Source organism: Peromyscus eremicus, chromosome X (assembly GCF_949786415.1).
Source record: "Peromyscus eremicus chromosome X, PerEre_H2_v1, whole genome shotgun sequence".
Classification (NCBI taxonomy): domain Eukaryota; kingdom Metazoa; phylum Chordata; class Mammalia; order Rodentia; family Cricetidae; genus Peromyscus; species Peromyscus eremicus.
In genome coordinates this window covers 91660661-91804839 of record NC_081439.1, presented here as the reverse complement: position 1 = coordinate 91804839, position 144179 = coordinate 91660661, and the positions used below count along the sequence as shown (strand labels likewise).

The following is a 144179-nucleotide window of genomic DNA, read 5'->3' as shown; positions in this document are numbered from 1 at the left end:
ATATATATATATATATATATATATATATATATATATATATATATATATATATATATATATGGCCTAGGTCAGTCCCTTGCAGGCTCCCTAGTTGTTGGTTCAGACTCTGAGTTCCTATGAGCACAGGTTAGTTGATTCTGTGGGTTTTCTTGTGATGTCCTTGACCCCTCTGGCTCCTACAGTCCTTCCTCCCTTTCTTCAGCAGGATTCCTTGAGTTCTGCTTAATGTTTGGCTGTGGGTCTCCACATCTGTTTCTATCAGTTACTGGATGAAGCCTCCCTGATGATTATTTATCTATATGAGTATAGCAGGATATGGTTGGGCATCAATATATTGACACTTTTTTTCTCTCCAATCATGTTTGGTTCTATCCTAGGTCTGTCTCTGGTCCATTCTGCCAGGCAGTGTCAGGGGTGAGCTCCCTTTCATGGCATGGGTCTGAGGCTGGACCAGTCATTGGTTGGCCACCCAATCTCTGTGCCGCCCTTACCCACCCCACCTCCACATCCCATAGGTAGGACAAACTGTAGATCAAATGTTGTGTGGCTGGGTTGGTGTCCCAATCCCTCCACTGGAAGTCTTGCCTGGTTACAGGAGATGTCCAGTTTAGGCTACATGTCAACCATTGCTAGGAACCTTAGCTGGGATCATCCTTCTAGATTCCTGGGAGTTTGCCTTGCGCCAGGTTTCTATTGACCCCAAAATGCCCCCTTCTAATTATCTCTTTCAGTACTCTCCCCCTCCATCTACTCTGAACTTGATCCCTCATGTTCACATCTCCATCTGCCCCCAGTCCACCCACAAAATTTCTTCGAGTTCCTCTTTCCAAGGAAATCCACGCATCCCTCTTTGAGCCCTCCTTGTTACTTAGCCTCTCTGGAGCTGTGGACTGTGGCATGATTATCCTTTATAGCTAATATCCACTTAGGAGTGAGTACATACCATGTTTGTCTTTCTGGGTCTGGGTTACCTTATTTTTTGGCACATTGACTTTAATTAGAGTTTATTTCCATGGGCATGGGTTGTGAGTGATCAATCAGAGCATATAAATTGTTTCTAATTGTTGAGTTTTTAAAGCTCATGCTTTTGAATACATGTCTCATCATCCTTTTTTATTTTGAGACAGAGTCTCACTGTGTATCCCAGATTCAACTTGAACTCACTGTGTAGTTGAGACTGGCACTGACTCACGACCCTCCTGTCACCATCTGCCATACCCGAGTGCTGGCACTGTAAGAGTGTGCCACCATGCCTAATTCTGGAAAAGAAAGCCTTATCAAATACATGATTTTCAAACATTTCCTCGATTCTATGGCATGTCTTTTCATTTTCTTGATAATTTCTTTTAAACATAACAGTTAAATTTTATTTTAATTCAGATTGAAAGTCACATAACATAAAATTGACCTTCCTTAAATGAAATAGTCAGTGGATTTTAGTGCATTTAAAAATGTTGCACAACCTCAACCACTATCTAGTTCCAAGATATTTTCTTTATCCCCGTAGGAAATTCAGCGCTCATTAAATAGCTGCTCCCTCTTCTGCTTCCCCTCTAACCCCTGGCAACCAGACTTGTGTACTGCCCCAGTGGATTAACTAGTCTCAATATTTCAAATAGATGGAATCGTTTGCTTTCTGTCTGGTTTCTTTCAGTTGCTATAATGTTTTTAAGACTCTTCCACACTGGAGCGTGGACCAGCATTTCATTCCCTAGGTAGCTGAATAATGGAAAGTGTGAGTTTTCCAACTTTATTCTTTAAAATAGTTTTTGATTACTTAGGGATCCTTGCAAATATCTTTCGTTTCAGAATTTACATGTCCATTCCCACAAAAAAATGACCTTAGAATGTTTTAATTGTTTTTAGGAATTTCTTACATGAGTACCGTATTTATAAAATTTCTATCCTCTCTCTCCTTCCCTCCCATATCCACTCCCTCTCAAATTCATGGTTTTTTTATTTTTATTTTTTATTTTTTGCTAAGGATTACATAGACTTGCATTGGGCAGTATCATTATTATAACAGTACTGGGTTTTCCAGTCCTTGAAAATATTCCATTCTATTTTATTTAACCTTATTTATTTTCTCCTAGCAATGTTTTCTAGTTTTCAATGTTAAAATATCCCAAATTTCTGATTAAGTTTATTCCTGTATTGTTATTTGCACATGCGCATGCGTGTGTGTGTGTGTGTGTGTGTGTGTGTGTGTATGTGTGTGTGTGTGTTTGTTTTATGTTACTATTGCTACACTTGAAATAGGATTACATGTAGCCCAGGATAGACAGCTGAGGGCAAGCTTGACTTTCTGATCTTCCTGCCATCACACTCAATTTACGCAGTGATTGGGATTGAAAACGGGATTTGGTGAATACTGAACCATATCCCCAGCATTGTCTTAACTTCCTTTAGGGGATTTTTCCATTGCTCACATATAGAAACAAGAAAGAGTGATTAGACATCACCAAAACTGCCTTTATTGTCTCAGTCAAAATCATGTGGATTTTTTCATCCTTATGTTAATGTAAGATGTAATTGCTATTCATTTAATGCTAATCCATCATTGCCATCATGAGATAAATTCCACCTGTTCATAATATATAATTCTAGTAACATGTGTTTAGATTTGGCTTCCTATTATTTTTGTTGAGAATATTTGCATTTCTAGTTACACAGGATATTCATCTGTAGTTTTCTTGTGATACATTATTATGGTTTTGGTTTCAGGGTGCAATTGACATCATATGACTTTGGATGTATTACTTTTTCTATTGTTTTCCTTCTGGAAGATTGCTATAATTCTACTTTAAATGTTCTGTAAAATACCACCAGACAAGGGTGATCCTCAACCTTTAATTAAATAAACTGCTGTGGACTTAAGATTCTATTTCTTCTTGAGTCAGTTTGAGCTATTTGTAGTTAGTTGTAGGAGTTTGTTCATTTTGTCTAGATTGCCTTATTCACTGATATATTAAACAAATGTGCTATAATTTTTCCTAAAAATCCTTTTCAACTTTTTATTGCTTATATTTGTATTGTTTTATTTAGGAAGACTTTGCCTAACCTCAAGATAAGATTTATTCCTATATTTACTTTAAGATGATTTATCTTCCTTCCTTCCTTCCCTCCTTCTTCATTCCTTTCTTTTTCTCTTCTTATTCTCCTCCTCTTCCCTCTTGCTCTGCCATCTCTTCTTTTGCTTCTTTCTGTGACTTTTATAGCTTTAGCTCCCACATCAATGTCTATGATATTCTTGACCCACTAAAATTTTATAAAAAGTGAGATGTTAGGGGTCATTATATGTTTATTGATACATATTCAATTATTCTTTTTGTCATTTTTATGACAATATGGTTTTGATACACATTAGTTCTCAAACTTGTTGTAGAATTTAGCAACAGGGCCAGGCTGTTTCAGGGAAAACTTCAATTTTATGTCATACTGACATCGTCCTGGGGCTTCACACCTAAACTAAAGGGCAGAGCTTGTCATTGTATTCTTTTTTTCTTTCCACTATGTTTTATTCTATGTCCTTGAAGAGTACTGTGTTGTGCAAAGCCTTTACCACACTGATTACATTCATTGGGATTCTCTCCAGCATGTGTTCTTTTGTGATTTTGGAAATGATGTCATGCAAAGGCTTTACCACATTGATTACATTCATAGGGTTTCCTTCCCATATGTGTTATTTTATGCCATTGAAGATGACTGTGATGTTCAAAGGCTTTAACACACTGATTACACTGAAAGGGTTTCTCTCCTATAAGTGCACTTTCATGCCTTTGAAGATGACTCTCATACGCAAAGGCTTTACCACATTCAGAATATACAGGTTTCTCTCCAGTTTGACTTCTTTCACGCCTGCAATGATATTTGGCACATGAAAAATCTTCATCATAGTCAATATGCTGTTGACTCTTTATATCTGTATAAATTAAATTTACAATTTGGTCTCATTGTAAAAAGGAATCAGATCTTAAGATTTCATCATTGTTTTTACATCTATGTTGTATTTATGCAGTCCTAGTACTCATAGGGCTTCTCTGTAATGTGAGTTTGTTGATGTATTAACAATGAAGCTAGAAAATCAATTACTTGTATACTTGAATCAAATTCAACAAGTATGTCCAATGTGGAGACTGCTACATATCTTCTGATTGTTATGAGAGTGAGGTATGTTATGTCTTCAATATCCCGATGCTCATATGGCTTGTATTCAGAGTGACATGTGATATACCTATAATAGTGAGGTTACAGTAGGTCTCAATCATCATATCTTTGTAGAGATTCTTCTGGGTAGGATCCAGTGAAGTCCACTCTTCCCAAGTGAAGTCGACATGCACATCATCATAGGTCACTGCATTCATATTGTGGTTTTCCAGCTGGGCCATACTCTTTGCTCAGCTTGCAGCAGCAACACTCTCAGCACAGCACACAAAACAAGTGGCAGTCATTGTATTCTTGTAGCCATTTAGATTGTTCCACATTACTGTCTACCTGCTTGAAAGTCATTGAACTTGTGGTAATTGAGATGAGCTGGGGCCTAGGTTGCTGACAGCAAATCACATACCTTGTTCTCCTCTCTCATCCCATTTCTCTCATGACTCTTTCCTCAACTTTCCAAACTTGTTTCAAATAACCTGGGAGATCACCTGAGATTCTATATGTGGTGGTCGTCATGGTAAAAGTAGACAGGAAGAAGATAAGAGGAGAAATAAAGATATACTTGTCAGGAGGTGAGGAGGAAGAAGGAGGGAAGCCAGAAATGACTTAGGAATGAACAAGAAAGGCGTCTGAGAGTGCAGCAGCTTTAACTTTAGAACTTTGCTGAGAACAGAGACAGAGACGAATTTTAGGAGAGCAATAGCTGGCTATGACCACATTCAAGTTGGAGAAAAGTCAGAGAGGCAGGGTAGCGAAGAGACAGCACTTAGAGCAGGGAAGTAATGTTATTATGTTTCAACAAAAATAAAGTTAATCATAGCATTCCAATAAAAGGTAAACATGATTATTATTTTGATGTATTTCATTTCACTACTGTTTCTATACATATTGTCTAATATACATAACAATTATCCTTGGGGGGAAAGGATGTGTTTCAGTTGCATCATCCAAAGTTGACCTTACGGGGAAGAGTGGTAGAGTTGAAGGGTTGCAGGGCTTGTACCAATATAGAAACATGTCCAAATCTTTTGGGTTCTGCCTTACACTCACATTTCTATGTATAGGTATCTTGTGAACACTGTAAAATAACAGTATTTCCCTCCATTTCTTTCTCATTCTCCAACTTTTCATATGTCCCTGCCTCAAATCCATGGTCCCTTCTCCAATTGTCATTGTTACATATATGTATACACATACATATATTAATAAAACTTACTCTTCAGTGCTGGTTGCATATACATTATTTCAGTGCTGACCACTTGGTATTGGATAATCAATTAGGGGGCTCCTCCCTGGGAGAAAAGTTTCTTTTTATCCAATATAACACTACTTTTATTGTGGAAAACAAAAATTTAGTTATAATTTTCAAGAGGCCCAAAATAAATATTCTACAGTGGCAAGAATGATATACAACTACATATGACACTATAAATTGATTTCACAAGAAAAATTTTGAGCAAAATGAGCCAGATGCAAAAGAATACACAGCATATAAATCAATTTTTACAAAGTGCAAAAGAAAGCAAAGCTAATCTATATTATTAGTGATTGAGATAATGGTAACTTTGCAGGGGAGACAGGTAGTAACTTTTACAGCTGGCTCCTTTTTTATCACCGTTACATTTATGAAATTAAATTCACTATGTGTGTGGATGGAATTGTGTTTGAAAAGGGCATGAGGGGCCCCCAGGACATGGCAATGTTCTGAGTGGTAGGTGTATTCCTTTCATGAACATTTATTGCTCTTTTGAATGTATTCTTTTCTAAATGAATACAATTTTCTAAATCAATACAAATTTAAAATACAATGGAGCTGGATGTGTTTGGTGCACAACTTTACTCAGCACTCACAAGGCAGAGACAAGTGGATCTCTGTGAGTTCAGGGTCATCCTGGTCTACACAGCAAGTTCAAGGCCAGCTATGCATACCTAGAGAGAGACCTTGTCTACACACACACACACACACACACACACACACACACACACACACACACTAATCACGATGGACATACAATATATGATAGATGATATATGTGTGCATATACATACATATACATTTATATTATCTTTGCTTGCTTTTATATTTTGTAAAAATTAAGTTATTTGCTGTGCATTCTTTGCATCTGGGCTCCTTTTGCTCAACATTGTGCTTGTGTAGCCCATTATAGTGTCACATGTATTTGTAGATAATTCTTTCCACTGTAGAATATTCACTTTGGGCCTCTTGAAAAATGTTATACAATTAAATTTTAATTTTCACTATGAAAGTATTGGGTGTAATAACGTACCAAAATGCAGATCGTCATCACTGCCCTTGTCTGAGGCAGGCTTCAGAACAAAAGGATTTTTTATTTTAGGCCACAAGATGGCAGCATGAGTTGCTATTTTAATTTGCTTTCTATTGCTGTGATAAACAGTCACTATAAGCAGCTTGAAGAAGAAAGGGTTTCTTTGGCTTATAGTTCCAGGTCACAGTTCATCACTGAGGGAAATCAGGCCTTAACTCAAGTAGAAACTGAAGCAGACACCATGGAGGAATGGTGCTTCCCGGCTCCCTTCCTCTGGCCTGAGCTCGACCAACCCTGACCCACCTCCCTAGGGGTGGCACTGCTGCCAGTAGGCGAGAGAGACCTTTCTACATCAATTGGCAGTCAAGAACACACGACAAAGTCACGACCACAGGCCAGTCTGAAAGAGGGAATCTGCGAGTTGAGACGCCCTCAGGTCCCTCTGGTCTGTGTCAAGTTGACAGCTGAAGCTATCTAGGAGACTGCATAGAAATCAAATTCCAATGTGTTTCAGCAAAAGACATCTTAAGTACCGAATATTTGGGACATTATCTTAGAAAAGAACTTAGTGGGGTTTGTATTTAGAGCTCTCTAATTTTTCCAGTGGGGGAAAAAAAAACATGTCATAGAAGGAGGATTTGCCTGAGAATCCATTGCCAGTCCGAAGACAACCGAGGCAGACAACTCAGATTCCCAAGCTATCAGCTTGTCCTTTCAGACTTAAAACTCTTCTTTTCAGCTCCAGCTCCACCCTTCTCTGGCTTGGAAGAGAACATTTTCCAGTAATAAGTATTCCTCCTTAATTCTAGCAAAGCGAAATCTCAAATGGAATAGAAAATGCATAGAATTGGCAGGATTGACAAGCTGAGTATGACATTTCCTTATATGGGCTTTTATAAATATCTCATGGCCAATTCTGTTGGAGCTGGCTTAGGCTTCTACTTCCTTTTAAGTGACAGATAAACCAGATTTCACAGTTCTCTCTGACATGTACTTGCTTCCCTTCCCTTTTATCACCTTCTTTTTCTCATTTGTCCCCACCCCTCCCTCTCTCTCTCTCTCTCTCTCTCTCTCTCTCTCTTCCCTGTTCTCTGTTGCACTTCCCGTTCTTATTTAATGTCTTCTCAGGCAAGCAGCATTGAAGTCCCTCATTTAAAAACTGACTGCCCACTATGCTTAATCACAGCAGAGTGCAGGTTCATGAAAGAGACTACGGGGTGTCCGAGTGAGGGGAGGGAGTCACGTCTGTCTTCTCCGTTTTCTTCCTTGGCATCACTCCTTGTCTATAAATGACCAAGGTCACTTCTGACACACACGAAGAAAGAAAACAGGATTGCCAGCTTGCCTTGCAGCTCACCAGCTCCAGACACTGCCTGGACTTCTCTACCCAGGGTCCTGCTTCTTGTCACTAACAAGTGTAAAGGACACAAATGCAAAAGCTTATCAGAGGGAAACCAGAACACATGGTGACCGAAGGGAATGTTTTGGTTGATTTATGTTTCTGGGTAAAAGAGAAAACCAGAGCAGATATTGTTTTGGCCCATGCAGCTGAAAATGGCCCTCCCTCTTTCCTTTGCTCCATCTCTCTCTCTTTCTGAGACATAGTCGCTTTTAGCCCACATTGGCCTCTCACTCATTCAGTAGGCAAAAATAATAATGAAATTATGATCATCTTGCCTTCGCTTCCTGAGTACTGGGATTACAGGTGTACAAAACCATGCCTGGTCATATGTGGTGTTGGTGACAGAACCCAGGGCTTCTTGCATGCTAAGCAAACACTCCCACATTATTTAGCCCTTGAAAAATATTTTCATCCATGTGTTTCTGTTTTCATGCTAGGAAGTAAGAAAAGCTACAGAACATGTACAGACCAGAAGTTTTCTTCATTTAACTTATCATTTTGTTTATCCAATGATCATATTCCATGAGTAGAGTGCTGGGGTAGTCCAGTTCTTCATTTTGCAAGTGAGAGAGTGGAAACCCTGTTGGAAAAAGTAAGTCTGCAAGATCCTTAGGGTTACAGAGTTGGGAGAGTGTAGATCCAACTTCTTTCTTCTAAAATTAGGAAGGAAAATAATCTTGCTTAATTTGAAAGTCCTGAATAGTGTAAATAGAAGGCACGAGTTACCCTGTTTTGCACCTATTTCTCCAAGTCCTAGCTAGAACTGCTCTGACAAAGTAAATGATTGAAGCAATTTTCTGAATCATTTGAGCTAAAACCCCATTGCACAGCCATAGCCTTTAAATATATGTGGTGTGGCTCTGAAGTGATGTGACCAGTTTCCACAAACCACACAAGAAAACTGGGCATGCCATTATATATTCATAGTGAATGCTCTGAATTTTCCATGAATACAGGGGACAGGAAATCCAGAAATAACCCCCAAACTTGTTTTGAAACTCATTTCTACCTCCACCTTCAATAAACCTTTTGCAAAGGGCCAGTCAAAAGAAGCCAAATTGATTTATCCATACAACCACGGTTCTTCTTATCTCTTCCCTTGCGCCTGTTTATTTTACTGTGTACTAATTCTAATACCAAAGAAAGTTACAAAAGAAAACAAGTCCAGACGAGAGGGGGATTATAAGGAGATGACAAATGAAAAACGGTCTATGTGTGGAGTAAGAGAAACCAATTACAAACCACTGGTCATGCTGACTGCACTGCAAGACAGTGTGTTGACTTCTTGCCTTGTTCATGGCACATCAGCTTCGCTCCTCAATGAGGTGTCCAAGTCTCAGCAGCAATGGCATGACCCTGAGTGTGTGTTACAGATGCAGGATCTGAGGCACCATGACATACCCTAAGGAAAGACAATGCAAACCATAAAGGCACATGAGAGTAAAGTTAAGAAATACGATAGCATGGTCATTATTTGCATATGACATATTCTCCCCAAAGGCTCACACGTTTTGGTGGCTAGCTTGTGGTGTTACTGTGAAGTGATTAGAACATGAGGGTGTTACTATGTCAATGCATTAATCCATCAATGAATTTATAACTGAATGTGTTATTAGAAAATAGGGCCTAGTTGGAGGAAGTAGATCACTGTTGGTCTGTCTTGGAAAGGTGTATCTTATCCCTAGTCCCTTTCTACATCTCCGTTCTGCTCCTTGACTACATGAGGCGAGCCATGAGCTACATGAGCTTTCTTCTGAAATATCATTCCACCATATGTCTGCCTTGCTACAGCCCTAGAAGCAATGGAGTCAGCCAATCATGAATTGAAACTTCTGAAACTATGGGCCCAAATAGATCTTGTAGAATTAGATGTCCATTTTTACTAGAGTTCTAGAACTTTAGGAGACAAACATCTTCAGAAGTCTACTAGTCTAATCTCTTCATTTTACTCCTAAAAAGACTGAAACTCAGAAAGGGGAATTGACTTTCAAAATTTATTAAACTAGTAAGTTCCAGAGTATGGAGAAAAATTTCATTTTCCAAGTTCTAATCTAGAGTTATACTCAGCATGCTCTATATCAGTGCCACATACATGTCAATGTGTATGCAAATGACTTTGGGACTTTTTGAAAAAAGCTACTAGTAAGGAGAAGTAACATTGATTAATTAGATAGGCAGCTTTTCACCTTAAGGGGAGGGAAATAAATAAAATTTCTGTCATCTTAGTTTATGATTGAACATCAGGCGATGGGACTTCCTCTGTTAGTTTGCCCCAGTCTCACTGGCCCAGTGGAGTCTTCCCAGATGGGGTGGCTGTGGCTGTCAGCATTTTCAAGATTTCAGAGTGAGTGCATGTGAGGTAACAAGAGAAGGCAGCTGTGCTGATGATGGAGAGGAAGTAGCATTTGCAGCTACGTCTTTTGGTAAATTCTCAGGATAAGGAGAAATAAGAACAATCTTAAGAAGTAATCCTAGCCCACCTGGCACTTCCATTTCCCAAGACCACTAGGAAGGGTCAATTTCACCCCAAGTGCTTATTTTCCTCTTTCTGTTCTTCCATCTTTGGGATCAGATCACATTTGCCTTACCACCTCTTAGTGTTTGACCATAGTCTGAGTTTTTAAAGTGAGCTAAAAGGAGATAGAAGGGGCTTACCAGAAAGCCAAGGTTATGTTCTGTAAGAAGAGTATGTCATTGGTATGGCATCTTGTGCCTCTGTCTTAAAAGATGGGGAGGAAAAAAAACTTTCTCAACACTTCCCTTCTGATTACCAAAATTATACAGGGACTCCTCTCTACCATTAACCAGTACTCCACTGGACACCAACTGGGTATTCTCTGCTTCAGCTCAATTATGACATTATCTACCTGGATATAGTATCAGATTGCATGAGCTGATACCTCAGTTCCACAACATTACACCCACCTACTTCAGGTGCTAGTCACAAGTGATAGCTTATCCCCTGTACTTGAACTATAAATTGGAAAGTCCCTGCCTGTTTGATACAGTGATGTAATAGTGGCACAGACATTGTGGGAGTAACAACCACTGTCTGATGGGATGGAAGCCATGCTGATACTGCTCAGGTGGCTAAGTACCTGAGACCAGATAGGACATAGACCTAGGGGAAAACTAAATACTATTGTTCTGCTTAGGAAACATAGCAATAAAATGACTCATAGATCAGTATTTCACTCTGACATCATCAGAGTAACTTCCTCTTGCAATAGATGGTGACTAACACAGAGATCCACAACTGGACAATGTGCAGAGAGTGAGAAATTTTGAAACACTAAGCCCTAAATTGGATATCTTCATCAACTCTCTCCTCTCAGGGCTCAGGGAGCTATGTGGAACAGGAGGCAGAAAGATTGTAAGAGCTAGAGGGGATGGATGACTCCAAGGAAACAGTATATTCTAGACACGACAGGACTGATGCACATCTGAACTCATGGAGACTGGGGCAGCATGCATAGAGCCTGCACAGGTTCAAGCCAGACCGAGTCCAGTGCTGAGAGGGGGAAGTGGACATAATCTTCCATCCCTAACCAAAAAAATACCTTCAATTGACAACCACTTTCAAAGGAAAAAACAGTTTTCTCCAATGGAGTCTCAGTGGGTGTATAAACCATATTAATTGGGAAGACCCGTGGCCAGTGGTAGATGGCCAACACAATATGAACTCAATGGTGTTTTGAGGACTTTTTTTGTGTGTCATATTGCTTTAGGCATTTTTGTTTTATCTCATTGGTCTTTTGCTTGTATATTATGCTTTCCAATTTTGTCTCTTTATGGATTTCATTTCCCTCTAGTTTGCTCTTTCTGTGTGTTTCTTGTGCTTTTTCACTTTTCAAAAATTATTATTATTATTTTTGCTTTATTTGCCTGTTTGTTTTTTAGAGAGAAAAATAAAGTGTGGAGTTGATAAGTGGGAATATCGGGAAGATCTAGAAGGAGATGGGGGAGGGGAACTGTGATCAGAACATACTGTAGGAATTTTCAATAGAAATAAATAAATACATTGAAGAGTCCCATTACTCCGTTCTCAGGTTTTGAATAAGCTAGAAAAGTCAGTAGAACCAGAGAGGGTCAGTGAGATGACTCAGCAGATAAATGCTCTTGCTGCCAAGCTTGATGAGGTGTGTGCAGTCCCCAAGACCCACATGGCCCAAGGAGAGATCTGACTCTTTCAGACTGTCCTATGACTGTCACACGGGTGTCATGGCATGCCCATACCCACAAACTTAGAAACCAGCACGCACACGCACACACACACACACACACACACACACACACACACACACACACACACAATGAGAACTAGCACTCAAAGTTGTCCTCTGATATCCATGTACATGGGCCCATACTCTCAAAGACAAATACATCGTACACACATATCATATAGAAACATACTGCATAAACAAGACAGTTGTGTAGCTTGAACTGTTGAAGGGGCCCCTGGCAGTAGGATCAGGATCCATCCCTGGTACATTCGCTGTCTTTTTGGAGCCCACTACCTATGCTGGGACACCTCGTACAGCCTGGGGAGGGGCTTGGACCTGCCTCCACTGAATGTACCAGGCTCTGCTGACTCCCCATGGGAGGCTTTATCTTGTTGGAGGAGAGAATGGGGGGGTAGGCTTGGTGGGGGGAGGAGGATGGAAGGAGGGAAGAGAGGGGGATCTGTGGTTGGTATGTAAAGTGTATAAAAATTTCTTAATAAAAAACAAAACAAAAAAGATGGCTCAGAGGTTATTTTTGTAGAGGATCTAGCACCCACATGACAGTTCTCAACACCCACGTGACAGCTCACACTTGTTTGTAACTCCGGTTCCAGGGGATCTAATGTTCTCTTCTGACCTTTGAGGGTACCAGGCACACATACATGGTGGTCATACATACCAGCAGGCAAAATACTCGTACACCTAAAATCAATAAATAAATCTAAAAATAATTTTAAAAAAGATACAGATGAAGAAGAACATAACACAAGACCTGAAAATGTCTGAAATGCAGTAACTTTGATCTTCATTGAGTTTATATGTGCTTGCCAACTGGGAAACTCTGAATTCCGCCTTTGTGAGTGTGTGTGTGTGTGTGTGTGTGTGAAACTCTGAATTCCGCCTTTGTGAGTGTGTGTGTGTGTGTGTGTAGACTATTGCACAGACACAATTGATTACACCATTGTCATTGATCAACCCAGCCTTCAGTTCTTCTTCTCTCTTGGGAGACTGAAAGATGAGCTTATGTTTTAATCCTCTCATCATGTGGTTGGTTTCCCTGGCAACCAGGCCCTTTAACCATCAGTCATCTTGCTAACATACAAAAAAGATATTTATCTCTTTGGAGATTCCAAGCATTTTTGGAGTTATATGCTAGGAGCCTGGTACATACTTTTATTATTTCATAATTTCACATCTTTAAATCTTAAAGAAACATCTGTAATACCTGCATGAGTCATAATTCCTACAAAATAAACCACTGCAATCTTGCACAACAGATTTTGAGGATCAGAAACTTATTCAGAGCTTTGCTGAGTACTTAGTGATGGATAGGATGATATGGAAAATTCAAGATGGTGTCATTATGTTCCCATGTCTGATGCCTTTGTGGAGATGGCTATAAGATTGGATTTAGCTGAGACTGTATTCTTAGAACAATTCAGTTTCTTACATAGAACTTGGCATCCCTCACATGGATTATCTTAGAAGAAGCAGGGTAGCTTTTTATAACTTAACAACTGCCATATTGTGTTGGCTGAATTAGTTACAAACTCACCTTGATAGAAAGGGAAGGAATATTGACCTTGTTTCTGAATGCAATGAATGGTAACGAATTTGAGGCTATTTAATAAAAATCTACGGTGTCTAATAGCTATATAATACTGTGGGAACCCTAGATTGTAACAACTATACTGCCAAAGATCTCTTTTTCCAATCTAGTTTGGAGTCCACACAAAATTACAAGCCGTCATGTTTTTGTAACCTTGGCCTACCTAATTGTACATATGTTAAGTGTTACAAACAGTTTTGGGGCGGAGGAGGTTACATCTAAGAACCTGGCACATAGAACAAGGATATTCAAGGATGCTCAGGGAATATGATGGACTGCTTTTATTCATTGACTTAGTTAGATAAATCAATCCACAAAATTGATTATATTATACCATCCATCTCATTTTAGGCATTCACTGTAAATAATTTGACATCTACATTGCTTGGGCTTATAAAGGATATTGCTATTTTTTTTCAAACCAAGAAATGAGGCTGCATAAACATAACACACACACACACACACACACACACAAACACACACACACACACACTAAGGATAGTCGTTTTTTTTAATATCATTTGTGAGGCAAAATCTTGTGATGTATAACTGACCTTGAATTTCCTATCCCACAGCCTCAGCCTCTAAGTGCTGGGATTACAAATATCTGTTACCACTTCCACCTGCACTTCACAGCTTCCTTTGCCTTAAAATGAGAAGGTGAGTGAGGACACGGAAAAAGGTGTGCATAGTCTCTCTATCTCCTGTCTGCCATCCTCTTCCTTTTGTAGAACACGCACATGGGCTATCTCCTTTCCTCGGGTCCTACTCAGATTTCCAAGACATGTGGAATGTTTCTTACTTTGCTAGCCCCACCTGGGATCAGAAAGGATGGAAAGAATATACCATGCAGAAAAAGGAGATCAAAGAGAGCCAAGAGAAAGAATCTGTTTATTAGTTTGTCTTAGGAATACATTTTCTATTCTTCACCCCAGCAGAGTGCTCTAATGGTGTGGCTCCAGAATGTCAAGGAATACATGAATCCTAGTCTGGACTCGAACTCACTATACGAGGATGATCTTGAACTTCCAATCCTCCTGCCTTTATCTTCTAAAGTGCTGACATTACAGGTGTGTGCCACTATGTCCAGTTTATGCAATTGTGTGGCTCAAACCTAGTGCTTAACAGGCAAGCCCTCTAGCAACAGAGCTACACCTCAATCTATTTCATTGTCTTTTAAAAATAAAACTTCTCAAATTTTGACTAAACAATTTATTACAGTTTTTGATTTATTTTTTGGAGGAGGTGTATTCGTGTGCATCACAACATACATGTGGAGGCCAGAGGACAACTTTTGGGAGTCAGTTCCAATGTTCTATCATGGGACTTGAACTCAGGTTGATGTACACAAGATCATGTACTCTCTAAGCAGGTTGAGGGACTTTGATACTTTCTCTTCTTTATTTTGTGGGTCACCTGCTCTCACTGATTACTCACTCTGTACCAGGCATTGTACCAAGCATATTCTATACATGTTATTCTACTTAAGACCCATAAGACCCCAGGACACTTGTGTTGCTTGAGTGAGCAGAGATCAATCATGAGCCGACAGGTGCCATGAGGCCTGGATGCAAGGAGCACAGCTACGGCTTCACCCCAGGACACTTACCCTGTGTAGGCAGAGATCAACTATGAACTGCTGGGTGTGAGGCACCAGACAGTTGGGCGCCATTGTAATGAATGAGTATATGGTGGGGAAATGGAAGAGAGAGAGGTAGAAAGGTTCATATGCTGGGGAGAGAGGAAGATATGAAGAGTCGAGGGCAGTGAGGAACCAGCTGATGTGGGCGGCCTGCTTGCCATTCAGGGCCATAGTGATGTCCAGGCCTGGGCTGTTGCCAAGGGCCATGTCTGGGTCCATGGTCCTGACACAGCAATGGTGGTCTGTATTGATGTCCATGGCTTCTGTTACCACTGAGGGCCCTGAAGATGCCCAGAGGCTGGGCCACCACCTGTGACCATGTCTGTGTCCGGGGGATGTGCTCCCACAGGGGCCATGCTGATTTAAGAGGCCTGCAATGCCACTTCGGTCCATGGTGACATCTGGGCCTGGACTACTTCCGAGGGCCACGTCTGGGTCCATGGCCCTGTTGCAGCAGAGCTCTGTGCTGATGTCAGTGGCTCCTGTTGCTCCTGAAGGCGGTACAGAGGCCCATAGTCTGAGCTGACACCTGAGGCCATTTTGATGTTTGAGGGGCATGCTGCCACCGGGGCCATAGAGATCTGGATGGCCTATTCTGCCACCTAGGGCTATGGTGACATCTGGATCTGAACTGCGGCCAAGCAGATGCCTGGGGGGTGTACAGCCACCTGGGGACATGTTGACATTTGGGTACCATGCTACTACTGGAGCTATGCCAATCTGGGTGACCTGCGACAATGACATCCAGACCCAGGCTCCAACCAGGGATCATGTCTGGGCCCATGGTCTTACTGCAGCCTGGGTCTGTGTTGATGTCCATGACCCACATTACCACCAAAGGCAACACAGATGCTCAGGATCCGGACTACCACCTGTGGCAGGGTTGGTGTCTGAGGGCTATGCCATTGCTGGGGCCATACAGACCTGAGCGACATGCGCTGTCAACTGGGCCATGGCATCATATGGGCTAAGCTGCAGCCAGAGCCATGTCTGGGTCTGTGGCCCTGCTGCAGCTGCAGTCTGTGCTGAAATTTATGGCTCTCATTACCACCGAAGGCAATGAGGATAGGGCTGCAGAGTGGCCCCCACCCCTCATTGGCTGCAGTACTAGGGAGAACTGGCTCTGCCTGCCCCCCACCAACTGCAGCACTTGGGAGAGTGGGTCCTGCACCTTGCCTAGGAAAAACAGAAAAGCTGGTCCTGGTGGTGTGGGTGTGGGTGAGCTAGCCCCCAGAGGGAGATAGCTGGAGAACTGGTCCACTTCCTTGCTGCCTCTTACAGTGGATAAGTTAGCAGAGGGAATGCTGGAGTGCTTGCCCTGGTGGTGACAATGAGGGAAAGCTGACAGGCTGACCAACCCAGCTACTGCCCAGTCCCAGAACTAGGGCTATAAGTTGGCTCCACCCAAACATCCACCTCATGTATGAACTGCTGGAGCATGTGAAGGGGCTGGACCTGCAGATCTAAAGCCTCAGGATCTGCATGATACAAGGCCACAACAGGATATCCAAGAGGAGTTCCAGTGAGGGCCCAGTATGAAGGGTGTAGCAGAGGCCAGGGGACTTGAACCAGACTGATGACTCATTGCATGAACACTTAGACAACAGTAATCATAAAGTTGTAGGGACAATATATTTATCATCCGTAATACTGTTACTTAGGGGCTATGTATAAGTAACTGCTATAAATGGCCAATATTAATAAAACCAGATTGGAGACTTATAGGTAATTATAAAAATAGTAGTTAGTGGATAGATCTGCCAGACTGAAACTTAACAGAGAAATAAGGGACCTAATAGAAGTTATGACTCAAATGGACTTAATAGATATCTACAGAACATTCCACCCTAACACAAAAGAATACACCTTCTCAGCACCCCATGAAACCTTCTCTAAAACTGACCACATGCTCAATCACAAAAAAAAATCTCAACAGATACAAAAAAATTGGAATAACCTCCTGTGTTCTATCATAACACCATGGTTTAAAGTTAGATTTCAGCAACAACAAAAACTACAGAAAACCTACAATCTCATGGAAACTGAATAATGCTCAACTGAATCACCAATGGGTTAAGGAATAAATAAAGAAAGAAATTAAAGACTTCCTAAAGATCAATGAAAATGAATACACCACATATCCAAACTTATGGAACACTATAAAAGCAGTGCTAAGAAGGAAATTCATAGCATTAAATGCCCACATAAAGAAGTTGGAGAAATCTCACACTAGTGACTTAACAGCACACCTGAAAGCTCTAGAACAAAAAGAAGCAAAGTCACCCAGGAGGAATAGACGCCAGGAAATAATCAAATTGAGAGCTGAAATCAATAAAATAGAAACAAAGAGAACAATACAAAGAATCAATGAAACAAAGACTTGCTTCTTAGAAAAAAATCAACAAGACAGATAAGCCCTTATCCAAATTAATCAAAAGGCAGAGAGAGAGAGAGAGAGCATCCAAATTAATAAAATCAGAAATGAAAGGGGAGACATAAAAATAGACAATGAGAGGCCGGGCGGTGGTGGCGCACGCCTTTAATCCCAGCACTCGGGAGGCAGAGGCAGGCGGATCTCTGTGAGTTCGAGGCCAGCCTGCTCTACAAAGTGAGTTCCAGGAAAGGTGCAAAACTACACAGAGAAACCCTGTCTCGAAAAACCAAAAAAAAAAAAAAAAAATAGACAATGAGGAAATTCAGAGAATCATCAAGTCAAACTTCAAAAACTTTTACTCCACAAAATTGGAAAATCTAAAAGAAATGAACAATTTTCTGGATAGGTACCACATACCAAATTTAAATCAAGACCAGATAAACAATTAAAAAAAGACCTATAACCACTAAGGAAATAGAAACAATTACTAAAATCTCCCCCCGCAAAAGCTCAGGACCAGATGGTTTCAGCACAGAATTCTACCAGAATTTCAAAGAAGAGCTAATACCAATACTCTTCAAGTTGTTCCACACAATAGAAACAGAAGGAACATTTCTAAACTCCTTTTATGAGGCTACCCAAATCTGATACCCAAATCACACAAAGATGCAACAAAGAAAGAGAAGTACAAAAGAAGATCAAGGGGATAAAAATTCGAAAGGAAGAAGTCAAACTTTCACTATTTGCAGATGTTACGGTAGTATACATAAGTGACCCCAAAAATTCTGCCAGGGAACTCCTACAGCTGATAAACACCTTCATTAATGTGGCAGGATACAAAATTAACTCAAAAAAAAATTAGTAGTCCTCCTATATACAAATGATAAACAGGCAGAGAAAGAAATCAGATAAACACCACCCTTTACAATAGCCACAAATAATATAAAATACCTTGGGGTAACTCTAACTAAGCAAGTGAAAGACCTGTATAACAAGAACTTTAAGTCTCTGAAGAAATAATTTGAAGAAGATATCAGAAAATGGAAAGATCGCCCATGCTCATGGATAGGTAGGATTAACATAGTAAAAATGGCAATCTTACCAAAAGCAATCTACAGATTCAATGCAATTCCCATCAAAATGCCAGCACAATTCTTCACAGTCCTGGAAAGAATAATACTCAACTGGCTATTACAAAAAATGCTGCTATGAACATAGTTGAGCATGTGCCCTTGGGGTATGATTGAGCATTCCTTGGGTTATATGCCCAAGAGTGGTGTGGCTGGGTCTTGAGGTAGATTGATTCCTAATTTTCTGAGAAACAGCATGCTGATTTCCAAAGTGGCTGTACAAGTTTGCACTCCTGCCAACAGTGGACCTTGCCTTGGAGGAGGTGGGAATGGGGGGTGGGTTGCGGGGTAAGGCTGAAGGGTGGGAGCAGGGAGGAGAGGGGAAGGTTGGTATGTAAAATGAATAGAAAATCTCTTAATAATAATAAAAAATATAGGCTAAATGAAATATATCTCTAAGTAAAACTGAGCCAGCCTATGTGCTATTTCTGAACTCTAATTTAGATAATTCAACCAAAAGTTAATACTAAGATGCAGGAATTTCTATAGTATTGTAACTTGCTACCTTATAGATTTAAGACAAAGCTGTCTTAAATGCTTCACATAAAACGCCTTCTATGTTGTTTTTCCAATAAAAATAAAAATTCCTTTAACCCACAGGTACATAATAAATACTTGATTAAAAGAAAAAAAAGTAGTTAGCATTTCCAGTTTATAGTGTACCAAGAATTAATGAATCATCTTACATATGTGGATTTATTAATTACTCACAACAACCTAGATAACAGGTAGTAGTATGATCACAGTTTACAACTGAGGAAAATGAGGCATGACGAACATAATTAAGATAGTCACAGCCAAGTAAACACAGGAAGCTTAACTAGGGAATCCAAGTTAATAATCATTACACAGTAATGCCTCTTTAGACTGTATCAGTCCCTGGAAGCCGAAATTAAAGACACTGTTAAATTTTTGAAAAGGTGAAGATATATAGCTTACACTGGATAAGCAAATTGTTTCCTTTCTGGTCAACTTTGTTAATGAGGAAGCTCTGTGTTATGCCTTTTGAAAAGATATGAAAACAGCAATCCTCAGAAGATCACATCATCTTATTTATTTTCTTTTTTATTAAATAAATTTATTTATTTTATATTATTTCTGGTATATCTATAGCATTTCCTTTTCAACTTTAAAGATGATCTTTCTATACTTGCTCCCTTAATCCTAGGGCTCTTAGATTATCATAAGTTAGTGTCATAGTTGCCTTCAGCTGTCAACTCGACACAACCCAGAGTCACCTGAGAAGAGGGAACATTGTTGTGTGACAAAACTTTTCCTGGGGAGACACAACACACACATCTGCTCATCCCAGATAGGGAACTCACAACAGACCAAAGTACAGATACCACCCAAGTCCAACTTGTTGAACCAATGAGTTTTATTAGGGTTACAGGAATATGGGTGAGGGGTTACTTACAGAAGCAGAGAAGACTAAAAGACAGCTTCATTGTTGTGTGACTAGGTTTATCATATCTTAATTCAAAGCAGAATATCATATAAGACAAAAATATATCATTAGAGAAAGAGCCACAATAACTCTATAAAAGAATTGCTCCACAGGAAGGTATAGCATTTCCTAAATGCGTATTAACCAACCCATGGAGCTGAAAAACACATAATGTAAAACAGACAAGTCTACAAACATCGTCAATAGTTTTTTTAAATTTTTCTTTATTAAGAAATTTTCTACTCACTCTACATAACACCCACAGATCCCATCTCCTCCTTCTTCCCACCCCCAGCCCTCCCTCCCAAGCCACCCCACATCCCCACATCCCCCAAATCAAGGTCTCCTAGATCCATCTTCCATATCCAGAGGGCCTAGTCCAGTCCCATGGGGGCTCCACAGTCACTAGTCTACAGTTCATGGGCTTCCACCAGTGTGACTGGTCATCTCCGCACGTCTTACCGTCAATAGTTTTCCCCCAAGAATTCTTAGAACAGTGAAACAGAAACTCAGACACACATAGAACTCAGAAACATCCACCAATCAAGAGGATGAAGTTGATATTTTTAAAGAATATTCAAGAGAAAAAGAAAACTAACCAAACAAAAACACTTAGGGATTATTGAAAATGCAAAATCCTCATAGTAAAATTCATGCTAAATTAATACACCGCATAAAAGGGAAGATCGTGAACAGAGAGTAATGGTCGTGGCTACAAGTCCTAGTACTCACAGTGCTGTGGTTAGTCTAGACTATGCGCGCGCGCGCACGCACACACGCACACACACGCGCACGCGCGCGCGCGCGCGCGCGCGCACACACACACACACACACACACACACACACCACACACACACAGAGCAAAAAAGGACAAATCTACACCAAGATCATAAAATGAACCCAAAGCAAGCAGAAAGAAATAAGTAAAAATCAATGAAACAGCAACATCAACAACAACAAAAAAAGAAATGTGTCCTTAGAAAATATGAACAAAATCAGCAAATATCTAGCAAAAATGAGAAAACAAATGATTACCATCAAGAATTAAAGAAAAATATCACTGATTATGATGATTCAGGCTAAGGCAAGGGGATCTTTGAGTTTGAAGCTAACCTGGGCTACACAGTGAGACTGCTTCAGAAAACCAACCAAGCAACAAGCAAAAACTGACAGCAGCAAAAGCAAACCACAACAAAACAGCAGCACCATAGGCTTTGCAGACATTAAAGGACAGTAAGGGAATACTATAAAACCTCCATACATAGCAATTGGCCATTTAGAATAAATGGAACACTTTCTTGAAAAACATCTGGGGGGGGTCTATGATCTCCAAGTCCATTATGCACCTATGTTTCATGTATAATGAATATATACTGATCAAATATATATTAAAAATAAAATACCAAAATTGACCTCTAAGGACAGAATTTTACACTATGACCAATGGGAGTTATTCAAGAATAAAAGTAAGTACATTGAAAACCATAAAAGCCCATAGCTTTGATTTTTTACTTTTGCTTTTTGTCTCTTATTTTTCCCTGTGTAATTTAAAATGTAACAATGAAGCAATGACTATAAATTTTTATTACACACACTGTATGTGAAATGATGCAAAATGGTGTTAAAATGACAAGTTAAGACTGTAGAGACGGCTCAGCTGTTGAGTACTTGCTGCTCTTACAGAGACCCATGTTCAGTTTGCAGCATCCACGTCGGTCAGCCCCCTGTAACTCCAGCTCCAGGGGACCCAATGCCTCTTTCTGATCTCCACTGGAGCAAGATGACTGATAGGATCTCCCTATTATTTTTATGACTGTAGGTAACTCCATAATAACCTCAAAATAACAACATAATTAGAAATCAGAACACACAGAAAAAGATCAAATTTCTGAATGGCAGGGTAATATGTCTAGAATAGGATTATAGCTGGCTTTTATTTTTTTTATCTGGGCTTGACAAGACTTTTAATTGTTCTAATATGAACTATGGCATTAGTGTATTGGTTTGTGTTATGTGTGCAGATTAGTGTGGAATCACAGATCTCTTTTTTCTCTTTCTGTCTCCTTTCCCACAAGCTTCTGAAGTTATTTAAACAGTCTCCTCTCACAAAGCTTTGACTTCATGCCACTTCACTCCTATCCGCATTTAGATCTTACATTTACTCTGTAGAGTCTACCACCTGCATAGCAAGGATCAAAGACATACCTTAAGGCTAGGATCTGGGAATGGACTGCAGGTTTTAATCTGAGGAAAACACAGAAAGAATTTGGAACGTTAGTGGTGGGGGCCACAAGAGCCTTAACTCTCACAAAATACACAATAGCAGAACACGGTAAATGAGAGCAGGGCTTGTGGGATTTGGTGGTGTTTTTATTTTGCGCCTGCACATTCAGCTTTAAAAGAGAATCAGAAATAGACATCTGCATTCTTTTTCCTTTCTAGAAATGCTGATTCCTGTCTTCTGGGGAATTAGTATTCGTCTCACTCCTAAATGATATGGCAAATCTCTGTAGAACATTTAAAAGACACCAAGGTTTGCTTTCGATTATTAAAAAGCTTTCACCTTGTTCTTCTTACCGACTTGTTTTTTGTTTTTTTGCTTGTATTTACATTTTCAGATATTGAACAGTTTTATTTGCTTCTGTCAACTGCTTGTTTTTTCTTGGTTTTCTTGACATTCTTTAAGAGATTTATTGATTTCCTCTGATTTTTTTTAGTTGTCTTTTCCTCCATTTCTTTAAGGGATTTTTCCACTTCCTCTTTAAGGACCTCTGTCATCTTCATAAAGTTATTTTAAGGTCATTCTCTTGTGCTTCAGCTGTGTTGGAATGTTCAAGTCTTGCTGTCATAGGATATCTGAGTCCTGGTGGTGCCATATTGCCCTTTCTGTTATTGTGTTCTTACATTGGCATTTAGGCATCTAGATTTGGAGTGATTATAGGTCTAGGTGTTGATTCCTGCATTTGTCTTTGTTGGGTGGGTGTTTTGTTCCTTGGTTTCTGTTTCCCTTCTGATCTTCTGGCCTAAGTGGCCAGGGGTTCTGGTGACTGATGAGTCTTCAGGTTCAGTAGGGTGTCTCCACTGAGGTCTTGAGGGCCTTGGGTCCCTTGATCCAGTCTGGCCTCTAGTAAAGCCTAAGTGTTCTTCTGGGGCATCTAGAACCAGCCTGGCCTCTGGTAGAGCTTCTGGGGCTATTTTCTGAATGCTGTGGACTGTACTATGGGCCTATGGCATCATCTGGTCTTCCAACTGCTGTGAACTGTGTTTGGGTCTATGGAATATGCTGGAGTTCTGGCATAGGGCTGCTTGTTAACTGGTGAGGGTAGTTGTGGCTGGTGTGGTCTGAGCCTCAGTGGCAGATGTCCGCTGGGGTTGGGAGCAGCACCCAGCAGCAACAGTAGGGACAGGGACAGGTTGGGGTGGCATTGGCTTGGTGAAGGGTTGTGATTCTTACCAGATTCTGGAGGCATGTGGTGTGTGTCAGTTTTAAGCAAGAGCTATTAACTTGGATTCTTGAGGGAGCTTCTTCTCTCTTTTTTTAGGAACGGATTTTGGTTACATTTTCTAGCATTTCATTGCGAAGTTAAGAAAAGTTGAAAATTTTACAGTGCCATACAGACTTACAACACAGATTTTACAATTAACATTTGATTGAACTTCCTTTATCATATTCTTATGCATTTATCCATCCATTTGATTTCTTTGCAGACATCAGTACACTTCCTTCTAACCACATTGCTCTACATGATTGATTATGGCTCTTTTAAATTTTGACGTAAAACTTGCATACACAAATGTACAAATCTTATATCATAGATTGACTAAGTTTTTTTTTTAATTTTAATGTGTGTGTGTGTGTGTGTGTGTGTGTGTGTGTGTGTGTGTGTGTATGTGTGCATGCGTGCCCAGGTACATGTGTGGAGGTCAGAGGAAACCTTCAGAGTTGATTCTTTCTTCTAGCATGGGTTCTAGGATTGAGCTTAAGTTGTCAGATTTTCATAGCAAACAGCATTACCAGCTGAGCCATCTTACCAGTTCCTAAATCTTATTGGTATATACTTGCCATAGTTGGCTTCCATTATCAACTTGACACACCTCAATTGAAGAACTGCCCACACTATCTTGGCATGAGGCATTTCCTTAATTGTTAATTGATAAAGAAGGGCCCAAGGTACTGTGAGTGGTGCCACATCTTGTCAGGTGGGCCTGGGCCATGTAAGAATAAGCTAAACACAAGCCTGGAAAAAAGTCAGGAAGCAGCATTCCTCCAAGCTCTTCCCTCCAGTTCCTGCCTCCAGGTTCCTACCTTGAGTTCCTGCCCCAAATTCCCTCGGAAGACGTGTAAAATGAAATAAATCCTTTCTTCCCACGTTTGCTTTTGGACATGGTGTTCATCACAGCAACACAAAATAAATCGGGATAATATTCATTGTATATATCCATAGGCTTTACACATTTTCATACAAGTATGTCAAGTGCTTTACCAGACTAAGTATTTTAGGCTGGAAAGAACTAAGAATCTACAAAAGTTGAGAACACCTGTCTCCCCCCACACCACTAGGAAATCAAATTACCTTGCTCTTTCTTTTCTGAGTCTGGCCATGAACTCTGGGAAAGTTATTTGGACTTTCTTTCTCCCTTGAAGATTCTCCTATGACAGAAGCTCTGGGAAGACAGAGAGCTACAAGAATGTCAGTAAGCCAAAGTTCTAGCTAGGTTTTTATCCTGCAACATAAACCCTTTTCTATTCTGCCAGAGTTCGCCACAGCTATTCACTTCAGCAAACTTCACATAGAATAGGCACTTTTCTTTGGTTCTTTGGGCTTTCATTGCTGAAGACTCCTAGGTAATGTCAAATGTGTAATGAGAGGGAGTTGTGTGTTTTTCTCCTGTTATTCTGTCAAGGACCCCTACAGGTGTTAAAGAAACCTCCCTTGCATATAGCAGCAACACCACTAATTCTGGGGTGTTGAAGCTGATCTTTTAACTTGCCCTTGATATGAATACAAGTTACTTCATTAAGCAATAGTGAGATTCTTTCTGTTGCAGAGTAATATTCTATAAGATAGAGGTAGCTCATTTTATTCATCTATCACATATCGAATGATATTTATTTTTTTCTCATTTTAGGAGATTATGAATACTGTTATAAACACTCAGAGAAGGATAGCATTTAAAAGATTATAATGCATTTTGGTCATTTTCACTTCCATTTCCCTCTCATTTCTATCCCCCCGAATTCCCCTTTCCCAACAAATGCCCACCTATTTCCTGTCTCTTTTTTGTTTGTTCTATTTTTTTGTGACTCCCTAAGTTTAATTAAGGTTGCCTATATGAGCATGGTTTGTGGTCATTTACTGAAGTATGGGAAATTTAACAATGACTAGATCACTGAAGAAAATGACTCCCCGTTCCCTAGCAACCCATAACTGCCAATAACTGCTCATGAAGCCCCTCCCCTGTACATGATGGGATGCTGATGGGTCCAATTTTGTGCAGGTAGCCACAGATGCTTGTGAGTTCATGAGTACAAAGGCCATTTCGTGTCCAGAAGACATCATTTCATAGCACGTCACCTAAATATTTTTCATGTGTTATTTTCTGTCACCATCTTATTTTTAACATCTCAAGTTATTTATTTTTGTTTATATTTGAGTAAACAGCTATTTTATATTTACACATATATCAAGTTCTTTCGTGTGGCAAATTGATTTCCTAAGATGGAGGCCATCACAGCTATTATCTTACAAGCTGTTCTACAGTATGACCTTGTACCTCTTTCTATATTGAATTTGGGAAGCTTTACTAATCAAAAGAATGCGGTGGGAACAGGCACTTTGTTCTCCTTGCATCCTTGACTTCTGAGTTTACTCAAGACCTAATAGTAGGTGCTCATACTAGTCACTTTTCTCATCCTTTGGACATCCTGGCCCTAGATTATAGAACATACAGTCCATCATGGCTGGAAAGGCGTAAATGTCTTGGTATACTCTTGAGAGAGCCTACAGCTGCTTCTTTTCATGTCTTGGCCAATCAGGAAGCAGAGTTTGGGACCCAAAGTCTGAAAACTGGTTAGAGTTACAACCCTAAAATGGGTGACCCAAAGAAGTCTGTCTTCATCAGTTAGTTACACCTCATGACCCAAAGGTTCCACAAGTTCCCAAAGTGGTGCATCTATCTATGTGGGGATCCAGTGTTCAAACATATGAGCCTGTGGAAGGAATTTCACATTAAAATCACAACAGAGCTAGAATCAACAGTCTTTACTAAACTGTCTTTTTATTACCCCAGCTTAAACACTACATATGAATACATATTAATACACAGTACATCTATGAATAAAGAAGCTGCTTAGCTCTTTTGCACATTTGAGTCACCTCTAACAATTTATGATATATCAGCTCATACATAAAGTAAGACCAGTCATACTTGCATCATACACAGGCTTTTCTGTAGATCTAAGTTTTCATTTGTCAGCTTTATTGCCCACTCCTTAAGTAGACATATATAACTAAACCACATTTCAACAAATTGAGTTTAAATATAGAAATGGTTTTTATTTATTAGCAATCCACAAACCAAGCAAGAACCTATCTATGAAATAGAAAGCTTCTTCATAGAGCTGGATGTAGTAGAGTACACCTGTAATACCAGCACTTGGGAGGCAGAGATAGGAGGATCAATAGTTCAAGGCCAGCCTGGGCTACTACACATTTAAATTTTAGGCTATTCTGACTGTCATGGTCATGGGTCTTTGTAAAAAAAAAAAAATAAAGTGGTCCAGTGAGCATGGCAGTTCATTTAGGAAACAGCACAATTCACAGGACCAATTTATTAACATCAGTTAGTTGTTATAAAATTTTAGATTGATTGGACACCTTTAAATTGGTTATGGTGATGTCCGTTTCTTGAAAACTGTTCCATTAGATTCAGTTTGATATGTTGCATCTACCATGAGTGACTTTATTTTGATCTCTTTGAGCTAGTTTAGGAGTTCTGTCTTCCTTAAATCTTACTTAACAAGTGGAATTACAGAGCCATATCACAGATATGTGTTTAATTAAATCAATTTATTGTTCATTTACTTTAAAAGTCCATTGTATATGCCTCTATGTTACATAAAGATATTTTCATGAAAGTATATATTATATGGTGAGCATATTCCTCCTCGCCAAAAATTGAGACAGGGTCTTGCTGTATCTTCCTGGCTGTCTTTAATTTTTGTGATTCTTCTGTCTCAGTCTCTTATGTGCTGAAATGGGTCTGAGCCTCCATGTCCAGCTTTTAACTTTACAAGAAACTTCAAAACTGTTTTCCATTTCTCTGTCATTGGGCGATCCCCGTGTCTTTCTTGGGGTCCTGTTTTCCAGGTAGCCTCCCAGTGAGTAGTTTTTTATCATTGTATTTTTGTTATTATTATTATTATTATTATTATTATTATTATTATTCAAACTACTGGGAATCCAACTGAGGGCCTCATGCACATTTCACAAGTGCTGTTCTCAGAGCTTCAATTGTTCTCAGTGTTCAGCAGCATTTGGGGGTTCCTTCCTTCCTTCCTCCTTCCTTCCCCCTTCCTTCCTTCCTTCCTTCCTTCCTTCCTTCCTTCCTTCCTTCCTTCTTTCCTTCCTTCCTTCCTTCCTTCCTTCCTTCCTCCTTCCTTCCTTTCCCCTTCCTTCCTTCCTCCCTTCCTCCCTTCCTCCCTTTCTCTCTCTCTCTCTCTCTCTCTCTCTCTCTCTCTCTCTCTCTCCCCTTCCTTATTATTTTAGTCATTCTGATAAGTGTGTAGTGATATTGTTATTGTAGTTTACATTTCCCTAATTGAAAATAAGAGTGGATACACTCCCATGTGACTAATTGCTCTCCATATACCCTATTTAAAGTACTCATTAAAGTTTTTTTTTCTCATTACAATTATTTAGTGGGTGTGTGTTTGTGCCACCGTGTGCCTGTGAAGGTCAGAGGACAACCATCATGAGTTAGCTCTATTGAACTCAGGTTGTCAGGATGGCATAGTAAATACTTTTACTCATTGAACTCTCCTGCTATGCATCCCTCATTTTTTTTCCATTTTTTAAAACAATTAAAATATAGTCACATTGTTTCCCCTGTATTTGAAGTTTTCTCTAGTCCTGCCCAGCTCCACAGACCCTGCAGCCGCTTATAAAATAATCACTGAGAAGCTTATATTAATTAAAACTGCTTGGCCATTAGCTCAGGCCTATCACTGACTAGCTCTTACATTTTCAGCCCATTTCTGTTCATCTATATGTTGCCATGTGTTCCCTGGCTTTACCTATGTGCCATTACATGCTTGCTCCCTGGACAGTGGGCTGGCCTCTCCTGATTCAGCCTTCTTCTTCCCAGAATTCTCCTTGTTTCTTCTCCCACCTATACTTCCTGCCTGGCTACTGGCCAATCAGTGTTTTGTCAACCAATCAGAGCAACACATATTCACAGCATATGGAGCATCCCACAGCATTTCCCCATTTCCTTTCCTTCCTCTAACTCCTCCCATGACACTCCCTCAATCCCGCTCAAACTCCTGACCATTTCTTCCTTAATAGTTATTGTTACATACATACATGCACACACACACACACACACACACACACACACACACACACACACACAAGAGAATAAAGAGGGAGGGAGGGAGAGAGAGAAAGACCTGCTGAGTCCTTTCAATGCTGTATGTACATGATTTTAGGTTGACCATTTGGTACTAGATACTAATTAGGGGCCTCCTCTATGAAGGATGACTACTTCTCCTGCTCTCAGAATTCCTTGGCTGCCTGTGGTTCTTTGGATAAGGGTTGGGTCCTATGAATTTTCACCATTCTACCTTAGTATGTCTATTTCTGTTGCCCTTGTTTAGGTATTATTTAGGCAGCCATATTGTTGAGGTATCATGAGTAAAGCTTTTCTACAACTTATAGGATACATAATAATCTCACAGTAGATACCCTAGTCATCTGGCCCTTACAGTCTTTCCATCTCTGAGCCTTAGTTGTAGGAGTTGTATTATAAATGTGGCCACTGGGCACTCCATGATCAGTTCTTTGCATTTTAATCAGTTGTGGTTTTGTGTAATGGTCTTTGTATAAAGAGAAGCTTCTTTGGTGAGAATTTGGAGTTATACTTATCTACTGGTATAAGGATGAGTATTTAGAATGCAGTTAGAAATTATAATGGTTCAGGAAAATGGTAGCAGTAGGTTCTCCTCTGAAATCTATGGCCTCACTAGCCTTACTTATATAGTTTATAGCTAAGTTTATAGTACCAGCATGATTTCGCCTCATGTTAAGTGGGCCTTGAGCCAATTAGACAGTCTTTGGTTACAGCTAAGATGTAAGTGCTATTGCATCCTTGGGACTATGTTGCTTATTAGTCATTGTTGTGGTTCATAGGTGTCATAGCTGTGTGTGACTCTTGATTGCTTCCCTCCTTTGGCATCCCTCCATTGCATATCACCTTGCAATACTATGAAAAGTTAGTCGTCAGGGATGAGGCTTTTGGATCAGTCCAACTCAAATCCTCCAAGTCCTATGTCCAAAGTATGTGGTGTTTTCAGCAATAGGGACTTACTTTCAACTTCTGGAAGGCAACCAAGAGCAATAGCAATAAGCTGTATTGTTTGGGGGAGTCTCGTGGACTCCCCTTAGCAACAACTTGAAAAGAAGTTTCTCATGCCTGTATTGGGGTTTTTGTTAGATAGTCTGTAGTTCTTGGGGATGGTATTATCTCCTCGAATGGTGTAATCTCATTTCAGCTATAGAACAATATAGAAGGAAAGGGAGAGCTGAGGAATAAAAAACACTAAAGGTACTTGAAAAAGACATAGGGAATAATTATTTTATATTTACCTAAAATTGCATATAATAGTTATGAATGCATTCATTTATACACACATATATTAGTTCATTGTTTTCATTCCTAAATAATATTACATTCTGTGAGTAAAAAAATTATTTATTCCTCTATTGATAGACATCTGGAATGTTTTGAGTTTGAATTACTGTGAATACATTTCTATAAATAATCATACACAAGCCTATGTATTGTCATTTATCTTGGATAAAAACCCAGTGGTTGAATTGCTGGATCATAAGATAGTTACAGGTGCAATGTTTTAAGAAAATATTTTCCAAAGTGTCAGAAAATATTCCTATTGTCCAAGGTGCTTGAGGAATCTCAAACTGGTGATTTTCCCAGGATTAGAAGTGCTCTATAGTCTGGAAATTGTGGAGGTGGCATGATTTCCACCCCCTTCCTGGATCACAACTCATTTAGGAATATACGTGGCTCTCTTAGCAGCTCTGCTCACACAGCTGTCAGGCCTGGTCAGAAGGAGGTGGGAGGTTTAATTATAATGCTTCTGACAGTTCTGAGCAGAGAACCCAGTGCCTACTGCTGCAACAGCTGAGCTCAGCCTGAAGCTGCCATGTGGAAGAGCCACCTCACAGTTATTCGACTCCTCTCTTAGAAGCTTGCTTAATGGACCAAGAGTTTCATGTTTCCACATGCTCAGCCCTGTTCAAATGCAGGTGGCAGGCACACTCCAGCTTAAGAGGCCTTACATCACTTTCCTCAGCTTACCATGGTGTTAGCTGCCAGGGCGAGATATGTGCAGTGAGACCACTGCAACAGGGAGTTCCCAGAACAACGCATAGTTTAGATTTCCTTTGTTTTGAATATACAACTTCTGATTGCCCTTTGCCAAGGTTACTCTGTGATCCATTACCAATTTGCTTTTCCCTTGACTGATCAGAAGAGCAGGGATTCCAAGAGAACAGGGGCTCTTTCTTCTCTCCATCCGTAAATTCTCTATGCTTCTTCTTATACCAATTGAGCTATGTTTTTTTTTCTTTAAATGCTTTTTTTATTTTATATTTTCAGATGAATTCTGTATCCCAGGTTTGGCCTTCTAGCTCAGGCTGGCCTTGAACTTGTAGAGACCCTCCTGCTTCCACCTCCAGAGCATTTGTATTGCAGTTGTACCCCACCACACCCACCTTCTTAGCTGCACCTGTTTTGTGGAAGTGGATATTTTCTACTCTGTATTATTGGCATCTGAAGTGGTTTTCCTCATAAAGCATTTAAAATTATTTATAAGGATGAATCAGATGCAAAAGAATCCTGTAAATTTCAAGTGAAATGGAAGAAAGACTAGGATAGGAATATACAGTGGGTCTAGCAATGCTATTTTTAAACACTTACTATTAGTCCTCCTAATAATTAGTGACAGCCGTAAGGGCTATGTCGGATTCATTTTCCTATTTCTCACAAAATCTAAACCACTCTAAAAAAAAAAGCCTTACTGAGATCTAATTAACATACTACAAAATTCACCCACTTAAGTATAAAGTTCAACAATAGAGTTGTACAATTAGCATTATAGAATATTTTTATTATCTGCCAAAGAAGCCCAGTATCAATTGTCAATTACTCTCCATTTCTCCATGCACCCAACCCCTGAACACTGTGAATCTATTTTCTACCCCTGTGGATGTGCCTATTCAGGATATTTCATAAAAATGGACTCATACAATATATGGTCATTCATATCTGGCTTCTTTCACTTAATATAATGTTTTGATCATTTATATTAGGGCATGTGTCAGTACTGGATTTTCTTTGATTTGTGCATGATTAAAATCACATTTTGGTTATTCATTCATTTACTGATGGACAATTAGATTATTTTCTTTTTATACTATTATGAATAATGCAGTATGCACAGATATATAAATGATTTTTGTATTTCCTTGGTATATGCCTAGGAGCAGAATTGCTGGATCATATGGTAACTCTCTTTTTAGTTGCTGGAGAAACTTTTCTAGACTGTTTCACACAGTGAAAGCACTATTCTGACTACCAGGGTATGAGGATTCCAGTTTCTCTAGTCTTGTCAATACTTTCATAAAATTTTTTTCCCTCAAATTTATTGTTTGAGTGTTTCATACATGTATGAAAATTATTTTGATCAAATCTGCCCCCACTACTGCTGGGACCCCTCTAACCCTTTTCTGTTCCAAACTCATGTCTTCTTTTTTTATTATTACCATTACCACTCCAAATCAAATTAATGCTGGCAATTGTGGTGATATTTTGTTTGTGCTCTCACAAACAAAGCTTGCCTGGAGATCAGAGTGCAGAGCTAGCCACTAGAGGCCAAGCAGTGGTGGTACATACTTTTAATCCCAGCACTTGGGAGGAAGAAACAGGAAGTGATATGCCTGGGCGGAGAGAGGAATTGACAAGGCAGAGTGGAGACAGGAGCTCCCTGCTTTCAGGCTGAAGATTCGGTAGAGGTAAGAAGTGTCTCTAGTGGCTGGCTGCTCTGCTTCTCTGATCTTTCAGCTTTCACTCTGATATCTGACTCTGGGTTTTTATTATTAAGACCAGTTAGGATTCGTGCTATGGGCAATATATGCACTGTATGGGACTATCCATTGGGGGCATAGGCAACCTACCAGTTGCCATCTACACAAAGAAAAGTGACCCTCCCTTCCTCAACAGCCATTAACTATGAATAGCCTCCACACCCAAAGGGTTGGGCCTCATATACCACTCCCCAAATCCATGCCAAAATTTTGACTGGCTTGATCCTGTACAGCAGCATTTCTTAACCTGTGGCAGGAGTCACATATCAGATATCTTACCTATCAGATATTTACATTACAATTCATAAAAGTAACAAATCACAGTTATGAAACAGCAATAAAATAATTTTATGATTAGAGGTCACCACAACATGAGGGACTATATTAGAGGGTTGCAGCATTAGGAAGGTTGAGAACCACTGCTGTGTAGGTTTTATGCAGGTAACCACAACTGTGGTGAGTTGACATGTGTATAAGCCATACCATGTCCAGAAGACAGATCTCCTTCCCAACCTTGGATCATCCTCCTCTTCAGTGATATTTCCTGATCCTTGACTAGGAGATAATTGATAGGTATATACCATATAGGGTTGTACTGACAGTCACTTATTAGCACTTTGACAAGTTATGAATCTCTGAATTAACCATTACCTACTGTAAAAAGAAACTCTGACCAAGGCCAAGAGTAGCACAGATCTATAGGTATAAACATAAATGCTAGAAGGCAACTTGATAGCATGACCATCTAGTGAAACAACCACCAGTAGCTTTTCACTAGGACCCATGATCTCTCCAGTTATGGGCTTTTGATCAGGATGACAGTACCAAATATGAAATCTCTCAGATGGATCAGGCCTCCAATTCAAGGAAAAGGTGATTGATTATGTCATAACCATCGTGCTACTATTGCATCAGTGGGCACAATTTGCCTGGCATGTTATTATAGCAGTATGCAGGGTCCAGCTCTGGATGAGGCCACTGATGTCTTTTCTCCCCCAGTAACCTGCATAGCATGTTCCAGTACTGTGGATATTAGCCTGTTGCGAGAGTTTACTGGTGAGTTGAGTTTGATTTCTACATCTTGCAATCAAAGTGGTGGTATAATCAACAATTTGATCTTGCCATCTAGTTTTGATGTGCAAAATGGTGATATTTTTTGGGTACCCCTGCAACCTCCCTGACCAAACTACTCATAGGGAGGCATCCCATGCCTGGAAGTCAGATTAACAACCCATGTCTTCTGGGAGCAGTATTGTCCACACATGTAGGGTGAAGAAGCTTTGTGCAAATCCACTAGTTTGTGATCTAATTAAAAGTAGAAAATATAAAAAAGAGTTCGAACACAGCAACCCCACCAGTACCTTTTGTTATATGTCTTTTTTGTTCTGTCTTCCTAGTGAGTATTAAATAGAATCATACATTGGTTTGAATTTCTATAATTACTGGTTATATTAAGTATCTTGTCATGTACTTATTAGCCACTTGTGTATTTCTTTGGAGAAATGTCCACTCAGAGCCTTTACTTATTTTAAAATTTAAGTGGATTCGTGTGTGTGTGTGTGTGTGTGTGTGTGTGTGTGTGTGTGTGTGTGTGGTGTAGATGTGTGACTGTGGGTCCTTATGTGGAGGCCAAGGGTTGATGTCAGGATGTCTTTCTCTGTCACACTCCATATTACATATTTCACTTATTTACACATATGTATGTATGTATGTGTGTGTGTGTGTATGTCAGTACCCACACCACAGTGATATGCATGTAGAGATCAGATAACCATTTATGGGAGTAGGCTCTCTCCTTCTACCACATGGGTCCTGGATATCAAAGTCAGCTCATTAGGATTGGCAGCAAATGCTGTTAATCACTGAGCCATCTCGTTCCCTTTTCCTTTTTATTTAGTTTTGAGATTGTATTTTAATCACAATATTTATCCCTTGCCTTTCCTCTTTTAAAATCCTCTAATATACCCATATCCACTCACCTTCAAATTTATGGTCACTCTTTTCATCAATTGTTATTGTGTGCATGTATGTATTGTATGTACATATATATTCCCAAATAGAGCTTATTGAGTCCATACACTGTTACTTGTATGTATGTTTTCAGGTCTGACTGTTAGTCACTAGACCACTAATTAGTGTGCTTTTCTCTGGGAGGGTCACTTCTCCTGCTCCCAGCTTTATTCAGTCACCTATAGTTCTGTGTATAGAGCTGAGGCCTTGTGGACTTTTCTCCATGCAGTCTGGTGTCATCCTTGCTTTACTCACATTTGTGAGATATAATGAGTGTAGCTTCATGTATAACTTGGTGATAACCAATGGCTCTATAATTGGATGCTCTCAGCAAGAGGGAATCCATGCCTGGTCCTGGAAACCTAGCTAGCTACTCAGTGCTAGTGAAGCCACGGTTTTTGGAGGAGAATCTACAACCTCTAATTTACTAAGCCAGCTGTCTTAGTTATTGTTCTATCAGTATGACCTAGACAACTCTTATTAAAAAAAAGCATTTAATTGGGGGCTTGCTTAGCTTGCTTACAGTTTCAGAGGGTTAGTCTATGATTATCATGGCAGGAAGCATGGTAGTAGGCAGATAGATGTGGGGCTGAGAGTTCTACATCCTGATATGTAGGCAGCAGGGAGAGAGAGAGAGAGAGAGAGAGAGAGAGAGAGAGAGAGAGAGAGAGAGAGAGAGAGAGAGAGAGAGAGAGAGAGGAATGTAGCACGAATTGTTAGAAGGTCTTATTAATAAAAACAAACCCAGGAGCCAGATATTGCAGTGAACGCTGAAAGATCAGAGAAACAGAACCAGCCACAGCTAACCTCACCTTGCCAATTCCTCAGCTGATCCTGTTTCCTCAAACTGGAAGCCTCTGAGTCCTCATCCAAATGGATCTCAGCTGAACTGCTGCTCAAAGCCTAAAAGCTTAACAAGACTTATTTCCTGGTCCTCATGCCTTATATACCTTTCTGCTTCCTGCCATCACTTCCTGGGATTAAAGGCGTGTGCCACCATGCCTGGTGGTTTCCAGTGTGGCCTTAAATTCACAGAAATCTGAATGGATCTCTGCCTCCCAAGTGATAGGATTAAAGGTGTGAGTGCCATCATTTTTTGGCTTCTATGTCTGTCTAGTGGCTGTTGTGTTGTTCTCTGACCCCAGATAAGTTTATTAGGGTGCACAATATATTGGGGGACACAATATATCACCACATTTCTCATTTTTTGTCTAAAATAATAAAAGGAGCTTATAACTAATATAAGATAAACTATATCCAATAAGTATATATAATATATACAGTTAAGAATTACATTAACAATGTCTAGTCCAGAGGAGAGACTGGGTACGGCATGGGCTTTTGAAACCTCAAAGCTCAATCCCAATGACATTCCGCTTCCAACAAGGCCATATCCACTTCAACAAGGCCACACCTTTTCATCCTTTCCAAGCAGTTCCACTAATTGGTGACCAAGCATTCAAACATATTAGCCTATAGGGGCCATTCTCACTCAGACTACCAGAACAGCCCAATCCCTAACAACAGTCTATAAACATTTGCCCTTATACCCACAGGTAAGTGTAGTCTTCATCCCTCATCAGGAATATTCTCTTTGCAACAGATGGAGACCACTACAGAAAAACACAACAAATAAAAATGTCAAGTTGTAGAGTCCAGTCCCAATAGATACATCTGCACAACGCTCCCACACCTAAGGTTCAGGGAACATTATGGAAGAGGGGGATGGAAAGATTGTAAGAGCCAGCAGGTCAGGGAGTTTGCTGTGAGAGTATCTTCTAGTAACAATAGAAGCTACACCTATAAAGTCTCATCAACATGATCTACATTATTATATTTTTTAAAGAGTTTCTCAGTGAACTTGAAATGTGTTGTTTCAGATAGACTGGTTGGCCAGTGAGCCTTCACCTTAGGATCTCGCACATATATTTACCTGCCCCTGGCATTGATGTTATAGACAGGCAACCATGCCCAAGCATTTATGTGAGTATTAGGGATCTGAACACAGATCCCCATGCTTGACCAGCCCACTGGTCCACTGAATTGTCCACTGAATCACCTCTCCAGCTCCTTGATTTTTGTTTTGTATGTGCAAGAGTTCTTTATCCATTGAACTGTATCTGCAGCCCCTTGTTTCTTATTTTATATTTCCAAGGATTCGAAATACAAGTCTTTTATCAGCAATCTGATTTTCTAATACTTGCCTCATTCTCTGAGTTATCCTCTTCATTTAATATTATTTGTAGGACAGATGTTTTAAATTGACCAAGTTCAAGCTAGCCATTTCTTTTCATTTGCTGCATGTGCTTTTTTATGCTGTAAATAAGAAAGTTTTGTTTAAGCTGAGGTTATGAAGATGTCTCAGCTGTTTTTCCAAAAGAGTGGATATACCCATATTTTACAACAGTTACCATTGCTTAAATGAACATTTGTGTTCTGTTTGACACTTTGCTATACATTTTCCATAGGATACAAGTGTAAAACCACAGCAATTATAGTATCTAACTTCATTAAGCTTATACATGGATGATCTCATTCAAATATCACAACAAATAGTTGAGGTAAATATTAATGTTTCCACTTTAAAGATGGTGGAAAAGGACCAGAGATGTTACATGCATGGGAGGAATGCCCTAGAATTGTAGCCATATTCTAACGTAAAATAAACATGGAGGCCAAGTTGGAAAATTTGGAAAGAACTAGCTATCATGTTAAAAATCAAAATAACATTGATGTCCAACACTTATTGAGAAATTTACAAGTTATGGAAAAATCACATGAGTTCCTTGTGGAAAAATGTAGCACGATGGCTTTTACTATGAGTCTCAGAGATGTTCGGTATTGTCTTTCACTGTGTTAGTTCCTTCCAGTTCTTCCTGAGTTTTCATCTTCCCGTATTCAACAATTATTTTCAGGTGAGGCCAAACTAGTTCCCATCCTGTGGAAGTGAATCACAGTTAATTTGAGCCAATCAGTGGTTTCATTCCTCTTCCAAGTAATTAATTTGGGTCACTTTTGTTTAAAATAGTCAGTTCTGGATATGATACATAGAGCATGTATAATGCTGTGGTTCATTTGAACTGACATTGCTGATCAACCAAGGAGAATATAGGGACCTATGAAAGTTACTGGATTCCCTCAGCTTTTTTTCTGAATTTGAAGAGCAGCAACTGGTAATAAGAGCACTAAATGTCTCGTTCTTTAGTTAGAGGGAGCTCAGACATGTGTCCCTTTTGAACTAACGTATCTGGATGGTATGAATGGTTGTATTTTACAATTTAACTACAACATTATATCCTATATGCTCCTTTCTTTTACTTTTAAAATTAGAGTACAAATTAATAGGTTTTGTTATGACATTTTCACACATGTATATCATGTACTTCTCTCATATTTCCCCTCATCTTCTCCAATGCTCACCCCCTCCATTCCTACTCGTCCCCTTTCTCCCCTCAAATCATTCCACTCAATTTCTATGTCATCTCTATCTCTATCTATCTATCTATCTATCTATCTATCTATCTATCTATCTATCATCTATCTATGATCTATGTATAAACCTAGATTCTCCATGTTACAGAAACATAATATTTGTCTTTCACTTTGATTTATTTGCTTGACATGATGGCTTCCAGTTCTATCCATTTTGATGCAAATGAAATTATTTTTTAGTATGGACAAATAGTAATCCATTATGTATATTTATCACATTTTCTTTCTTTCTTTCTTTCTTTCTTTCTTTCTTTCTTTGTTTTTTTGTTTTTTGAGACAGGGTTTCTCTGTGTAACAGCCCTGGATGTTCTGGAACTTGCTCTGTAGACTAGGCTGTCCTTGAACTCACAGAGATCAGCCTGCATCTGCCTCCCAAGTGCTGGGATTAAAGGCATGTGCCACTGCCTGGCCCACATTTTCCTTATTCATTCATCTGTTGATGGACATCTAGGCTGATGTTCCTTCTACTGAGCAGAATAATCTATGGTTCATCACTTTGAATCTCAGCAGGGCCTTGACTGTTCCAATCAATTGGAGAGGTGCCACATTATTTTAGAATCTAAGTATTTTAAAACAAACACAGCTTTTTGAGATGAAGGCATTTGAGTTCCCGAAATCACTCAGCTATCTAAATGCATAGCCTTTCAAAGGAGCTCAGTGGTTACAAATCCCCTCCTAGAAGCATTCCAAATGTTATGTGCCCAGAGGTGTAAAGTGGATGCCACATTCAAGCAGACATTACAAAACAATCATATCTCCCACAAATTCTCCTACAGGCAAATTCATGTATCCAAAGAATTATTTCATTTCTCTCTGAATACTTTTCCTTCTTTCCTCCTAAAATTCATTTGTTCTAGAGTTTTCCCTCTGCGTCTCCCTCTTCTCCATTGGAGTAACTATTACATAAATCTTAACCCCTTCTTGCAGTCATATTCTTTATGAACATCCATGTACACACACATATGACTAAGCTTAATTTTCCTCTTGCTCATCAGTTTTTATTCAGTTTAATTTTCAGACCTCAAATATATAAGGAATGGAGAAATAGTTTTCATCTCCAACACCAGCCACCTCTCTATGAGACAATTGAAACCAGTTCAAGCAGAGACTCCACAAGGAGGACTCAGCACGAACAAGTGAGGCTCCCAACTCACAGCCAGATATTTGTGTGAACTAGCGTAGAGAAGATTCCAGCAACCTACCCAAGGCACAAAAGTTACAGAACGGGTAGAACCACTCTTACAATGTACTGTCTAAATTTCTGACCCCCAAAATCTGTGAAAATAATAAATAAATGCTTTATGCTTTTGAAATAATAAGGTGATTGTAAGAAGAACTTCAAGGACATTTGTGTAGGGTAATTTTTAAAGAATCTTCTATGAATCATAACTATTATTTAATTTTACTTAGAGCCCTGGACTTTATATGCATTATTTCACTTAATTCTTACAAATTACTTTCAGGCTCGTTATATTGTCTACATGATATAGCTGAGTAAACTGAAGCTAGATGAGAATAACTGTCATGCTTGGGATTCTCAGTTAAAAGGTATATGCTTTTCCCCATGCCCCATGATTTACTCAGGAAGACCATATTTCATATGGAACAAAACATAGGATTCTAGGGTGTCATTCCTGAAATCTGTCTCTGTTTTCATTTCTTGTCTCTCTCAGCTGCTATAAAGCCATATTCACTAAACGAGTGTGATTAATATGCTACATTAGCTTCTGGTTAGGTCCCTTGCTTTTCAGAAACTTAATGTACAATATTTTTTTAAAAGTCACTACATTTTAATTATTTATATTATCTGTGGAGGTGCCACTGTGTGAACATGGAGGTCAGAGGACAATTTGTGAGAGACTATTCTCTCCTTATACCGTACAGAGTCCTAGAATTGAATAAAGATCATCAGGCTTTGGATATATCACCTTTACCCACTGAGTAATCTTGACATGCTGCAAAAAATTTAAAATGGCATATAGCCTGCCTCCTATCCAGGAGAAAGTTTGGCCAGTGTAAAGACAGTGAGAGGAACTGCCTGTAAATATTACTTGAACAAAAGTGGAATAACATTCTCAACATTGTATCAACAATGAGTATATGGGTGCTTATGTAGCCTTCCCAAACATTTAGAAAAGTATGAGGGATATGTGTAGCCATGAGGTCATGCCAAATCCAAAGAAAAAATTCCAGGAAGCAAATGCTCAATTATAGGCAGATCCAGTTGTAAAGGCTGGTTAAAAATATCCCCGGGGCAGTCCTGTGCTCATTGCATGAGTCGGCTGTTTGAAACCTGGGGACTATGCAAGGTCCCTTGGCTCGGCCTGGGAGGAGGGGACTGGACCTACCTGGACTGAGTCTACCAGGTTGATCTCAGTCTGCGGGGAAGGCTTTGCCCTGGAGAAGATGGGAATGGGGGGCGGACTGGGGGGAAGGTGAGGGGGGCGGGAGGGGGGAGAACAAGGGAATCCGTGGCTGATATGTAGAACTGAATTGTATTGCAAAATAAAAATTAAAAAAAAATATATCCCCGGGGCAGAAACGATGGCTCAGTGGCCAAAGGCTCTTACCATTGCAGCCTGGTTACCTGAGTTCAATCTCCACAATCCATGTAAAGGTAGAACTAGAGAACTGACTCCACAAAGGTGCCCTCTGATCTCCATACTTGTGCTGGGACATGTGTACCTACAAGCACGTAGCCACCATGCACATAGGTACATATAGACAATAATGATGACTAAATACTTTAAAAAAATCTCAAAAAGTAAAAATATCCATCTATAACTCAGGAAGCAGAAAACTGAAATATGTAATATAGTTTTAAGGAGGTTTCATCCCAACAAACTGTTTTGAGCTTGTGCTCTGTGCTAGGCTTTGTGCTAGCAATTCTGGATAAAGTGACTAAGCGACAAAGTGACAGGCATTGCCCATAGAATTGATGGCATTCTTGATTGAGTCTTCAGTGAATGAAGTTCTTACACCAAGGCCATGGGAGAGTGACAGTCCAAAACTACTGATGATGCTCCAGGCTGATTATTGACCTGGTCCTGGTTTTGTATTGGCCTGGGAAGTATCTTTCCCCCTTTTATTGAAAATAGCTTTGTAAAAAAAAATCAGAATTTATACTGTATCAAGCTGATGAAAGAAAATGCTGGCTGTACTTTCAGGAGGGGAGGCTAAAATCTTTTTAGATTATGGATTAGCCTATAGAAAAATGTCTGCTATAAATCAAACAGTGAAGGGGAAGATGAATAGGAATCTCACTTACACAACTTAAGTAAAACATAACTCTCTGAACAGATGAAGATAGGTCTCTTGTGTATCTCAGAATATAATCAATATTTATATGTATAATTCAGCTATCACTTGGCTTAAAAGGGCTTATTGGGTAATGTTATTATTTATACTATTTTCTACAGAGAAAATATTTTACTGTTTAAAATAACCCTGGACTTTTAAATTATAACCTGTTTCTATGTTCAGGCTATCTGAGTATTATTTCTCCTGCAGTTGTACATAAAATGTTTTTACATTAAAAAAGGACAAATACTATAGAATTATATTACATGAAATATATAGAATATACAAATTCATAAAGACATAAAGATTAGACGTTACCTCAAGACAGAGAAGAAAGGAATATAGAACAATGATTTCCTAAGTACAGAATCTCTGTTTTGTGTGATGGAAAAACCCCACAAATGGACAGTAGTATCAGGACATAATATCATGAATGTAATAAATCAATACAATTAATGTAATTAATGAATATTATAAATATAATTATTGAATGAATATTGCAAATGTAATCAATGAATACCACAAATGTAATTAGTATCATAAGTGTAATTAACGAATATCATGAGTGTAATTAAAAAATAAAAATAAAATATATAAAATTTTTTTAAAAAAAAATCACATAATGCATCCTTATTAAGCTTCCCCTCTTCCTCTACTCCTCTCAGTTCCTCCCCATCTTTCCTCCCATCCGGATTCACCTTGCTGTGGGCCGCAGGAATATATCATAAGAACTTAGCTGGTTATGGCAAAGTCACTACCTGGAGGGATCAAGAAATTCCTCCAGAGGATGCCAAATTCCAAGGAGCTTTTGGTGTTACTTGGCTTGTTATATATCAGCTGTGTTCTGTTATGAAAATCATGTGTGCCTTCATAGTTTTCCCAATTGATTTTTCCCTAAGAAGGGCTAAGAAGTTGGATTAATCACACTCTGGACATACACATTCAAAGTATTTGGAGAATAGCCTCAGGAAAGGATTCCTCTAGAATCAGATATCTCCCTTAACCACTTTCAAGGACTAACAGTAATAACAGTCCACATGTAAGTCTGCTGTTTAAGGTAAATTCCACAAGGAGACACCACCTAGGTCTGGTGGATGTTAAGTAATAGCTTTACATGATTCAGCTCGGACCCTCCTTTCTTACAGCCTTACTAACTTTATAGACCTTTAACTCCTTACCTAACCACTTCTAGGAATATTTAGATAACCTTCTGCGCTGACAGATATGGTCAGCCAGAACCCCAGTTCAAGCCTCCCTGTAATTATCGTCATTGGCTGCATCCGGCCAGGTCCATCCCCAGAGGAAGGAAAGTACCTTATCAGAGACACCTCTGTACTCTCTAATAACAGACCTAAGCGTCCAGACTACCCATTTGAGAAGGCCTGGCGGATGTGCCAATTAAGCTTAACTTCCTCCTTTCCCAAATCTTACCTCTAGTTCCAGACCTCCCTTTAACTATCACCAGAGGCATCTAACTGTACACAGGTTGCCTAGTGACCTAACACACTTTCCCCCACCCTGCAGAAAAACGGCAGATAGCTTGGACAGATAGGAGCCACAGGAAAAAAAAACAGACAGTTTTATTTTCTCCCATTGACCTAGCAACTTATAGATTCTTAACATTTTCTACTAATCATGTTTAAGACTATAGTTGAGCACATAAGATCCCTCTTCTTAGATATTACCCAAATTTAGCCTTTAGTTAATTCATTTCCCCATTGGTCACTTCCCTTTGGGGTTGCAAATAATAATTAACTGTTACTGCCACTCTATGTGATTCTTATCACCCCTCTGTTTGGCCCTGGAAGCCTGGCTTTGCACTGCCAAGGGATGACTGCTTATAAGTGTACATATACCGGGACTCCCAGGGCAGAGAGACAGAGAACGGGGAGGGATAAGGAGGATTTTGACCAGAGAGTACATATGGACGAGATGGAAGATGAGGAAGAGTCAGATAGGGAAGTCCTAGCTGGGTAAGAGCAAGATGAAAAGGACCTATATGAGGCAGAGTTAAGACGAGAGAATTAAGATAGAACTTAGAGGGAACAGTAGATAAATATAGAGAGAAATCAGGCAAGAAAGAAGCTAGGCACGAGAACAGAACTGAAGCTGTGTAAATAGGATGTTATGCCAGAGGAATTAAAGCAAGTGGACTATAGAGCTCGGTGTGCTGAGATTCTATTTCCCGAAAATAGTCCTCGCTGTTAGTAGTTCTCTCTCCTGAGCCCCTGGGATGTATAATATTAAGGGTGGTCCCTCTAATATTATACAAGACTACCTCCTTTCTGTCTCTCATTAGATAACAAAAAAGCTTCTAATGTATAATAATAAAATAAAATGTAATAAGATAGAATAAAAGCTAATGTATTAGAATAGAACAAAACAAACAGAAGAAAAAAGAGCATAAGAAAAGGCACATGCAGACATAGATGCAGAGACCCACTTGTTTGCACACTCAGGATTCTCATAAAAACACAAAGACACTCTTTTTACCTCCTCTTCAGCAGGGTTCTCTGAGCCCTGAGGAGATGGATTTGATGGAGACATCCCATTTAGGGCTGAGTGTTCCAAGTCTCTCATTCTGTGCACAATGTCTGTCTGTGAGTCTCTGTATTTGTTCCCATATGTTGCTTCTCTGATAATGGCTGAGCAAGGCACTGATCTATGAGTATAGCATAATGTCATTAGGAGTCATCTTATTGCTACATTTATTTATTTATTTATTTATTTATTTATTTATTTATTTATTTATTTATTTATTTATAGAGAAGTAGTATTTGGTTTTACCCTAGGTCCCTGGGCTATGTAGTCTCAGGGTTTTGGTCACCCAAGCAGTGTTGGTATGGGTTCTATCTTATTGAGCAGGCCTTAAGTTAAATCAGATATTGGTTGGTTGTTCCACAAGCTTTGTGCCACCATCACACCAGCATATGTGGCATGCAGGATACCATTGTAGATCAAAAGTCTATGCCTGGGTTGGTGTTTAAGGTTTTTCTTTGGTAGCCTGCAGAGTACTTTCCTATACCAAAGATGCTAGCTTTTAGGCTTGAAGGGTCTATGTAGGCACCAGCTCGACTTCTCCATGTTCAATGAGTTGTGTAGGTGTTGTTTTCAGCAACAGGGCCTTACCCTCTGTTTTTGGAGAGCAAACTATAGTCTTGGCAACAGCCTGGGTTGTTTGGGGATTCCCATGTGACCCCTTTGGTCAACAACTCAATGAGATGCAACCCAATCCAAGAACTTGAAGCTTCATTTGGTGACAACAGATTTATCTTTTCAATATGCTGCCACAATATTCTGATGTTTATGTTATTGCTTCTTTAGGGTAAAAGACTCTGAGCTTCCTAGTTCTCCATTTTGCTGATATCACTAACTCCATCACTTAGATTTTGTTTTTATATTTATTATGGCAGTGTCTATCCTTATTTTACTTAAGCCATTTCCATTCAAAGTGAATGGAGTTACAACAGTATCTCCCGTATTAACAACTGTCCATGCATTGTCCTTCAACATTCATGATTATTTTGCTTCAGCTTTCCAAGTACTAGGGTTACATGTGTGTCCTACTATACCCAGCATCTGATTTTGTTTATTTATTTTTATTTAAAATTTATTGATTTATTATTACTGTGTGTATGCACAAACGTGGTGTGTGTGTATACCATGGTGTGTATGTGGAGGTCAGAGGACAATTTTGTGGAGTATGTTCTCTTCATCCATCTCTATGTAGCTTCTGGGGAATTAAAATCAACTAGGCTTGCAAAGAAACCACCTTTACTCAGCCCACTTCTGGGTTCCAATGTGCCCAAACTGTCTCAGTTTTCCTCTCCTGGTTATCTACTGGCTATTTTGTTGTTATGTTTGAGTCTTAGAACTAATTTAACTCAGCCGTTTGAGGATATTGCTCTACTTGTTCCCACATCTGATGTTGCTAATTTCATAATGATTCTTTTTTTTTTTTTTTTTCAGAGCTGAGGACTGAACCCAAGGCCTTGTGTTTGCTAGGCAAGCGCTCTACCACTGAGCTAAATCCCCAGCCCGTCATAATGATTCTTATTCCATTGTTGATGGTCTTTATTTTTCTCTCTGAAATGCTTGACTATTTTATATTATTCTTGACAGTCTAAAGTTCCACACGGTGTTCATGTATTTGTCTTTCTTCTTTTTGGAAAAGAACAATTGTTAATGAAGAATGAAGTAAATAATCTGCCTTTAATTTATGGTGTGTGTGTGTGTGTGTGTGTGTGTGTGTGTGTGTGTGTGTGTTCAACTTAGCCCTTATAACCTGGCCAATAGACAATTAACTATGACTCTAGCATTAGAAACAGCCAAGTATCTAATATTGCCTACTAAGAGTTCAAAGATTCTGGAAGCTTTGCTCCATCAAAACAAGGAAGAAAACCAAGAAAGAAGACACCAGATTAAGTAATAAGGGATCCAGTAAGGGGAACTATGAAGGAATGTACTAGGACAAGGGCTGTGTATCAGGTCTATAGACTATACAGTTAGAGTCTTTGGGAAGAATGCTCTTAGGTTTGAGAAATATGCCAAACTACTGCATATTTCCCAAAATGTGACAAACAAACAAAGGATGGTTTTTCAAACACATACATACAAGACTGATTCTTAAAATATCAGACTCTTGCTAACTATAATAAAAGCTACTTGATAAATTAAAAATATTTATATACTATATTAATGCTAAATATATACTAGAATAGTTGGATATGATGATCTGAAGAGTAATACTGTGAGCAAATAGAGACAGTGTGCTATTTATTTAGTCCAAATTGATATTTTAAAAATTATAGATTGAAGCATGAACCTAATTAGTCTTATCAATAAAAACCAAGAGTCAGATATCGGGGTAATAACCTGAAAGATCTTCTTACCTCTCTGGACACTCCGTGGCTGCTCCTCTGCTTCTCTGATCTTTCAGGTTATTAACCACCCCCAGGGTGGCTTCTTACCTCTCCAGATCCTCCAACCATAAAGGCAGAGATCCTGTCTCCTCCCCGCCTTATCACTTCCTGTCTCCATCTTCCAAGTGCTGGGATTAAAGGTGTGTGCCACCACTACCCAGCCTCTGTGATTAACTAGTGGCTAGCTCCATCCTCTGATCTCCAAGCAAGCTTTATTTGTCAGAACACAAACAAAATATCGTATAACAATAGATGTTTATAGCTCTCTCTCTCTCTCTCTCTCTCTCTCTCTATATATATATATATATATATATATAGTTAGATTTTAAAATATTTAAGTGAAATTAGGAATACAGTGGCAATATTCTATTAAATGCTGGAAATATATTGAGAAAAACTTTTGGTAAAACTACTATGAATTCACTGTAATTTTTACATAATTTTATTACCACATTAATTACATATAATGTGTTCATTATGATATTTATAATGTACTTTGGTCATACTTACCCCCATTACCCTCTCTGCTCTCCCTCCACTCTTGTTGATCTACTTCCTCTGCACAGTTAGTCCTTTTTTTTCTTTCGGGTCTCCATTTTGTGTGTGTGACTCCTGAGTTTAATTAGGGTTGCTTTATAGGAGCATGACCAAGGGATACTTTCCAGGCATGTGGACAATTTACTGATGGCTACAGTACTGAAGAAAATGTTTCTCTCTCCCCTAACAAACATTAACTGTCTGTAGATTTTTCAAGGAGGAATAAGATGTCACGAGCTCCTTTTCCTTAGCATCTGTAAGAAGCAGTTGAGCTCCATAGGCCCCTCCCCCTCAACATTTGGTTAACTGTCTATAAATCCTCAAGCAGCAGTGGAGCCTCACCTCCTAGTATCTATTAAGTGCCTATAGCTCTCCTGGGAGGGGTGGGGCCTCCTGAGTCCCATCCCCCAGTATCTATTAACCTCCTACAAACTGTCAGGAGAGGGTGGGGCCAAATAAGTCCCTCCCTTGATTTAAGTTTCTTAATTTTTTATTATCTTTGTTTGGAACCCACAGATCTCTTTTAATCTGAAGACTGATGATTTTAATTTTGTTTTTTTTTTCTATTCATTTTAAAAAATATTGTTTCCCAATCATTGTCTCCAGTTTTACTCAATGAAACTCATAAGCCTTTTCAGGAGGAATGAGCTTGCTATATACTACAGGATGGCTTGCATTTGCCACCCTCCTGCTCCTGCCCCAGCTTTCTGAGTGCAGGCATTACAAGCATGCATGGTATATGAGAAATATTTATTCATTTTTTCCATTTAATGAATATTTATAACAAACATTTACTTATTTATTCATTTTAAAGAGGTTTTCCACAATTTAAAGCAAGTATGAAACAAGTAATTTTCTATATTTAGTCAGAATAATTTTTAAATTACTCAGATGAGTTTTTAAAAAGCAGGGTGTGCTGGGCAGTGGTGGCGCATGTCTTTAATCCCAGCACTCACAAGGCAGGAGGATCTCTGTGAGTTTGAGACCAGCCTGGGCTACAGAGTGAGTTCCAGGATAGCCAGGACGGTTTCACAGAGAAACTCTGTCTTGGAAAAAAAAAGCAAGATGCAAGCAATCAGATCCCCAGGAAAACAAAACAAGAAAATATACCAAACTTTAATAATTGCGTAAATTAAAAAATTGGTCTATCAAGAAAGACCAGTATGATGGCTCAAAGTGTAAAGCACTTGTCAATGCCTGAAACCCATGTAAAAGTAGAAGGGGGAACTGTCTGAAAAATTGTCCAAAAACTGCATGTCCTTCACACATGCACTGTGGCACAGTGAAAGGACATACTGTCTTAATTCCTTTTCTTGTTGCTGTGATAAAGCACCTTACCAAAAGCAATTTAAAGAGAAAATGTTTGTTTTAGCTTACAGTTCAGGGTGTAGTCCATCATCATCGGGAAGACAAGGCAGCAAGGCATGCAACAGCTGGTCACATTGCATCTATGGCCAAGAAGCAAAGAGCAATGAATGAATTCTGCTGCTTGATTCCCTTTCTCCATTGAATCAATCTAGGACCCTAACCAGAGAATGGTGCCACCCCTAGCGGGAGGTCCTCCCATTACAATTAATGTGGTGAAGATAATCCTCTCAGGCATAGCCATAAGCCCATCTCCCAGGTGACTCTCAGTTCTGTCAAGTTGATGACACTGACTACTGCGTGTATGAGTAGGCATGGAAGACCTAGAAAATCTGTCATATAGGCTTAGTACAATTCCTATAAAATGCAAGAATGTTTTATATAGACCAGACCATTATAACATTTATGTGTGAAATCAGAAGACCTACAACAGTGAAAATAATTTTGAAAATTAAAATGAGAAGAATCAATATACTTGATTTCAAGATAGTAAACAGACATTGTTATCAAAACTGTTTGATAGTGGTGGAGGCATATATGCATAGATCAACAGAAGAGAGAGACCAGAAATAAACCTATACCAATACACATGAGTTGACACATAGTAATTGCATTTATTTATGGGATATATTATGTTTAATCCATATATAGTGCATATTGACCAAATCTGGATATTAGCATTTCTACTGTCTCAGACATTCATCAATTTTGGGGGAGTTGGTTACCATAAAATTCTCTTCTAGTTATTTAGAGGTATATATGAACTTGTTGGGCCTGTGCAATGACTTGGCAGGTAAAACAGTAAATGCTTTTGCTGCCAAACGAGAAGACCTGATGTTGATTCCTGGAATTCACTTAGTAGAAGGAATGAACCACATCTTCTGACCTCTACATGCATGACATGACACATTCATGAGCATTTACACACACACACACACACACACACACACACACATCAAATACAGGAAAGCATTTTTTTTTAAAGAAAAGAAGTTGCCATAAGGGATGGTAGAAAAGTGAAGAAAAAAACCTGGCCTGTATGGATACATTTTAGAGATTGGAATAGCAGATTTCTCTATAGAACTCTTACAAGTTAGGAGAGAATGGGATAATGCATTCAGAGTACTGAAGGGAAAGACTTGTTAGCCAAGAATACTATACAAAGCAAAGCCATCCTTCAAAAATGAATGACAAGGCATTTCTAAGACAGGGAAATTTGACAGAATTTATCACTACTAGACAAGGCACACAGTAAATGCTTAAGGGAGTCTTACATTTGGAAACAAAGAAAAATAATTCTTATCATGAAAGCATATAGAAGTATAAAACTCACGGGTAGAGTACACACACACACACACAACATATATACGCATGTGAGAAAAGAAAACTTATTAATGCAGAAAATTTATTAAGTACAAAAATTAACAATGAAGAGGAAGAAGAGAGTAAGAATATACAAAAATGTCAAGAAAACAAATGAAAAGACAGGAACAAGTTCTTATCTATTTATTAATAATAACCTTGAAAGAAGACAGGCTAACTTTCCAAATTAAAAAATAGATACTGGTAGAATCTATTTGTTAAAATAATCAAATGTATGCTGCTTATGAGAAACACAATTCACTGATAAAGACATAGGCCAAATGTTAAGGGGTAGGAAAAACATTTCATACAAATGGACAACAAAAGTAAGTAGGAAGCACTTGCCAAAGTAAGTATCAAGTACTCACATCAGATAAAATAGACTAAGTCATGCACTGTAAAAAGAAAGAAAATACGTTATATGACAAAAGCAACGATTCAGCAAGAGGACATTACAAGCATACACATATCATGTCCAAACCAGACCACCCAAGCACATAACACAAATATCATAAGAGCCAAGGGAGAGATAGATTCCAGTGCAATAACAGCTCAGGACTTCTACACCACAATTCAATAACTAGGCTGCTTATCTAGCTAAAAATAATAGAAAACATCAGAGTTAAACTATATTATAGGCCAAATGGATTGAGCAGATTGAGCATTTCTTACACGAACTACAGAGTGAAACCTACTAATCAGTATGAGAAATATTAGTTTGCGTTATCTCTTGGGTAAACCATAAATTGGGCCACAAGACAACTCTCAATAACTTCAAAACTTTCTAATTGCCTTATTTATTGTTCTATTGCTATGAAGAGACACTTTGAAGCAGCAGCTGAAAGCTTTACATCCTTATACACAGGCAGCAGGCAGAGAGAGAAAGAGACAGAGAGAGAGACAGAGAGAGACAGAGACAGAGATAGATAGAGACAGACAGAGACACAGAGAGACACAGAGAGAGACAGAGAGAGACTGGGCCTGGCTTAAGCTTTTAAAACCCCAAATCCCACCCCCCCCAGTGACACACTTCCTCAAAAAAGACCACACCCACTCCAGTAAGGCCACACCTCCTAATCCTTCCCACACAGTTCCACTAACTGGGGACCAAGTGTTCAAACATGGACCTATGGGGACCATCCTCCTTCAAACTGCCACACCAATCATATTATGTTTCTTCCCTGAAAATCAGTTACAACAGGGACTTTAGAAATAGAACAAACATAAGGAAACAACATGTAGAATGACCCATTGAAGCAGTAAGAAATAAAAAGGCAGATAAGAGAAATTCTTGACAAATGAAAGTGTTAATACAACATACAAAAACTTATATATTATTTGGGTCTATTCTCCAGGAATTCCTGTGGAAGTTTGGTCCACAGTGTGGGAAAAACGGGAAGAGGCAGAACTCTAAAAATGTGAAGCCAATTACAGGGTGGTTAGGTCACTGGGGATGCTACCCTCAGAAAAGATTAACATTGGTGCTGGAATGAGTTAGTTTCCATGACAGTGACTTATAAAAAGAGCAACTCAGGCTCCTGAACCCCTCTCCGACTTCCTGTATTGTCGTGTAATCCCTTTTCCTTCTACATACTTACTCCAGGATGCCATGTACCAGGCTGTGCTTTAGCTAGATGCTTCACTAGGGCCAGATGCTCTTCTATTATCAGAACTCTGCTCTGAATAAACCTTTTTTCTTCATAAGTACCAAGGGTCAGGTATTTTAATAATAGCAAAGTGGACTAATGTAGTATGAGACACAGCAGAAGCAGCACCAAGAAAGGAAATTAATGGCAATAAATTTCTCCATAAAATAGATTGCAAAAATAACCTAGCAACAACTTAAGGTCACAAAGTTTGCTGAAAAAAAGAAATAACAAACAAACAGAGCAAAAAGAAATGAAATTGAACCTAAAAGTACAAAATACCAGCAAAATAGCAAATTGGTTGTTTGCAATGATATATAAAATTAAGAAACCCTTAGACTAAGAAAACAAGAGAAAGATTCAAGTAAATAAAACAGGAGCTGAACAAAAAGATGGAGAACACTGTAAAATATAAAAGATTATTATGAACAACTATCTGCCAGCAAATGGAAAACACAGAGGAAAGAATATCTCCTGGATCCATTCATCTCACCAAGATTGAATCATGAAGAAATATTCCCATAACAAATAATAAAACTGAGTCACTAAATAAAAGGTTTCCCAACAAAGCAAAGTCCAAAATTGGGTGTCTTCATGGCTGTGAGAGAATCACTACCAATTCTCCATTTTGAACAAATAAAAGGAAGTAAATTCTTCCAAGTTTATTATAGATGGCCACCACTATTCGATTGCTAAAGCCAGAGAAGAACACACACACACACACACACACACACACACACACACACACACACTCGCATGCACACACACATGCACATATGGATATATGACAAGGTGGGGATTATAAATCTTAATGAACACAGATACAAAAATTCTCAACAAATTATTAGCCTATCAAATCCATTGTATATGTGGAAGGTTTTATGGCACAAAACGGAACTTATCTTGAGAATGGAAGGGTATTACAGCACATCCAAATCAATAAGCATGATACATCACATCAGCACATGAAGGACACAAACCACAAGGACACCTCAATAGTTGTAGAAAAGCATTTTGTAAAATCAATGCTCCTTTATGACAAAAACCTCACAAATTAAGTATAGAAAGGGCATACCCACAGCTAGTATGTGACTGAAGGAGAAAAAACAATTTCATCTGAGATCTAGGAAGAGAAAAGGTGCCACCTTCCATGACTTGTATTTAACATTATGTGGGAAACCCTAGCCATCCTAGCCATAGCAATTGGGTAGGAGAAAGAAATAAAAGGAATTCCAACGGAGAAGGAGGAAGTTAAACTTGTCCTTTGTTTTCAGATGCCATAACTTTTGTATAGAAAAACCTGAGTGCCACAAACATTAGAAACGTGAGACAAAGACAGGGAAGCATCAGAACATAAAATCAGTACAACGACTTTATATTAGACTCTGTCGAAGAGTAAGTGAGAAACAGTCCCGTTTATCACAGCTTCAAAAACACGTGGGGAAAACTTCAACTAAGCAGTGAAAGGTCATCACAATTTGCAAAGTATAATTTTTCTTTCAAAAAAAAGTATAAAGGGTTAAGAAGTATACGGGTGCCTTGTTACACTCTACTCAATGTCACTGCTCTTCGGAGATATTACAGTGTTTACAAATTAAAGTTTCGTGACTATTCTGAACTGAAAATTCTATCAACGTCATTTGTCCAACAGCATGTGTTTCCTTTGTGTCTTTGAGTCACATTTTGGTGATTCTCCTACATTTTCAAACAATTTATTGTTATTATCCCTTTATGGTGATCTGTGATGGGAATGTTGCTGTTTATATTCCAATTGTTCTAGAGGACTCACAAACCGTGCCTGAGTAAGACAGTGACCTTAACTGTGTTGACTATGTTCTAATTGTCCCACCTGTTCACACCCTTCTCTGACTTTATTGGGTCTTCCTATTCTCAAAGACATAAGAACATGGACACTAGGCCAACTAACACTATATAATGGCCTCTAAGTGCTTAAGCAAAAAGATACTTCTATATAAGTTCTTTCATTTACCACAGTTTTAATCCAGTAAATTAGAACCACTAAGTACTAAAAAGTATATTTGATTGCATGTATAGTCATTTTCTTTATAACTGGGTAAGGCTGCAGGTGTATTTCATCCAGGTTGCTCTGTACCACAGCCTGTATTGCTATGGTCGCTTTGACCTCCACTCTCTGTTGAGTCACAAAGCCTCAGTGGCAAGCTGATTTGAGGCAGGTGGGCCTGGTCAGTACTGTGCTTTTTGCCATGGGGTGTGAACTGAGGACCTTACCAAGAAAGTTACGATAGTTGGTGTACTTCTGAAGTAAGAAGGTAAGAATTTATTAAGGGATAAAGAAATGTGATGTATGAACAAAATGTTGCACTCATCATCCATACAAAAAATGACATCTCGTCATTTGTGGTAAAATTAGTGAGATGGGGCCAGAGGATATTAGGTTAAATGAACTATTTCTGGCACAAAAGAATAGCTACTGCATGGTGTCATTTATGTACGGCAATTACAAGCTCATTTCACAAAAGAAAGAGTAGTGTCTACCAAAAGCTTGGAGGGATGTGTGTGTTGAGGGTTGGGGAAGGCAGATGGGAATGGAGAGACTCTAGCTAATGGGTTCAAGTGTATATTTGGATATAGGAAATAACTTCTAATGTTCTGTAGCACTATGATAGTTAAAGTTGACAAAATTAATTACATACTTTCAGATAGCAGTGATAAATGTTTAAGGTAGTGAATATGCCGTTTACTGTGATCTGATACCCCCTCTCCCCTCCAAGTCTCTGCCCCACCCCTCACAATTTCCCTCTTTGCCTTCTGTTCCTCTCTCCCCTCTCACTCTCCCCTCTCCTCCCATTCTCTCCTCCTTCCCTTCATTCTTCTCTTGCTCTCCTCCTGCCCTCCCCTCACTTCCGTCCCTCCTTCCCTCCTCCCCTCCTTCCTTCTCCTCTCTACTCACCTTCTTCCCACACTTCCTCCCTTCTTCCTTCCCCTCCTTTCCACTCCTCCACCTACCTACCCTCCCCTTCACTCGCCATCTCCCTTCTTTCCCTCCCCCTTTATTCCCCTCCTTCACCCTTAACATCTTTTTCCTCCTCCCCCCTTGCAGACCTTCCTCCCCTCCCTTCTTTCCCCTCTTCCCTCCTCTGATAGTTCTGTCATCCTCTCTTCCTCTCTTTCCTAGCTTCCTCCCTTCACCTCCCCTTCCTCTTCCTCTCTTCCCACCCACTTCCCCCTTTCCCACCTCCCCTCCCCTCCCTTCCTCCCCTCTTTTCTCCACTTTTTCCTCTCTTCCTTCCCTCCTGTCCTCTTCTTTCCCTCCTCTCCTCCTTCTCCTTTTCCCAGTCTCCTCTCCTCCCTCTTCCCTTTCCTTCTCCTACTCTCCTCCCTTCCTCCTCCCTTCTCACCTTCCCCTCTACCCCTCCCCTCCTCCTCTCTTCCTTTCCCTTCCTTCTCCATTACTCTCCTCCTCCTCTCCACTTCCTCTGCTCCTTTCCCCTTCCTCTCTTCCTCTACTACTAATCTCCTCTCACCCACCTGTTACCTCCTCCTCTTTCTTCCCTTCCTCCCCACCCCTCCTTCCTTTTTCTTCTGCTCTCCCCATGTCCTTCCCTCCCTTCCTGTCCTCCCCTCTCTCCTCCCCTTCTGTTCTCCTCTCCCCTCTTCTCCTCTCCCTTCCTCTCTTCCTTCTTTCTTCCCTACTGTCCTCTCTCTTCTCTTCCCTTATTCCATTCCCTCCTCTTTCCCTATTCCCTGACTCTGAACCAGCCTCCCTCCCCTCCTTCCCTCAACTTTTACTTCCCTCCTTCTTTCTTCTTCCCTGTTCTTCCTTCTCCTCCTGTGCTCCCCTTCTCTCTTTCTTACCCCCTCTTCCTCTTCCCTTCCCATTACTGCCATTACTCTCCTCCTCCCTTCTTCCCTTCCTTCTTCCTTTTCCCTCTGCTACTCACTTCATCCCCTCCTCCCATCCCTTTCTTTCCTCTTTCCTACCCTTTCTTTCCCTCTCTTCCTTTCCTCCTCTCCATCATAGCCTCTCTCCTTCTCCCTTCACCTCCTCCTATTCCTTCTCCCTCTTCAACTACTTTCTTTCTCTTCTCCTTCCCTCTTCCCTGCTCCTCCCCTCCCCTCCTTCCCTTTCTTCCTTACCTCCTTCTCTCCTCTACTACTCTTCTCCACTCCTCTCTCCTTCATCCCTTCCCCTCCTCCCTTCTTTCCCTCCTTCCCTCTCTCCTACTGGAACTTGCTGTCATCTGTACTGCAGCCTGGTTGCTATAGATACATTGTCCACCATTGCTTTGTTGAGTCATAAAGATCTAGTGACAAAGCCAGGCTGAACAAGCGAGGTCCCGTCAGTACTGTGTCTGCTGTGGAGGTGTACATATCAAAGTTCCCTGGAAGAAGTTATAATCAAGATCCAGACTTAATGTACTTCTGAGACAGTAAGAATATGGTGGTGGTAGAAGGGTAGAGTTAGTATCCATAAGTGAATGCAATTAAATTATTTGCTGTTTCCAGTTATTGAGATAGAGAAAACACTGTGTGTCAGGTTCTAAGATTTGTCTTTATTTGTTGAAGCAATATTTGAATATTCACTCACTGATGAGTGCTGATATCTACCACTTGTTATAGGTCCAGAGGCATTAGGCTAGTAAAGGAAGTGATGAAAACAAGCTAATATCTAGTTATACAACATCTACTTTGACAAACTTATTACCTGGTTTTGTATCAGGCAAGACCAACTTTATCAGATATGAAAAGCATATTCTTATAGAAAGAGAACAAAGCTTACATACTAAAAGAAATGAGTATCTGGATAGAAAGCTGATTACTGTGTTAATGAATATATTCTAAGTAATAGTGGGTCATAATTTTAGGCTGTGCCAAACTTACCATATGTATCTGCTTACCATCTAATGTCCTAATATTCACATGCATTTTTATGTTTTTTTTTAAATTTTTAAAATTAGCCAATTAAGTAGCAGAGTTTCTTAAGAAATTTCCATGCATACCTTTTTTTCCCTTGGTCGACACCCCAGCTTTGTATCCCTGCTTCTGTTACTCACCCTCCACTACTCCCACTCCCAGTATTCATTCCTCCTCTCCCTTCCTTAATCCATTTGCCTTCTTATGCTTCTTATGGCCTCCTTTGTATTTACACACACACACACACACACACACACACGCACGCACTCATGCACACAACACACACACACACACACACACACACACACACACACACAGTAAACTAGGAGTCTCAGATGAAAGAAAACAAGTACCTTTTTCTCTCTCAGCCTAGGATACCTCACTCGGTATAATATTAGCAATTCCACCCATTTTCTTGTAAATCTCATAATTTTACTTTTCACCTGTGGATAAATAGAATTATGTATATGCACTACGTTTTCATTATTAATTCAACAGTTGATTTGATTGACATGTGGAAAGAGCAGGAATAAAATGAATGTGCAAATATTTCTATGGTAGGGTTGTAGTCTCCTTTAGGTATGTTCCCAGGAGTGGAATAGTTTGATTTTGTACTTTTCTGAGGAATAGCTGAATCAGGTTCTATAGAGGCTGCACCAGTTTTCACTCCCAACATCAGTATATAAGGATTCCCCTTTCCTTACAATATCACCAGCATTTGTCTGTTTTCTTGATGATAATCATTCTAACAGGAATTCTGATGGAATCTTAAAGTAGTTTTAATTTGCATTTCTCTGATGGCTAAGGATGTTTGAACACCTAAGAACTATTTATTAGCCATTTGTATTTCTTTGTTTGAAAGATGTCCATTCAGTTATTTAGTACAAGTATGGATTGGCCATTTTGTGGTGTTTGTTTCTAATAAAGTAGTCTAGAAATTAATCCTCCATGCACTAAAATATAGCTGGGAAAGAATTTCTTCCATTTTGTAGGTTGTCCGTTCACTCTGCAGATTGTTTCATAGAAACATTCAGAAGAGACTGAAATCCAACTTAGCCTGTAATTCAATCTCTCACAAAATAAGACTCTGAGTTTGACTTTAGGCTACCAACTCTATGACCAAAATCTTATAAGATTATTTTAGGCCAATTATAAAACCATGTAGAGACTGAGAATTTGAAACCTTGACCTAGACCTATTAACTTTCCTGAATAGTCAGAAACATCCTGTGATCATTTTCCTATCATAAAACTGTGTTGAGACAACCACATGCCGTGTCCAAACTTTGCCTTCATGTACAAAGAGTCAGATACCAAATCACAGAGATCCATCTTTAGTGATCTGTTGCTAAGGATCACTTCTGTCATAATCACCTTTTGAGGTCAGGGTTGGAGGATCAGGAGTTCCTGATCAGCCTCCGATATATGGAAAGATTAAGCACAGCATAGGCTATGTGAAAACATATAGCAATAGGTAATAGTAGTGGAGGAGGGAGGAGAGGTAGAGAAGGAAGAAGGAGAAGAGAAGAAGAAGATGAGGAAGAAGAATAAGAAAAAGAGGAGGGAGAGAAGGAGGAGGGATTTAATTCAGTAAATCAGATACTTATACAGCTGAGGTAAATGTTGCAGGAGTGGACACTCTTGTCCTTGGTAACCTAAGAATTTGTGATCTTTATTGCATTAAAGAAAAAACAAGTTAAGAGGCCACCACTGGAGCCAACAAGAGCAGTGACGTACTTCCTGGGATCAGATCCCCTACTGCTGTTACAGCCATGGCTTTTGATACTCAGAAAGATGCTAAGTGAATATTGTAATGCTGCTGTAGCAACATCCTAGTCATCTTTGGCTTTTGTTGCTAGGGCAAATAAACCAATCATTGGAGAGATAGCCTAAACTTTCCTTCCTCATTCTGCATCTCATACAAATGTGTATAATGGGAGGAACCTAAGTTTCTTAACAAATACAGTTTTCATCTTTCAAACCTCTGCAGTTCAAGAGGGTGCACCTGAAGTAGGCTGGAATGGGTGCTGAGAAGCAGTTTTGCCATACTACAACTTACATATAGCTCATCTTTAGTCTAGTTTGTTGTCTATAGAATCTCGTATTTGAAAAAGTCATCAGATGAGTGTACTACTGATAGGTTTTTAGGTTGCTTTCAATTATTTCACTTCTTTAAAAGGATATAGTTGTAGCTGTTTTCAACATGTGTGAGTTTCTCTTGGACAGGTGCTTACTCGGTCACTGCTACTATCACAAAATATAACAGAATGAGTAATTTCAATGGTTCTAATGTGAAGGAAGCCCAAGATCAAGGAACCTATGGACTTGGTGGAAGGGTTAAAAAATACTGTGTTGCTCCCTTCAATATATTTTGTAAGAGTATTAATTCCGGGTAGGAGTGGTGGTTCAGGAAAAGCATCACATTTTTGTGGCCAGCCTAGACTATTATAGTGAGTTCCGGGGCAGCCAGGGCTGCAGAATAAAATCCTATCTCAAAAAACTGGGAGGAAGGGACTGGACCTGCCTGGACTGAATCCACCAGGTTGAGCTGAATCCCCAGGGGAGTCTTTGCCCTGGAGGAGATGAGAATGGGGGGTGGGCTGGGGGGAGCACAGAGAGGGGGCGCGGGAGGAGGAAGGACAGGGGAATCCGTGGCTGATATGTAAAATTAAATCAAATTATAAAACAATAAAAAAATTTAAAAAAAGTGAAAGAAAGGTGGGGCTTAATCTCATTCAGCAGGGGGATATTCAAGATATTGCATTACCAAAGGCCTCACCTGTTAATAGTCTCCCCCAAAGTCACCACCTAAAAATTCGTAGAATTAGAATTTGAACCCAGGCTGTCTGGCCCCAAAGTCCTTGCTCTCACCATTACACTTTCCTATACTAAGGTCCTATTGATGTTGACATCTGTTTGGTTTCAAAGATCTGTCTTCCAAGCCAACACTATAACTATGCTATGCTCATTTCCATAGCTTTATCTTGGTAGGTTAAATCTTGATTTAGAATCAATCACTCTCTCATCTTAGCTTTATTTAAAGCTTTATATTCCATCATGACCATTTTAACATCTTTTGGGGATTTCATAAAAATTCTTATTCAACTTTTTTTTTTTGAAATGTATAAATGACTTTGGGAAAGGATTGATACTCTTATCTTGTGTCTTATTGTGAGCATGGTCTGAGTCATTTTCTCCCAGCAACCATTAACCACCAATAATTCAGGGAATGGCAGGTCTTCCTAAGATCTTACCCCATCCATAATGAAATGTTGAGGTCCTGATCTTGTACTGGTCTTCTTCAAGTAACAACAGCTACTGTGAATTCATGAGTGCCATGTCCAAAAGAAATCCTCAGCTTAGTCCAGCTCTTACACTCTTTCATCCCCCTCTTCGATGATGTTTTTGGAACCTTGGAGGAGGATGATCGAAATGTCCCACTTAGGGCTGAGCACTCACAGTCACTTATTCTCAGCACATGGACCGATTAGGAATCTCAGCATTAACTATTGACAACTGCAAACAGAAATTTTTCTGACCATGACTAAGAGCAGCCATAATCTTCAATTAATCTTTAATGTATTAGGTGGAAACATAAACATTTAGAAGGTAGTGTGACACCATGTTCATGGAGCAAAACAACAGTAATTGGTTTCTCCCTAGGGCTTATGACCTCCACAGACATGGACTTTTGTCCAGTTTTATAGAACCAAAGGAATTCCATTCTATGGAGTAGACCTCACTTCCACTTCCTTAAAACTCACTGTCCTTCTTTTAGGCTCCTTTGTAGTTTCATGACCTCTACCTACACTTACTCCAACAAACACACAAATGTACACACACACACACACACACACACACACACACACACACACACACGAATTACATGAAAGGAAACACATCCTTTTGTCTCTCTCAGCCTAGAATACCTCACATAGTATAATATTTTCAATTCCACTCAATTTCTTGAAAATCTCATAATTTTTATTTTTACCTATGAATGATTAAAATTGTGCACATATCTTGCATTTTCATTATCTACTCATCTATTAACGGACATCTGGACTGTTTCCATTTCTGGCTTTTATGAATAGAGCAGCAATAAACAGGGATGTTTAAGTGTCTCTATGATAGGCTATAGTATCCTTTGGTATATGCCCAGGAGTGGAAAGGTGAAACATATACCAATATTTTACGTCAGTCTAAAATGTTTTTGGGGGAGATGCTGGGCTTTGTGGCTTAAGTCCTAACAAATACTAGTACCCAGGAAACAGAACAAAGGAAGAAAAATTTCAGCAAATTAAAGGCCAGCCTGGGCTACATGGTGAAGTCAGGTCCACTATGATTACAAAGCTGGATCCTGTCTCGATGAAACAACCGAATGAAAACTTGGAGGGGTGCCACTTTTCAACTCTAGCGTTCATGGTTTCTGTAACTGTGTCTCCATGTATTGTCCATGTGCTATCCCTGCTGTCTTCATTTCCCATAGAACCAGTGTTGGATGCACTAGCTCACGTGTTAGAGAATTTATAGACTTCATTTTCTTTGAAGAAGGTGAAAGGAAGAGAGTTGCAACTTCTAAGAAACTTGGTTTGGCTTGCTGATTCCAGCCACTAGGCAGATTAGGCTAAGGTTTTAGCCAAGTAAAATTGCCAATTTTCTAAGAGAAAAGGCTAGCACATCGCTCATTAGAGCATTCTGAGCTTGCCTGTGCAATCTTTTTTTTTTTTTTCCTACCCTGCAATTTCCTGTGGGTTATAAATGAAACCTTTCTAGCTGTTAATGCAGGCTGTGAATTGAAGAAAAAAAAGCATGTAATTAATCATAGGAGGTTGGGGGGGTGCTCGCTAAGCTCGAGTTCCAGGGGAGAAGCCGGACAAGGCACTAGGACCTAGAAGGCAGCTATCCACCCTGGCAGGAATTTCTTGCTTGGAGCTCAGACAACAAAGGCATAGAGAGATTGGTTTTCTTTCTCTCAGCATCTCCACCCAACCAGCAGCAAAACGGTGAGTGGGGCTTTCGAGTGATTTTCAAGCCGAATGTAACAGATGTCAAACGGGAAAAGCACAAGGCACACAGCTCTCTTTCTGTGTGTGGCTGTCTCTGTCTTTCTACTTCTCTTTTATTTGCCTTATTCTATAGGATTGTTGTCCTCTAAGATTCTACCTGGGATTTTCCTCTGGAAAAGTGAGTTTTTTGTTCCTTTGTTTTCACTGTGATGCTAATTTAGAATAATAGCACTTCTGATTCTAAAGCATAGCTTTATTTGCACAGCCCGCCTGGGGGAAATGCTTGATATACTTGTCTTGAGGAGGTGGGGTCTTACTACTGCAGGTTGTCTGACAGAGACAATGCTGAGCTCATCATAGGTCATGGTGACACTGGAAAAAAAGGGGGACTGAGCCTGGCAAAGACACCAGCTAGCAGTCTCCCTTAACCTCCTGTCTCCCTGGTTCCTTGCAAATCTTGATGTGGCAGTATGTAGCAGCTGAGCCTTCTTGCTTCGTGAGTCTTTTTCCCCCATCTGTGAGATGAATGTTAATAGTTTGGTTCCTTGGATGTCACATTACCTTTGTGAGCGTTCGGGGCTTCGGTTGTATTATTTGGTTGCATGTTTTCATTGTTTTTTTTCTAATGGGGAGGGGTTCAGTGGGGGTGGTGGGGGTGGGGGTGAGATCAAAGCATGACAGATGACCATTTTTTTTTTTTTTTGCCTCCATCAGTGAACCTAGGCAATAGACAAGTTTAAAGTGAATTGCCTGCTGTGAGGGCAAAATGTTCCTTCAGTCAGGGGAGAAACCCAGAACAATGAAAGGTGTACTCGCTTGTGAAGGTCCCATATGCTATTCAGGGACCCATTTGGGAATCTTTCCACAATTAAATTATTCCATTAAAAGGTGTCGCAGCATTGGTGGGAAGGGGATGAAACACTTGAAAGGAGAAAAAGGATTCTGTGACCAAATAGAAGCAAGAGGAAAGCAGAGCTAATAGCTTGTTAAAGAACTGGTTTTTTTGACATCCTCCTCCCGCTTTTCAAACCCCAGCTTATTTCTTATGAATGCTGTATAGCGGCACCAGCTTGATGGGAGAGGGTTTGATGAATAGCACAAAGACACTGGGTATTCCCTGGAGGCTGTCCCTTTAAAAGAGAATCCTAGTTTATTCTGGGGGAGGGGATACACATATTAGAGCAGGAAAAAAGGATTTGGAACAAAATTCAAATACCCCTCTTCCTAGTCATTGTATTGAGATGCCAACCTTGGCTAGCTCCCTGTTTCTCTTCAAGGGGAATTTTGTCAGGCTAGGGATTCATTTACAACTGTTAGTCATGTGGCCATGTGTGAGGAAGCAGATGCCAGTTTTAATGTATTTTGCCCGAAGTTACAATTTGATAGGAGCCACTGTCAGTAAGGTCCAGGATTTTAAGCTATTTCAACACCCCTCCCAAATTTGGAACAGTGCCAAAAGTGCCACCCTTTCTATCTCTTGCTCCTGTCCCCCCTCCCCAGCATCCAGTCCTACTGCCCAGCCCCCTCCATCTTCTCTATTAAGATCAATATTCCTGTAGGTCAGGGACAAGCAGCAGATGGGTCACAGGCTTTTTTCAACCAGTTCTTTTCACAGGCAGCAGCAGATTGCAGCTCTGGATCTGGCTAATATTTCAATTCCTTTTCTTTTTTTCTCCTACCCCCACCCCTCTTTATTTGCCTTTCCTTGTCCCCACCTTTTTCTCTAACAATCAGGTTGCTGCGGTTCAATCAAAATATGGAACTTGATTTTGGACATTTTGACGAAAGAGACAAAGCATCTAGGAATATGAGAGGGACACGGATGAATGGGCTTCCAAGTCCCACTCATAGTGCCCACTGTAGCTTCTACAGAACCAGAACCTTGCAGGCACTAAGTAATGAGAAGAAGGCCAAGAAGGTACGTTTCTACCGCAATGGGGACCGCTACTTCAAGGGGATTGTGTACGCTGTGTCTTCTGACCGTTTTCGTAGTTTTGATGCGTTGCTGGCTGACCTGACTCGATCCTTGTCCGACAACATCAACCTGCCTCAGGGAGTGCGCTATATTTACACCATCGATGGATCCAGGAAAATTGGAAGCATGGATGAGCTGGAAGAAGGTAATTTAAGTAGTGGGTGGTGGCCCCTGGAAAGAAAGGATGTTCTTATGATTACATTTTTAGTCTTCTTTGAAAGAAACTAGGCTATTTGTTTGCCAAAACATCAGGTTGACTGATGCTCAGGCTTCTGATTCCAGTGTTACCAATAGGACCATTAACTGTCCCTCTTCATGGGGTTCCCTCTCTGCTGAGGTTGGAATGTACATGGGTTTGCTAATGCTAAATGTGCTTATCTGCCTGGGTATACAAAGGAAAATCTGAATTGTGACATTCACTCTAGATCTTGTTCATAACTAACTCGGTGTGGCACCATCAAGGCAGGCCATGAAATCATTAATCATTAAGGGGAGGAAGAATAAAACAATTGTGCCCAGATTTCCCATGAACTGCTGAGAAATTGTTTGGAAATTGCTGCTCATTAGAAATACACACCCCAATACAGGACTTTCTGGATATGTTCACAGAAGATTAGACTTTTAGGTAAGTGTTTGCTGCTCAGCTGTTGCTTCTCAAAAGCCCACTTCAGGGTGTGTCTGAGAGGCTGAGATCATTGGGAGAAATATGAAAGAAAGCTGTAGGTATGTCTGGTATTTTAATGACCATCATTTCTATTAGAGTAAGATGAGTCACTCTACCTAAGTCCTTTCATATCCTCTCTATACTTTGGAATTCCAACTGAGTTTTATGTTGACTGCTGAAAACCTTGACAATCTGTGACCCACATGATAACAGAAAAATCCCAGATTTTCACAAAACTTATTCAACCATATTTTCTTTTTTATGGATATTTAGAAAACATATCTTGTGTCATATTGTTAATATTTTATATTGCCAGACAAATTATCATGATCAACTTGACCCATAGGTACTTTAAAGGATAGCCTCAAGGAATAGTGACAATGGAAATGTTCTTCCAGTCTCTCCTACATTATTCAGCCCTCCGTCTCTCCCTCCCTCCTTCCCCCTCTGCCCTCAATCTCCCACAAAGGTGAATCAGTGCAAATAGATCTCTAGGGAATCCAGATTATAAAGAGCCAACAAAGAAAGAGAAACAGCACATTTGGTGACTTAGTAAGAGTAGCCCAGCCTCACCGTGTTGAGGTTTCCTGTGTTCCTAGACAAAGGGGCATGAAGGTTTCCCTTATACAAGGTCCTATTTCCATCATGTAATTGTGGTTTTCAAAGCAGTAATGTGAAGTGATTCAGGCAAGCAACTTAAAGATACAATATCCATATAGTGCTTCCATCTGAGAGAGTCTCGGGATTGGAATCTAAGAGTTTTCTACACAGCTGACCTTGAAAATCCATGCAGAGGAGGGTGATTAGATCATTTACAGAGTGGGTAGGCAAACATTGATCCGAGACTTTCCTAATCACCAAAGGGTTAATCATTCTAGTGCATATCTTAAAATAAAAGGAGGCCAGTTAGGGTCAACTCTTAAATCTGGATGCTCAGTTGAGGGAGCTGTCCAACAGAGTAATCAATAAGGCGTGTGTCTTCAGTTGCTGTAAAATCTGTATTTCAGTCAAAGTTGAGGGATTTCTCTGTAATACCTTGTACAAACAAAACACACTGAATCTCCTAGTTTGTCTTAATTTCCATCATCTGTGAACATTTAAATGCCATGATACACGCTAGGTAAGAATCTGAACCAGACATAGTATACTGAGTAAGAGTGAAAATGTTATATTTATTATCAGTGTTTTACACAGATTTCCCTCAATCAATTTTTTACAAATATCCCCCACCCTCATATATATGTGTATACGTGCGTGTATGTGTGTATTGAGAAAAAGTTGATGACAAACCATGTCAATTTAATCTGTGTCAGTGATCAGCATGAATTTTAAAAACAGACCACAGCTTTATTCTCACCTGTCTTCTCTTGGTTCCTGCTAAATTAGATCTATAGACCGTTTCTGGGTGCAGTGGTATCTCCTGATGGGATTCCAAACAGTATAGAATCTGGATAGGGATCAATTAAATTTACTCACTTTGTCTTCTACAAGCCCAAGTGACAGTGGATGCCAGAGGTATTTCTGGGGGAGTGTTGATGATTTTTCTCACTGCCATATAGCTAAGTGGGAAAGGGCACCGAGATGAGGAAGACATGGAAAGGTTTTTTTTCTGTTTGTTTGTTTTTTGTTTGTTTTTTTTTGCTTGCATTTTGTCAGTTAGAGTTACTTATCTAGAAAAAAGGTCAGATATCCCTTTGTTTACTTCCAGAAGAATGTGGATGGAAGATCAAAAATTATTAATGTACACTGTTTCCTGTTAATATTTAAATTGAAGATGTTTGGAAAGATTACTGGTGAAGTATCAGGAATATTGGGTTCACATCTCGGAGCAGATTACAATGGAAAATGAAATATTGGGAATGAGATTTGTTTCAAATTCAGATCTGTTAACTTCTAGCCTGTAGAAACATGAGGAAATCAGTAGAAACCCCAAGCTTCAGTTTTTAAAATCTATAAAACGAAAGCAATTGCTTTGAGAATCAATTAAGAAATGATATGAAGTGCTTTCTATTCTTCTCTGTACACAGTGATACTCAATAAAGGGTAACTGTTACTGCCTAAGTCATTCTCATTTTTACCTGGTTAGCTACATGACTATGGGGCTGTCTTCATCACCAATGATACTAATGTTCTTTCTCTTTCAAGAACAATGGCTTTAATCTGGTGCAGTGGTTCACACTTTGTAACCCCAATATCAAGAGTCTGAGGCAGGAGGACAGTGAGTTTGAGGCCAGCCTAGACTGCAGTGGTCTTGGAACACATTACATACCAACTGAGACAGGACCTCAAAGTCTAGGGACTCTAAATTCATTCTTACACTCTTTATTGAGAAATTCTTTTGAGTATTAAAACTTGGAGAGTGTTAGATGAGGTGATTTTGATGAGTCTGTTCCATTAACAACAGTGATACAGAGTTCCTAGTTGTAGAAACCTTATTTCTGTTCGTTTTTGCTTTGTAGATCTCAAAGGAATGGATCACACAACATGTGTTTCCAAATGATCAGAACATTAACTATTTAGCCTAAAATTAGATAAAATAAAAAGCAAATGCTAATCACTCTGACCTTATGGCACCTCTGGCACTCCTTTTGTCTGGTGACTCTAGTCAACTGTCTGCTGCTAGATGGTGGAAATCATCAAGGGAAACATTTTGAGTCTAAACCTCATTTTTCATGTCAGCCTTTCCATAGCTTCTTGCATACAACAAGGGTCTTGGCAAAACCACAGAGGATGCAGCCCTCATGAAACTGTATCCCCAGCTGGTCAATGAAGGAGATTCATCAGTGGTATTTCCTTTTGTTTGCCTCTTCTTTATCTTTCATTAGAAAAGTATTGTCCATTTCCATAATATCTAATCTTTTCTTCATCTCCGTGTTTATGTACACTCACCAATTTAAGGGTTATATTTTTGACTAGCCGGTTTTTGTGTATCAAGACAAATTTGAACACTATTAATTATGCAGACCATTGGAAGAATACTTAAAAGTGGAATAGTCTTGAATAATTTGAGCTATATAGTGACACTGTATGATCCAGCTCCTTTACCATAGTGCACATGTTCTAATGAGATTAAACCACCTTTTCACTAAGTCTTTTATTACTAAAGCAAGTGCATCACCCAAAGCAGGGATTTTAAGATGCTCAGGAGTGGTGATGCATAGACATGATAATACAAGAAGCCATCATTTAATATTTCAATGTAATAATGCAATAAAGTATCAGTCAATATTTTCTTCCTTGAGTTAGGAATCCCCAGAAAAGAATAGAAAACACAGGGAAAAGCATTTTTGCATTAAGAGATTATAAATGTATATGACTCTTTGGAAAATGGAGCCTTCCTAAAGGTGAAGAAGGGTACCCTTTGGACCATTTTGAACCTAATACCTGTTCCCTTTATGCCCTTTTAGTCGTGTTTCCGCCATTTCATTTCCCTCTTTCCCTCACCCCTTATCCTAAAGCAGCTGAATTACAGCAAATTGTCACTTTGCTTACCTGAGAAAGAGCTTTCTAGGTTCCCAGAGGGTGGAAACTAACCCCTGGAGGCTGTGGCAGGGTGGAGACTCAGCTGCGGAAAGTTACAATTGGCTTCACCCAGCTCCAAGTGCTAGGTAACCGTGTAGGAAGCACCAGGCTCTGAAAATAGACCTGAGAAATGTTTGCAAGATCAGAACCAGGAAACCTTATTGACAACAAAGGAACACATCTAGGGCTTTCCAATAATAGAACTACAAGGTCCTTGTGGGTGGGCATCTAGGTTTTTGCATTTGATTACTAAAATAACTATTTCCTCAAGCCTGTTTGAGATTGAAAAGAGAAGAAAATTCTCTCTTATACATCTTTAGGCCCATAAAAGACTCTGCTATTATCTAGTGAAATGCCTTCGGTTTGTAGATAAAGAAGTCAAGACTTAGGGAGATTAAGTGACATGCCTGAGGTCATATGGCTCCTAAGTGCCTGGTTGGGATTTGAATTAAGATCTATCTCCTTCATCCTCCAGACTGCTGAGATTTACAGGCATGGACCACCATGCTCTGCTACAAAGCACTAGTGTTTTTTGTTCTTTCTTTTAGTCTGCTGTAGCCCAAGCTAATGTCACACTTTCTATGTGGCTGAGGGTGACCTTGAATTCCTTCCCCTCCCACCTCTCTTGAAAGTGCTGGGATTATAGATGTGCATAACCTCGCCTGGCTAAATCACTGTTCTTAATCATCATAAATGTCTTGCCCTAAGTGTGCATCAGCAGTTGCAGCAGGCAGCAATGGCTTTGCTGTGTGTGAGCTATAAAGCTCCTGCATTGGGAATTTGCAACTCCAAGAATCTTCTTTTCTAGAAACATGAAATACTAATTAATTAATTAATTAGTTAATTAATAGACAAGGTCTGACTAGGTAGGATTGTTTTGGTCAGGAACTCACTATGTGAAGCAGGCTGCCTCCAGCTCACAGAGACCCTCTCGTTCCTGTCTCCCGAGCTTGGCGATTACAGTAATGTCCCACCATGCCCCACCTATAGCAGGCAATCTTATTTTTGAAGCACAGGCCTCCAGAAATGCTCACATCATACAGTTGGCACAGCTCAGGTCATAGACAGCTGACCTTGATGCATTCTTTGCTCTTCTTTAGCTTTGGTACCTCCTTGCCCTACATCCTCCCTCTCAGCTTTTATTTCTTCCTCTTTCTCTTTCCTTTCCTCCTATTTATATGTCATTTTAGATGGGGAGCTTAATGATAATAATGAGAACTTATGAAGTGCTTACTATGCTCCAGTCTCTGAGCTCAGCACTTTTTATCCATTACTGGACTTGCACCCCACAGCAACCCTATAAGGTAGGGCTTATTATTAGAATCCCCCATCTTGCAGACAAGAGACTGCTGCCAAGGAAGTCAGGTAATTTGCCAAGGTCACACAACTAGAAAGTGTTAGGGATCACAATCTGACTGACATCATACCAGCTGTTCTTTTTCCACTGCTATGTGTTCAGGCCAAAAGTAGAGAGTGGCGTGATTAAAATGTACCCTCAGAAGGTGCTCAACATAGATTTGTCTGAGGGCTGAGCCTTGTGGAAAGTTCTCGGGTGCCATATGATACTCTAATTATTTGCCATCATATTCATTTTCATCTGGGGGTAGTTAATCATACTTGTAGTTCAGAGGCTTAGAAGTTTAAGAGGGGGCAAACACAAAAAGTCCAGAGTCCTAATAGGGCTACACAGCTGACTCTTCAGAAGAGCTTGTGGATGAGTTAAATCATAAATATAAAGCCCTGGATGTTTCCACTCCACCAGCTGTCTGACAGAGTTTGAAAGTGTATGGCAAGTAATGGAAAACATCTGACTCAAAGGCAGTGACCTCTTGGAAGATGCCCATGAATATGATGAAGTGCAGAGGCAAGAGGCCATTTCTAGTGTATGTGTTGGGGGAGGATGTTGGCTATGAATGTATAGAGTAATCGTGTCACACTTTATAGATCCTGACCTCTAAACACTGGTGTTGTGTTGGATTTGCATGCCACGAGGCCAATAAAATCAAGGTCTCTTTTAGCTTGCAAACTCAACTCCCATCCTGACTGAACACATGAGTACCAAGTAGGGCCAGTGCCTAGGATTGCTTATGATCCATCTCTTGGTTCCCCTACTGTAATAGACCATAAGTGAGATTAAGCATCTTTGTGTGCTACTCTCCCCCTACACACACACACACACACACACACACACACACACACACACACACACTCGTCCTCTTTTAAAGCTACCCTAGAGATTACCACTGAATCTTAGTACTAACTGAGAAATTCATTAATTCACATGACTTGGTGCAATCAATATTTGCAAAGATAATGAATTGTCAGCCTGGTATTTCTGAATGTCTCTGTGTAGTTCTCCTGCTGAGACCAAAGGAAGTAGAAGAGCCATCCGACTTTAATTTTGTTTAATTTTTTTTGCACTGGCTAAGGATTATATATTTGTCTATGTATTTAGTTTTATTACTGATGACTTAAAGCCTGATAAAATCACTGTTTCTGCAGTTCAACCTCTGGATGAACTTCTGTATACCTCGAGGCTAATGTGCTTTACTCAGCAATTTCAGCTTTTTTTTTTTTCAATATATTTCTCCCTCAGGCTGAGCCCAACTCTCTCTTAATTTTCTTCAGTTTCTAGTTCCAGGTGTCTAATGCCCTCCTCTTGCCTCTGGCCACTACATTTCTTCCACTGTATTAGTCATTTCCTCCCAGCCCACAGTAAATGTAAAACTCACACTACACCTTTTCAATTCAATCAGGCTGCATAATGCAGTCTCCCACTCATTACTGTGGCAGCCAAAAGCAACTGATGGAGACATCAAATATACAGATGTAATGTGCAATATTTAGAAGGATGGAGAAAGATAGAAGGGGGTAGTAGAAATAGAAAAAAATATTTCCTAAGAAGAACTAGACTTGCAAACACTAAGAATGCGCTCTCTCTCTCTCTCTCTCTCTCTCTCTCTCTCTCTCTCTCTCTCTCTCTCTCTCTCTCTCTGTAGCTTATTTAGATACTTCCTTCATTTTGAGAGGGATAAGCAATAAATTACACACTTATACACAAATTTAGATGTTAAACTCACGTGCAAACACACACACATACACATAAAGACACCCTTTACATTTCAATAATTCTACCATTTAGCCCAATAGTCCGTGCAAAGGATAGTTTTGCTTTTGACCAGGTGTGTACTGAATGCCTGATATGTAAGGTTGTTTGGTTCACTTCAATTTGAAATAAAAATAAATTGGCTTTGAAATTTTTCCTTGGCTCATAATAGAGCAAAAGGGTGTGACTATGAATGCAAACATAGCATGGGAACATCAGGACACAGAGGAAAGTTAAACATGCTCCAGTGGTGCATGGAAGTTCATGAACATCAGAGAAACTGAAAAGCATCTACATTCCAATAGTACCATGCTGATTGTGGGAACTCCACTTACTAAATCATATCTAGAGGTGTTTGCTGTTTTTTATAACCCTTAGAGTTACAAGGTTCTTCAACTAGCTATGCCATTCTATTGAAGAATGTTTGGCTGATTACTTTTGAATTTGAGTAAATCAAGTTATCAGAGGGTCTGTTTAGGAACTGGACATTGGTTGGTTATTAGCTCAACATTTCACCAAAAGTCTTATTTCAATATGAGTGTATAGTAGCTTGATTTGCATTTGCATATCTACTACTGAACTAATCACCTAACCATTTATTTCTTCCCTTAGGGGAAAGCTATGTCTGTTCCTCAGACAACTTCTTTAAAAAGGTTGAGTACACCAAGAACGTCAATCCCAATTGGTCTGTCAACGTAAAAACATCTGCCAACATGAAAGCTCCCCAGTCCTTGGCTAGCAGCAACAGTGCTCAAGCCAGAGAGAACAAGGACTTTGTGCGCCCCAAACTTGTGACCATCATCCGCAGCGGGGTCAAGCCTCGGAAGGCGGTGCGTGTGCTTCTCAACAAGAAAACAGCCCACTCTTTCGAGCAGGTCCTCACTGACATCACAGAAGCGATCAAGCTGGAAACCGGAGTTGTCAAAAAGCTCTATACCCTTGATGGAAAGCAGGTCAGTGCCTGTACAAAGTACTTTTCTCATTTTCCCAACTCCGTAGGTCAGTGGTTCTCAACCTGTTTGTCAGGACCCTTTCACAGGGTTCGCCTAAGACCATAGGGAAACACAGATATTTACATTACTATTCACAAGAGTAGCAAGATTACAGTTATAAAGTAGCAATAAAAATTATTTCATGGTTGGGGGTCACCACAACTCGAGGAACTGTATTAAAGCAGCATTAGGAAGTTTGAGAACCACTGTTTTAGATGCTCATTTTATATAAGTCATTATTCATGGTTGAGGGTTTCTCCCTCCATATTCCTTCATCCTTAACTGATACTCTTCATCTCATTTTGGATAAAGATCTTCTCAACAGACAAAGCAATGAACCAGAAATTGGCTGCTTTGAAATTCCTTTTACTTTTCATTTCTCAGGCATAGTGGTCAGTTAGCTCCTAGATCTTTATTCACTAAGAAAAAAATGTTTCAAAACTAGCATGAAGCAAGCTTGATCATTTTATACATATAACTAAAAATATGGTTTGTCCCACTCATTTTTTAAGATACTCCCATGATGGTGTTCTGCATCCTTTTGGATGAAAGGAAGTTGAATTGACCCTTATGTTTATATGAAAGGAGGTAAACAAGGGGAAAGCAGTAAAATTTCGGGTGCATTGTCTTTGCCTTGCACTAAGATACATGTTTCTCTCCCTTTTCCATGTGACATAGCTGTTTTAATTTGGTTCCATGGATGGGTTGTGTGAGAAAGGAACTATTTCAGGATTCCAAAATTAGCCCAAGAAAGATGCTACCATCTGTTCCCCTCCAAATCAGGTTCTTCATGTCATTGGTTACACTACTGAAGTGCTACCTATATTAGTATCTGGGAAAGAATGCAGCCAGGCGTCTCCATAAGACAGATGTACCATTCTCTTGAGCACAGAGATCTGTAAATATGTAACAAAAGTGTTCCAAGAGAATTGTAACAGTGGCTAGTTCTATTGGTTCAAATGGTCATTTTGGTGACCCATCTCGAAGACAAGTGTGGATGATTATCAGTCCATAATCCTACCTCTTAAAATATCTTTCATAATGGAAGAATTATAGTTTCTAAAATGTAACTTTCTATATATCAAAATGACTGATGGGTATTTAAATGCAGAAGTATGACTTTCCCCATAATTACTAATATGTATTGCATGCTACAGGATTTCAAGTTTCAGGAAAAGTCACTTATATGCTATACACTTGGCAATTTTGATAAATCTGTGTTTTTCTACTTTTCATCTTTTTGTGCTCCAAGATGCCTAGAACCATGGGTTATAGTCGAGGTTCACTGAGAGACTCTGTCTCAGGGGAATAAGCAGAGAGTGATAGAGCATGATACCCATTGTCTCCTGTTCTCTACACAAATATGGGCACATGTGTCACACACACACACACACACACACACACACACACACACACACACACACCACAAGCATTCACATACATGCACATACCACAAATATTTCCACTTACATCACAAGCATTCACACACACACCACAAGCACATGCAGGCACACACACACACACACACAGTTACTGTAGCATTCACATGCACACACAAGCACACTCACCATAAGCAATCACACACACACATACTATAAACATTCACACACATGCAAATACACACCCCAACAAGCATTCAAACATACAAACACACACACATATCACCAGCATTCATACACACCACAAACACTCACACATACAAGTATTCATAGACACACACATACACAAACACTATTAAATTTTAAAACAAAGCTTAACCTTCCACATTTGTGGTCAGTTCGTTATCAAATAAATTTATTGGTATTCACATATCTCTTAAAAAGCATTAGTACTCTTCGTCTACTTTACCTCTACTGTTCGTAGTATGGGTTTCCAGTATTGTGTGAAGATGGATCATTCCTTGGCATTCTTGACTGTTCCTGATAACGTGTTAAAGGTAATGTACAGATCTTAAGTAAGCAAGTGTCTGTCCAATGACGAGTGGGTTTTCACCTCCAAAGGCCACACATAATGGAAGTCCTCTACAATGTCTTCAAGCATCAGTTTCAATTTCTTTAGGGAAGATGCTACAATATGATAGCAGGATATGATAATGGTGTGTAAGTACAGAAACAAAAGTGACGCTTAATTGACAGTGATAGAGACAGGAATTGGTTAATTCAATCAAAAGATTTGGATTGGTACTCTAATCTTTCACAGTGACAATCACTTTCTGACATTCATCAACTGGAGAAAGAAGCCTAGATGGAATTCAAAGACTCTAATTCTAGCTTTTCACATTTTAGTCACTAACTATGTGCTGTGGGGCCAATCATGTCACTTTTACTAAGCCTCAGGTTTGGGTTTTGGTTTGTTTCGGTTTTTTTTTTTTTTTGAGATAGGGTCTCTCTATGTAGTCCTGGAGTTTGACCTGGCCTTGAACTCTCAGAAGTCCTCCTGCCTCTGCCTCCTGAGTGCACCACCTTTAATCGACTATTTTATAGGATGGTCTCTAAATGGTATGTGCAAATCTTATACTAAGATCGTCTTGTTACCTAAAGTGCCACGATAAAAGGAGATTTTCTAACTTGTAATTTTTGTCTTCATTTTCTTCTCAATGTGGATGATGTAAGGGGTAGAAAGTAGAAGATACGCAAACAAGAGCAAGGGAACAGGCAGGCTATTAGAACTGTGGTAGCTCCACAGCACCACAGTGCTGATTAAGAACGATTGATTCGTGTGGGTAGTTAGAATCCCATTCGGCATCACTATTTTATTTTTAAACATTCATTGGCATTATTATTCGTTTCACAATAAATGTGTTTCATAATGACATTTTTGTGCCTCTATAACTTTGCAATTTGATCACATTCATCCCCCATTATCTCACCCTCTTCTTTCCACAAATATCTGATTTTCCCAGTACCATTTGTTGAGATGAAAAAGCAGAATTTTTACATCTATCTCCACCAAAGAGATTAGCTTACAGTTTTCTTTTTGTTGTATCTTTATCTGGTTTGGGTAGAAACATAATACTGGCTTTATAAAAAGAGTTTCTTCATTTTCTAATGTATGTAACGGTTTCTGAAGCCTTGATGTTCTTTTTTAAAGGTCTAGTATACCAAGGTCTAGGTCTGGAATTATTTTTTAACTTTGGAGATTGTTTTATTGCTGCTTCACTCTTGTTGTCGTTATAGGTCTGTTTAAATTGCTTATCTCATCTTGGTTTAATTTTGGTAAGTTAGCCTTTAATCCCAGCACTCGGGAGGCAGAGCCAGGCGGATCTCCATGAGTTCGAGGCCAGCCTGGGCTACCAAGTGAGTTCCGGGACAGGCGCAAAGCTACACAGAGAAACCCTGTCTCGAAAAACCAAAAACAAAAAAACAAAAAACAAAAAACAAAACAAAAAGACAAACTAATTTTGGTAGGTTACGGGCAGGTCAAAAATCATCCATTTCTTTTTTTTTTTTTTTAAAGATATGAACTAATGATTTTCTAGATTTCTTTGTTATCTACATTCATTTGTGATTTTATTAATTTGTTTCTTCCCTCTTTTTCTTTTTGTTACTTCGCCTGAGGGTTTGTCCAGTGAAACACTGACTCTTATTATTTTTTATATTTCTATTTCATTAATTTATGCTATGATATTATTTCTCCTTTGATTAATGCAATGTCAAATAATTAGTAATCTTAATAACACCATAAAATGTTTTGTCATGCAACACAAAATGATGACATTTCACTATAACAATAATTCGAGGAAAGGAAATTATGCAAAGGTAAGCATCATTGAGGTGATCATTCTTAGAATTCTATTTATCATAAGTGAAAGAGAAAGACAATTCAAGTGATTCTGAGGTTTATGCCTAAGGTGTATGGGGTGGATGGTGGGGCCATTCAAAGAGATTAAGGAGATTCAGTGCAATAAAGTGGACTTTAGATATACTGAGTTCTGGGGCTTTGCTGCATCTAAGTAAAGAGTCCAGAAGAGCTACAATGGGTGTGGATCTCAGGACACAGGGTCTGGGCTGGGGATACAAATTTAAAAGTAACTTGTAAACAATTGTAGCTAAAATCAGGCAAGTCGATGAGTTCAGCAAGGATGTATGTGACAGATTGCCCCAAACTCTGAAGACTCTCTGTTGGATTTGAGTGAAAGGAATGGGTGAAAGGTGGGACCCAATATGTTACAGAGAATCCTGAGAAATAATGTGAAGGTGTGTCCAGAGAGGCCAGCAGAACAGTTTTTAGTCAGGATTGGGCGGTTATGTCAATGTGGCAGTTTTTTTTTTCTGAAATACAGTAAGGATTGTAAATTAATAGAATTCAGGTGATTGGAATGGTCATTTTTGTGGCTAAAGGAAGCAAAACTCCCCTGTTGAGCAGATGGCTCAGTGAGAACCTTGAAGGTAACTGGGAGGATAGAGTCACAATTATGTGAGACTGTAAGAAACCTGGTTTCCTGGCAACACCTTATGCTGAATCCATCAAAACTTGCCTGTCCATTGATCTAGAGTTTCTTTTCCTATTTTTTTCTGTTATATGGAGTTGGCTGAATACCATTCCTGTATACCTCACTCCGTATATTCACTTTAACTTGCAAAGCAAGCCCTTAGTCCCACAGTGTTCTTCTGTACTATCAGTTAATGCCTTACCTCTGGATGTATCAGACTGTTCCTTGGTTTGATTTTCTCAGGCCCTTGATTTCAGCACATAGATTTAGTTGATAAGGTGATAACAATTTAATTTTCAACACAAGATCAGCAATGATCAATTTAGAGCACATTTCCTAAATTATGTTATAACCACATTAGTTGAATAGAATGTTCTATAGTCAAACAGATAGCATTGCATGGTATATTGTTTTATTCTATAAAGATTCAAAGAAGACATCATCAAAATAACCTGCTAGTATTCCTGAAACTATTTTGAACAACAGAACTTAAAAAAAAAAATAGTTGATCATATGGTCAAAGCACATGAGGAATCACTGGCCTCTGCTTTAGGTATTTATTTGCATTTTAATTAGAGCATCTTGAAAAAGAAAAACCTTAAAGGCCTTTAGAAATGATTATATGGAAAGAAAACAGGTACCACTGCATTTTGACAGGGCTTCAAATCTGGAACAAGGCTTTTTTTTTTAATCTAGAACATTGCTAATCACGGAGGTAACACCCACCCTCCCATAGGCCAGACCAGGCTTGAGAGCACCCATCTCTGTCACAATCTCTAGAATTATAGAGATAAAAAAAATGTGGGTGCTTTTTCTAGATGATATATTTAAAGCCCTCCAGAGTCAAAAGACATTAGGAAAATCCTTTGGTCTGGGCTTCAAAGTTTGGCTTCTCTAAGCACAGTGATAAAGAGATAGCAACATCAATTTGCTAGGTTTTGAACTTGCACATTAGATTCAGTCCTGTACAGACCAGCACCCCTTCCATAAGCCCATGCTGCAGAGTCTGTGGGAAAGTCAATTAGGGTTACTAGTCAGTGCTAACTTCCATAGGTGGTACTAATTAACTAGACTGTACAGTTTCTATTGCCCAAAGTCCAGATTTCTACAAATGGCAACAATTTGGCAAACCCTAGAAGGCTGAACACTTTGCCCAGTAAGGTAACAGTTTTTATACAAGGTTTGGGGCCCAAGACCAGTACCTTCTGAACTCAGTCTGTATCTACACACACACACACACACACACACACACACACACACACACACACATGCCCCTGTTTCTTTTAAGTATTGGCTGCCTCATCCCATGAACTCAAATATAAACATTTGTATGTCTGGACAGGTCTGGTCCTATTCACCTAAGGTATTACAGCCTTGCTAGAAAGCTAAAATATTTGCCTCCACAGTTTATGTGCTATGGCAGTTGACTGGTGAGCTTCCTCTCACTTTTCCCAAAGAGGATGCATCTTTGCTTTGCTTAATATTTCAAGTGTTTGACTCGTCACCTGCTCGGAACTGATGCTTGTATTTTCCCACATTGTTACCTAGTGGGCAATCTACCCTTTAGATTGGGTCTTTTGGAATAGTTGGTATACTTTGGAATGCATTGCAGTTCTTCTTGGCCCTGAACACTTTTGTTTTTATGAATTCTGTTCTGCATTAAAAACTTACTAATACATTTCATATAAAAGGGAATATATTAATATTATGTATTTAAACATTTTCTTCAATCTGAGTTCAGTTATGTTTCTTTTATGTTTTGTTTTTGAAATGTGCAGGCCATGTCTCATGTAGCCTAGAATAGCACTGAACTCACTAGATAGCTGAGGATGACCTTGAACTTATGAACCTTCTGCCTCTACTTTCTAAGTGCAAAGATTGCTGGCATGTGCCACTATAGTCAGGTTTTGTATGGTGCTAGGAATAAAACCCAAGGCTTCATACATGCTAGACAAGCACTCTACCAACTAAACTTTATCCTCAGTCCTCACGTGTTTCTGTTCTGAAGAGAAATCAGATACAATTTACTGGCCCATAAAAGTATTGTGGATCCCAGCCAGGTACCATGCCTATTGTTCCCAATGGATAACCAGCCCTGGACTAGCTGAAGCCTAGATTCACATTGTGAGTTCACTTGCAGTAAGTAGTAAATGAGAATTCCGGTTTGAAACATCAATCCAAAATTGTAGGAGCTTCTTGGATCTACCAGTTGACGATTGAGAATTACCAAGAAAGACAGTTCTCTTTCTCCAGTTCTAATATATTTTACCCAGCGTACAAACCTGGGTCAAATGTCATTGCTAATAGGCATTTTCTACGGTGTGCTAGACTCAAGGTAGGAAATAGAGATCTGCTTCCTCAGCAGCTTCCATAAGCTACTCCTGAGACTGATGGATGGCCCCAATCCATTTCCAGGCTGGAATTGCTTTTGTCCTTTAGCCTGCAGCTCTGGAGAAGACAGCTCTGAAGGTGGAATGAAAGTTGATTAGCAATAAGATGGATTGTTGCAGTTTATCCAGAGAGAAGAGGATGGTTTATTTTTATCCCGTGTCTGTATTTAGTGGCAATTAATATAGATACTTTTATCTCAACTCCGACCATAAATCTCCTTAGCAGCAGTCACCCAGCCTGGCATGAAGTTCTGAATGCTACATTGCTGTTATATTGGCCGATAAGGAGTTTGTTGGCTAAAAGATTACCAATAAACCCCATCTGGAAGCCGATGGAAGTTGAAATTGTGGATGAACTAATATGGAAAATAAGAATTTATGGGGTTCTCTGATGGGAATTTACTTTACATAGCCATACTTGATTTAAAATTTTTCGTAAGCAGGACTCTGGAGGCAATTGCTATAACCTAGGAGGAAAAAAATTCACACACCCACCTTCAACCAGTTTAACAGCCCTGGCTCTGGTTCAGTTCAATGAGTAGTATCGACTTAGGCTATTCTACAGGGACCATACTGGGGACCTTGAGGTCAGACAGCAATCATCCTCCTCCCTTCTTGTAGAGTAAAAAATCTGTTTAAATCAATAGGCTCCTATTCCCCCAGCTGAATGTGGCTTTCAAGAATGACAGCATCTGTTCCATATTGCCCTTGCCCTTGTCAAACCCCAGCGTGAAATAGAACAGAGTGGTATGGAGTAGCTAGGTTTGTGGATGTAATACATACAGCATCAGTGTAAAGGATATGGGCCCTGGAAGTCTTCATACAAAAGGCAGAGCTAGTGGGAATATAAAATCAGAGTAATCAGACTGAATACAATTAGAAAGAATTAAGGTTGATCAGAGTTTGCAGTCTCTAGGAAATGTCCCTTTGGAATATATAGAAGAACTTGATTTTCCATTACTCAAAATATAGAAGATTAGAGGCCATTAAATGCTAGGTTTTAAAAGAAAGTGATAAAAAATGTGACAGAGACCATACACCACCACAAATCCAAAATTTTTTATTGATCCATTATTGCCTATATTTATGTTGTAAAACATATTTTGATGTATGTGTACATTTTACAATGATCGAAACATTTTGATATATGTGTACATTGTGCAGTGATCAAATTGTGGGTAATTAGTATTCCTATGCACTGAAACATTTCTGATTTCTTTGTGCTGAGTTTACTCAGTCCTCTGTGGCAGTTTGCAAGTTGTTACAATGCATTGTTTTTAGCTACAGAGGTGCAGAATTTAGTCTTCCTCTCCAATATATTTACTATATTAACTGTGTGTTGATCAGAGTTCTATAGATGAGTAGAACTAATAGGATAGATCAATATACAGAGATTTTATTTTATGGAGTTGGGTCATGTGATTAGGGAGACTAATAAAGTTGAAATACATAGAACAAGCAAGCAGGCTAGAGGCCCAGAGAAGAGTTTCCAGTTTGGAGTCTAAAGTCATTGATAGTACTTGGCAGATAACATGTAGCAAGCCTTGAACTTCAATAAGAAATAGTTCAAAGGGCCTAGACAAGGAACCCAGAGATATTTGCTCTGATATTAAAGAGTTGGACTATTGTAGATCCAACTACTGCCACTCCCTTAATCTTCATCTGTTTCTGTCCATAAAATGGACTCCCCAAAATTTCCTTCCACAATGAAACAATTCTGCACATTCAATTTCCTTTACACTTAAAGTTCTGTGATCACTAAACTCAGATTTGGAAGAACAGCAAATAGTCCAGCTTAATACACCTCCTGGCAATGTCTAGAAGTAACTCCATACTCGTAACAATTCTGACAATCAATCAATTTTAATTATCTTTAACTAAAGAATAAGCAAAATGCCTTATTTTTCCAATTTGTTCATGTCATTCTCAATAGTAGATTTCATTAATGAGAACTATGTCTGGCAGCTCTTCATGATGGCTAAGCACAGCACTGTTTTGCATTGTTCTACTCTATATAGGCAGCAGAACGAAAAAATACTCAGTCTTGAAGTGTTCACACTTTAGTAAATGGAGACAATGACAAGACTAGAAAAAGCATTTAATATTTCAGGTGAACACACATACAACTATTGCAGACATAGGCATTTCCCTTACTCATGAATGTTTCCTTAAAACCTTGAACACTGTTTAGAAACTGGGATATGTTCAGTGTGTATTGCATGTTGAATAGGTGAAGGAATGACCTGAGGGAGAGTTGTGAGTAGTATGAACTGAAGGAATTTCGGAGCCATAAAGACCAATCTGAGATCATAAAATTTTAGAGATACAATGAAACTTCGACATCAAAATATCCATGAAAAGTGGTCTGAGTAGCATGATGTCCATTTGTAAGAGATCATCACATCAACAGAATCAGAAAATATTAATTACCAATTAAAGTATTCCTAAGTCACTAAATGAAATTAAAGAACTGTGGACCAAGTCTTATTTTTATCCTGTTTTCCTGGTCCCTCTAAGTTAGCAATAAGTATTCTACTTCAATTGCCAGAATATGCATCATTGGATTGAATTCCCAGTAAAAGAAGATAACATACATTGTCCTAAAAATTCACATTTTTCACAGGAAAAACAAAACAGAGGATGACACAGATCCATAGCAGAGGACGTTATTTCGACAGCTTTAGCATATTTGTAGTATAATTGTCTGTCTGGGACATAATCATGATTAGAAGCAGAGTGACACTCAGAAATTTTAGCCTAGTATGAGGCACTATTTCCTGGGTGAGAGGGAACTTCCCTTGCCCCTGGTTCATGTCAGCTTGCACTGAGTTAGTTTCTAGGCACCACACTCCAAACCCTAGAAAGCCAAGGTAATTACTACAGAAGATGCTTCCCAATTTCCACATATTCTGTATTTAATTAGATCCACCCTTTGTCTCTCTCATACTTCAGTATGAAAGTGAGAAGTTCAGTGTTAAGTGGATTTTCTGGTTTCCTTATTTAGTTTCATGTTGCTGTGCTATATTTGCCACTGTCTGAGAGATCATTTTTGTTGTGAAAATTTCTGAGAGCAAAATGACACAGTGCAAGATGAGGCTTGATGCATGCTTACCTCATTTCGTGATTCACAAACCTTGTTTTAGTATCAATTATATTGAGAATATCAGAGAGCTTATCAGACCTTTGTTTTGTTATTGCCAAGTATTTTGAGTCTGTCTTCCCAGCATACCTACCTGCCTTTGGTTTCCCATCTGTAAAGTGCAGAGAGGAAATAGAATCCACTGATGTAACAAACATGTATTCTGCCTGACATTTCACTAGGTGCTGGGAGTATATTAAGATGTGTGAGCTGCATTCTCATTTTCTGCCTTTGAGGAAGCCACTGCCTCCATGCCAAATGAAGAAGAGTACTGAGGATCTTATATAAGACACGTGTATAAAAATGTTCTGTGAGGTGGAAGGCATGTTACAAACGTTGGGTATGATTTGGATTAAGCAAGCTTGTTCCGTCCTCTGACATAAGCTGTGCATAGTGGTTCCCCATAGTGCGTGAGTCTTGGCAATCATTCCACTGATAACAGCTGGAAGAAGGAGATTGAACAGTGATAACAGATTTCTGCTCATCTTATACTTCATACTTTTATTGTCTATCAATTGTCACAACAACACAAATGGGGTTGACTGAACAGTTCTCTCCATTTGCCAGACACAGAATCTGATATTCCATGACATGACCTCACCCAGTATCATCACATAACTGATCCATAGCAGAGCCAGAACTAGAATTCAGAATTCTTGGCCCCCTAGGTCAGTGTTCTTTCCCCATAGCAAGCTTACTGATAAAGCAAAATCCATTCCCGAAGTTCACCACATGCTAATTAGGTTCCTACAAACACAGATGTGAAGCAAGCTGTAATCTTTTTGAAACATCTTAAACCTGTCCAACTTTTCTTCATCTCTTTGAGTTAAAGCACACAGCAGCTGTCAGAAAGGCATAGCTGAATTCCTCTCTTTTGAATTTCTATGTATCAGAACCCTTATCAACTACTGGCAGGCAGCTGGATTACATGTACATTTCAAGAATCAAAGGTTTGCATTAGATAGCTACATTAGGAAATTGGAATAATATTTTTGCATCATCCAAAAGCTCTTTAGAGTGGATTAGAAATAAGAACCTGTATCTTTCAATGCAGGCTGAAACTGGAGGCCTCCTGTGTTGTTGGATTTCGTTTTTTGACACATAGCCTAATTTTCAGAGCAAGGAGGTGCTGAGGAATTTCAGCTTTGGACAAGCACAGTTACCAGGACTTAATGGCTTATTGTAGACATTTCCCATTTGCAAGTAAACATCAGAGAATGACATATTCTCCTTGAACATAAAAATATTAGTTTTTTTTTTAAAAAGAGGATTTCTTTTTTAAAAATCTACTCTGGATGGGGCCATCTTCTTCATAAAGTAGACAGAATGACTAGCTAGCTACCTGCCTGAGTCTTGAGGGCAATGCTACTTTATTCCATGCTGGTGTCTCCACTCCATCCTACAAAAGTCTTACATGGATACTAGTACACACAGGTAATTTTCTATCACCCCAAATTCAAGGTTCTTCCAGAAGATACATGTGCCTCTGTGGTTTTCTATGCTGAGGACCATTCACCAGGATTGTCATTTGATAGTATACCCTGTACAAGTCTTTGTATTGCATTTTAGGTTCTCCAAGTGCACTTTGACCCAGGAAACAAATGCTACACAAATATTTGAACAATGACAATTTCTGCTAAAATAAAAATGGTGCTAAAACTTTCAGGACATCAAATAGGCTCCATCAAACTTACTATTAAATGGGTTTGGAACATAGAAAAGAGGTAAAAAGTAACTATATTCCAAGCACAAAACTAACTTTTTTTTTCAAGAACACCTTTTCTATAAAATCTTTATCTTACCAGAGCATTGTGGTGCATACCTGTAATTCTGACATTGCTTAGGCGAAGACAATACGAAAATGAGTTTGAGGCCTGCCTGAGCTGTGTAGTAAGTACAAGGCCAGCCTAGGGTACCTAGCAAGACCCTGTCTCAAAACTCAAACCTAAACTAAAGCAAGCCAATACACATAACAAAATACCCATTTTCAGGAACAAAGAAAGGGTGAGCTGTGGAAAAGACCTTTGACTGTGACTGAGAAAGCCAGGGCTTACAGTGTAGTCCAATCATTAGGTTGCTGTTCAATTAGGCAGCCATTTAATCTCTTAGAATGTGAGTTTTCACATTAATGGCAAGAGATAAACAAGCTAGCTTTAACTAAATCACAAATAATTAACAGTTATTTTTCAAAAGGATAAAATCTTAACATATATATATACCAACAATCGAGGAGAAAACTAAAGAGGCATTAGAAGAAGCTCCAATATGGATCTACAGTACTGCTAAGGTGACAGTACTCCCCAAATTGATCTACTGATTCAATGCTCCAAGTCAAAATACTAACTGGTTTCTTTGAAGAAATTGATAAGCTAATCTTAAAACTCAAAATAGAAGGACAAAGCAAACAAAGCAAGACACAGCCTGGGTAAAATAGGAAATGGGAAATTAGATCTTTTGGAGTTAACTGGTGACTTGAAAAAGAATATTTGGTTGTATTAAGAAAATCTTAATTAAGATTTCTGTTAAGAAAAATTATAAGCCAATATTTGGCCACTGTTGCACTTAGGTCACAAATGTTAGGATCCATATGGAAATCTTATTGGAAATGTTAGTTAAAAACAGACTCTAGGCCTGGTGTAGTGGCATATATCTTTAATCCCAGCACTTAGGAAGCAGAGGCAAGCAGGTCTCTGTGGGTTCAGGGCTAGCCTAGTCTATGTAAAATATTCCAGGACAGTCTAGAACATAGTGAGAACCTATGTAAAAAAAAAAAGGGATTTTATCCCAGACCTGATAAATCAGATTTATTTACATACTGTATCCTCTCATGGCTTGGGTCCTGGAACCCTAACTAGAGGTGATAAGGAAATAAATAAACAGCAGACCTACATACAGACAAGCTGGGGTCAGGTGCTCTGGGCTTTCAGATGGAGAAGCCACAGCACCCTGGAAGCTTTATGTGTTTACCATATACAGTTGAACAGGAAGGCAGGGTTATTATATACAGATAGAAAGGAGGGAGAGTTATTATATACAGCTGAACAAGGAGGCAAGGATAGCTAATCACAGTAGGAGCAGGCTCTGTAGGGGAGCAGTCATGAACATCTGGGGGAAGAAAGCTAAGCTGAACATTTTCTGCACACTGTCAACATCCTCCTAGATCAGAGAAAGGCTTTGCCATCTCCTTGAGCCACACCTAGGAAGACTGCATTTCCATGAGGCTGGGCCTACATCCTTGACATGGGCATGCTCATGTCAACAACACGCATTCACTCAGGACTTGCTCCTTATAGGGTGGGACTCGGGAATCTACATTTTTATCAGATGAATTCATATAAGTGTTAATATATGAAATCCAGTGAGCTAACCTTTCGATTTCAGCATTTAGAGATTCTAAACATTGGGCACATGTTCTACAAAACAAATGTTTGGAATAGACAAATGATGGTGTTGGGCACAGTAGTACATACATACTGGTATTATAGAATCTCAGTACTGGAGACTCTCATGAGAGTTCAAGGATAGCTGGGGATACATAGCAAACCCCATCTCTCTCTCTCTCTCTCTCTCTCTCTCTCTCTCTCTCTCTCTCTCTCTCTCTCTCTCTCTCTCTCTCTCACACACACACACACACACACACACACACACACACACACACACAAATGAGATGATGGGCTCTTTCTGAGATCAATTAAATTAGACTTTTTGTAGACCCATTATCTTTTTGATTTATATGTTCATTGATTCCTTGATCCCTGCCTGAACTGTGTTCTACCGTGAAGTCTCAATTACTGATCTTTTAGGCTCTCCTGGGTTAGGACAGCTACTATACATGGCCTGGACCTTTCACCTTGTGCCTTAATAGTCTCACAACCCCACCTTCGTTCTGCTGCCCAAACCTTAATGTAATGTCAAAGTAGAGTGAGATTTCAAGTTGTTCAGAGTACTCTTAGGTCTTTTGGTGTTCATTTCTGTAGTTCTTTTATGCAGAAAAGTGGAGAAAGAGGTATAGAAGAAAGGGGAAGGAAGAAGAAAGGAAAAAGAGGCAAAGACAAGAGGAGAGGAAAGGAGAAGAGAGGACACAGGTTCAATCATCAAATATGGAAGACATGCATCATTGTTAAAGAATAAAAGCCATGTACACCACACAGTGTATTTGATATTACTGGGAAACATCTGCACTCCCACCCACCCTCCCTTAACCCTCTCATTTTCACACCTAGCAGTGATTGCTAGAGCAGGTGGAGGTGACAGAAAACTGAACCCAAGCAGCCTGATTTGGCATTAGTTCACGACAGGAAGGGGCTTCAGTTCCTGCTTATCTTCTCCCACTCTAGTATAGTATTAGACCCCAAGACAAAGCTCAGATTGATGCAGGCCCCACCCCACCCTTCTTCTCCTGGCTTTCTTTCTATAAGTCATGCTTTCAGTGTTAGGAGTCTGGCAGCTGCGAGGCCTGGTTGCTAGGAAACAATTTCTCAGCACAAAGAACCCTCAGCTGGGAAGGTCAGGGCTGTCAGTATGAAACAGCTGTACAGAATTTTTATTTGTCTTCCTCTTGTTTTGGTTAATCACAGGGCATGAAACCAGAATCAAACTTTTCATAGAAATGAAAACTGCTGGAGAGTACCAGTTCAGCTGCTGCTGCTGCTTTGGGTTTTTTTTTTTCTTTTTGCTGATATTCAAATCACAGCCTTTCTACTCTAGCTCTGCACAGCCCCAACAAGCTGAGCAGACTAGAAGTAAAGGCTGGAGGTCAGGTGTTCTTTAGCCTTTGACTGCCTGCCTGGGGCAGCAAAGGCACAGCTGAACTGTGAGCTGAGTTAACCCCCTTCTCATCAATTGACTATTTCTTTAGGATTCGAGCTGCAAAGTTAAATAACGCAGGGTGCCTTTAGATTCAAGCTGTGTGTGCTGGTATACACCTATAATGGCAGATCTTGGCAAAGGCGTTACTGAATTGGAGACCAGTATGTGCCTGTTAGTGAGATCCTGTCTCAGAAGTTAGCTTTATAAAAACAATGAGACATTCAAGTGAACCGGCAGCTTGTATTTTTATCTGACAAATATATCAACCCTAACCTGTACGAAATAAATTTGGTATGAAGTTTGTATGGAATTGATACAAAAATAATACAAGTGAAGAAATGGATGATTCTAGGGTTGGGTTTGACTAGTATGGTAGAAGCAGAAGCCAAGAGTTGGAGCTGTAGCTTACTGATAGATTGCTTGCATAGCATGTGAGAGTCCCTGAGTGCAGGGTCTAATGCTGCTGAACACAGTAGGCTGAAGCCAGAGAGAGGTTTTTAGAGAGCCACGTAAAAAAAAGGCAAAATCCACTTTTAGTGCTTTGTTTCCTTTCTAGTTATTCATCACATACTAGTATAGTGATTAAACTGAAATGTGGTACACTGTGAGAGGCACACGATTACAAATCAGGGAGCATGAATTATAGAACTGGATGAATGGGCTCAATCAGTTGAGTGACACTGGGCAGAATTATTGCTCTTTTAACACTCGGTTACCTTTCCCAATCTATAAGATAGTGATTTCTCAGATATGTTTCCTGTTCCCTCAACAGCATGAGCAAAGCTTGGGTTTTGTTATAAATGTAGAATATCAGGCTACAAGTTAGTTCTTTGGAATGAGAAACTGGGTGTTAGGACACACAATCTATTTTTTTCACTATCAACCTGGTTACTTATAGCAAACACATTTGAAAACCACTGAGTGAGAGAAGTGTGCAGACCACTTCAACTCCCACCTTCATTGGTTCCGCATGGTGATGTCAAGCTCCAGTGTTTGGTGGCTTATTTTAAAATGTCCTTGTCTTCTTATTCCCTTTCTCAGGGATTTGTTTTAAATTAGTTTGGGGGGGGTAAGCTTTATGTTACAGCATAGACATTTTCATTATATTTATAACTTCATTTGTCCTTATAGCTTCTATTATTTTCTGATATCCCCTGTTCTCCTTAGGTAGTTTTGGCAAGGTATTTTAAGATCCATGAAGGTTTCTGTAAGGTTCAGCAAGTCCTCTGACTGCTATGTGCATGCTTCATATTGCCACTAGACAAAAGATAGTGTTTAATGAGGGTGCTAGCATGTAGGAAGAATTGGCTAAGGACGCATCTCATCTGCATAAATTGATTTGATCTATAGCTGACTTCAATTCTGTTTTTTCCTTTAAAAACCTCATGTTTCCAAAAGTACTTTCTCTTTCTCATTTTGATTCTTCTTACAATGTTAAATAAAAATATCATCCCACTGTGCTTATAAGTATCTTATTACTAAAGGAAGGGAAGCTGATTCAAGAGGGCAACTCATGGAGCTAATGACCACCCCCATCCTGCTTACCATGGTAGCTGGCACCCAGTGTGTTGTCCATGGTGCTGAATGTGGTTTATGTTAAACACAAGAATCTTTGAGAGAAATATAGATAGGCAAAGGAAGAGATGCTGGATTGCCATAGTAGTCTGTCCTTTTCCTGTTTCATCTCCCAAAGGAGACAATCTAATGAATTTGGCAATCAAATCATGCCACTTAGCCAAAATGACCAGAGTAATTATGCTTTTTATAGACTACTGCCTTCCTTTGGAGCTTTTCTATTGGAGTAGCAGGGAAACAGTACTCATAGCTCGAGTAACTGTATTTTATTCTAACAAAGAGGATTTGACGTAAAGTGTGTATTTACTTAAAAGCAAAGGATCATCTTCCAAGTACCTCACTGTCAATGTGAACAAATATGAAAGGAATGTTTCAAAAGAAAGCAAGCAAAACCACAAGTCTAGTGCAGTATTCAGAAATTGTCTTATCAAGCATTGTTAAGGTATGAGGATACACAAGCATCTTCCAGTACCTTGAGTACTTATAGAAAACTTTGGCTTTATTTTTAAAAATCCTTTTACTATGAAATAGTGAGAGATTTGTGGAGGGTTGCAAAAATAGTACAGAAAAGGTACTATTCTTAACAGTAATCCTTTACATAGGTACGTACAGAAGTGTGACCCTCAGAACCAGGCCATTAACACTGGTATAGTTCACAGGTCTTATTCAGAGACTACCAAAGTTATATACATTCATTTGTATTTGAATGTGTAAATACAGATTTCTTTAAAAGATGAAGTCTTGCTATCTCTCCCAGAATGATCTGGAACTCATTATATAATCTTGTATGGCCTCATACTCATGGCAATCCTCCCCTTTCTCCGTCTCCCAAGCACTGGGATTCTAAGCATACACAATCATGCTTGGTTTACATAATTGTGAAATTAGGAGAAACAAAAGGCTAGTGTCACCAGATTTCAGGGCCAGAGTCATTTGCTACAAGTTGGATTCATTGCCAGCTCTTCTGTAGAAACTTGTCTTCTGTAAGAACTGTGACCACCAGAGGGGATGCTATCTAAAATGGCAGTAAGGGAGGTCACTGGTTCATAGATCACTTGGCCTCTTTCTTCCTCTTACCATCAATTCTCCATCTGTATTTTTCCATTGAGTGATTACAATTGGAAGTGAAGTACCATGGGCACCAAAATAGGTGGTCAGAAATAATTTCTTTCTTCAAAATAGAGCACATTTTGGAAAAATGAAGAGTGTATTTGAGGGTATTTAGGTTCAAAATCTGCAAAGCAGCATTTTAGAATGTTCAATTTTATAAAATAACACATCATTTACAAGGAAATTGTGTTCATGTATATCCATATAAGCAATGTAAAAGAATCCATGGTCCATATGTTCTTCAGTGCCTGGATTCTCTGTGAATATGTTATCACAACATTTCTAAAAGCTACTCCAGGCTATGCTCAAATAAACAGATGGATTCAGAGTGCTAGTAGGGAACAGCCCAACCTTAACATGTCCTCCAGTGCTAACCACTGGGCACTGGCTCTTTTCACCTACTTTAAGATTCTCAACATGGCAGTGACTCTATTTTAATAACATTCAGAGTAAAGTTTTATATGTTCATAGTACACTGTGTTGTTATGACACATATGGGCACATACTTTCAGATATTGGTATACTTTAATAGACTTTAAATTTGCTGTGTACAAGGAAAAGGACAAACAGGAAACCCATACCTATTATTCTAAAGAGCTTGGCTTGAATATGACAGAACAAGTTAGAAGGAATCCACTGCCAAATCAGCTTAGAGTGTTATATGTAGGCGTGTATTGTGAATTTAAATAAGTTACTAAGTCAGTATCTGCAAAATAGGCACAGTAATACTAAATGGGTACTGTTTATTTAGTAGTTATTACATGCCAGCAATGATCCCTAATCCCCCCACCCCCCAGAGTGTAGTCGGAAGTTTTCTTGTGTCCCACCCAGTCCCTTGGTCCCAAGTAAACACACAGAGGCTTATATTAATTACAAACTTTATGGACTATGGCTCAGGCTTATTGCTAGCTAGCTCTTTCATCTTAAATTAACCCATTTCTATTAATCTATATGTTTCCACATGGCCAGTCTGGTGGCATCTTATTGTTCCTTGGGCAGCAGGGCTGGTGTCTCCCCTGACTCCACCCTGACTCTGTCTTCATTTTGAATGTACCACCTAACCCTATTCTGCCTCTCCACTGGCCAAACAGCTTTATTTATCAACCAATGAGAGCAACATATATTCATAGCATACAGAAAGACATCCCACAGCACTAGGGCTCCTGTGATAATGATATAGTACTGCTGTAAAATACCTAGAACATAGCAGATACACACAAAAAATGGAATCTATCATCAGTTTTATTGGCAAATACTTCACTTCTAAAGAGACCTGAATTCATCTGGGCCATGCACGGTAAATCAGGATCTTTTCTTGGCCAGAAGATGGTTCTGCCTAATGTTAGTTCTTAGTATGTCTAGCAAATATGTCTCAGAAACACACAATTATTCCTGGAGAAAAGAGTAATACAACTAATCTTTGAATCAGCAAGCATGATTTTCATGTACCAATAACAGTGAATGAAGACCAGAGCCATCCCTAAACTATGTGATTGTATAGCTGGAAACACAAAGTATACATACAGACAAAATGTCATAAAAGTCTAGGCTGCTCATTTTTGATAAATATTTATGTAAATATCATTTACCTCTTCTGTGGAATCACAAACCAGGGAAGGGTTTTCTTGTGACTTAACCTCGATCCCTCTTGTTCAGCTTTATATCTAGATAGAGTGACCAATTCCTTTACTAGGAGGATAATGATTGGAAGGTCAGTGTTACTGTGTTTTGACCACAAGTCCAGGAGCTGAAAATATGAAGTCATGAAAGTGATTCTACCTGGGGATATTAACTCCATGGGTTCTGTAACAATGAAATATTAACTTCCCTAAGAAAACTACATTTTATTGCATTGGATTATCAGCTTTCCTCTATTGAAAAGCATCCTTTGATTGCTGACTCCATCATAACCCCAGGCACTCAGTTTGCTAATTGTCATTCATTTCCCTTCCTGGATAGAAGGCTATGCATTAATCCTTTCCATGATTGAAAGAAGCCTGAAAATCCAGAGTAGCTGCTGAGCTCAAAGGCTAGGAGCTCCTATTTATATTCTTGCTCCACTTGTGTTGCTTGCTTACTGAGGTGAGAGTCCAAAGCTTTGAAACTGATTTACAGCCATTGGTAGGTGGCTGATGGTGACAAAAGTTCTGATATTTTTCCAGCTGCCACCATGCTTCCTTTTTATTTCTTAGCTATAGAGTTTTCTACTAGATATTCACCTACTGCTCTTGCCAGAGCATGTCATTCTCTTCCCCATGCCAACCAAGTAACATCATTCAACCTGTGAGGGCAGACTGATAGACTGAACGAGCCATTGGGGACACTGAGTGATAAGATGCTTCCATTGGAAGCTGCCTTTCTTAGCAAGAAATGGCCCCTGATGTGCATAAACAGCCACCTCAAACAGAGTATGGATAATTGTCCAACTTAATGGGATATTCATTAAGCAGACTGGTAGCATAATGTAGCCTGAGTGAGTCCCAGCCCTGCTCATTCTCTGGTTCTGTGGAGATGTTAATCACGCTGCTCCTGGCAAGTCTGTCAGCGCTGAAGCTGATGATGTAACCAATTTTGCAGCAAGCCCTTTGTCTGAGTGACTGCAGCACAGCTGCAGGAACAGAGCACCCGGGAGCTGGATGTGTTAATGGCGAAAGGTGCTTTTTCTACTTCTTCCTTCCAGGATGATGTTTTTTTTGAGTGCTTTGTGTATCATTCAGCACAACCCTATTGGTGAATGTATCAGTGGATAATCAAAGTGATGATGGGATGGACATTATTGAGAATACAATAATTCTAAAAGCTCAAATGGTACACTTATAATTTCTGCACTTCTCTGTGTGTAAAAGTTACCTAGCAAAAGGGACTCCAAACAAATATCGAATTCTAATTAATCATAGACCTACAGAAGTTTTAAAGGATAAAGTATACTTATTGGGGTAATATATTTTAATGTATCAAAAATAAGACAGATTGATAAAGAGGTAGCTAAATCAAATAGACCAAATGTTAATTGTAGAAATAAGTAGAATATATTTTACTATATGTTTAAGAATTTTTATAAGGTGTTCAAAGAAGAAATTAGAATCACCTTGAATGAGTTTTAGTTTTTCATTTTGTTTTGTTTTAACATTAGTGCCTGGGGATCCCTCCAAATTTTAGAGTATGACACAGCTGTAAGTTTTGTTTGTTTTTTCCTTTGCTTGTTTTTTTTTTTTTGATGCTTTCCTGGTGACTCTAACACATATTGAAGGTTGAAAACAATTACTATGTTTTGGTGTGTCCAGTTTTGGTGTGTATGATTGCTAATAAATAATGAGCTTGAGGCCTTTGCAACAAATTCTGAGCATTCAAAGCCAGATCCTCCTAATAAGTTCCTCTGGGCTTCAAACAGGGGACTGGCAAAAAGGGTTCTGTTAGACCAAACAGCTTTGTAACTCTGATGAGCAATATGCATACAGCAGCTCCATTCTATACCCTAAATAATTGTCCATCCTAAAATGTCAGTAGCCAAAACTGAGAAACACTGCTATAGACCTCATCTCTCATTCTGAAAAATACATAAGAGCCACACAGAAATTTTGTTAAAATAGGCATTTAATTCAGGAAATGTGAGGTGAAGTCTAAGAGTTTGTCTCTTCCTGACAAGCCACTAAGTGATGCCCATGTTGACAGTCTACAGATCTACACACTGAGGATCCAGGACCTATAGCTATCTTCTTTATATTTCTAACAAACTGTGCCTATCTGAAATTCCCATCCTCTCTTGGATATACTCTAGGACTGACTACTTTGAGAAGCAAGGGGGTTAGTCAATGGATGGATATAGATTCATGTATTTCTTGTCATTGGTGGGACCATTAAAGTCTGAAACCAAATGCTAATGTCAATGAGAACTTTAGGAATTGATCTTAACTAGCTAGAGAGATATTTTGTTCTGCTGTATGTTCTGTGGGACTATAGCAATGTTTTAAAGCAGAGTTTTCCACAAAGGCTAGATGTGCCCAGACTGGATTAATGTAAGCAGTCTTATGTTGTTTCATATCCCCGGTTCCCAGCACAATGCCTGGGTCATAATATATGCTTGAAACATTGTTCGTGAACCAATTACAAAGAGGATGCAACAAGAGTAAACACGGACATTCAGGAAAGCAAGGCATTGTCATGGATGTGGGAAATCAAGGAAAGAATGCACTTCAGCAACTCCCCACTTGAAACAATAGTGAAATGGATGCATCCTTGGGAATTCACCTTTCCTCAACCCTTGGACGGCAGCAGTAACAATTAAAATAGTTGTGTGGTTTTCCTTTTCCATGATGTAAGTTAGAGAAATACACAGCAGGATGAGTTGAGGGTGAGGGAGACTTTGTTTGTTCTCTTTCTTTCGGGAATAGGAAGAAGATCCAGACTTTGGGAGAAGGAGCAAGGCTGGCGAAGAGAGGTATCATCTAGTAGTCCTGGCTTCTTTTCCCTGCTGTCAGCACCTTTTAGCCCCATAGTTTTCACTCTTGGAAGTATATGCTAATAGATATGATTCGCTGTGTACCAGCTGCAGCAACATCTTTTTGTCACATTAGCCATGTAATATGTCTGCCATGGTACTTGAAAGCTGTTGTTAGTTGGTCTTTGGTCTTTTGGGGGGCTGCCACTCAGCTCCCAAATAAATCACATGGAGTCTTATTCTTACTTATAAATACCCGGCCTTAGCTTGGCTTGTTGCTAGCCAGCTTTTCTTAACTTTACTTATCCCATCTGCCTTTTGTCTCTGGGCTTTCCCTGTTCTCTTACTTCTTTATATCTTACTTTTACTCCGTGGCTTGCTGTGTAGCTGGATAACTGACCCCTGTAATCCTCCTCCTCCTCTGAGTACTTCTCTTTCCTCTCCCAGATTTCTCCTATATATTCTCTCTGCCTGCCAGCCTTACCTATCTTTTCTTCTGCCTTGCTATTGGCCATTCAGTTCTTTCTTAGACCATCAGGTGTTTTAGACAGGCACAGTAACACAGCTTCACAGAGTTAAACAAATGCAACATAAACAAAAGTAACACGCCTTAAAATAATATTCTACAACAGAAAGTAACTTCTTTGGTACCATTTCCATGAATACTGTGATTTTCTAATGGTTTCTACTAAAATAGGCACGTTTGAGACTGAAGTTGTGGTGTAGTGGTACAGCACATACTTAGCATGTTTCAGACTGTATATTTCATACCCAGAAATAGAATTAACTCATTAATTAAATATATAAGTTACCATGGAAAGAGAAAGTTAATTGATTGTCTTTTGGGTTGAGAGGATAAAGGGAAAGGGAAAAGAGATTTCTTTTTGTAGCAATAAGCTCATCCAGAAATTGATTGTTGTGATAGTTGCACAAATCTATGGGCATGTTAGAACTGACTGAGTTGTACACTTTAAGTGAACTGCACTGTAAATGAAATATATTCAACAAAATTGTTGTATATGAATATATGTGTTAAAATAGAGGATAAAGATTGAGTGGATAACTGCAAGAATTCTGGAGTTTCACATGGTAGGGGAGAAGAGATGATTCTACAAAAAGGAAGGTAAGCATTGATACAAGTGAGGTATACATACTTAACTTTTCAACCTTCCAGTAATCCACTTCTATTCTTTCAAATCTAATTGACAATAGTTCCAACTGCTATCAAATTATTCAACATTATTCAACATTGAATTTTTGCTTAGAAAAGTAGCCAGGAAATGCTTGAATACAGTGAACAAAGAAAGCCAGATATTCTATAATAAAAAATATCACCATTAATAAAAAATAGAATTAGACACTGTCTTAGAGTTCTGGAAGCTCTTTAAATTAGATCAGGACACTGAAATCACTATTGTTTTATACAAAGACCTACAGCATGTGAATTGTATCCTGTCACTTTGGTCTCATGTGTAAAGACTTCAAAGCCACAGTGAGACCCTCTGTCCACATGTAGCTTCCCATGAAGCTGCAAGATCGCACAGTTAGCATGGCACAATATGAGCACAGACAGTAGGTTTGATTCAATAAGTTATTTAAGATAGGAAAATGGCAGAATCTAGGACCCAGAGCTCACATTTCTAGTCCCGAGATAATGCTAGTTGGATATAGAAGTAGTATGATTTCTACAATGGCCAAAAGTATTTCTTCACTCCATTTTGTAATTTATAATGCTTTGGAAGGAAAATAGTAACATATTTAGCTACCATCAGCCTTTGTATCTTGTGATGAATAAAGGCTCCAAAGAGTAAGTTATGGTGGTTTGGCTAACTTGTATAAAAAAGACATGTCACTAAGGGAAGTAAGTGGAAAAAACAATACATTAGGGGACTAAGAAAATAAACATTCTAGTTGATTTTTCTCTAGGCTTTCCTTACGTGCATGTCCAGTGATTTCTGGATATAAAAATACAAATTGAGATAGGGCTTTCACAGAGATTCACAATTATGACATGAGCACCAAAGAACTATTATGTAGCACATTGTCCAAAATTTGTCACTTCTTTAGATTTTCTCTAATGCCAGAGACATGCAGGACAAAGGAAGACTGCAGAAGACAAAGGGAGTGGGCATGTGGCAGGGTTATTACATACTGTGTGTACTTCACAGCAAAGCATTATCTCCACTGAGCGCATCTGGAAATAGGCCAGCCCTTGGCCAGAGACTGACCCTAGGTACAGAAAATTACCAATTTCAAGAAAGTATTGTGGAAGCTTCACTGTTTGAACTTGTCTTGCTTTTCAGAGGAGCATGGGTTATTTACAAGGTCTAATGATATTCTGCAATACTCCCTTTTCTGCTAGGAAGAGATTTTATCAACTCTCTAGATTTTCACACCAGGGTCAGTCTCATTTGGCTCAATTTCATTATGTCTGTAGACTTCAAATAACCAGGGAACATCTTGTCAGGGAAAGGCCAGATGGGCAGACAGGGAAGCAATCCAGCCCCTGAGGAAATTAAGTGCTCAACCTGTCCTTGATCTCCCACGGTGCGGGTACATGAGCCAGACAGAAAGACAGACAGACAGACAGACATATAGACAGACATTCAACCTACCTCAGAGCTGGGGAATCCAGGGCAGGGGCAAACTGGGGGAGTTTGGGGAGCCAGAAATACAAATTCCCATGTTGTAAGCTCACACAGTGAAATCTGATAAGCACTCTCCCTGTGCTCTCAAAATGAACTCAGCCCCTTCCTTGAACTGGGAGTCTGAGCCACAGAACCCGACAGTACAGTTATCCCTCTCTACACCTTGTGGGAGCAAGAGGCAAAGTGAAACACTGAGGACAGATTCACAGATAAGGGAGGCATGGTCTATTTCCGTGTTCTGAATAAGTGCTGTTGTCACTGCTGTTACAGTTCATGTTTTTGAACAATTTCTCTGGATATTATACTGTAAATAGATTTTAGACTGTAAAATTCAGTCACCTTTGCATCCCCAACACCTAGGATGGCATTTGACGTGTGGTGGCATTGAACATTTCCTTAAAGAACAGATCTCACATGCGGTAGTATGCTCCCCAGCCCTTATTGGATTTCTTGATTACTAGCATTACTCTTTGACCCATGATCGAAACATTAGTCCACAGATGTCAGGAGAAGATGCTTGGGGCTTACTGTTTAATTGCTTTGGTGGTGAGGAGTCCAAGTACACTACTAGATCATGAAATCCCAAAGCAACTGATTTAGAAAAGGAACTGTTAGGAAGAATTTGTGAAATTTGGCCTGAATATATAGAGATGAGGACCTGAGGGCAAACAAGAGATACCATATTGGCATTATGTCTGAAAACATGGGCTAGACTGTGAAGATTCATACCATGACATTATACTAATTATACTTTGAATCAATAATCCTTTAGCAGGAATTATTTTGTCCAATCAATGAAATATAACAATGTCTTCAGACGTTATTGCGTATCCTGACTGTGGGGGTACTACTGGCGTGTAGCAGGTAGAGGCCCGGGATGCTGCTCAACATCCTACTATGGTTTGGACAGCTGCCCACAGCACAAAATTAGCTGATCCACAATGTCCACAAGGCTATGGTTGAGAAGACTTGCAGTAAGCAAAGAAGCGAGATCAAATTATAGACAAGAATTATAAAAAAAATACAGAGATGAAAACAAGACTAGAAAAATAATACACTATGGCAACATCAGCGGATATGTCTAGATGGCAGAATTATTAATCTTTTTACCCTTTCTCTTATAAATTTTCTAATATAACTAGGTTGCTTTTAATTGAAAGCCGTCATACAAGTAGTATGTGAATGCGTATCCCACTTATTAAGTGTTACATATAAGATTGAAGGTTTTTTTCACTTGTGTTCCCTTCCCAGAGGTACCAGAATTATGGTTTTGGCCTCTAGGAGCTTAATCCATATGTTTATGCATATATTATGTGCAACTATGTAGAAAATATGTAGAACTTTTGCCAATCTTTAACAGCTGCATTGTACGTGCCTTGTTGCATGTACTTGCAAAGGCATTTTAAAGTGGGCATGGGGATGTAAAATTGCTGGACCATAGAAAAGGCACATTTAAGATTTTGTTGGCTAATTGCCTTCCAAATCACCCACAGTTTTAATTTCTTGATATCCTCACCAACACTAGATGCTTATCTACTTTGTATACAATTTGCCAATCAGTTGGATAAAAATAGCATCTTGTTTTGGTTTTAGTTTGCATTTTTCTTGTCACTAACAGAGCTGAGATCCTCCTCATGCATTTATTGAACCTGTCACATAGTCTCTCATATGACTAGTGGCATTCACATGTTTTGCTTACATTTGTATTGTAGTCCCTTTTTCAATCTTTAAGAAGTAAAGAAAGAAAGAGCAGGTTTGCAAAGAAAACACAGAAGTTAGCCTACCCAGTCTTTCCTAATCTCACTAGGTAAATCCCAAGTCTGTCTCAGACCAAAGTGACTCTTGCCATTAATAAGAGCCCAAAATAAAGCAGCTATATTATATAGCAAAGTACCTAAGCCCATTCCCGCCACTTTTGCCAGCTCCTCTGGACTGAGCCAGTATCTGGACACTGAGCAGCCAGCAGTTACTGCCAGTCAGATTCGCTCCAGCCACATACAAATGTGCTATGTGGTAAAGCATAAAAGACCATGAAAGGCAGCGTGTGAACTGGATGGTATCTGTGGCCCGTGCAAATGGCAATTAGGACCATTAAATTTCACTTAATCTTCATTAAGAACATCTGTTGTCTAGTATGCATGAGAAAGCTAAAGATGGGGTTGGGTGATCATGACCTCTACAAATAGTTTTATTCACTTGTTTTTCACCATGCTAGGCATTAGCTGAAAGAGATGTGGCATATAAAATATATAGCATATAATAAATATTAGACAAAGAATAAAACTAGATAAAAGGCTTCTTCAGGATGCTAGCATGAACCAGTTGTGCATGATGGCAATCCCAGCACTTGAGAAGTAGAAGTAGGAGTATCAGGAATGCAAGTCATCTTTGGATAAGTAATAAGTACTAGGCAAAGTGGGACATATGAGACACTGACTCTACACAGATAGATTGATAGACAGACAGATAGATAGATAGATATTATGCTAATATCTGTCTTGTAAGGCTTATAGGTTGTGCCCCTGCATGGGCAAACTCCAAAGGGTCAACCAAAACATGTCTTTGAGGTCAGGTATGCCAGAATTGGGCCATATCAAATCTAGATTTTCTAGTCACCTCCATCCTTTTGGTTTATCCTGTCCCACACATCCTCCTAGTCAATAACCTTGAAGTTGTAGATTTTAATAATTTCAGATCTCTCCAAACTTGCTAGCTATCTGATCCCCCCTTTTAAAGACTTATTTATTTATTATTTATTATGTACATAGTATTCTGCCTGCACGACAGACTAGGACACCAGATCTCATTATAGATGGTTGTGAACCACTATGTGTTTGCTGGGAATTGAACTCTGAACCTCTGAAAGAGAAGCCAGTGCTTTTACCCTCTGAACCATCTCTCCAGTCCCTGATTCCCCCTTTTTTCTATCTGCTTACATTCCCCATTTTGCTTGTATTCTGTTGTGGAGGTCAGAAGTCTCCATACTAGGTCCAGAGGGGATGCTAGAGAGGGGCAGGTCTTCCTGCACTTTAGCTGGAGCATATACAGGTTAGGCTTTTCCTGACCATGCACACATATGCTGATGCTCTGCCTTTCTAATTGAGCAAGGGTTTTGTTGGGGGAGGTAGATGAGTAGCCGAATGGGTCTTCTGTTATATGTACCGAACACCTCACTTTCACAGCCTTACTCATTTTAGCTTTACATTTATTTGATTGACTGGACACAATCGGTTTTCACCACCAGTCTGTAAACAACATGGGAGCAGGGACCACATCTTTTTTGTTTCTCAGTAAATCCCCATCACTTAGCACAAATGTCTGTCACATGCTAATAACTAACTAGCATTTGGTCAATAAATAATTTAAGTAAATGTCTGTGGCCCTGAAGTTCTAAGGAAAGAGGAAAGCCAGAAACTCAGGCAAGGGAATTGGGGAAATGCATTTGTGAGGAGCAAATCGATAGAACTTACGATCTCTATTCTTATCCCAAAGAACACATCTCATTCTGTGACTCCACAGTCCAGCTGTGAGCAGGACTGTCCCCAGACACAAACATCCCTCAACACTAGGATGTTTGGGAATGGCTGAAGGTGAAGGCTTCCTTTGACAGTTCACTGTGTCCCTATTATTTCAAATCCTTAATTATTTTCCTGAATTTTTCCAAGGCCTTATCACTCTTGTTAACAGCAGAAATGGGATTCTAACTAGTTGTGTAGCCTTTCACACATGGCTCAAGTTCTGATGTACAGGAACAAGAGCCAAAACCTCGAATGCTTTAACCATATCAGCTCCACAGTTGCCGCTAATCAGAAGAGTGCTTATTCCCAGGGCCAGCAATTTCCAGTGAGACCATGCTAATCTCATAAACTCAGGAGCTGGATAAAGCAGTTGGTTTGAGTATCACTAATTTCATTTTCATGCTTATGTTTGCCATCATTCATTGAGTGACAAGAACAAGTCAGCTAAGATAAGGGCAAACTCTGCCTTAGCATTGTGCATTGTAGCAGTAAATTTTACCATAAATTAAATGCACCAATGATTTAAAGCCAGTTATAGAAGAAACAAGAAGCCACAAATGAGCCTGTGATGGAAGATAACTTGGTTATTTGCTTAGTTGGGTATTTGGATTGGTTTATTTTTCACAGTTTACAAGGAGATAGTTCCCCACAGGCCTGCATATTGGATTTATAATACCAGTTTAGGAGTTTAATGCAGTTTGATTTCATCAACCTTCAAATGTACTGAAGGAGAGTGATGATTTTTTTTTATAGAAGCATGAAATATTTTAGGGTACAAGAGCAAATTTTATGGGCCCATCTAGTTTCACCTACCATGTAAAACAAAAACTTGACAAATTGTGACCATCTCTAAGGACAGAAAGCTATTATTCTTTATTGCCTTTAAGACACACACACACACACACACACACACACACACACACACACATACGCACGCACGCACGCACGCACGCACGCACGCACGCATGCACGCACACACAATAATATCAAGTTTGGGAAACTCTAATTTACACATAAAGAGATGCTCAAATATATCTTCTTAAATAGAGTCATGTAACCCGTTATTCCTACATTGACTTGAAATCTGTTTAATTTCATTGTTAGACTAAAATGCTTCAAACAGTTATCCATTGCAATAGAGTGCTTTAAAACTGAGATCTTAGCCAGAATCCCAGTTCTTAAAGTGACTAAGAATAGGATTTCCCTCATGTAAATCAAAAAAGGATGAGAAATTATATTATCTTCATTTTAGCTTCCTTCTTGTCCTACAAAGTAGCCTAAAAGGAATCTTAAGGGTCTGGAGAACATAGCTTGTAAACTACAAATGGAGTTCAACTTCTTCCAAGTTTGCCCCAGAGAGGCAAAAGAGCATACACAGGCCACACTGTTACTAATTAGAATAGCTGGAACTACAGTTTGGTTTCCTTACTCCCATTTCAGAGTCCTTTCACTGTTACGTACATATACCCTTACCCTATGTCTCCCCTCACTGCTAACCTCTCATTTGATGATTCCTATTAACCTGAAGATAGGCTAGCTCCCAAGAGCTTCTGTTTTCATTCATCTTATGCAACTGAATTTTCAAAATGTAAATGTGGACATTTATGTTTATTAAATGCATCCAGTATAGTGCCTCCCAGAATTTATAGAGATAGTAAACATCTTTTACTTTGCTCCATCTCTTCTGCCTTTGTAAATATTTTAAGATCTTGATTTTGTTATCTAACATCAGTCATTTGATCGATTTTGTTTCTTTTGGCAGGGTTGTTCATTTACAGTTAATTCATTGTACTGAAATGACTTACTTTGCCAACAAATATATAATCAAGATATGATTTTTTTCAGAAACTTTGGTCTCATATTTCATGGCATTTCTTCATCTCGTGAATGCTTCCTCCACTATTGAAGTCTGTTTCCAATGTCACTTAATTTGTGAAGTATATCTAAGCTACTAGTTCCCATTCTTGAAACAGAGCACACAGATCCTGTTTCTATACTAGAACAGAAGCACAACACCTAAGAAAACTTCCTCTACTATATTGTCAATTCTTTAATTGTCTTCTCCATTCACTGTACTCCCAGGCCCTGAGCTGGCAAAGCAAATAGACTGTTCAGGAAAACTGTGACATGGGGTGGGAACTTAGTGGGAAAGAATGAACTTGGGAGGAGGTATTTTGCTAGGACATTATCAGTAATTAAAATGTATTTCTCAATGGACTTTTCCCCCCACAATCAGATGTTATTTTATCAAAAGAAAAGTTTGCTAGGTATGCATTGCAGAATTCCTTGCTTGTTTCTAAATTTCTAAGGATTGCTGAACAATTATACTATAATGATCATTTTCTACCCTTTTTGGGATAGAAACTTAACTATTAATTTATATTTTATAAGATATACTTCTTCTATTTTGCAAAAATTCGGGCAATATTTCCTTGTCTCTAGCCTTTTGGCTTCTCTTCCATTTTCCAAGAACTTTCCAGGTGGTGCTGAGTCATTTGGAGCAAATGGCCTCTTTCCCTTGGACCTTTCAACAGCATTGTTTGTAATGGTCAGGGGCCATGACTAGGAGAGCTGTTTCTTGGAAAAGGTGTATTTGAATTGGGCAAATCAGAGACTGAAAGTCAGCATGGCCAATACATGTGTTATTGACAGAGGCCTGGCTTAAAAAGAGAGCCAAGTGTAGGAAGGCAGTTTTCTCCGAACCGTGGCCCACCAAGCATTTCTGATGGCCCTCCTGTCTTTCTTCCCTTCCCACTATTTTGGCTCTATATTCTCCTTATTGCTGTACTTTGATTTCTCTCAGCTGAACTTGGCTGGCTAGACCGTCAGCACAAAAGGGAGCAGAAAAATGCACAGCTGCCTTAGAGTTTCCAGTTAGGTCCTAGGTCAGGGAACAGCTCATGACCAAGATAATAAGCAAAACAGGAAATAACTTCAAGAAAGTAATAAAGTGTATTAATAAATATGCTTTAGAACACATACATATGTCCTAAATGCCTATATATTTATATTTTCTATTTTATTATATGTAGTTACATATATTACGTATATATTTGAAAAGGAGGAGGCATCCACTAAGTAGATAGACAAAAATACCTCAAAGTACTAATTCACTGCAATCCTAAATATATTTGTTTGAGAACCTGTCCTGCATTAGATATTAAGAGGGTACAGAGGCATAATATGAAACATGTTGCAACACTTAAAATATTTTCTACCTTAGTAAAAGAATGATGGATTACTTTCAAAAGCATTTTCTTTAACAACATTTGAAACTAAAATCCAAGGGAATATTTTAAAAGGTTAGCCTCCAGTGACTAAATCCATCCAAACTCTGTTGCAACTATGTGTTAGTTAAATGACCCTTGCTCTACTGTAAATGTGAGGAAAGCGAAATGGAAAAGCCTGCAGTTTGTCTCCTGACCCAATGCAATAGGCCTAATTGTTATCAAGACTGCAAAATCACATCACGCACATTCAGTCTAAGGTTCTTGGCCCTTCTACATGGAACTTACCACTTATTTGGGTAAGTCCTGCAGTGAGAAGCAGGCTGTGCTCCTCTAAGAGGCTGATCTACTGCTATAAGCCTGAAAGCTGGACTCCTGATCCCCGCTGCCCATTCAAAGGGGCAGATGCAAACAACACTCCTTTGCTCAAAGTGGAAAGGTTTGAGTTGAGTGTCTTCCAAGCGATCACACTGGTGGCCATTTTATGAAGTCTATTTCTGTCTTGTACACATCCCTCAATTTGCATTCCTGCTGAAACTTGCCACTAGGTCTGCTTCTCTGTGTGGGAGGTAGAATGGATTTAGAGGGTAGAAAAGAAAGGTCCCTTTGTGAGGCGGGGGCAGAATACAGAACTTTCACTTAGCATCACTCTTAGGTGTCTTCAGCCAAGCATTTAGTCCCCTTGCCTCTTTGAAAGTTGTTGGAGAAACTCTTTTACTATAGACGTTAGTCTTAGTTCCTCAAGACTTTCATTTTTTTTCTGAGCTTAAATGAATTTGGCTCATTAGGTTGAGAGAACACGAAGATGATCTAGCAGAAGTGGAAATAGTTCTAAAAATGGTTTACATGCAAAGGGTGAGTTGAAGGACAATCATTGCTCCTTGATATCTTTTACCAGATTTTAGGGGACATGAGATGTCTGCTATTATAATTTTATTTCGTCAGCTTCAGTTCTGGTCTTCTCTGTGGTCTGCATCCTGTTCAGTGTTGTGAGATTACCTACAGAGGACTAAGACTGACCACTCCAGCATGAATGAGCTTATCAGAATTTTGAAGCCAACTGACCCATTCCCAGCAATGAGTTATTGGTCATTGCCAATGCATTGGGCCTAGATGCCTCCCCACTTGATGAGGATGAATTTAATTGTACGCGTACATAATCTTAAAAGGCTCAAAAAGCAACTGGTTTGAGTCAAAACTTGGAATAACCAAGCAATTTGGATGATTGTATAAACAGTGTCCAAACTTTAATTTTAGGAAGATTAAATGTAGATTGTACACAAGAAGAGAATTAAATTGTAAAAGGAGCAAGTCAAATGAAAACAATGTACCAGAACCATGTGCTCTTTAGAGGACAGGAAGCACATCTTTCTTTATTCTCTCCTAATAGTTACCATAGCGAGTGAAGCATCATGAGCACTAAATGAAATTTATTCAATCAGTGGACAAATTGAGAGTAAAATTTTGATTATATGATTCATTCTGAAGTATGTTAGTAATTCAGGGAAATCCCTATCCGTAGATGTTTCATAAAATAATAGTTTTTTAAAGTACTACTAAGTAGGGAAGTCAGGAGCTCCATAGGGATGAGTGATAAAGTAGATTTTTCTTGCTCAGTTCATTCCTTACTCCTGCCCCCCCTCTAAAATAGGATTTACTTCATCTGCTTCACTTGATGGCTGTGATTCCATGCATGTGTTTTGCGAAGTAGCTATAATAATTTGTCATGTAGTACTGATAATTTTCAAGGTGCAGCCATAGGCAATATCTCTTCATGTTCTAATCTGAAAAACAAAAATAAAAAATCCACAGGTAGTCAAAGTGCATTTGCATCACTTATCAAATAAAGATCTGAGATGTCTCATTTAAGTAACTTGTCCCTGATCACACTGCAGTGTGTGACTAAATCTCCCATGTTTCACAATTCTGGAAGAGGAGGTTGTTAGGGAAACAGCAGCCAGTTCTAGTACCTTCATAGTAATTCTTTTGGTAATTGTTTGAAGTCCCTTTAGCATTCCACTTGTTAGGCATATGAGACTGACACATGAAACATGGCCCATCTAGACATTGTCTCAACATCTACGCACTGCTTTCTTCAAATGTGAAACTATGGCTTAGCTGGCTTTACAGTGTCACTGTGTAGCACACCTCTTTGTCTCTGCTTGTCAACTGACATGGGAGCTTTTTAAATGTGATGTTTCGGGATGTCTCCCTCCACCCCGGTCCATCTGTCTGTCTTGTTCTAGTGATAGTTCCTTGACTTGATTCTTTTCTGCAACTGTCACCTTCTTCACAGAGATTCCAGATGAACTAGGTTCAGTGCACTTACCAACCCCACCCCTATTAGTCTCTCAGAACAGAATGGGTAAAGCAGGATTGTAGTGAAACCATGGACTTTAGAAGGATGCCAAGACTAGAACTTCCAAAAACCAGAGGTCTGGGCAGGCTGAGTCATTAATCAGTAAAGCAGTTGGAAACTAGGAAATAAGCTTTTATTAGATTTGAAGAAAGGCCAAGGGTCAAAAAGCACCTAGCCACAGACAATAGGAACACTTGGAAGGAGATGCCCTATGAAGGGAAGTATGGTGCATTTAGTGGCACATGCAGCTTTTGCACACTAAGTGTCAAATAGTACACTCCCAAGTTATTCCAAGAAAAATGGTCTCCAAATACTGCACAATGTCACTGCTCTAGAAGCTTTAAATTTTGAGAGATTATTGGTCTGGAAGCTTTTAGGAGTCACCATTTTCTAAATCATTCTCCAAGCAGTGATCATAGAATAATCAGTATAGTTGACTGCATCTCATTCTTCCTGAATGTTCTTCCACATTTGGTTCATTACTTCCTTTAAGGTTAATGGTGCTGCCAGAATTGCCTCATCTGTACAAACGCAAGTGTCCTTCTGCTCCTGGTTTTCAGTTTTGAACACTGTATGGTTGATGTTTAGATGGAAGACAATTGTGAACACCCCTTGGCTTTTCAGAACTGTGCTCTAAAACATGGGCATGCACTCTCTGTTCTTGCTGCTTCTCTGTTTCTTCATTTCCCTTTCTTGCCCTGCTTGACTTTGACCACCTCTTTTATATCGGAAGTAAATAGTAGATGAAATGATGTATACAAAGGCTAGGGAAGAAGAAGAGGGAAGGAAACTTTGGCTATGGTTGAAAAAAGAAAGGAAAGAATTGTCATAGCCTGAAATATAGGAGAGGTGAGAATATCATGTTTAAAACAATGTTAGCATTGCTTAAGTGCTGGTCACATCTTGTCAGTGTTTCAGGATACAAGAAGTCCTTCCTCTTTTCTACAATAGTACATGCATGCTCTGAGTTATCCCTGCAGGCACACTCTACACTCTATCTTCTTCTTCACTGCTATATGACTTTGTCGGCTGACCATAGTGAGTGGGCTCCCTTGTCTTTTTTATTACTATGGTGCTCAGCCGGGAGGAGAGAAGTGAGTGAAATTAGGCTGTCTATTGCCTGGATCCCAGCCTGAGAAATCACTAGCTTTCTATACTAAAGGTCACGACTCCTGTCAGGGAGCCCGCTTCATATCACTCTCATTCTCTCCTCTCTGAGTTCTGGCAGCTGCTCCTTTTCCCTTAGGCCTAAGGCCAGTAATGGATGCCCCTTGTCAATGTACCTGTGACACCACAATATCTCCTCTGATTTCTTTGTATTCTTCCTCCACTTCTGCAATCTGTCCTCTTTGCTAAACTCTACTTAGTGTATCCACTCTGTTTCCTGTGTTTTCTACAGAGATCCTGGCGGAAAAGCCTATCAAACTCCTTGATTGCTTTCTCCCTTGACATGTTTTAGGGCAGGGAGAGTAAAATACAAAGGCGCAAAGAAGAAGGTAATGTGTGAGGACATGTTGCAGGTTTATGGCCGTTGTTACGCTGTCTGGTCACGTTGAGACAAAACGTTCCGAAGAGAAATCTCTGAGCATTTATGATAGTGCTGTGTCCCCTTTAGCAACTGAACAGTTGTGCTTTCAGTCTTATCTGCAATCAGCCATGAGAAACAGAGGCCATGACTCTCCTGCCTGCTCCCTCCCTGGCAACCTGGGAGGCAATGGGCTGAGGCACGTTCAGGCCTCTGCTTTGCTGTAAATCAGTTTGCACTCTTTTGCTTCCCTTGGACTCAGTTTGCAGAGAATGAGCTTATATCCTTTGGCTTCCCTTGGAATAGTCTCAGGAAGCCTGGGAAGGGGGGTACAGTTAAGCCTCTGGGATTCCACAACAGCTGCCAGCATTCTGGCTAGAGTGTATCTGCTCATTAACTGTGTCCAACCTGGAATGTTTCATACTGTCAGAGCTGGAAGCGTCCTCGGAAATCAACCAGTCCAGAGACTCTCAGAATCTCTCGATGGCCTTCAGGGAAATTCCTAACAACCCCTTCCCCCCAACATCCCCACTTATATTAAAATTTAACTATCTAGGTACACATTTTTTTTCTGGAGAGAAGATACAGCTTTTTTCAAGTTCTCCAATGGACTCATGACACAAAGACAGCCTAAACCCTGAAGGACAGCATCATTACTTTACAACAGAGGAAGCTGGGCCTGAGAGAAAGCAGAGACGCACTGGCGAATTTTAACTTTCAACGTAGGTAGACAGTAGCTTTCTTTTTTATAAGCATAGATTTTTTTTTCTTTTACTCTATTAGAATTTACAACTATACCTTTACCCGGGTTTGAACATAGCAGGCACCAGAAAGCTGTTACATGCAATAGATAACTGCAATAGGTCCTATCAATGCACTCTCACATTTTTAATTCACCTTACTAAACTGAACCTGGAATTGTGTGGGGCCCAGGGCCAATCTTCGAGTTTAATGGTGCCAAGGGATCAGGCAGGGTTTTTCCACCCCAGTTCTCTCTGATGAATGGAGTTCTGTCTCGTCCCTGGTTCTCTGAGCCAACTTGTCCCCAGGGCCCCGTGGAAAGGCAGGTGTCAGTCCTGGGCATGGACTCAGCAGCCTAACTCCAGCACCTCTGCAGCTGCTCTTACGCCGGAGAGGTCTCCAGTGGGGGCTGATATAGAAAACTAAGGACAAAACCCCCCTCAGTACTGAGGGCTTGCCAGGCTTCCAAGGGACTGGCATCACCTAAGACCAGGTTATTAAATCATAAACGAGCTCCTGACAAAATACTGTAGAATGTGTTGGTTCTTCCTGTCTTCTCTTTGAGTTCCTCTTTCTTAAAGCAGTGCTATCCTGAGTCTCCTACTGTCTTTCCTTACCAAGGGCTTCCCTGTCTGCTATATAAAGAGCTTTGCTGTATGCCTCAGGTACTCTGTGTGTCAGAGTGGAATAAGTCATATCGAGTTCTGGTATAAGCTGTGTCGCCAACTAGAAATGTGACCTGTAAAAATCACTTAACCTTGACGGCCCTTTTGGCTTTATTAATTAAAAAGGAGGCTAATGAGCCAAATGAGGTAATAGAAGTGAAAGAACTTGACAGATGTAGATCAGCAAAAGCCACGTAGAGTGGCTATGACCTTTCACCATGCAAGATAACCAGTTTAGAATGAAAATAAGATAAATTCAAGTGTCAATATCTCAATGGAGTTCTGACTTTCTAGATTTCAGTCTTGAGGAAATTCAAGAATGGGATTAAACAGAGTCACTGTTGGCTTTTCAGCTAAGAAGGCCAGTGGAAAGATCAGTTAACCTTAAACACAACGTATTCCTAAAGTTTCTTATGGTATTTTACTGCCTGAGTACCTGTGAAAAGTTGTTTTTCGGGAACTAGTCACTCTTTATCAGTCGAAGATTGGGTGAGATCTAATATGCCATAGTGTTGGAGGATCACAGTGAGTTAGCTCAGTATCACTTGCCATAGGAATAAGTAAATCCACCACAGAGGGGTTGGGAATTCCCAGAGAATGACACAAACAGCGGGAAAGGGTATCAATTTCCACCTCCACAATCAGCCATCGAGATTGTTTCCTGGGGCCATGGGATGGGTCACAAAGTCAAACCTACCACTACCGTAAATAAGAGACATGGACAATGTTCTCAAGATATGGTTGACAGACGGACAAAGGAAAATAATACGTGGAAGGTGTGAGGTGCTTAAAGAACAAGTCTTCAGTTGAGAGAAGATCCTATTCTTTTTAAGCAAATGGTTGGAAAACCGATCTGGAACTTGAATAATAAAATTCCAATCTTTGTGTCATACAACTTTCTCCAAACTAGGCCCCCTCAGCATTCCAAATAATTTTGTTCAACCAGATATGCACTCACAATTACATATACTAAACACATAAAGAAACAAATCACTATAAGAAAAAAGAGGAACAGCATAGTTAGACTCCACATGTTTTAGACATTAGAACTGTCAGAGACACAACATAAATGGCTTTATTATGAATTTGCTAAAGAAATAAAATAAAACATTCAGGTGGAATAAGGAAAAGAGGCTATCAACTATGTAGTATTCCAGAAGCTACAAAGGGAAAATATTGAAGGAAGGCTTGTTCACCTGATGACCATTGTTGCTAGGTGTTAAATGAGACTAGAAAGTAGAATTGGATTAGACGACATTCAAGTTGTTGTTGATCTTGGCAAGAGCAGCCTTGCTGGAGTGGGACATAGATGGAATCCTGATTACATTAGATTGGGAGAAGGATTAGAAATGTGGAAGAGAATATAACATAGGAAAAATGCTGAAAGGTTTTAAATGTGCTTTTTATTGGCATGGTGCAAAATGAAGAGTTCCGTTATAATATTTTCATGTGTGTGTTTAATGTTCAACCACTGTGACCATCTTTTGTCCCCTCTCTCAACAGTTCTTCACTGAACACTTTCCTTTTCCCAAACAGTCTCCTTCCTAGAAAGGTTTCAAAAACAGTAAAAAAAAAATATTGTAGAAATACAAGTATCATTGTTTTTATTTCCTCAAAAGCTTTAGGGAAATGCAGATATTGAATAAAGAGTTCTGTGCCAAAAAAGGGCACCACAGAATTAAGGAGCTGCTTGCTCAGGCCAAAAAAAAATGTTATGGAAAATCCACAAGCAAAACTTCAAGATAACCCTAAGAAAAAGATTTGATAAGAAAATCAGGGTCACCCCAAAATATTGCACAGCTTAAGAAGCCAAGTCAGTGTCGGCCTTTGACTGGAACCAGTCCAGAGCTGGCAGGCAGGGAATGTTCCAGAATGAAAGTGGCAGTAACTTCTAGAAAGCCTCGCTGGTAATGTTTACTGAATCTTTCATTAACTAACTTCACAAATCTTGCCAGCCACTCTCAATGGCCAGGGCACATTGTTGGCAAGAATGTGGAATCAATGTGGTTTGTCTGCCTTGCCACAGGGGTTCCCTCTTCATAGACACTCTTTGCCCTGCCTTTCACCCTGAATTCTACCAGGAAGCAACTCATTGGATGCTTTGTCTGTGCAACAGGTTAGCATATGGATTTGGGCGATTGTGCTTGGCAAGGTTTTGGGAGGGGTAAAACCAATTTTATAGCCAATAGGATGTAGCTCTGTTTCTCTAAGGCTGTTATGAGTATGGCATGCTCCTGCCTCTCAGCCTTTGTTCACGCAGCTGCCTCTGCCTAGACCACCTCCCGTTTCCATTAACCTATATCCCAGCTATGTTTTCAGACCCAGTTTGTGAGCAGTCTTCCCTGCGAAGTCTTCCTTAGTTCCCGGGAGAAAATATTTTAATTGGCATATATCCATTGATGGGTTTCATAAACACATTTTATTCAAGTTTACCATTTATTTTGAGCATATTTCTCTTCACCATCCATCCACCAGCCCGATTCTTTGTTCCAGATCGTCTCACTTTTACTTTCATGGCATGTATATAAATGACTGTGGGAGGCCGTGGTGACCTTGACTTTCATTGTTTGCTTTGTCTTCCATGCTGCCTCGTGCTCTTTGTGCCACCACAGCAGGGCTGACAACAGCCCGTGTTGTATTCTCATTATTGGTGTAGTTCACACGTGATTATTACATTGTCAGTGGTGAAGGCAGGGGCCTTTTGTTCTTCGCTTTTGTATTTCTCACGTAGTTTTTTTTTTTTTTTTTTTTGCCTTAGAAAGTGTTTAATGATCAATATGCGGGGGAGTTGAGCTTTCACTAAAAATATTGCACATGTCAAAAGTGAGTCTCATAGATTTATAAATATTCCCGAAGAACATTTTTTTCTAAAGAATTAGGTAAATGAATTATAGGATATAGAAGCAGCAGGCACATGCAAAAATGGCCACTATCTGTAATGTGTGGATGGAGAATCTAATTAAATCACAGTGAATTTTCCATTTGCAACTAACTGACTCAAACTGCTTGCACACAGTGATCTGTTGCCTCCATTTATCCACTTGTCCTTTGACATTTAAGACATTGGACCATCCAAATAGCATATTGTTCATGCTAATGTACAACCACGCTGGCGTCGCTCTCTCTACACATGCTTTCTTTAAAAAAAAAAAAACCAAAAAACGAAGAGCATTGAGGTAATTTTTCAATGTTAATGTGAGCTGATTTTTATTGATTTTGTGCTGGTAGTTGACTAATTATAAAGATGGGTGTCATGCCTATGTGTTCTCTCCTCTGCCTTACTCAAGTATGACTCATCCTTGAGCTGATGTCAGCAAGACCTTTATTCTTTGAGGATGCTGTGATATTGCAATAAGTAGTCTGTTACCACATTTGTTATCACTTTATTCTAAAAGGATTGCTTCAGAAGGCTAATTAGAAAATCCTGCATTTGAAGTGGAAGCCAAGGTAGACCTTGTGACACAATGTTACCATTAAACATTTGAAAATTATTTCTTTTGAGATTTGTTTCTTACAGTCCATTATTATTGTCCTTTTCTTTTGTTTTTGTTTATTCTTTTCTTCTTTCTCTTCTTCTTAAAATTCTTCCTTCTTGTCCCTGTTTTTCACCATGTACTCAGTGTTCACGAAAGGGAAAATTTTTTCTTGTTCATGGATTAAAAATATGGTTAACAATGAAACTTCATTTTTCAAAATGACAGTCTAATGTAAATTGGACTTTCTAGTCTCCTGTGAGACTAGAGAGTCTCCTGTCTAGAGTTATAGGGAGTCATGTTCTTTCAGGCAATTGAATTATTTTGTTCTGAATTGAAGGAGGACGCCTGAGTGCTAGTCCCAACTCTTTCATGGGCCAACTATGAATCCTTGGGAAGCTTTGATTCTTTGTGCCTTGAGATCCTCATTTTTTAAGATGGAAAACATTCTATTTTCTCATCATGTAACGAAGATGAGGGCTGCTGTGTCTCAGCATCAAAAGTATTTGGAAAAGCTGGGTATCCACATACACAAGATGTGTTTGTCTACATTTTGAAGCCAGTAAAATAGGGAGCAGGATCACATAAGAAACCTGATGCTTAACAGCTGGATTGCAACATGAATGTGTTTGAAGCCAGAACACCATTGTGAGTTTGTCAAAAGCATAGGAAACATTGCCTTTCCTATAAGATTCCCAAAGGGAGGAGAGACTTAGGCTTGGCAGAGGATGGGTAGTTGTAACTGCAACTCTAACAATCTGTACTGCATTCTTATCCTAGAATAAGATATCATGGCATGTGACTGAGATGAAAAAAAAATCATCCATTAAATATTAAGTTTTTCAACAATTAAGATATCTCTGTGAAAAACAATGTCTGAATCTATAGACCATTCTTCCTTGTTCTTAAATTTGTGCTTTAGTTACTTTTCAAAGTTTCTGAATACTGATGTCTGTTCCCATCCACAACTGATTTCTTCTTTCTACTTTTCTTTTTATATCCATTAGAAATCCCCTGAATATTTCTCCTTTTTCTCTTCTTTGTATTCAGTCTAAACTGACATGACCTAGGCTAAATCCTAATTAGGCCATAGACTCTTCATCAGGATTGACACTGAAATTCAGAGGGAGGGATGAACCTGTGGTCCAGTGGGCAGGACTAGGTAAGTGTCCATGAAAGCACAACTGGGTCTTGAAAGAAAGTACTAATTCCTAGAGATTACCAGGAAAGTTCAAGGGTGAGGCATTCCTCACTCATGAACAAAAATGAAGGCCACTAGTCAGGTCAAGAGCAGCCTCAATCAAGAAAGCAATGAAAGCCCACTTCGTGTCTAAACTTTTAAAGCTCCGAGATGTATTGATTCAGTGTCCAAGACACTGACAGGAGATCTGGAGTAGAGCTCAAAGCATGTAACTAAGCTATTTTATTGGAACTTAGTTCAAAACCACATGCAGAATGCCCCTTGAACTAACCTTGTCAACCAGAGACTGGGGTCACTTGGACATGATTGTTAATCAATAGCTTCCATGACACCTATAGGTTCTCTTGTCCTTGAAACTCAGTTGAAATGTGCTCTGTTTCAATGTGTGTCACTCCATCAGACTGTGAGCTCTGTGATGTGATAACTGTGTCTTGTTCTTATGTCCATCAGTTCCCAAGATCTATGTAAATGTTCAGTTTACTGGACGGTGAAAGGCACATTAGATTAGATGTTTGCTTAGATTTATTTTTTTTTTAAACTTGGGTAATTTACTTATTTCTGACATTCAAGCTTCTCATCTCTAAAATAGTGAATATAATAGCATTTTCTGAGTCTGAAATGAGATGATAGATTTGGAAGTACTCAGGCCAATCTAGGTCCTATCTCAGAGCAAGGATTCAATCAGTAGAAGCTCTGATGGTTCATTACATGATTGTGTAGTAAATCAATGAAGGGTAGACCAGCTGGCTGAAAAAGGGCATGGGTGCATTTGATGAGGTTGATGCTTAGAACTAGGAAGAAGCTTACTAGGAGTGACGCTGGCAGTCCTCCAAGTCTCCCTTCCTTCCCTTGGCATCTCATGGATGATTGGGAGGCTTAGACAATAAAGGGTAATCTTTAAGCATCTCTTTCTTTGTGTAAGGCTTGCAATAATCATCATGGCTGGGGAAACAGATTGAATAGATCTCGGGTGGAGGAATGATGTTATTAATATAAACATTTTTTTTCCAAATGTAACATACTGCTTTCTGCACACAGCAAGCTGTTGTTAGTTTGTGAGGTCTGTGCCTTTAGAAAGCCATTGCTGGCAGCTTGAATGAGATTCTTAGAACAATTAGAGGCTTTGAACACTTACAAGCCAGAAAGTTGGATAAGCATGTTTTTGACTCCATGGTTCCTCCTGGGGTTTGCCTGATGTGCTGGACTAATTATCAGATGTAATTAGGAAAGCTGAGAAGTGGGAAGACTACAGGGATCAGGCTACTTTCTCAGGAACCCTCATTTCTTTGTTCAGAAGGGAGCTGGGAGACTGTCTCCATTGTAAAGAAGTAGCAATGCATATCACACTCAAGGGCAAGAAGGATCCTGGGAATACACCCGGCTTTATGGGACCCATTGCCCATGATGGGGTTAAAGTGATCAGAGGAGATTTCCTCTGTAGCTTTTCAGTGTGGACTGAAACTCTGACTCATTACTGTACTGGGTATTTCTTAAAAACCAAAACTCCAGTCTTTGTTCATCCAAAGAAATTTAAAAATGGTCTACCATTAGAACTTATGAATATGAAGAGAGGCATTCCCAACTTGGGTCTGCTACAAGGTCTATATATCAGAAGTTGCAGACAATCTCTTGTCCTTGCCTTGGCTTAGACTTAAAGTTTGCCTAGACCATGAGTACTTTGCCCCTGAGGTAATAGAAGATGTACCATTTGTTGGGACCTGTGAGAGCTGACTTTTCTTCAGAGGGAAGAGTTCTATTTGTGCATCATCTCAGTCTTAGTCTTGATGACATGGAGACAAGATGAGCATACATAAAACATGGAAAGACAATGACACATTTATGTTCCCTCACTAAGGATCATAGTGTAGACTATGAATGTGGTAGGTATTTTTAAAAGAGAGAGAGAGAGGAGAGAAAGAGAGATCTCTGAAAGTCATCATGGCCTAGATGTGAAGTTGTGTACCTTGTTAACACTATGTGAACTTATTGTTATAAGGACATCAAATACTAACCAAGTATTTCTGCTTTCTCCATAGGTCACCTGTCTCCATGATTTCTTTGGTGATGATGATGTGTTCATTGCTTGTGGTCCTGAAAAGTTCCGCTATGCTCAAGATGATTTTTCATTGGATGAGAATGGTAAACACTATCATTGGGCTTGTTTTGCTTTTGTTCTGTTTTTTTTTTTCATTCCTTAGGATTTTCATGAGCTTATGTGGTCAGAATATTCAAAAATGGTAATTCAAAGGTTGATATTGCTAGTATTTCTCCTTTGTTTTTGAGAATGTGACATACTAAGTGAAAGGTCACCTAGATCTCCCAGAAGTGAAGCCTTCATGCTACATGAAACTTGCCATCTGCCCCAATAATGACCACATTTCTTGAACCATATACTGTATCATATGAGCTAACCTGCTCCATCAAGAAAGAACTTTTGCAGTAAGAACTATACATATATTTCACATACACATTTTTCCCTAGTAATTCTGCTCTGGCCTTTTTGGTGTGTGGCAATGATCCTATTTTTAGGTTTTTTCCCCCAGTCCATTCTTAGTGTCAAGTCCTGTTCCCACCCTTGTGTTTGCTACCACATTCTCTCTGCATTGTGATTCAGGATTCCAAAGGCTTGCTTACCTCAAGATAGACCTAAACATCTAGTAATTTAAGCTCCAGGTGTAAGTTATAAGTGAGTTAGACCACACAACAGACGTAGGATGGGCTACTGATGGAAAGACATACTAAAAATACATTTCCCACTCAGGAGTAGAATGTGAGAAAAACAAAGAGAGTTTCACTAAGAGACAACCCATAAGTAACACAAGGCAGGGTCCTTTTAAAAAGTGGCATTTCTATAGTTCTTCTTTTAGGAAAAGCAAACGACCATGAAATAGCTAACCAAATGCAGGCCATATCCAATTTCCTATTCCCTCTGCATCTGCGGCTCTTGATAGTGATCACTAAAGTTCATCAACTCAAATAAAAAGCAGAACAAACAAACATGAGCTGTCTCCTCAATTCAGTTTCCTAAAAAGTTCAATTGACCAAATTACCCCACCTGTCTTTTTGGTGTACCTTTATGCAGAGTCAACAAGGAGGTCTCTAAACAAAAATCTGCCCTCTACCATTTTGCTTGATTCTACTTTTCATATCATAGAGCAAAATTAATAAACTGTGCAGGTAATGTGCTAGAGAGATGGGTCAGTAATTAAGAGCACTTGTTGCACTTGCAAAAGACCTAGGTTTGGTTCCCAGCATCTACACGGTGGTTCACAGCCATTCGTAAACCCAGGTCCAGAGGACCCAGTACATTCTTCTGACCTCTACAGGCACCAGGCACATGCAATGCACATACATACATACATACATACATACATACATACATACATACAAACATAAGGGAACTGAGAGGAGTGGAAGGAAGGAAGGCTGGGGTCAGGATATATTGTATGAGAGAAGAATAGATAAAAAGAAAGAGAGTACAACTAAAAAAAAATGTGCAGGAAATAGACAGGAACTCAGGAGACATAGCTACTGGACTTTGGATTGCTACTTTCTTGCTTTGTGGCCCTAAACAAGAAGCGTAAGTTTGTAGTACTCTCATTTTTTTTTAAAAGAGCATAATGATTTTCCTAATAAAGTACCTCTCAGTGACTCAAATTACTCCTGGTTGAGGATGCTGAGTGATCTTCATAGAGTGTTCCAAATACATAAGACTGTAACTCGGACAAGTGCAGAAACATTTAACTTATTCTCTCCTACAGACCCATAAGTGTTCTAGAGCAATGAACATCAGAGCCATTAATGACCCATTTATTTATTAAACCACCATAAGGGATTACAAAGTATACTGAAAATAAAAAATGGCTTTATCAATACCATGTAGCCATAGTAATGGTGCTTTTTAAATGAAATGCCGTGATATTATAAACGTACTCATCACAGTGTGTAGCAGGTAATAAACAATGAGTAGGAGCTTACTCAGGGACTCTGTATCTATGCAGCCATGACATCCGAGGTATGTCAACCTGTACTCTAATAAATGCAAAGCCTCCACAGATTCTATTTTCAAGTATAGCTTGGTCAATTTCAGATAATTAAGCTGAAATGTGATCTAAATGACTGGCTTATAATATCTGTCCTTGCTCTAGAATGGAGAAACTTCAATATGTAGTTTATCCTAAGAACATTTTGGAAGTTTACCCATATTTCCCTCACCCTAACCATAGTTCCTACAAAAAAAATGAGGAACACCTTGTAATCTTGAGCCACTTAGGTACTTTGGCCTGTGGTGATCATTCTGTTTTGAAATGCCGGTAGTGTGCTAAGAGTCTCAGTTCTACCTTTACCTAAGTTGCTTGTGTTCTTTTGCCCCCAGAATGCAGAGTCATGAAAGGGAATCCATCTGCCACAGCTGGCCCAAAAGCTTCCCCAACACCTCAAAAGACATCAGCTAAGAGTCCAGGCCCAATGCGTCGCAGCAAGTCTCCAGCTGACTCAGGTAACGACCAAGACGGTGAGTGTTCTTTTTCTATTGTTCATGTTGACTTCATTTATAGAATCTGATACCCTCTGCGTAAGATAAATGGCTTCCTCAAGGTCACCAGTGTCCCCAGGAAGACCAATTCTATCATTTCAGAGATATAAAAACAAATTTGTTTGGAGACCAACACATATGTTCCTCAGGAGCTGCCCACCTTGATTTTTGAGATAGGTCTCTCACTGAGATTTGGGGCTTGCTGATTAGGCTGGATGTCCAGCATGTGCCAGGAAACGTTTGTCTATGCCTCTCCAGTGCTAATATTACAGGCATATGCACCACCACACTGGCGTTTTAATATGTAACTATCTCCTTAGCCCTTGGGCCAAGGGACATAAAACAACAAGATTCTATGAAAGAATTATAATCTGTGGACTGTCCTTTGTTAAACCTAAGCAGCCTTCCCTGAGTGTTTTGACCTTCCTGAGAGACTAATTCTGTTTAATAGAACTAACATGGATCATAATGCAAGCTTTCTATGTTGTATGCTTTTTGAAAGTTGTATTATTAATCACACAAAATAATGAGTTTCATATGACATCACCACATGCATACTGATTAATTTAAATATTTAATGGTTACATTTAAAAATTAAAAAAATTAATATAGATAAATTTTATTTACTAATCCATTCAAAGATAATTATTTCAGCATTTGACCAATATAAGAAACTACTGAGATGCTTACCTTCTTTGAAACTGCTCTGTATTTTATACTTAATAAGCACATCTGAAATCCGATTAGCCACATTTTAACGTGACTAGTGACTATTTACTGTATTAAACAGCATAAGAATCCCTTATTTTGCCAAAACAGTTTCATCATCTCTGTTGTCCATCATAATGACACTATGAATTAAGTTACAAAAGGATAACTATCTAGGTTGTTTTTTTTTGTTGTTGTTGTTGTTTTTTTAACATTGGAAACCGGAGGGGCAGTTCAGATTTTCAAGGTCTTCCCAGTGTCACACAACTATTCAGTATTCAAGGACCAGAATACAGGATTCTTCTCAGCAGGAATTGGAGGCAGGGTGTGGGATTCCCAGTGTGTTGAATACAAAGATTTCTTTTGGATGGTCCTTGCTTCTCAGTATCCTTCTCCCTGGCCCCACCTCCAGGTGAAGGGTGTGGGAAGGCCAAGGGATGTTGGGGTGCTTTCTGGGTCATTATTTTATGTTGAATTGAACACAAAGGTAAGTTGGTACCTTTGTTTCTAATGGTCTGCTCTGAACAGATTCCATTAATCCCTCTAGTGTCACTCCAAGGTAGCTGATAGAGTTGGCAGGGCTTCAGGAAGATAAAAACTCCCCCAAGTTTTCACCTTCTGGAGGAAAACTCATTTGTTTTAAAATATTGCAGTATTGACTACAGTTATATTTCAGTGGTAGGCACTTGCCTAGCATAAGTGAAGGCATAGGTCTACCCACATATCTTGCAAGGTTGGGTAAATAAATGTGTTTTCCAACAGGGAAGACTCTTCCCATTTTATTTACAGAATTCACAACAGTGTAATTTCTAAAACATGGTAGGAAATAGATTTCAAATTCACATTTCATCTTGTAAATCTACAGTATCTCACAATCTATGATTGTATTTGGCTTGAGAAACAGCCCAACGAACAAATCCCTGAAGAACTGTTTCTGGACTCTCAGTTCTTGCTTCCTTGATGGATGAGTCTGGGAAGAGGAACAAAAGCATTTCTATTTAGCAGAAACAATTAACCAAAGCAATCCAGACACTGAAGCCAAGGGCACTTTGGAATGGATGTGTGACAACCATAGGTCTGTCTTTTGGCTTTGTTCTGAAGTGAGTTTTAGCTGGTCTGGCTCCACTTGGATAGCCTTCCAGAAAAAGTCTCTATGCAAATTCAGAGGAAATGGAACATCTGACCAGAACGAAAGAAATCTTAGAGCATCTCAATATGAGAAAATGTGGAACTGACTAAACTGTGGGTTGAGATCTCTCTCTGTAAGGCATTAAAGAGATAAAAATATAAGACTGATAATAAATCACAGAAGGATCACAGTGGGAGATTGTGAAATGGATTTTGTGAACAAGTCCTGAAGCTATCATCCATAAAGGTGGGGAAGAGTAACATACTCTAAACACAACAAATCTTCTCAAATCTTTGTATCTTTGTTGATTAAAGAGATACTAGTAATCAGGAGAATCATGTGAGACCACATATTATAAAATGTTTTTAAAATAACCATAGAACAACTACTATTAATGGGGGGCGGTCTCTGGAGTTTTTGGACTTTTTTGGTAAGCTGAGATTACTTTGAGTATTTCAGAATAAACATCATATCAAAACCAACAGGCTTAATTTTGAGTGTGTCTCAGTATTGGTATTCAATGGTCGAGCAAGTCCGGATGGAATGAGTGAGCATTAATGTCAGTTTGGTATCTACTCATCCATGGTTAGAGGCAAAGCACACACCAAGAGACCCTTACTTTTTTGCACCATTCTGGTCAGGTGAACTTGAACTAAGAAAGTGTAATACAACTTGAATTACTCACTACCTAGACACCTCTTTAGTCACTATACTTTGGACCACTTAGACACATCTTATGTGCAGCTACATACATCTTAGTCTTCAGGAATGTGTGTATCCTCTAGACAAGGGAACATAAAACCTGGAAACTCAGCCTCAACTCTGTGTGGCTGGTGACACTGTTTCCTGTTTCTCTGACTATCCATGCTTGAAAGTAGACTCTTTTACTGTTCTTGGAAAACTAGGTAGGTCAACCTACTAACCTGACCAGCCATCCTGTTGGGTCATGCCCTGTTCCATTTAGACAGGAAATACAAATGGGACCAAGGAACTAAAGATGAGTTCAGAAGCAAGGACAGAACTAACTACCCCCAAAGTCCTGTGAGACAAGACCATGTGGGGTTGAGCTTGGCAGTTGTGCCACACAGCTGAAGAGTGTCAACTAAGGGAGCTGACAGACAGAACATAGATATCTTCTCTGAAAGTTCTGTGACATGAGGGGAGCTACACCATGCCGGCCCTCTGGGTTCTATTGTTTTGTGATATTGTGTAGGTGTCCAGCTGGTTTGCATAATTGAAAAAAAAACAACTCTTGTTAACTGCTTTCTAACTTGAACCAGATCAGACAGGTTAGTTGTTTTCTTGAAGATGTGCCCCAGCTCTGGCAGCTGCTCCTACAGTCTTCTTGGCCCTTTCTTTTTTTTTCTCTGCCACCATTTTCCCTATTTCCCGTAGTCCCTGTGAAAAATTTTGTTAGAGGAAGAAATCCCAGGAGCATTTGTTTAAAAAAGGAAAGATCTATGTTACAAAAGTTGAAAACAAAGAGAGAAGAGTATACATAGGGTTTGGAATCAGAAATCTGTACACCCAAATCTTGGCTCTGCTTCCTCTCCATGGAGTAAATGTGTATGGGTCAGGGAGAGGGTTGATCGTTCTGTGGTTAACTCATCATAGACACCCAGTAAATGAATAATCTTATTTTTGAAAATATTAGAAATGTAGCCAAAGAGGTTGAAATGAATGTGACACACCTCATTGCAAAGGGGAATAAAGGAATTCTACTAAAAGAAGAAATGAAAGGATTTGGTTTATGTATAAAGCTAAGAGCAGTGAGACAGTTTCGTGATTCTGAAGAGGAATAGGAAAGACAAGAGCCAGTAAAGGAGAAGAGTCCCTTCCAAGGTGTTCCCAATTACCAGAGAGCTAAGGAAGATAGCAAGGGATAAGAAAGGTTATCAATCAGTGGTGCAACTTCCATTCACTCTCAAGAAAGGCAACAGGATACTCTTTCTATAACAGTGATTCTCAACCTTCCTAATGCTGCGACCCTTTAATACAGTTCCTCACGTTGTAGTGACCCACAACCACAAAATTATTTCCTTGCTGTTTCATAACTGTTATTCTACTACTGTTGTGACCCCAAACGGTCACCACTCACAGGTTGAGAACCACTGTTCTTTAAGGACTTGCCAGTCCAAAAGCACACGCCAAGTTCACCAGACCCTATCTACACTACATCCTGCTTCTTCTTTTATTTGATATTTGTAAGAATTTGGTCTAGGATCCATACCAAATGGTATCATTTCCAAGCTTTTCTCGCGGTCTGAAGACAAAATGTGTATGTAAATACATTTTTGATCCATGCTTTAACTACAGGGGTTCCTTCAGTTTGCCAATTCACATCTACAAGTTTCTCATTTCTGTGTCCATTTGCAAATTTCATCGCATCAGCATATTCTGAGACAATAAGGGAGAATATTTTCATTTCTTCAACAATGTAGGACATGGCAGTTAAATTATGAAAAACTGGTGTCCATGCTTGTAGAAGGTCAATGATAAAGGCTTTTATTTATGAATAACTTAAGATTGGTCCAGTACGGTAGGGATATGAAAACAGTATAGAACTCCTGTATATAAGCATTTAAGCATCATATGCAGAGACTATAGAGAAAAGCACATATGAAGTGTATATTTGTGTACTACTTCTGAAGTTGTTGGTTGAAAAGAGTTTCTGAAGATACAGAGAAAAAAATCTGGAAGTTGAAGAACCTGAATACTCAGATCTGTAGTCAGTCGATGAAAACTGACACATGCACATATTTGTGACTAACAGTTTTCCATGTTTTGGCAAGGCCACTGAGTTCATTCTCGGACAAATGTGAAAATAAAAGAGGACAATTTTAATGTTGGAGTAGAGTAGTCACCCTTCATAGTTGGGGGGACTAACGAATGTGAGGAAAGAGGAATGTGTAGAGAGTATATAGCAACCATATGGAATAAATGCCCAAACTCAATCCAGGAATGTCTGCACACATCTTGTTAGTGCTCAGATCTCAAGTTAGAGCATTTTGGGAGAGACTCTACTTTGTCAGTTTACATAGATCTCTAGGATTGCTCCTTATTCTGGAAGCTTTTGCCAGGTTCTTCTGGGAAAGCCTTTGGGCAATGTAGATAGTCCATTAATTCTTTTAACTATTAACTCCTTCATTTCCTTCCTACAGAGAATAAGTGACTTGTTGCAGAACCTCAGACTCTTACCTTTCTTAGAGTATGTCATTTAATTGCCAAAAAGCAAAGTCTGGTACTTAAGCACTGAATTTTGGCACAAGTAACATCCTTTATTTGGAGGATGAGTTACAGGAGAAGTGAACACAATACTCAATACTTGTCTGCCATCTGAAACTCTAGCTACACAATGGTCCCCTTTTCCCTTCCACATTACCTTAGTTGGAGCTATAAGCACTAATTGGCTACTGCTATATCTTTTAAGTATGTTTGCTTCTGGTCTGAACCCATCCTATCCCATTCTAGTCTCATTTCAGAGGCTGGAGCAAGTTTTAAATTTAAACTTGTTTGTATACATTTCAGTTTAAAATGCTCATGAGACTTTCCTTTAGCAATCAAACCCAAACTTTTATTTTATGAACTGGAAAAAAAGCCTGGGACTACTGAGTTACTTCCCCAGACCTTAAATTGCTGAAAAAATCCTGAGGTTCTGCTAAGTTGCTCACATTGGCCTTAAATTTGTAATCCTCCTGTCTCAGAGTCTCAAGTGCTGAGACTACAGGCGTATTCCACTACCCTAGATCCCCCCCTAAATGTCTTAGTGGGTCACACAAAAGACCCACCAAAATCTTGCTCACAGTCTTCAGCTGTATTTGTTTGCACATCCCTTCTGTGACCCTTCCCTTGAGCAATTGTGAGCTGCTTGCACGTTGGAAACACACTGTATTCTTTCACACTTTGTCGTCTTCTGGTGCAATTCGAATGCCTGGAGTACGCTTTCTCCCCTCCGTGCTTAGCTCGTTTCTATTTATTTTCTTAAACATAGCTTTATTGATATGAACTAATTTAAAACCCACTGTGGATTATAGTTAGCTATAGAGTTTGCCACAGTTATCATGACTTAATGCCAGAATAACTCTGACTCCAAAACAAAGCTCCCAACCATTAGCAAAAACATCCCACTTCCTTCCACCTCTCCCCTCCTCTAGGCTCTGACAGCCACGAGTCTACCTTCAGCCTCTCGACATTTACCTCATCCAGATTCAGTTTTCAAAATGCTCAGGTGTTGCTTCTTGTTTACTTCCAAGGCCTCTTATTTCAAATTCTGTCCTTTGGGCTCTAATAATATCCTATGCAGGCAGGCCTTTATCCACATATGTACTTTACTTAATCCTTGCTTTCCTCCCCCCAGGAAGTAATGTATTTATTTCTCAAGTCTAAATATCTAATCTTTGCCTCTCTCATAGGTGGTGTTCCATGGCTATTGTCTAATGGTATGAATGGCAGATAGGAAAGCTTCTCAAGGAGTAAATGAAAGATAACTGAATAAAGACAGTCAGTGGGTTCCCAAGTGGTCATTGTTCACCTCATTGGAGCAGGAATAATCTCAGCAACCTCTACAATGGTGCAGCTTCTGTGTTCTGCGTCTTCCATTGATGAGTGTGCTGTTAAAACTAGGGAAATGTTATCATAAGTGGTGGAGAGGAGGTATATACTCAGGGGATATCCATGATATAGAAGTTTAAGCCATATCTGTGGGACTAACCCCAATATTCTTAGACTATCTTTTTATTCTATCTTTTTAAACTCTGTTTTACTCCACTATACACCTCTGAGACACTCCCCCCTGTTTTAATAACATACTTCAGAATATCTTTCTAGCAATGTAGGTCCTATGATTAAAGAATAATTCAGCATGAGAAAGCAGAGCATGTCATGGAAAACCATTTAATTATCACATTTTGATGTGACACCTTTCTTTCTTTTTTTCATATTAAAAGTGCTCATTAGCAGGAGGATAGAAAACAGCTTGAAATTGCAGTGGAACACCGAGATGTTAAAAACTCAGCCATCTCATTTCTCTCATGTTCTTGACTGGGGACAGATTGGGGTTGTACATTGATGGTGTTCACAATTACTTAGAATTAATTTGTGTCTCTCTGCATTTTGCTCTGTCCTCAGTATTTAAATCTTTTATCTTTGTCTCCATTCCAGATCTTCCACTATTTTGAATTCTCTCTTCTGCTCCATTTTTGTCCATTCGAGCTTTTCTTTACAATTTACTTTCTGCTGCTCCTCTAATTGATGTCATTCTGCTTCCTTACGGTCTCCTTCCTTCTGTGGTTTCTTCTTTCTGTTGTTTCCTGCTTTCTGTTTCTTTCCTGCTGTTGTTGTCACCCAGGACATGGTAGTAAAGGAAGAGGAGGTGAATAAGAAATGGTGGAGACTTGTAGTGGGTCTGTCGTACATCAGTCTCATTCAACTGACTCCAAAGTAGATATATCCTAGCCCAAAGTGCTCATATTTCTTCCCCTTAATGGAAGGCACATGCGTTCTCTGTATCTTATCTTTCTTACCACAAAATTTAAAGTCAAATAATGCTTTCTCAAACAGCCTCCCAGAGATGTGAGGATCAAACCTGGTGATTAAAATGAAAAAGTTTTGAAAGGAAATAGATCCCTGTTACTGAGAAGCACTGGGCGGGGTGGGGGTTATTGATGCCTTGCCCTGTGCTGGGCCACATTAACTGAGGATGGCAGTTCCTAGGGCATTTGAAGAGTGTGTTTCTTTTCACTTTGGTTTAAGTCTATCAAATAGTTTGCTTGACTTTGTACCTTGTTTGAATGCTCGTAGTGTCTTAGGAGGAGAAAGAAGCTGCTCTTTTATATGCTGTTGGTTTTCATTCTTTCCCTTTCTCTTGCCTTGGGTTAGCAAATGGAACTTCCAGCAGTCAGCTGTCAACACCCAAATCGAAGCAGTCTCCTATCTCTACACCCACAAGTCCAGGAAGTCTGCGGAAGCACAAGGTATTATGTCTCTTATACCTTACTAAACCCCTTTGCACTCAGAGTTTCTTAAAAGGCTGCATAGAGATTTGCTCACCCACTGTACTTCAACAGCATATTTTGAAGTCAGAACTCACCTTTGTTGACTCCATTAAGTTGAAGTCCCAAGAATTCCAGCAGAGAACAAGCCTTGAGTCAGTTTTATTGATTTCTCTAACCCTCACTTTTAACATTTTTCAGTTACATTTTAGCATTTCATCCAAAGGGGTGCCAAGATCTCAAATATTTATTCTGAAGTAACGATAGAAAGCAAACCACAGGCACTTGCCCCACCAATTCCAACATCTAGCAAAGGGGATGCTGAGGGTGCCTTATGTCATTAGGCACCAGCCAATGGATGTAGTATAAATATAGTAGTTAAAAGTTGCACTGAGTTGGGGCTGGAGAGATGGCCCAGTAGTTAAGAGTATGTACTGCTATTCTAGACGACTAGGTTCAGTTCCCAGTACCCATACCACGTGGTTCACAACTAATTCTAGTTCTGGGGGATCTTATGCCCTCTTCTAGCTTGCACACATGTGATGAACATGCTTATGCTCAGACACAAACAAACATTACAAGTTTTTAAAGGTTGCAGTGAGTTACTCTCTTCAGATTTGCAGGATATCAATGAACAAATGGAGCCTAGTTTTACTGTGTGCATTCTTCATTACTAGGAAGATTCATGTGCAGTGTATGCAGAAAGCAAACAAATATTTTACCAATGGCCTTGGGCACCATTTTGAACTCTGAACTCTATATGTGTTCTGTGGTACAGGAAAGTACACACACACACACACACACACACACACACACACAGTGTAACTTTAAAAAATTTCATAGCATACCACTATCTGATAAGTCTTGTCATTATCTTTCTTTACAGCATGCTTTTAGTTTCCTGTTTAATTTGCATGCCCTTTTGCATGCCCTGTTTTTGATAATGCCCATTCCTTCCCTTTAATGACCCCTTTTATTTCTTGTATTGATCCTGACAAGAACCTTTGGATAATCCTTCTTGACCTACTGGATTTCAGAATATGCTCAACTGTCTCTGTAGTCTGTGTTACTGGGAGATTGTAAGCTGGATAAAAAGCACTTTACAGTCAGTTTTTGGTTATTTGCTAAGTAGCAAAATTTGTTAATATATGCATTACAAGATGGAAACAACCTGTCTCCAATATTTCAGTGTCATGAAGATCCTTCTAGACTACATTGCTTCTTAGTGTACCTTCACCCTATGCCTTTCTGCAACTATCTTCCTTTCTGGGAAGTGTACTCTCCACCAACACTTTCCATTGACCTTTCCCAGAGTTCCAGATGCAGCTTGGGCTGCATTTTCTCTGCACACTTGTACCCCTCAGCCTTTTGACTGTCAAGTAACCCAGTTCATTTAGGTTGAGGACCCATTCTTTGTAAAGCCTTCAGGTGAGTTTTGACATTATCAAATTTGTTTCTCCTGGTTGGACTTGTAGACACTTGTGACGTTTATTTTTTCACACAGTTCTGTAAACAAATTTAGTCACTGAAGAACTAGACAAAGCTCATGCATGGCAGCATTGTCAGAGCTGGTACTGTTATTTTCTCTGTAGAGTTCTCAGTGTATTGTATTTTTAAGATTAATTTTTCTTAAGACAGAAAAACAAGCACAGGTTAATAAATTATACCATATTTTTCTAGTTAAACCTTCAAATTAAATATACATTTAGATTCTGATATAATATTACTTTAAAAATATTTTCTACCTCATCAAACTTAAAGATAAATTGTAATAATAAAGACTCTGTATTCTTTTTATGCACATTTATCAGTAATTTCTGTTTTGCTCCAATTACCTTGTTTCCTGTGCTCTCTTTTTATTTCTGTTCATGTATAAGAACACATATAACCTTTACTTTTTGCCATTTGTCTGAGTCATTTGAGATTAAGTTGCAAGTAGCATGCCCTATTACACTGAAAAATCCAATGTGTTTCCTAAGGACAAAAATGGTTTATAACCCTGGCACAATTTTCAACATCATGAAATTTAATCAACAAAGTCATAAAACTATTATAGTCTGTATTCAAATTTTATCAATTGCCTCAGTGACATTCTTTTTCTGCTCCAGGATCTAATCTAGGATCAAATATTACATTTATCTGGCTGTATTCTTTTAGTATTTTTTGATCTGGAAAGGTTCCTGCGATTTTATCTTTAAGTACAGTACATTCTAGAAATGAAGATGTACATCCCTTTCTGTGCATTTTATCAGGAAGCAATGGCCTCACATTTACATGGCCAAAAATGGAGATTGAGCTGATTTTTTGGAATAAGCTAAAAGCTGGTTGTGACCTTGATTTAGTTCTTCCAAATCTTAGGTCCGAGCTTTGCCTCTGTCCTTTCACTCTGCTTGCTACCTGAGCTTTAGAATCACCAATCTCCCTGGGCAGTGGCCAGAGCAGATCTCATGTGAACTTCTGTCCAAGTGGACCTGAAAGGTGTGAGTCATGGTGGAGACAGGAAGCAGGTGGCCAAGGCAATCTCTTTCCTCCTATGCAATTGGAAACAATCTTGAAGTCTTAGCATCCCCTTGGTAACTTTTGATTGCTGTGCTGGGGCTCTAAGCTGTAATCAGATGCTTGGCTTCTCTTAGGCAGCTCATGGAGAATCCTCTTTAATGCAGCTGCAATGGGGTTAGCCAAAGTCCGCATACTCAAGTGCTGCAATATGGACACACAGTACATCTTAAGGTAGTTAATGAGAACAACATTTCATTTTATATTTCTATACTGCTTTAACCTTTCACAAGCCTTGTTCCCACTTATCCTTGAACTATCCCTGTGAAAGACAAAGGACAGATAGATAGACTTCCCATTTTACAGATGAGAGCAAAAGTTAAGAGATTAATGACAGCCTCAGTATGATTTAACAAATATTTATTGAAGACTGCTTTTGGAGCTAATACCTGGTAAAAGATGTTTAAAAATACAGAAACATAGAAAAACTCTTTGATTTAATTAAAATAATTTTCAGATTAGTGATTTCACCCACAATACTAAACTTGAAGAATTTTCTGCAAAATGGCGATGAAAATATATCTGACCCAGTGCCTGAACATATAACTAACATCATTTAAATATACACTTACTTCTATTTGCCATCCTAGGAGTGGTCAGAAAGACAGTTTGATGAACAAAGTAGGGGCCTGATCCTGAGATCACAGGCACAATTCACTCGAATGTATGTGGCTTTGGATAACATAAGGAAAAACACAAAACAGGGTGGGAAGGACATTTGATGGGGACCCAAGCAAAGTGGGAACTGGCAAAGACTTCACACAGGTGATGTCTAACTGGGGTCTTGAAGGCTAGATAAGCTTTGAAAAGCCTGACAAGGAGGCAAACCGACACACAAGCTTTAAAACATCAGTAAGAGCAATGCTATCCCACCGAGAAAGCACAGGGTGTGTTGGAACAATAGCAAGCTTAACTAGAAGCTAGGTTTCCCCAAAGTCCTTCCTGATTTCTCTTGGACTATAAGCTCCTTGGACCAAAGACCAACTTTTTGTTTTCTCTAATGCACTAGTATTGCCAGCACAGCTGTATTTGTTACAAACATTTTGTTCTGTAGGGCTCCAAGGGACTAAGCAAATGAATTTCAGGTGCAAATTATTTGTATTGTTAAGCAATATGTGTGTTTCTGTATTTCTACATATCAATCAACAAAAACAGAATGCTGAGGTAATTACTTTTCCTGAACATTGTTCTTCCCTTACAAAAACCCCCAGGCTTAGAATATAAAATGAATTAATAGAGGTATGGAAGCAGTTCATACCTAGTTTATGCCTATGGATTCTCTTTATGGCCTAAATCTTTACTCGTTCTAAGTCACAGAAATTTCAAGTAGAGTTTTCACAATTCTACCCCTTAGATTAATCACAGACTCAAATTAAAAGCCTGTGATTTTCAGAATAGTTTTTTTGAAGGCATGACCCATCTTTATGCTGTCTAAAACAGAAGCAATGGAGACTGAAAGTTATAAATATGCTCTGAGTAGAAACACAGGAAAAAGCTATGAAGGAAATGGGAAGATATAGATCAAAAGATATAAAGTAGTAGATAAATTGGATGAATAAATATGCAGCTCTAACATACAAAGTATACCGTAGCTAAAAGCTATGATGGCAATACAAATATTAGAAAACTATTAAACTTAAAGCAAATTTGTTACTAGGGAAAAATAAAATTTCTGATGGTGAAAGGAAGGGCCAATGCTTCCTGAAAATGTATTTATAAATACATGTTGGCCCCTTAAGAACATTGCATCAGTATATGTGAAACAGAATGTGATGGAATTAAAATAGGTACCCCAACTATATTAACTGAAAATTTCAATACCTCTAATTGAATAATGAATATAATCATGAGATAGAAGGCCAATAAGTAAGTCCTTAGGGTCTTGGGAAGGACTACAAGATATTTCTCTGTCCTAGTTCTAAAATTTTATGAACTATGAGTCCAATAACTGCATTTTGTTTTTTTTCAATTGTGTTAAAAGGCAAGACATGAGATGGATACTGAAAGGCAGTGATATTTCTCAGGAAATACATAAAACCTATGATTTTTTGTAGGGCCATTGGATACTTTTACCCCAGTGAAGCCCTGGGCTTCAACAGTCAGCTCAACATTCAATTGTTTAATTGCTATCTTAATACAATCTAGATTAATACCAGCTTTATTTAAATTCTGTCTAAAATTTTTGCTACAGGGTAGCACCATTTCTTTCCCCTTCTTTTGGCCTCTTACAAACATACCAATTATGTCTTTATACACAAAATGTCCATCAACACATTTTTGTAATTACCAGATCGTACAGTTGTCATATGAAATAAACCAGACACAGAAAGAAAACTAGTGCATGATCTCACTTAGGTGTGGAATTGTTTTAAAGAAAAAAAATCAAATATCTAGAGATGGAGAACAGAACAGAGCTTACCAGAGGGACTAGAGGGGTGGAGAAAATGGGACGTGCATATCATCAGATATAACATAATAGACAAGCTATATGAACAAATATACAAATCTAATCTACAAAGTGGCTGAATTTAATAAAACTACTATGAAGGAAGTTTATTTAGTTGCCCTTCTTATACAGGAAAAGAACTGTATGATTCCATAGATATTTGCTTCTCTATAATAACTATTTTTTATTATTTATATGTATCCCATAATCTCATGTTGTAAAAGTCAAATATATATATGATAAAATATAAATACATTTTCAATCAACATTAAAAGAAAAGAATTATAAAATTTAGTGTATACAGTCTCTGGAATGTATTTGCAAAGTTGCCCTATTGATTTTTTATTAGTGGGTCTGAATTATTATCATAGCTCCTTGAGTGACTCTCTTTAATGTTTATTATAGGACAAGTATGCCAGTGGTGAACTCTGTGTCCATGTTTGGTTGGGGATGCCTGCATTTATTTCTTATAGTAAAAATTTGGATTCGAAAGGATTTTCTGAAATGTTTTGAGTAAGATTTTGTTGTTGATGATCTATGTGAATGTTGGGTCATGATTTTAACAATCTACCAGGTGGTTGATGACCGTACTTTAGCCTTTAATTGCTGCTTGCACAAGGCTTCAAAGTCATCTGGGGCTGACAGATTAGGACCATCTCAGATTTTTACTGAGCGTGCACTCAGACACCAACTTGTAGCTGGCCACTTGGATTCCCAGGAATATATGTTAGAGAGTTTCAAAGTTCTTCATGGACTGCTAATTTTTACAGCTTTTCCTCGTAGGGTTTTTAGACATTTTATTTACCCCAGCTTTTACCCCTGGACACACTCACACTTTATGGAAAGCCATTATTTTTGAGACAGGGTGTCACAATGTAGCCCTGGCTACCTAGCACCTGCTGTAAAGATCAGTCAGCCCTCAAACTCAGGAATATCTGCCTACCTCTGCCTCTCAAGTGCTGGGGTTAAAGGCATGCATCATGACACCAAACTTGGCTATGAAATAATTTTAAACAATTGTATTGATTAATGCTTCTTGAAAATGCTGACTGTAGCAAGTGTTCTACCTGAATCAAATCAAATAAAGGAGAACTCTGTGAGAAGGCGTTTCCAGAAGGCTCCTACTCAGGTCAACATGACAATTCTTTGGAAATAAGACATTGCTGATTCTCCCAACACAACTGTGTTACTCAGTGGCTCTTAGGTTGCAGTTTTGATGAATGTTGGGGGTTGCTGGTTTTCAAAGATACTGTGGAGTTTGGCAGAGGGAAAATGAAAACAGAGCAAGCCAGGACATCAAAAATCTTAGTAGTCTTATTTAAACTCAGTAATTTTTCTTGAATAAATGCTTCTTGTTTTGTTATAAGCCTTTCATTCATTTCCAGAGTTCTGAAAAAGTTGATTTTGAAAGTGTTATAATATTTATGAAGGATCAAAATTTCAGAGTCCCATGACACCGTTCTGTGAGTCTGCATCTCAAAGATGCTTTTGTCCATGAGCAATTTTCACTGTAGGCATGCGCTTGAGAACTAAATCCAGTTGCAGATTCAGTTCTATTGTCCATTGCTTTGCTTCAGTCCAATTTGATAAGGGGTTTTTGTACTTCTTTTGCTTCCTCCGCTTTGTAATTCTTACATGCACACACCCACAATCAAATGAGAATATACCAACCTGCAGGACATTAACTTTTAGGGGAAGTTGAGTAAGGAACATATTGATATAATATAGGGCTACCTCTTCCTACACCTTTAAAGCTCCTTGTGGATGTATTAATCATTTTAAAGTAAAAACTAGAAAAATGGTATTTCAAACAACTGAAACCACTTCAAATCTCCAGGTACCGAGTACAGGAGAGTTAACTTTGTGTCTTCTCTTCTTACAGGACTTGTACCTGCCGCTGTCATTGGATGACTCCGATTCACTTGGCGACTCCATGTGAACGATGATAGGCTATAAAAACCTATCATTATAGCAGAATACTTTCGCTCAAGTGACCAACAAGGCTATTGGTGCTTAAACATTTTTGTTGTTGTTGTTGTTGTTGTTGTTTTTCAAAACACTCTGTAGTACATAGGGTTTATTTTCTTGTGACTTCTCCTCTGGGCCACTAATTCACAATTACCAATTATAGGAAATAGATTGATAACCATCCTTTTGAGTGACTTTCCAGAGCTGCCAAATGTGCTAGTCCATGACCTTTCTACTGAATGCTTAGGGGCCTTTGTATTTTCCCCACTCAATTTGTTCAGATAGTAGTCTTTCTTATGTGGAAGGCTGTTTATATACATATCACTTAAAATATTTGTGTGTGTGGGAAACATTCATATGCAGATCTGAACGTGAAAAACCTAAGTGTCCCTTGCCTCTGTATCTTCAAAATGCTGGAGGATCTCAGGAGGGTGGCAAGTCAGATCCTTGGCCTCGCTTGCTCTTTGCTCTTAATTGAGCCTCCAGTGTATTGTCTAGCACTAATCCTGTCTGTCAAGGAGGAGAAACACCAGCTACTTATAATGTGACACCATGTGCTTAGGGCTATTGTATAGGGCTAGCTGAAAGAGATGAGGCAGAATTGGGTGGAAAACTGCCCAAATTTCAGTAGGATTTATAAAGCACAGTGGATTCCTGGTCAACTCCTCTATTGGGGAAATTTGGAATCAATAAATAATTGATGAGTTTGGGCAAGTGATGTCACATATATGGTTCCTCCAGGAGGCTTTCCAACAAAGTTAGTACATGAATAGTATGGTATCCATCTAGCTCTGTTCTATTGAATGCCTTGTAAACAACCAACCCTACAAACACTGTGAGATTTTGTTTTCAGGTCTGACACCTTTTGGTCGCTTTTTATAGCAAGAAACCATATCCTTTTTATAAAAACTCAAGTCTGTATTTCAGGAGCAAAACTCTTCAGGCTCCTTTTTTATAAACTGGTGATTTTTTTCCTTTGTCTAAAAAACACAAGCAGAAAATTTACTAAAAAAAATGCAGAAGAATACTGTAGTTTAGAAATCACGCTGTCACTGCCAAACAGAAAACTCCAGGAGAAAACACAATGACTAGAGGCCAATTCAATAGAATCAGTCTTTTGATACCTTTTTAACAGTTACACTTACAGTAATAATTTCAATGTGGACCAGACATCCTAATTATATTTTAAATGAAATGTTATGGCATATTTTAAGTAACTCTTTTTTATCGATAATCCTAATATTTCATACTGAAGATACAGAGACGTTTCACATGTCTTTAACATTGGAAAGGATTTCTCTTTATTATGGATTAATCACTTGAAATAACTCTCAGTCTTTGAGGTTTATAACACTGATTTTTGTCTGTAATCATAGCCCATAATAGCCAAGACAACTAAATTTAGGTGAAAGCCATGCATGCCAACTCTGTGTTTGATTTTAATAGATAGGAAGATTTCCTTTATTTCTTTGTAATTGTTTGATCAGTTAGTTTGAAAGAAGCATCGTTCAAAGCCATGATGTTTGGCTTCTGAACGATACGCAGTAGTCCCTCCATTCTAAGTAGAATGCGTGTGGGGTTCCTGTGTGTGTGTGTGTGTGTGTGTGTGTGTGTGTGTGTGTGTGTGTAGGCTGTTTCATAATTAGGAAATACTGCAGGACAACTCAACATGGATTGATGGCGACTTGGTGGTATTGCTGATGTGCAGGGGAAAATAGGATGGGCGGGGTAGCTAGAGAGCCCCTTGATAATTTTCAGATGTCCTTAACTACAAGATTACAAGAAACATTGTTTTTCTTTGGTTCAGGAGAAGTGAGATGATGGGAGTTCTGGTTTCTGGTTAAACTGGCCGTTGAAGAACCCAAAATGATGAGGTTCTGCTCTTGCCCTTCCTTTATTTGTATACCCACATGAAATGATTAAGAAGCCCATTTGACTTAGCCCCCATTTCTTTCTAGAAGCTCAGTGTGTTCTTAGTGCCTCCCAGAACATTTGAGTTAATTAGGGCAAATTCGTTATTGGGGATGGATAGAAATTATGGTGGGAGGTCTATTTTTAATCTCTGGGCCAGGTCCTCCAACACACTCTATGTCAGTCTTTCAGCAAATCCCTTGTAGTCCCCTGTCTTCATTTAAGATGAGAACATGAAGATCCAGACAGCTTAATGAGCTACTAGCAGAGAAAATTCAAAGTTCCTCATGCCCATGCTTCTCGGTAGTTCTCTAAGTATTTTCTTACTTGTGGCATATACACCACTAGAAAATACGTTGGACATATTTTCTTTAGAATGTTCTTGGAACAGACACTCTTCTATGACAACAGTGCCCTTTCTGTCCATCTTTGAACTAAGTACAAGGAAACCTTTTACAAGTATTTTTCATTTATAGGCACGCACATATACATGTAAGAACACATTTTGTTTTTACAGCTACTTCATGTGGCAGGGCTTGGTATAGTTCAAAACTCAAGTCTCCAATAACTTCATTTAAAATAGGCTCATATTCAAGTAAATTTTTTTCCAGAACTGGGCTCATATATCCCCCTTATTCATTTCCAGTTTTATCACTTTAGAACCATTGTGTTGAGTATGCATGGTCAGCAAGCATTTGCCACTGCTTCCCATAATGTTTCCCTTTCTATCACACACACACACACACACACACACACACACACACACACACACACACACTCCATGTTGCTTGTTCCTACCTCCTGACTTTTCTTCCCCACAGAAATAGAAATAGAGGCAAAAAGGGAAATGTGTATATAGGGGCTGGGTTGACAACTAACTTCATAAGTAGTGGTTATTAGGATTAGTGAGAGAAAAGCTTTTTTTTCTCATAACTGTTTTGGAAAGGATAGCCATTAGCATGACTGCTGTGTGTCCTTACGGACTTAGTATTAGCCTAGAATGAATCATAGCATTTTCTAGCTGGAAGGAAGCTTAAGATCACATCATCTGCTCCAAATTCTTCATTTTCTTAAGGCCAAGAAACAGAGAAAGAAGTAAAGTTATTTCACCCCAAGGTCGTACAGCTGCCTGTTGGCAGTGTTGGGATTAGAACCTACACCTCTTGGCTCTTATTCCAGGGTCTTTTCCAACCAGCCAGTATTGTCTTCTGTGAGGCTCCCGAAAATTCTTTCCCAGGGTCATGTTGCATCCTGGATCCATATGCTACTTTGTTGATCTCAGCAAGAAATCCACTCAGCAACCTAATCTGGTCCTTTCTCCTCACATTCTCATTGTTTCATCCACATGGGTTGCAGATATCCCCAAAGAAAGTGAGGACCGGAGGGTTGATGCCCCACCTTCCAAATACCCACCCCCATCTCCTCCTCTGTCCAAGTGGAATGGAAAATGACTACTTTTCTCCTTATCAGCTTCCTTCAATGTCGTTTCACACGCATTATTTCTCCCAGGATAAGGGAGTTGTTTCTTGTTTCCAGAGCAGAGAAAATAAGAAATGTAGAGCAATAGCTTTGTTTATTCTGATTTTCTGAGATGACTTTTTTTATCATTTTAAAAACTAGCCTCACTTGCATTTCTACTAACAACAATTTCTTTAAAATATGGTAGTGAGCCAAGCTAGAGAAAGATAGTCAAGTCTTGTAACTGTCCTCAGTCTCAATGTTCCCATAGCCACGCTACTCTGATGCAAACAATTTTCAAGTATAAGCAAGTAGTTTTGTCACTAAATTGTCCCCTGACTACCATTAAATATTGGTTCTTTGTACTTGTACCAAAATAGCACACTGTAACCTTACACATTATATTATATTCTAGCTCTTTGTGTAGCCTATTTTTGTGGCTTTCCATGACAGAAATTAGGACAACATGATCTATACGGGTGGGTTTCTTTGCAGCAAGGCTCTCTGGGAACTAATTAAAATTAATTGAGCTCTAAAAGACCTCTTAACTAGATATACCCAAGTTCAGGAACTCTTTTCTCCTCCTCTCCAGTTGGGAGTGACCAAGGAATCCTAAAGTGGGTGTGTAGCTTCTATATTCTGGATACTTCTTAGAATCATCCAGCCCAAGTTTAAGGCAAGTAACACAGTGCTTGTTTTGTATAAAAGTGTGTGTCCATCCCCAGTCTCTTCAATATTCTAGGTAGAGATTCCACCATTCCCTCTCACATTTGCTTCCAGATGGGTTTCCCTTTTAGAAAACAAAGAAGTAATACAAACCCTTTGGATGGGAGAAGTAGCATGTACATGTGTCCCAAATGAGCTTCTGAAATGATGAGAATATTTCAAGAGACTAGGCTGCCTAAGGAACAACTGTGCTAAGAGACTTCTCTAGCAGAAGCTCTATGACAATGTAGCTTTACTGACTTTCTTCACCATGGTCTAGTTTACTATGGAAATAAAAGGCACTGGATATTTCTCTTTTCTTTCTTTTTTAAACTGGTGGTTGGAGCTTGTTCTTGGCAACAGAGGTCACTTGGACCTATATCTAGGCCTCATTTATTATATATTGCCTTCACTATATTAAGAGGTTTAGCTTCTAGGCTCAAACTGGTTTCCTATGAGGGTCGGGGTTGGGACTTGAGAGATGGCTCAGCATTTTAGAGCACTGGCTACTCTTCCAGAGGACCCAGGTTAAATTCCCAGCACCCACCTGGCAGCTCACAACTGTCTGTAACTCCAGTTCCAGAGGATCAGACATGCATGCATGCAAGCAGAACACCAATGCACATAGAATATTTAAAAAAAAAAAAAAAGGTCAGGGGTGTCTTGGAGCTCATATAGGGGCGTAGGAGAGTCTATAGTCCTATGGTTTAGACTTCAATCTCTGAGAGAATAAAGGATGAGTATTGATCTGGCCATTTAAAATATGTCAGAGGTCATCTAAGACCTCTTTTGTAACAACAGAACCCTGAAAATGCTAAGGCTGCTGGATTTCTTTCCTAGTCTGGAATTTAGAAGCTGCCATGTTTCTGCATCTGCCCTAGTGAAAACACACATGTAGTACCACTCACTGTTCTGAGAATCATGCAGATTTCCTCTTCTTTAAAAGCATGGCCAACTGGAGCAAGGAGAGGTCACTGACTTTTCGTGCTTCCTTTTTGGTTAGAGAGGCAGCTCCCTTGGGGACAAAATGGAGTTTTCTTAGCCATCACACCAAAGGCCTCATGTATTCTTTCCATCTAGCCTCTTAGTATTGCTTTGCATATCTCCTCTTTAAGGATCGATGCAGACAGAGATCACGCTTTGGCCAAGCTGCTGTGAGATTGGCTATCATTTGGGAAGCGAAGTGTTTCTTAGTTTACTGGTGTCAAAATCTTCCGGAATTAGAGGTGGTTTTTTCCCCCAATCTGGGGTATTTAGAGCTAGGGTAGTAGAGAATTCCCATGGGAAAGTGAGGCACTTTCCTGCTTGGGTTAGAAGGGCAGGTGAGTTGGAAAAGGTCAAATAGAACCCAGAAGTCAGAAAAGAAAATCTCGTAAACGAAAGCAAAGACCTGAAAGCATTGGAATTTCTCATTTCTGGACAATAACTCAAGGAAATAAGTGGCTTTTTGTCATTCTACTTGCTGTTTCTTTTCCCCATCTACCTGCCTCAGTTTAAACTCTGCTATCAATCTCTCATTCCATAGTGAAAAAACATCCATTCTTTGACTTACACAGTCCTTCCCCTTCTTTTGGAATCCTTGGCTTCTTCCCTGCCTCACTACTGGGTATATGCCTCTTCTTAGCTTGTACGTTTTGCCTTGGGATAGAAGAGAAATTGTTTTCAGTCTCAAAAATTTCAGGTCCTACTCTATTAAGCCACAAGTAGGTTGGTGGAAATCAACATGATTCTGGCCCTTTCTTCTTTTCTGTTTTAGTCTCAGCAGATCTTTTCGAGCATCGTTCTTACAGCTCATGAATGTTTAGGTCCTTACCTTCTAAGCAAGCATTGTACAGAACACTTTGTGCTTCTTTTTTAGTCTGCCATTTCGTGCAACAGTGTAGTGTGCTCAGATAAATAATCAGCTGAACAGGAAAAAAATCCACCCATCCATTCAAATTGGCTTAGTTGATTTCATTTAATTTGCTCATAGTTTTAAATAGCTGCAAAATAATATCACGAGAGACCACAGGTAATTGTTCCTGTTGTTTGGTTAGGTTGAATGGGGAGGGGAAGTAGGAACCATTTGTTCAAACTTTTACCACTACTCATTAAGCTCTCTGCTATAACATTATGATCTGTTTCTGCCTGTTGAATTGTTTAAGCTAAACTGGTAGGCAATTGAGTTTAATTTAAGCAAAAGAGTATTTAACAAATCCAGACTACAGAAGAAACTACTTAGTTGAAATGTATTTGTCCTTCTGATCCTAGATTTACCTAAACATTTTCCTTTTTAACACCAACTGTTCATGATCCATCACAGGCTTTCCTTGTGTGAGTAATTAGTGGGCTTAAGAAGCCTGCTAATTAATTCAACAGAGTGCGCAACCCCGGGAGTGTCACTGCTTGGCAGTAACATATTCATTGCCCAATTTTTCAGTGACTTTTCTTTCTAAATTCTCTTAAAGAGGTTTGAGAAAGTAAGAGGTTATGCTAAAATACATGCAGTGTTTGGTAGTGTATTATATTGCAGCATTAAGCCAACAACCCCTTATGACTTGTACACATCTAATGCATGGTTTGAGACTGGAGTTTGCATTTTTCATGTGCAGTAAATTATTTAAAATGCTTTTGGTCACCTTTTTGTGCCATTAAACTTGTACAGAAAATGCTTTTATGGCCATTTTCAAAGGGAGAAAGTTTAAAATGGAAACAGCCCACCCTTTCTGCCCTATAGCTGTAGTTAGACTTGAGTAACTGTAGCAGAACAGCTGTAATTGGTGGTTGTAGTGTTAGAGGTGTTAGCTTGCTAGTGACTACCTTTGGAGAGTAAATGCATGGTCTTGTACATCACATTTCTTAAATAACTCATTTTAACCTCTGAAAAGAATAGATTATCCCATGTGGTCCTCTTCCCTCTCTCCATTCCCTGCTCCCAGGTATCTTACAATTAACTGTAAATAACTGATTTAGGGGCCAAGAATTCTTGCCAAGTAAACTCAGCAAAGAGCAAATAAACCAAGATTGGGGGAAGGGTTGAGAAGAATTTTACAACAATTTATCAGAAGTTATTGACCATTTCTCAAGGAATGGCATGGTGATCAAAGACTCACCTCTCTTTTACACAAAAATCAGGAAAATTGGGAGTGTCTTTGCCAGTTTACATTACAGAATTGAATTAATTCTTGGAATCACACAACCCAAAGATGTCCCTGATATCTGTGTTAGTTTTGAAGTATCTGGAGACATCAGACCAATAATTATTGGGGAAGAAGAAAAGCAAAACAGAGACATACAACAGATATATAGGGGTTTCAGCTACCCCTCAGTCAGCAAAGGCAAGGACATGATGTGTTTAGATGTATTGCTGTCTTTTTCCCTGGTAACACAGCACACTCTTGGACTGTGGTGATGCAAAGGCAGTGTTTCAAGAAGACACTCTCTTTTTGGTTTACTGGTCTCTCTTGGACTGGTATGTTAGGCAAGGCCCATGTAAGCTGGTTAGAGCAGACCCCTTATAACTCCTGTGACTGTTAATCTCCCCCACCATAATTTGATGAGGGCTCTTTGGTTTGAGGACTTCAAGGTTGCCTAGGGAAGTTCCCCATGTGTGTGAGGTGTTGTGAACTGTGAACACTGTGCATATGCAGTGTTCAATGCTGGGCAGCCAAAGAGCTGTTCTTGCAATCTTTTTTGGCTCTCGAGCTCTGTTCTCCATCACATTCTCATTTCTGTGTACATTTGCAAGATGTGTGTAATGTCATTTTCCAAAAATAAAATTTGATTTCAATATTTCTGGCTGACATTCTCTTTTTTCAATCATCGAACCAATGATCATGTAACCACAAAATGTCCGAGCTGGAAGGAAAGTTAGACATTAGATTGTTCAACCCCTTAATTTTATAGATGAGGAAGCTGAGAATCAATGTATGATGGAAATACCATAATTAACAGCACAGCATGTCTGCAGCGTATAAGGTCTTGGATCTCTATAGTTGAACAGGAATCAAATCTCTTTTGGTATATAAAATATTTGGCTAAGATAAGTGTGTGACACCAAATAAGAGGCAATTTCTCTTACTGTGCTTTCAGACAGTGCAGAAAGACTTCACAGTTCTTGAAAATACCTTTACTGTTCATCAGAAGGTTACTGGCACAGCCACTTGGGGAAGGAACACATAGATGTTGAATTCATAAATATCGGATTCATTCTTGGGCATAAATTATTAACTTCTTACATCAGATCTTAACTAGGCTTGGGAAGAAGTTGATGATAAGTGTGGGAGAAAATAGCACACAGAGAATAGGCTGAGATCTCAGGATCACTTTGATCAACACAATTCTGTGGCTAACCGTAAAGTGTCTGCCTAGTCTTTGTAGAAGAAACATCCCTAGGCACTCTCCAGGACTGAGAGGATTAGGAATTCCTCCTCCAAGTAGTATTTAATGAGTCCCATGAACAGCAATCTGGTAGAGACAAAGTAGAGCAAGATGGAACTTCTTAGTATTCCTTATTCAAATAAAAGTTAGATGTAGACTTACTATGTCTCTTTAAATAAAAATTTCTTTAGAAGTGCATTGGTCTCTGGTGGAAAGAGAAAAATCAGTTAAGTACTGTGTGCGTGTATGTGTTTCATAGAAGCAATGTACTCAATTTAAAGGACTATATTTAGTTTTGAAACCATATCCTTTTCGTATTTTAAGTACTGAAAATGTTCTTTTTGCAAAACGTGGGCAGGGAAGTAAATAGGTATTTGTTTTCAATATCCCAATCAAATAAAATTTAAGGGCTTCAAGTCTGTGGCAAATACTGGTTTAGCTTAAAAGAATGAAGGATTGAAGAAATGGGTGTGGTTGAGTTCTAAAAGTCAGGTATTTGGTATTTAAAGGGAGTTTTTTTTCTAAGACCACCCAATCTCATACCGTCTGTTCCCTCATTTTTCATCCATGCCTCTGCCTCATACTGAGGAACTGCTCACCAGCACTACCTAAGAAGCATGAGGCTGATGCTCAGCCTTAGGCCCCTCTCTACAGAGACTGAATCAGGAGCTGTGAGAATAGAACCCAGTGATTCTGGGTAAACTAGTCCCACAAAAGGGTTCTGAAGCCCTCCCTCATTTGGTAACCCCTGCTCTGGTGAATTCTATTTCCTCTTCTCTAAGATGTAGCTAGAATGTATGATCCCATGAGCCATTTGGGTTCAGTATTGGCATCTCTACCTAAAACTCAGATGAAAGAGAAATTCACAGAATTTCTCAGAAAATTTCTATAGTCATAGTTTTTTTTAAAAGAGAAATATGGTTTGTAAAATTCAAGACAAAACTTACATAAATAAAGAATAGTTCTTGCAGCTATTGCAAGGAGTCAGGATGGGGACCTGAGATGAAGACCAGAGGTGTCGTAGACTAGTGGTGAGTATAGAGCTGTGGATGTAGAAGTATCAAAATTGGTGAGCCATTGGAATGTGGAAGAAATGGGAAACAGAGAGGAAAAAGCGAAAGCCTAGGCTTGATCAATTCATCCTGAATCCTCCCTTTCCCCCGAGTCTCCTCTGTTCTAGACAGCTCAGTAGTCTCTCACATACCTCCTCCCCTGACTTCAGCCCTGGCGCTTCAACGCTCCTTGACACTTCACTCTTGCTGACACAGTCTATCCTTCTTTCCTTGCCTAGAAAAATACCCTCTGAATGCCCTTCCACATTTCTCCACCTGTCTAAATGGCACATGTAGCCAAAACCTACCAGCAACGGAACTTAAGGCATATTTATAAGAAAAACAAACCCAAACATGGAGAAAAACTGGCAAATTTCTATCCTGAACTTTCCAGGGCAGGCCTGATCTTATGTAATTTTCCTCCTTTTCCAAATAAAGGTGATTTGTTAAACATATAACTAAATGTGATTTTGTTTTTATACATTTCTAAAAAAGAATTTCCATAAATACACTTGCAAATTGGAAAACATCCCTTGTCAGGCCACACATGTGCACTGAGAGTTTGGAAAGCAGTATTCCTGTAGGAGAGAGGTTTCCTTGTCAAGTGTCTATACTCCCCCATCTCTGTGATGTACACTATGACACTAAGAAAGTCTTTCAGGTGGTTGGATTATATCAAACCTGACCGCCTCAGGGAGACAGCCTTGAGTAAGAAAGTGATTTCTCCTTGAAACATACAGGCTTTTCTCCAATCGAGAAGAGTTGGCTTAAATTGTTGCAATCCTTTCTTTTCCCTGCCTGTGTACCCCTGAATAGTTCTAAGAATCCTCTCATGGACTGAGAGAGGGGTGAGTCCCACGTTTCTGAATTAAGGGCCATGACCTCTCCCATTCTGAAATCAACCAATGTGTGTAGAATTGCATACTGTCAAAGGTGGAGAGGGCTTTATAAACCATTCATCCAATGTTTTCTTAAGTTTCTTGGGGGAAAATTACATGGAGGAGTTATTACAAAGACCAGTTCCAGGATCCCGTCTCAATCCAACTTCATTAGACTATCCAGAAGGCTGGGAAGCTGTAGAGTGCAAAAGAGCTTCAATGCATACTTCACCTGTGAATTGTACGGCAAGGACTTCCTAAACTTTGCTGTGGATAGTATTGCCTGAACATCTTGTGAAAATGTAAAGCCTGATTTAGATATTGTGGGGAAATCGGGTTCTGCAGTTCTCATGAGCTACTCAGTAATTTTCTAATTTCTAGTCCATAGGCTGCACTTTCAGTAGCAAAATACTAAGATCAAGACGCATTTTGTTTAGAAAAGGAAGAAATGGAGGCCTAAGGAATAAAAATAATATATTCATGTTCAAACACAGTTAGAGGCAGAGATGTCTAACACTGAGGACTCCTGACTCCTGAACCAGTGCTCTTTCCTTATGACCAGGCTGCCCATCATCAACAGGCCCTAAAAGCAGCCTGGCTGAAATGGCACTGTTTCCAATCAAAGGCTAATTGGGAAAATGATGTTTCCTGAAAGAGAAGCAGCCCTGGCTTGTCTCAGTAATGAGTGGGTACACTGGCAGGGAAAAGACAAAGGGTGGGGGAAGGGACAGAATTGATGGCTCACTTTAATTGAAGAAATGAGCCAAAGTCTCCTTACAAAGGCTGGGGGTGGGGGACAGGGAGGAATTATGGTTATACAATGTCCTCCTACAGCATCTAGGGGAGGGAGAAACACACACACACACACACACCCCAAAGCCTTGTGGAAGTTCCGTGATGCTGAGAGCCCCCAGCAGAGTGTTGGAGTACTGGGACGAAGGCTGGTAGATACAAGCTTTAGTATAATAAAACATTAATGATGAAAAATGAGCTACGAATTACTCTGACTAGAATAAATCTTTACTTTAATGGTTCCCTTCAAACACAGGCTTCACTCAAGAGGTGAAACTTGAGCCGAGGCTTAAATAAGTTGAAGTGTGTTAGGCAAAGGGCGAGGTGGAACATTTCTGACAGAAATACTCTTATGAGCACAGACAAAGAGGTCTGATCTATTTCTAACGTGTTTGGAGATCATAAAGGCTTTCAGTGGGGTAGACCAGGCTGAGATATGCAGTGCAGGAGGGGGTTAGTAGTTGGAAACCATGTTGGGAAGGTCAACTGGGAAATCATTCCCTTAAAAAATATGCAGAAAAAAATGCCAGCCCCCATGCTAGGCTCTAGAGGGTATAAGACACGGTCAGGCACAGCATAAAATTCCAAATATTTCTAAACAGATGTTAACCGTGGTACATTGTGTCAAGTGCTGTGACACAATGAAGCACAACATGGCAGATGAGTCACATAGGATACCTGATCTACCTGATTAGGACTAGGAGAGCCTTTTCAAAACAAAACAAAACAAAACAAAACAAAACAAAAAACAAAAAACTGTGCAGGGCCTGTAAGCCAAAATAAGGAGTTTGGATTTCCCCCTTGAAAAGCACTCAGGGAGTCGTTAAACAGTTCTAAGTAGGAGAATGAGATGAACAGATAAAAGTGTAGTTAAAAATCACCCCTACTGCTGCCATTTGGAGACTGGGCCTGGGGGACATGGAAACATGAGGCAAGAAGTTCATTGGGGGCTGATGTCATGATTTGAATGATACATTGTCGCAG

The 144179-nt window shown here is 39.3% G+C and overlaps 1 protein-coding gene across 4 annotated transcripts; it reads left to right on the top strand.

The window, feature by feature from the left end:
* Positions 1–53476: 53476 nt before the first annotated feature.
* Positions 53477–132090, top strand: Dcx (doublecortin). Of its 4 annotated transcripts, none has more exons than XM_059251125.1 (7): positions 53477–53587; positions 62935–63320; positions 71080–71420; positions 114746–114848; positions 117085–117222; positions 124958–125052; positions 131955–132090. In XM_059251125.1, exons 2-7 carry the CDS (start codon positions 62957–62959, stop codon positions 132009–132011), a joined length of 1098 nt encoding a protein of 365 aa, XP_059107108.1. In that variant the 5' UTR covers positions 53477–53587; positions 62935–62956; the 3' UTR covers positions 132012–132090. The 4 variants fall into 4 exon arrangements, with proteins under 4 accessions (XP_059107108.1, XP_059107107.1, XP_059107106.1 ...); XM_059251124.1 differs by lacking the exon at positions 53477–53587 and adding an exon at positions 55593–55708; XM_059251123.1 differs by lacking the exon at positions 53477–53587 and adding an exon at positions 55606–55694 and having other exon boundaries at positions 117085–117207.
* The last annotated feature ends 12089 nt before the right edge of the window (positions 132091–144179 follow it).

What these genes read in the sequence shown, in the direction of transcription:
- Dcx (XM_059251122.1), top strand. An exon ending in TTTTTCATTGGATGAGAATG is followed by an intron (nt 114,849 to 117,084) that starts GTAAACACTATC and finishes TTTTGCCCCCAG; the next exon opens with AATGCAGAGTCATGAAAGGG. An exon ending in CTCAGGTAACGACCAAGACG is followed by an intron (nt 117,223 to 124,957) that starts GTGAGTGTTCTT and finishes GCCTTGGGTTAG; the next exon opens with CAAATGGAACTTCCAGCAGT.